The following is a 144179-nucleotide window of genomic DNA, read 5'->3' as shown; positions in this document are numbered from 1 at the left end:
ACTATCAGGGACTGTGAAGTTTCCACGTAGTCTCTTGTCATAGTTAAATACGCGGAGACATAAAGAGAAAGTAATAAGAGTCATTTCTTTCCAAAACATGTGTTTTTAAGTTAAATAACTCACAGATTTGGACAACGGTGCCTCTTAATCTCCATACTGCTAGTGTGGCTTCAGGACGACTAGAAATTTGCAGAACCTGGCACAGGCCATGCGTGGAAGTACTACATCCAGCAAGGGGTTACGTGAAGACGCTTACAGAACTCCGTGTATTTACGAAGTTAAAGGAGTTACATGCATAACTTGTGCATCATAATCTGTCTACTGGTATCGTAATATAATTATTATACTACTTCACAACTGATTTTAGGGGCTTCCTCGGTTCGGCGGGCCATTTCAACGGGTGTCAGCAACTGTGGATCCCACTGCGTGGCCACGTCTATCATTTCAGACTCTAGTGCAAGACAGTAAAAATTGACCCATAACTGATTTGAAATATTTCGGCAATCTTCTCGATTGTGACCCGTCGATATTCGAGCACCAGGGTTTGATTTGTCTTGTGATTCCCGGATCTTTACAGAGAGATAGTCTGCCTCCTCGTTCATCATCATACAGACTTGTCTGACCACAATTGAAGCGCTTGCTTCACTTGCCCGCTGTGCCATACGACGCATTTTTGCCGTACACCTTCAAACGCAAAACATAAACGAGGAATGTTATCAAGCAGGTCATCTCAGACGTCACTTGAAGACTACATTTCGAGCGATTTGATGTTATGACCCATAAGACACAGTCCCTAAATGGGCTGAGCGGTTTTTTCTTTCTTTTTCTTTTTGCAAAGAAATAAAAACAAATTACGTAACTTAATAATATCAAGTTGATAATAATATCTTATTGATTACCTTCCGTATACGTGAACTAACAACTCCTGTTTAAGGTGAGGTACGCAAACATTTTTGCCGGCTCGGGTGGCCGAGCGGTTGGAGGCGTTACAGTCTGGAACCGCGAAACCGCTACGGTGCCAGGTTCGAATCCTGCCTCGGGCGTGGATGTGTGTCACGTCCTTAGGTTAGTTAGGTTTGAGTAGTTCTAAGTTCTAGGGAACTGTTGACCTCAGCAGTTAAGTCCCATAGCGCTCACAACAAACAGTTTGCTACATTAAAGGACTAGGACAAGTACAAATAGGACTCGCTCTCCGAGGGTTCCACGCAAAGTTAATTATGTATATAGAAAGTTCATCATTCCTCTCTATGATTTTTCCCAGTAGTGACATCGGTACTGGCAAGATATCGACCCCAGGAATTCCAAGATTTTGGAGAAAGTTGTAACGTATTACTATGTTTACGACGTTGCTCATCTAGCCATATACGTTATCTCGCATTTCTAGCTGCTTCTCTCACACAAATAATGATAAAAATTCAGAAATTCAAGGTCGCCACCAGCCCAAGCCCTTCCTAACCATTTAGAAAAAATGGAGCTGGAAAATTGTTAGTTTAATTACTTTAATAATTTAATTACAAGTACGCAAATTTCTTAAATCAGCCAGATAAATAGCACTCCATGTCGTGCATGAAGCAACTTGATTAATTCAGGAATGGAAATCAGAGCAAGGGGGTAAGATCGACACCAAAGGATTTATCTTTCACGTAAATTATTTATTGTAAATAAATATTTTGTTGCACATCCTAACTACACATAATTGGTGCCTGACTCGAAATATTTAAGTAAGAATTACGTGAGAGTGAAACAGAGCACAATTTAACTACAGCAAGAAGAAACACAGAAGACGGGGGTGGGAGACAATTATTCTATCATCTCCTTTGCGTTAATTCCATAAAAATATCTAAGTGAAAGTTGCATTACGATTCTACGCATGCTCTATTCTGGACAGAAGTTAACCAATACACAAGGCTGTGTGATAATTATTTAAAATACTAACTGCGTCTGCTGCTTGCAAACGGCCGAACTAACGCACGTGGTGCATTCTGACCCAAACAGTTGTGCTGTTTGTAGAAAGCGCACGAAAGAACAGATATTCTTGCAGAAATTGTAGCTCATTAAAGAAGCAACCTGTTAAAATAAAGCCTATTGCGATGTCGTGGTGTACCAGAAGGGTCATTGATTACCAAACACGTGGCATAAAATCAACAGGCAAAAACAAAATCAATTTCCACAAAATCTAAGATTAAAAATCATTAAAAAAATAACTCTCTTCACACGCTTCAGATAAGCTAAAGTTCTTAAGTATTTCACCAGTTAAACATAACGAAGTCCTAACTCAACCTGATTCCTATCACCTGAAACCCCCCTTCAGAGCTACGATCCGTACTTACCAAGCGTTCACCGAAGAGTGCCCCTTTCTCTTTCCAGATTACCTAGCTCCTCGTGCAGCGGAAGCTACCAGAGGGGTAGCCCTCCGTCACCAAACTTACACACAAAAGCAGCCTTCGACACAGCCCTCGACTAAGATGAGCAAACCTCTCTGTTCAGGTACTGGAAACCTAAGTTGGTCATCCTGTGCTCTCCTTTGAACGAGCAGCAACATCGTCTGCTCCCAGCAGACGATGACCAATTCAGCGATTCCCACAAAACAAAACCGAAACCCACATTAAAACACACATATAATAATCAATAGGCCTTATTTGAGTGCTCAGTCTTTCTGGAAGAGTTCATGAATTGAGCTAAAATCGGGTAGTAAAATGAAAAGGTTGAACCGAATTCGACAAGCGTCTTATGAAGCGACTTCACAGAGACCTTTCGAAGTTTCAATTTTTATTTTTAATTTTTTGTGTGATCTCGTATTCGCTATCGTAATTTTTCATTTATGTTATTAATTTTCGAGTTTGGCGATAATTGCAGATGCCCTGATTTTATGGGATATCGGAACCTCATCCCAAACAGTGGAAGTTCTGTCTCACATCAGTTACCAGTACTGTTTCGGAACATTACAGACACTGTACATGTTATAAGCATATCCTGTCAGGGATGCTAGCGCCAGCGCGACGCCGTAGTCGGGCGGCCGTGTGCCTATCACCGCCAGATGGCAGGGGCACACTGTGGCAGGGGCCTTCATTTCATCGCATCTCAGCCAATTATTACGAAATATTTGTAAATTGTACACACAAATCTACTTCGTGTAACACTGTACCTATTACAGAAAACTAGTTCAATATCCTTGCAGTAGTTCTTGAGATTTTTGACAGGTTACGAATGCAATGAAAGTTTGTAATGCCGAAAAGATATTTCTTTATGTGATATCATTACAAAGTAAATACTTTCTGATTTTTTTCGTTTATTTTTACTGTGAATCCTTGCTTAATGCATGATTCTGGGTCTATGGAAAGTATTCTATATCTGTTGATCAGTCAGCTTTTGGGTATCTAAAAATGGCCATATCTGATGATTGCAGTGACTTAGAAACTTAAATTCCTAACACCGCCAAGGGACCATAGACTTCAGTATGCAGCATAAATTTCAACTTCATACGTTTACCCGTTCTTGCAAAAAGGGATTCTTAACAGTCAGTCAGATAGACTGATAGCAAAGTGATTCCTTAGAAATCCGCTATTAGCGATTGAGATAAGGAGGTGTAAAAACGACCGTCTTGAAACTAAATTCCTATCCAAGATATGCTGGGCTTCTATTGGCATTTCCCATATCGTTTTTAGGTTAATTGTTGTTTCGATAAACCACACGAGACGGTATGTTTCGTTCACCAAGAGCACGATCGAATTTCCCACTTACATCTTCTTCTTCCACTCTTGTTTCTTACCTAACCCACTACAGAAAGTAGATACTTCAGTTTATGTTCTTTTTCCTTAAAGACAATTAATATTTATACGATACGATATTGCAGTGTCTGTGTTATTCCGAAGAACAATGCAGTGTTTCTTCGAATATGCAGGTATGTCCGAAAGGACAGGCACTGCGGCGACTACAGTCGTTTTGAAGTAAGTGAAATGTATTCGCAGGTGCGAATATGAACCACCGCAGCTGTATAATGGAACGATGACAATGAAAATTTGTGCTGGACCTGGACGCGAAAGCGGATTTCCCGCTTACCACGACCAGTCGCCTTACCATTAGGCTGTCTGCGCACAGCTCACAGCCAGATCAAAACTTCCATTTGCCGTGAACAATGCGTCACAACCTATTCCTTCGCACATGTATGCATGACCGAAGGAGCTTTGCGTCGTTATTTGGAATAACACAAGCACTGCAATAGCGTATGTATCCGCTGACACAGAGCTAGCGACTATCAAGTAAGATGTCTCCCCTGTAACGGAATATACGAAATGAATGCACGAGTACAGGTTTCGGACACATGGTTGACGACATGTGGAAGTTTTGGTGTAGCTGCGAGTCGTGGTCGGATAGCCAACTGGTAGGCGATCGCTGCGCATGTTTTCAATGTCGCCGTTTAATTATACGGCTTATGGTTTTCCGTATTCGCAACTTCGTTTCATTTACATCAATTTTTGTAGTTCACGCTGTGGTGGAGCAGGTAAAAGTTAATCATTTGTTTGTTCGCCGTTTTTCTCACGCGACCCTGGCTACTAATTCAGTGGTCAGCCAGAAAGCGAAGGGAAACATACTGACCTTAGTTTCCAGTGTGCACTACCACAGCCGGCCGGTGTGGCCGTGCTGTTAAAGGCGCTTCAGTCTGGAACCGCGTGACCGCTACGGTCGCAGGTTCGAATCCTGCCTCGGGCATGGATGTGTGTGATGTCCTTAGGTTAGTTAGGTTTAATTAGTTCTAAGTTCTAGGCGACTGATGACCTCAGAAGTTGAGTCGCATAGTGCTCAGAGCCATTTGAACCATTTTTTTGCACTACCACATTCTGGTCCAGCCCTCTGAAAGAAAAGTTTCTATCCTCCTACTTCTTTGCGGGATCAGGACTTTGATTTTAAATAAAAGTATAAAGTTCCAATCAAAATTATATTGCATAAAGTTTCTCCCATACAACACTTGGAAATTCCCTATTTTCAATTGAAAGCAAGTCTTTCTATTCTAACAGTACATTTAGCAGCAGAGGCGACCTCTACGGTACGTTCTTACCAGATTGTCTTTCGCCCTGACTAAAATTACTCAATGAAAATTTGCAATTATTGTTCAAAATTAATGCTCGTCATAAAAGCGGAAATAAAGTCACCACTTGCCACGCGGAATTGTAATTCACACCGACGGCACACTAACAGTTAATCTCGCAATTTCTAAGCGATCCAGGACGGTGTACAGTCCTCGCGAGATCACTACCCGTTTTTACCGCAAATACGCGATTTGACACAGGCCGGCTCTGACGTCATCCGAGGCAGGGCGCTATCCGACGTTTAACAGACGTGGATCTTACAGGGTCAGATTGCGAAATGAAGCTTGCTACTGCCTCTCGGGCTGCATTTATATACGTAGGTGCTGGAGCGGACGGCCGAGGGAACATCTGTTGTCTACGGCTATCTGCATACTGCAGCAGCCTCTGAACGACCGCTTTCTCGGGCACATAAACTTTAATAATATGGTTACAAATAATTTGAGAAACCCCTTAATTTTTATTTGTATACAATTAAGCTGTTTGAAAGCACAGGAAAAGTTTCAGCGTGATAGAATGGAAACTTCGCCGTCTACAATTTTTGTAGTGGAACTAACGGTAGATCGTTACCTCTGAACTACATCTTTAGTAGAGTTTATGTCAGCAGTTATTAATACTACAACTCTCTAATTTGGTATAGCTCTATTAACTGGTATGTTTCATCATTCAATTCAACCAAAATTCTCTTCCTTTAAAATCACAGTACTTAATCTAGAACAACTGGGTACATTTTAGTTACAAAATTGGTTTTTACTTAATTACTCAAATACTATAAGAGGTAGCTTAACGTGGTCTTTCAGTTATTTTTGGGGTTAAGTGAAGTAAAAAACAAATTTTTGTGTTTCTAAGTCCATTATCTAGCGCTTTTGATTTTTCCTAAAAACGTGGATTCTGGAGTCAATTTTTGTTCTATAGTTTTGGAAGCCTGCAGTTTATGAGCTCTAACTGCACCTTCTGACAAAATTCTGGCTTTCTAGCTTCATTATTTAGCGCCACTCTTGTCTTAAAACGTCATTTCTACGTAAACTGTTAAGTTTAGAACACAAGGACTTGGAATTTAGAACATTATAACACTAAACTATATTTTAACAACGTTTTAAACATAAATTTTGGTTTTTAATTTCATACTTAATCGTGGTGCAATACTTGCGCTTTACGCGCAGACGCGTTAAGGCGACGTGGTGCTACTAGCAGTGAACTGGGGTAAGTCCCGGCACACTCGCTCGCCTCTGTATCTCACACACTATACAGCGCTTGGCTTGCTTCGACGCCCATACGGTCATTGTCCATGGGAGATCAATAATGCAGATCCCTCCAGTGCTGTTCTACAACGATCAGCGTCGGACTGTTACAGCGCTGTTACTGAATCCGCTTTTCCTAGAAGCGCCCAGTAAAGCCTTCGCAGTTTTCGCGAGCTTTCTGGAGCGCCGCCGCTCGCCGCCGGGGCAGATACTAGCAGTAATTACACAGGCTCGCCTCCGGGCCTCAGATTCAATTAGTGCCGCTTCCACATAATTTGCTGCGGGCAAGAGTTTTAATTACGGCCGCGAGCGGAGAGATTAAACCAAATTTAGAACTGATTGGGCGCCATTGTGACAGCCATTCGACAGTTAAGGCGCTCGCAGATAACGCGGCCAGTTGGCAGGCCTGCAGCGCGCAACAAGAACGCGGCGCGGCGCGGCGCGGCGCGGAAGCCGCTCACGTACCCAGCGGCCCTCAGAGGCAGCGCAGCGCGACGCAGTGCCTGCCCAAAGTTAATTGCGTTACGGGCGACGGTTCAGCGATTTCGGATTAGTCGATCCGCACGGCTGCGCTGCAACTAAATTAGTGCACCTCGTGTTTAGAAGAAGTGGACCAAGGAGACGCGAGGCTAGCGGTATTACTAGTGCAGCCTGCCGTAACAGAGCGCTACAAATGAATACTTCACGAAACGGAACGAAAATATCATGTGGCTGATATGTGTTTGCAATCGGCCTGCAACACTAATGTAGTAGAAACAACCTCTTCAGTGTTTATGTTGCAGTTGCATACAAAAGAATTAAGGCAGCGCAGAAAAAATGAAAACGATGTTATGGCATTGTTGACCGGGACACTCCATAATCCCCCCCCCCACACACACACACAAAAACTCGGGGGAGGCCGGCCGCCGTATTGCAAGTCCTTTCTTGATGACGCCACATCGGCGACTTGTGAGTCAATCATGATGAAGGACTCACAACACCCAGTCCCCTGCTGGGAAACGAACCTGGGCCCCTGCATGGTAGCCGGTAACGATACCGCTACGCTACGGAGGCGGAGGGCGGCGCAGATTTTCAGCTTCTTGGACAATATAGTTCATATCTCCAACCACAGAGCTTTTTATCCATCGTGGATTCCTCAAATGAACTTAGCTGATTGCCGGCATGTTTACTTTGAAAAGGACACAGTCATTGTCTTGTCCCATCTTCTTCTTATCCAACCGCGTTCTCTGTAACTACTTCATCATTGACGGGATGCATAAGCCAAATTCACCCCCCTTTCCGTTCTTCGAAATAATGCTGGAAAATTTATGAAAAGCCATGAAAAGCCGCTAAGAGTTGATGCTTTTAATAGCTGTAAGGTGGCTATAATTTCGCACCTTACAAGCAACCATCTACATACATTCCCGTGACCTACACATGCACAATGTCGGCACTAGTATATCCACCTTTCGCAGCAATGCAGGCTGCTATTCTCCCATGGAGACGATCGTAGAGATGCTGGATGTAGTCCTGTGGAACGGCTTGCCATGCCATTTTCACCTGGCGCCTCAGTTGGACCAGCCTTCGTGCTGGACGTGCGGACCACGTGAGACGACGCTTCATCCAGTCCCAAACATGCTCAATGGGGGACAGATCCGGAGATCTTGCTGGCCAGGGTAGTTGACTTACACCTTCTAGAGCACGTTGGGTGGCACGGGATACATGCGGACGTGCATTGTCCTGTTGGAACAGCAAGTTCCCTTGCCGGTCTAGGAATGGTAGAACGATGGGTTCGATGACGGTTTGGATGTACCGTGCACTATTCAGTGTCCCCTCGACGATCACCAGTGGTGTACGGCCAGTGTAGGAGATCGCTCCCCACACCATGATGCCGGGTGTTGGCCCTGTGTGCCTCGGTCGTATGCAGTCCTGATTGTGGCGCTCACCTGCACGGCGCCAAACACGCATACGACCATCATTGGCACCAAGGCAGAAGCGACTCTCATCGCTGAAGACGACACGTCTCCATTCGTCCCATCCATTCACGCCTGTCGCGACACCACTGGAGGCGGGCTGCACGATGTTGGGGCGTGAGCGGAAGACGGTCTAACGGTGTGCGGGACCGTAGCCCAGCTTCATGGAGACGGTTGCGAATGGTGTCCTCGCCGATACCCCAGGAGCAACAGTGTCCCTAATTTGCTGGGAAGTGGCGGTGCGGTCCCCTACGGCACTGCCTAGGATCCTACGGTCTTGGCGTGCATCCGTGCGTCGCTGCGGTCCGGTCCCAGGTCGACGGGCACGTGCACCTTCCGCCGACCACTGGCGACAACATCGATGTACTGTGGAGACCTCACGCCCCACGTGTTGAGCAATTCGGCGGTACGTCCACCCGGCCTCCCGCATGCCCACTATACGCCCTCGCTCAAAGTCCGTCAACTGCACATACGGTTCACGTCCACGCTGTGGCGGCATGCTACCAGTGTTAAAGACTGCGATGGAGCTCCGTATGCCACGGCAAACTGGCTGACACTGACGGCGGCGGTGCACAAATGCTGCGCAGCTAGCGCCATTCGACGGCCAACACCGCGGTTCCTGGTGTGTCCGCTGTGCCGTGCGTGTGATCATTGCTTGTACAGCCCTCTCGCAGTGTCCGGAGCAAGTATGGTGGGTCTGACACACCGGTGTCAATGTGTTCTTTTTTCCATTTCCAGGAGTGTATGAAGGAGACTGACATTGTCACGTACGCCTTGTAAATAATTGTTAACGCTAATTGCATGAAGGATGATTGTGTGTCTTTATTATATTGCTACTAGAGGTTGGAAGGACAGTGGAAATGAAACGGCAGGCGGAACTCAGGCCCCGGGTGGAAAGCCCCCACAGGTGTGTTGATCCTGCTTAAACACAGGAAGTAGCAAGACGGACGTTGGGGCCGCTGAGCGCTGGGGCACAATGGAGTCGCGACCGGTTGGTTTTTGTAGCCAGAAGGGAAGGATTATACGTCGGAAACTAAGAAAATCTTGGAAGCAACTGAGAGGAACGAGGAAATGTCGCCTCGGAAATCATGCAGCCTGGGTTATTTCCAAGGACTTTTACTCAGAAGCGTATCATTGTACGAGTATAGGCTTTTACTCGCAAACTTTCCGCGCAGGACGACAAAAGACTAAAATATGGTTCGTCGGCGTTAGGAAGAATCTGTAGAGAGAAAGAACATTCCGTGCTTTCGGGAATATGATCCTTTTTTGTAATTACCAGGGTGGGGAGCCGAGCCTTGCTGGGAGGCCAGCGGTGGAGAGACGTGGTCTTCCATTGTGAGCGCCCATGTGTGACGGTCGCTCGATATCAACTTTGTTGGTACAGACGGACTTGCTGTCTTTGCTCCCAGGAGAGTTTATAGTTAGAAAAGATAGGCACTGTTCTGTTGGGAGCCCATACGATTCTGGACTTCACCTCCTGGTTGGAAGTCGTCGTTGAGCACGCAGCGGTTAGTAATTGAGAGCACTTCCTCTGCCTATACTTACGTTGAGACGTTATCTGAACTCCGTCCTCCTGGCTGTGAGTTCGCGTTTCTCGTCTGTAGAACACAGAGAGGAGAAGACAGTATTGGAGTCGTAGTGTTTGAAAGAGTTTATTTGTGGCTGGAGTTCTTCCATCGTCGCAGACGAGTACGAGAAGCATCACTTCGAAGCACTGGACGCAGTACATACGGTGAAATCGCAAATTGCTTCGCCTTATTAGGGCTATAAAAGCTAAACAGCTGTGATCACTTTAGTTTATTTCCACAGAGTTTTCACACTACCGTAGATCATCTAGTGTTTGGGAGGTAGATGATGTCAGTCATTTCGTGTTATTGATATTAGACCTCACAGTTATAATAAGGGGCAGAGTTGGGCAATTGATTAGTAATTTTACTTAGGAAATGAAAACTTTGTAGCCATCCGCGCTGGCCGAGCGGTTCTAGCCACTACAGTCTGAAACCGCGCAACCGCTACGGTCGCAGGTTCGACTCCTGCCTCAGGCATGGATGTGTGTGATGTCCTTAGGTTAGTTAGGTTTGAGTAGTTCTAAGTTCTAGGAGACTGATGACCTCAGCAGTTAAGTCCCACAGTGCTCAGAGCCATTTGAACCATTTTTTTTAAACTTTGTTACCTAAAGGTTTTTTTAATCTACAATAAATATATAAGTATGAAGAACGTTTATCATTTAGTAGGATTAGTTGCCTTCATTATTCATTTATGTTTAGATTGTAATTTATAGAATTAAGAGATCCTAAAATCTGCTTCAGGGGGTAGTCAGATAGTGCCAAACCTTCATTTAACGTTTATTATTTTACTTTGCGCACATTCATTTTATACCCGCCCGGATTAGCGTCTCGGATAGTGTTTCTACATCTGCAATTAGTTTGGTATAAAGTCCAATCACCTGGCAGATTTACGTTAAAACTACAAGAAGATGACAGGAGTGACGCACAAGCTTCAAAAATGTAAAATAACACTGCTAAACTCAACTATTCGTCTTTGGAAAAATGTCAATGTATGTAATTTAAGGAGTATCCTGGGGCAATGTGTCAAAGCTATTACTATGTAAGCCCGCATCTCGTGGTCGTGCGGTAGCGTTCTCGCTTCCCACGCCCGGGTTCCCGGGTTCGATTCCCGGCGGGGTCAGGGATTTTCTCTGCCTCGTGATGGCTGGGTGTTGTGTGCTGTCCTTAGGTTAGTTAGGTTTAAGTAGTTCTAAGTTCTAGGGGACTTATGACCACAGCAGTTGAGTCCCATAGTGCTCAGAGCCATTTTTTTTTATTACTATGTAAAATACTGTATATGTTAATGATCTTGCGGGTAACGTACGAGGCTCCATGATTCTATTTACAGACTACACTATAAGTAGGTGGGAATCAAAGAAGATGGTAGCGAAATCCAGCAATACCTCCACAGGATCCACTTTTAGAGCAGGAACTGACAGCTGAGTTTGATCGTAAATAGATATGACGTTTGGCTAGACAATGGGCGAAGAGATCCACACTGTTCGATTATGCATGTAGGGCCCACTATTGTTGCCAAATAATGCGAAACCGTAACTATTGTACAATACCTAGTAGTAACCATCCACATAAAAGGAATCACAATAAAACGGACGACAGAGATTCCTTAGGAGACCCTTCAGAAAACGTAATTTATTCCGGAAAGATGTGATTTACAAAACACGTGTTTGATAAATTGTTAAGTTGGCTCGTTTGGCTGGAAACCTTATCAGATTGACATGCTGCTTTAAATTTCGGGCAACCGCAGCCAGAATTCCACATTTTGAAAGAAATAACCCGCACTGCATGTACAATTTTTTTTTTTAAAGTCACGACCAGTTTCGCGTCACTAGAAGACGCATCCTCAGTTGATCTGTACAAATAATAACGAAAAACAATTACAAAGCATCATTAGCAATGGTGTAAAGACTGCAGAGATAATGAAAAGTATCATTACAGAATTGTGCCTGAAGAGCACTCACAAAGATTCTCTTTAATACATCACCGAAAGGTGACTGCCTTACAGCCAATCTCCATCAGTCACATCATGCTGTAAACAAACAGCACGCTAAAAGCGGTAGTACTGTAAGACGTCATGGTCTCCTGACCTTCATTGCTTACAAATTCCACCCTCACAATCATATTCCGCACATCAAGACGCTTCATTCGAAACCAAACTCGATAAAGTCAACGTTGTTTGAATTCATGTAAACGATATGCAAATAACTAATAAATCGCAAGTGCGCACCGTGGTTGAAATAATCATGGCTGGCGTACACACACACATTCAAGACATGACGGTCACAAAAGCTTTTAGTTCAGTAGACGCAAACCGCACGCCAGGGGGCCAGTCTCTTCAGAGGACGACTCAACCCATCTGCGTCGGTGTGCGACCGCCCATAGAGCAGACAGCGTTCGCCCGAGTGAGAGGGGGGAACGAACCCGTGTTCGGCTTAAAAGCAAATTCCGCTACATTGTGTAGGAGCACCTAGGCTACACATTCTTTACAAACAGAGCACGCTGTTTCTGAGATTTTCACAGGGAGACAGCAAACGCCAAACGCCGATGCTACAGATTTCCGGATTGGTCGCCTTAAACGAAACGTCATTCTCCCGTTTTAGAAGAGCAAAGCTGATTGGCGGACAATATTTCTGACGCCTTGAGCTGAAGGAGTAATGGAAGAGACCGAAAGATATACCCCTTCGCGTCTGGCGTGGAGAGGGACCGTTCCGTTGTTGCTCTTGGAGGCGAGAACACGTAACGAGAGCCTGCGCGCTCGTACGTGTACTCAAAGAGCGAGGAACGAGTCTCTCCTTAGTACTTCACTGGGAGAGCACCTCTGTCGAGAGCGAATCGGAATGCGACTCTATATCGAGTCCTTGCGATTAAGCGTTGTTCACTGTGTTGGCCACCACACTTGTGTGGGTGAACGGACAAAGCTATAGTTACACGCCTGCGAGCGAATTCTTGAGTGGCATCGCGGTGGACTGGTTATCTGACCGGTGTACCATGCCAGTAGTTAGACTAGAGGCGAATAGGAGTCCTTGACTTCATCAAGGCGTAGGGAGAGTTTGATTGGCGAAGGTCAATCCAGATAGAATGAGAGTTATCTTATTTGTCAGCAGCGAGCGGCGCAGACAGCAGTCATCAGAGCTTACGGTATTGTGCGCTACAGCTCTTGCGAGCTCCATATTTCCTCCACAACAGTACACTTCACTGCATTGCACATGCGACAGCCTCGACCATACCTAGCAACATTCTAACGGATAATTTTTCAAGTTGAGTAGGCGCGGCTCTCAGCCATTCTGCCAAGCCAATAACAATCTTAAACTTTGTATAGAAATTTCATTAGCGAATCCTATCCTTAAGAAGTAACTTCACCTTCCGAAAAGAACCCGGAAATAACGTGTTCAGTTCATATCTAAAAGTGCCATTGTGATTTCTCAGAATTTTTGCAAAAATAAATATTAATTTTCGTTAGTTTCATGTTTTTCTTACACTAACTAGCACTAGTCCAGTATCCAAGTATCTCACTAGTTACGTAAGAAATTTTTTGAATTTTTGTGTCATTTCCTAACAGCGGACGACTCCAGAAGATATTTATTGCTGGAAGTTTTTCAGGCATTTCTCTTTAGAACATTAGGAGCGTCCGTCTGACTTCTGTAGTAGTATGGGGGTGGAAATTGCATCGTGCAGGAACCACAGGGTAACGGGTACATCTCAGATTAATTCGTTGCGCAGAATGACAGAATAGCAACTCCGCCGCTCACAGTACATATTTAACATGAAGGGGCAGTAGAACACGTTAAAAAAAATCCGGGTAAAAACTAAACAGACCAAGTCAAGTTGTAAACCGGTAATGCACTGAGACAGTTTCAAAGTAATAAGTAAACGAGAACATCCTTACCGCGCCTAAGCGGGAGATAGTAGAGAGGCAGCAGGTGAGGCAGTATCGACCACTCTGCAGTGGGTAAGATGTTTACGGATGGTGTCAGAGAACAAAACCGACGCTGTAGACGGCGTGAATGGTGGAAGGCGTCTGTGCATAAGCTAAACTACTCAAAAATATGTAAAAAGATTGATCGCATTTATAAAAATAGTGAAAGTGCGCAATTAAAATGCAGCATGTTAATAAAACCTATATGATAATACAAATTCCCTTATTAGCAAATACAGTTTGTAAAATACTAAAGATATATAGTTAAGATTTGAAATATTAGTAAAGCCCGAGTGGTAGGGCCAATTCCCTCTTTCACAACTACAATACCATATTAGTGAAGAAATGTAAATGGCTAGTCTGGGACACTAAAGATTTGTGATAATAAAACAGTCGGCTATAGGACTAACGCTTATGTGTCTAAACACTCAAAATTTGCCAAAAGACCATTGTGTCGTAGGTCGGTCTGCACATTCAAGGTACATTTAGGGAATCTTTTTAGAGAAATGGTAAATGTCAACTTCTTTTAAAAAATTAAGGGTAGTTCCTTTGCTTTCGAAATGTAGTACCTGCATAGTCTTTCGGATGTCGATGATAAAGCGGCCAGTTTCTTGCAAATGCGCGCTTAGTGACGACTTTAAGCGGGAATCGTTGACGTATTCTCTTCAGCGGATTCCGAAGTTTCTTCTCGTCTGACCTATGTATGTAGTGTTACGATCATCACACGTGATACTGTGTTTTCCTGAAACTGCCTCGTCCGAGGCACTATGAGATAAGGTTTTACAGTCTGACGATAATTTATGGATTTGTAGTTTTAGCTTGACGATGTCCACTATGGACAAACGGTAGTTACTGTTATTCTGAAGAAGGTTGGGTTATCCCGACTGAAACCTAAAAAAAATGGTTCAAATGGCTCTGAGCACTATGGGACTCAACTGCTGATGTCATTAGTCCCCTAGAACTTAGAACTAGTTAAACCTAACTAACCTAAGGACATCACAAACATCCATGCCCGTGGCAGGATTCGAAGCTGCGACCGTAGCGGTCTTGCGGTTCCAGACTGCAGCGCCTTTAACCGCACGGCCACTTCGGCCGGCGACTGAAACCTAGGTAAATTCTAGGTAAACGGTGCAACTGAGGCTGTTGGTTGTTAAAATTAAAATTAATGTTTATATAGTTGCTGACAAGGCCGCGAAATGTTGAAGATGTAAAAGCAATAGCTCTAACAGAACAATTTTGATTGTGGAAGGTATAACAATCTTACTGACAATAAACACAATTATGTCTGACCGTAGCTTTCCGGACGTAGATTGCTGATAAAAAGTTCTACCGTTACCAGCTGGAAAACATCACTATTTCCGCTTTCGATGTTTTGACTGAAAACCTTCTACAACTACATACATACTTCGTAAGCTACAGTACGTTGCACGGCGAAAGGTACCTTTTACCACTGCTAGTCATTTCCTTTCCTGTTCCACTCGCAAATAGGAGGAGGTATAGCCTCTGTACGAAACCTAATTTCTCTTATCTCACCTTCGTGGTACTTACACGAAATGTACCTTGACAACAGTAGAATCGCTCTGCAGTCAGCATCAAATGCCGGTTCTCTAACCTTTCTTAACAGCGTTCTGCGAAAAGAACGTCGGTCTGCCTCCAAGTATTCCCTTTTCCGTTCACGAACCATCTCGGTAATACTCACGTGTTGATCAAAACTAACCGTAACAAATGTAGCAGCAAACCTCTGAACTGCTTCAGTGTCGTTCTATAATGCGACGTGGTTGCGATCCCAAACTCTCGAGCCGTACTCAGGATTGTGTTATACAAATTTTCAATACGCGGTCTCCTTTATTGATGAGTGACATTTTCTTAAAATTCTCCCAATAAACCAAAGTCGACCAGTCGCCTTCCCTTCCACCGTCCTTACATTTTATTTCGTATCGCTTTGCAACGTTGTAGTGTTGTTGTTGTGGTCTTCAGTCCAGAGACTGCTCTGATGCTGCTCTCCATACTATTCTATCCTATGCAACATTCTTCATCTCCAAGTACCTACTGCAACCTTCATCCTTCTGAATCTGCTTAGTGTATTCATCTTTTGGTCAACCTCTACGATTTTTACCCTCCACGCTGCCCTCCAATACTAAACTTGTGATCCCTTGATGCCTCAGAATATGCCCTACCAACCAATCCCTTCCTCTAGTCAAGTTGTGACACAAATTTCTCTTCTTCCCAATTCTATTCACTACCTCCTCATTAGTTACGTGATCTACCCATCCAATCTTCAGCATTCTTCTGCAACACCACATTTCGGAAGCTTCTATTCTCTTCTTGTCTAAACTATTAATCGTCTATGTTTCACTTCCATACATGGCTACACTCCGTACAAATACTTTCAGAAAAGACTTTCTGGCACTTGAATCTATATTCGATGTTAACAAATTTCTCTTCTTCAGAAACGGCTTTCCTTGCCATTGCCAATCTACATTTTATATCCACTCTACTTCGACCATCATCAGTTATTTTGCTCCCCACATAGCAAAACTCGTCTACTACTTTAAGTATCTCATTTCCTAATCTAATTTTCTCAGCATCACCCGATTTAATTATACTACTTTCCATTATCATCGTTTTGGTTTTGTTGATGTTCGTCGTATATCCTCCTTTCAAGACACTGTCCATTCCGTTCAACTGTTCATCCAGGTGCTTTGCTGTCTCTGACAGAATTAGAATGTTATCGGTAAACCTCAAACCTTTTATTTCCTCTCCATAGATTTTAATTCCTACTCCCAATTTTTCTTTTGTTTCCTTTAATGCTTGGTCAATATACAGATTGAATAACATTGGGGATAGGCTACAACCCTGTCTCACTCCCTTCCCAACTACTGCTTCTCTCTCATGCCCCTCGACTCTTATAACTGCTATCTTGTTTCTGTACAAACTATAAATAGACTTTCGCTCCCTGTACTTGACACGTGCCGCCTTCAGAATTTGAAAGAGAGGCTTCCGGTCAACATTGTCAAAAGCTACGGAATCCAGACTGATCTTCCTCATGTCGGCTTCTACCAGTTTTTCCATTTGTCTGTAAGGAATTCGTTTCAGTAATTGGGAGCTGTAACTTATTAAACTGATATTCAGGCAACGTTACGCCTAGATATCTAATCAACGTGACTATGTCAAGCAGCAGACTACTAATGCTGTATTCAGACATTACTGATTTGGTTTTCCATCTCATCTGCATAAACATACATTTTTCTACATTTAAAGTAAGCAGCCATTCATCATACCTACAAGAAATTTTATCTAAGTAATCTTGTATCCTCCTACAGTCACACAAGACGACATCATTTCGAACACCACAGCGTCATCAGGAAACAGCCGCTGAGTGCCGTTCACACGTTCAGTCAAATCATTTACGTATGTAGCTAAAGAAGATGGCCCTGTCACACTCCCCTGGGGCACTCCTGACGACACCCTTCTCTCTGAAGAACACTCGCCGTCAAAGACAACGTACTGAGTTCAATTACTTAAGACTTGTTGTAACCACTTACATAACTGGGAAATTAATCCGTATCCTCGGGCCCTCGTTGTCCGCAGTGGGGCACCACGTAAGACAACCTTCCAACCAATACCAAGTATTGCCTGTTTCCTAGCTTCTAGTTGTCAATCCTTACCTACTTGTTCTTTGAAATGCCGAATCTAGGTGACTCAAAACTAAACTGAATTTCTAAAGGGTTTTACGTCACACCTAACATATGCGTTCTAGAAACTATTTTTCCATTTGCACATGTACACACCTGATAAGGTAGTGATGGCACTACTTCTGGTTTTATTACGAGGTTGTCACCTCCGTAGATCGATTGTCTTGCCTCCCAGAGATGACGAGTGGAGAAAGTTTGCTGAGAGCGGGCTTCTCGGTTACTGACTGCAGAGTACGTCAGATGACGGGAGTCACCAGCGAAGGCTACCTCGTGTCCTACCGGTCGAAGTGCCTGAGAATTCTCACATTATGGATACGGTACGTTAATGAGTGATCTGTAAGTAAATTTGATTAGCCTGTGCCTATAGAGATAGATTTTCGATCAGGCACTGAAAGCTGCTACTTTTGCTTGATTTGTTTTCGCTTACCCGGAGTGTCTCAACTGTTTATGTTCGTTGGGAACTGTTTTTTCCGCAATGGTGATGCTGTGTTCCAAGAAAACAGAGCCCCTATTCATAAGCTTGCATCGTCCATGACTGGGTTTGTGAGGATGATGAATTTTGGCATCTTTCCTAGCCACCATGAGTACTAAAAGAAATCCGATAAATTTGGGGTACACGATAAATAGCAAAAATCTAAGGGATGTCAATTCGACTAAATACCAAGGAATTACAATTACGAGCAACTTTAATTTGAAAGATCACATAGATAATATTGTGGAGAAGGCGAAACAAAGACTGCTTTGTTGGCAAAACACTTAGAAGACCCACTAAAGAGACAGCCTACGTTACACTTGTCCGTCCCCTGCGGGAATATTGCTACGCGGTGTGGGATCCTTACCAGGTAGGATTGACGGAGAACATCGAAAAAGTGCAAATAAGGGCACAAAGAAGGGCAGCACGTTTCGTGTTATCGCGCAATAGGTGTGAGAGTGTCAGTCACAGGGTGGCAGTCACTGAAACAAAGGCGGTTTTCTTTGCGGCGAGATCTATTTACGAAATTTCATTCACCAACTTTCTCTTCCGAATGCGAAAATATTTTGTTGCACCCACCTACTTAGGTAGAAATGATCATCATAATAATCAGAGCTTCAACGGAAAAATTTAGGTGTTCCTTTTTCCCACATGCCATTCGAGAGTGGATTGGTAGAGAAGTAGTATGAATGGTTCGATGAACCCTCTGCCAGCCACTTAAGTGTGAATTGCAGAGTAACCACGTAGACATTGATGTAGATGTCCACCAGAGCTCAATATTAATGAGCCTTTGTAATCTACTTTGGAGAGAAGGGTGCTGACCGCTATCCACCTCCATCCTCGTTACCTGAACTTGCGGCTCTTTTGCAGGACGAACGGTATAAAATCCTCTTGGAAAAGCATAGAGAATCTTTATTTGCCATTCTGAGGCGTCTAAAAGCTGTTTTGTGTTCTAGTAGTTTTCCTACGCCATATTAGGTGCGGTAATGTATTGTGGTTCTTGGTGTTCCCATACTCGTATTTTTGTCCAACCCCTGTTTATTGGGCTGTGTACAGCGTCGCTGCCATACATTACGATGGAGGACGAGGTTTTCAGTGCTGGCAACTCTCGTTACCCTAAAGTCAAAATGAACTGACAGTTAAAAAATGTTGACAGACTGATCATCGAACGCTGACCGCACTGTCCTGTTCAAGACTGGATGCAATGCACGCTCTATTAACCAGTAATGTGAACGCGTGTTTATGTTTCCTTTCATTACACAGGTGTCTTAGCTTAGTCATTTCCTGTGGCCTAAAAAGTATTTACAAATATCACGAACTATGAAAGCCACTAGGATGACTTGAAAATTATTTTGAGCTGTGTAGACGGCTGAGAGAGAATTAAGTACTGAATCAAGCAGTTGCAAGTAAAGATGACGTGTTGCTTTTCATTTCCAGAGCACTGAGAAAACTGTTGGCGTAAATGTCATATGAGAGACCCATGCTTGATAATTATATTAGCGCTAGATATTCTTTTCCAGCTGGCATGAAGAGTGTAAAAGTCCTATAACGATTTTATAATTGGTAATTGGTTCATGTAGTTGCCTACACCATGTTACCCAAGTGGTCAAATGTATCAAATGAGAGACGCTGTTTCAAGTTGAAACACAGCGCCTACGGGATACATTCCTCACAGTAACGTGAATGATAGTAAATTTACTGCGTATTCGTGAATGCAATTCTTCTCCGAGCCGTCTCTACTGAAAACCGAGGGCGTGCAAATGACATAAAAATTGGGTATAGGATAACGCAAACGAGTTTCCTCTCACGAGCCGCTTTTTCGTGAGAATTCATCATGAGGGGGGATTAGCTGTGACTTCCCACTGAGAATTAATATTCCCACTGGTCATTTTTCATTGTCATCTGCGTGAACCCTACTCCCTCCTGCGGTTTTCACACGTTCTCCGCACTAAGAAGTACTTTTTGCATCTCGTTCAACAAAACCAGCTGGGTAGTCTGAAAATACGAGCCTAACGATGTATTTTGTATACCTACCTAACATGTAACTGGATATATATTCACTCTCTTTAAAAAACAATCTCTGCATACAAATATCAGTTTCTTTGAACGTAACCTAAATCTATTGAACTTAACATCTTACTGGGATATGTATTCACTCTCTTTAAAAAAAAGTCCCTGCATACAAACATTAGTTTTTTCTTACGAAGGAAAAATCTAGTAAAAATACGAATTTTATAAAATGGAGCCCAACTGACTGACATTTAAGTACAGAAGGAAGAAAGACTAGGAACTACCTTTCAATTGCCGATTAGGTTATAGACAGAGTACAAGCTCAGAATGAGAAAGAACGTGGAATGAAATCCATGTAGGTTTTTTATGTCAAAATTATGCGATTTAGAAAACAATGGAAACAAGAAATATCGAAATACGGATGGGCGGACGTGGATGTGAACCGACGACACCCTAAGAGTCAGTTCAGTGTATTGTCAGTGCGACACCTCGCGCGATGTCAAATACAGAGTTTCGAGTAACGCCTGGTACAGGCGATTCCTTTACCGTAGGTGAGTGGCAGACTTGAATACTGAAGAGTGAAAATATTACGATCAACGCCACAATGGATGCCACCTGACCGGCAAGGAACGTGAATGAGGAATTATCCAAGTGACAGTACGGGTCGCAAATGGAGAAACCCACTGATGATGATGTTGTGGCTGACAATTCGCAATTTTTCACAAACACAACATTTATTGAGGTAAGTTCACAAGGTTGATGACTGAACAAGGAAAGGTAACAATAACGATACGAGTAAAAGTCTCCTAATAAAAGTTCCCTTCTAATTTTCCACAAAGGTTCGACACACACACACACACACTCGAAGAACACGAGGTCGGCATCTGGAGTGAACTGAACTTCGGGGCTGGTTCTAGCCCCTAAATATCTGTCTCCAGCCAATCAGGTTTTGGCGTAGTGATACTTCCTGCAAACCGTGGCTCGAGCTCCCCCTGCGGGAAGTAGTGCTCGGAATGTCTGTTTCCATTATCTTGTATGTAAATAGACGGTGTTTACGATGGTGCCTTTGGTACGCCTTCGATATAGACAACGCCGTCATCTGCGTTGCAATATGGGTTGCCGCCCTGCAGGGGCTACCTTGGTTCCGGCACAATAGATGATGATGCTGCTGATGATGTTTGGCTTGTGGGGCGCCCAACTGTGCGGTCATCAACGCCCGTGCGAAGTCCCAATTTCTACACTGTCCAATTTTTTACACATTTCAGTCTACTCATTGTCAAGAACGATGATGACGAAATGATGAGGACAACACAAACACCCAGTCCCCGGACAGAGAAATATCTCCAACCCAACCGGGAATCGAACCCGGGACCCCGTGATCCAGAGGCAGCAGCGCTAGCCACTAGACCACGAGTTGCGCAGAAACCCGCTGAGGTAATCAACTGTGACACAGGGCAAATTGTTATGATCCGAGACCTGGGAACTCTGAAATGTCAATATAGTTCTGCCGAAATTTTTACAAAGGTACAGACGGTGTTTATAAAGGATAGATTGCATGCAACCGGTGGTGGAGTGTTCGTCGCTGTTAGTAGTAGTTTATCCTGTAGTGAAGTAGAAGTGGATAGTTCCTGTGAATTATTGTGGGTGGAGGTTACACTCAACAACCGAACTACGTTAATAATTGGCTCCTTTTACCGACCTCCCGACTCAGCAGCATTAGTGGCAGAACAACTGAGAGAAAATTTGGAATACATTTCACATAAATTTTCTCAGCATGTTATAGTCTTAGGTGGAGATTTCAATTTACCAGATATAGACTGGGACACTCAGATGTTTAGGACGGGTGGTAGGGACAGAGCATCGAGTGACATTATACTGAGTGCGCTATCCGAAAATTACCTCGAGCAATTAAACAGAGAACCGACTCGTGGAGATAACATCTTGGACCTACTGATAACAAACAGACCTGAACTTTTCGACTCTGTATGTACAGAACAGGGAATCAGTGATCATAAGGCCGTTGCAGCATCCCTGAATATGGAAGTTAATAGGAATATAAAAAAAGGGAGGATGGTTTATCTGTTTAGCAAGAGTAATAGAAGGCAGATTTCAGACCACCTAACAGATCAAAACGAAAATTTCTGTTCCGACACTGACAATGTTGAGTGTTTATGGAAAAAGTTCAAGGCAATCGTAAAATGCGTTTTAGACAGGTACGTGCCGAGTAAAACTGTGAGGGACGAGAAAAACCCACCGTGGTACAACAACAAAGTTAGGAAACTACTGCGAAAGCAAAGAGAGATCCACTCCAAGTTTAAACGCAGCCAAAACCTCTCAGACAAACAGAAGCTAAATGATGTCAAAGTTAGCGTAAGGAGGGCTATGCGTGAAGCGTTCAGTGAATTCGAAAGTAAAATTCTATGTACCGACTTGACAGAAAATCCTAGGAAGTTCTGGTCTTACGTTAAATGAGTAAGTGGCTCGAAACAGCATATCCAGACACTACGGGATGATGATGGCATTGAAACAGAGGATGACACGCGTAAAGCTGAAATACTAAACACCTTTTTCCAAAGCTGTTTCACAGAGGAAGACCGCACTGATGTTCCTTCTCTAAATCCTCGCACAAACGAAAAAATGCTGACATCGAAATAAGTGTCCAAGGAATAGAAAAGCAACTGGAATCACTCAATAGAGGAAAGTCCACTGGACCTGACGGGATACCAATTCGATTCTACACAGAGTACGCGAAAGAACTTGCCCCCCTTCTAACAGCCGTGTACCGCAAGTCTCTAGAGGAACGGAGGATTCCAAATGATTGGAAAAGAGCACAGATAGTCTCAGTCTTCAAGAAGGGTCGTCGAGCAGATGTGCAAAACTATAGACCTATATCTCCGACGTCGATCTGTTGTAGAATTTTAGAACATGTTTTTTGCTCGAGTATCATGTCGTTTTTGGAAACCCAGAATCTACTATGTAGGAATCAACATGGATTCCGGAAACAGCGATCGTGTGAGACCCAACTCGCTTTATTTGTTCATGAGACCCAGAAAATATTAGATACAGGCTCCCAGGTAGATGCTATTTTTCTTGACTTCCGGAAGGCGTTCGATACAGTTCCGCACTGTCGCCTGATAAACAAAGTAAGAGCCTACGGAATATCAGACCAGCTGTGTGGCTGGATTGAAGAGTTTTTAGCAAACAGAACACAGCATGTTGTTATCAATGGAGAAACGTCTACAGACGTTAAAGTAACCTCTGGCGTGCCACAGGGGAGTGTTATGGGACCATTGCTTTTCACAATATATATATAAATGACCTGGTAGATAGTGTCGGAAGTTCCATGCGGCTTTTCGCGGATGATGCTGTAGTATACAGAGAAGTTGCAGCATTAGAAAATTGTAGCGAAATGCAGGAAGATCTGCAGCGGATAGGCACTTGGTGCAGGGAGTGGCAACTGACCCTTAACATAGACAAATGTAATGTATTGCGAATACATAGATTGAAGGATCCTTTATTGTATGATTATATGATAGCGGAACAAACAGTGGTAGCAGTTACTTCTGTAAAATATCTGGGAGTATGCGTGCGGAACGATTTGAAGTGGAATGATCACATAAAATTAATCGTTGGTAAGGCGGGTACCAGGTTGAGATTCATTGGGAGAGTGCTTAGAAAATGTAGTCCATCAACAAAGGAGGTGGCTTACAAAACACTCGTTCGACCTATACTTGAGTATTGCTCATCAGTGTGGGATCCGTACCAGATCGGTTTGACGGATGAGATAGAGAAGATCCAAAGAAGAGTGGCGCGTTTCGTCACAGGGTTATTTGGTAAGCGTGATAGCGTTACGGAGATGCTTAATAAACTCAAGTGGCAGACTCTGCAAGAGAGGCGCTCTGCATCGCGGTGTAGATTGCTCGCCAGGTTTCGAGAGGGTGCGTTTCTGGATGAGGTATCGAATATATTGCTTCCCCCTACTTATACCTCCCGAGGAGATCACGAATGTAAAATTAGAGAGATTAGAGCGCGCACGGAGGCTTTCAGACAGTCGTTCTTCCCGCGAACCATACGCGACTGGAACAGGAAAGGGAGGTAATGACAGTGGCACGTAAAGTGCCCTCCGCCACACACCGTTGGGTGGCTTGCGGAGTATAAATGTAGATGTAGATGTAGATAGTTGGCTGTACGCGTGCTACCTTCTCGAGCAGCTAAAGAAAGCATAAATTTTTAGACAACATAGTTGTATGGAGATAAGCAGCGATTAATTTACTTTTAATCAATTATTCAAAATGACAGTCACAATCGCATTGTTTATATTGCCGCCAACCGGTTTCAACCCGCGATGGGGTCATTTTCAGGGCAATTTACACCATTTGGTCGCTCGCTGGAGTCGTCACCCTGCCTGTGCACGTTTGTTAACTATCAGTTAGTCAGTCATCATTAGTTACCAACCATGCAGAGGTAGGGTGACGACTCCAGCGAGCGACCAAATGGTGTAAATTGCCCTGAAGATGACCCCATCGCGGGTTGAAACCGGTTGGTGGCAAAATAAATAATGCTATGGTGACTGTCATTTTGAATAATTGATATGTAGAAAGTGCTTGAAGGACGATGGAGTCACACGCAGGCGACAAGATGCTCGCGTCCACGCCTTGTCACAGAACATGTGGGTCGGAGCCTTGCCCTCTCTGTAAAATAAATCTGTGGCAGATCTGGTAACAGAGTACAAAACAGCTGCAGACACAATTGTGTAGGAGGCATCATTCAGTGCAATTAGTTGAGCATTGGCCTGTGCAGCTGACAGTCAATGCATATTCCCCTGCTGACCCAATGACTTCTTCAGTATGAGTGGACTTGTGATAGTAATCGCAAGCAACATGGCAGCTGTGGACTACGTGAACGTTACTGCGAACCACCTGCATCTCTTCATGCTTGATGTATTCCTCTATGGCGATGACATCTTCCAACACGACAACTGTCTATGTCACAAAGCCAGATTGGTGCTACAATGGTTTCAGGACCATGATAGTGAAACCACGTCGATTTCAAGCCCCTAAAATCACCTGACCTCGGCAGAATACATCTTGAACGCTACTGGGCGCCATCTCCCCGTCTGTTGTTTCAGGAACTGAGTACTCTCCATGTAAACATCTGGTGCAACACGCCTTCGAATATCCACCAAGGACGTGTCGAGTCCACACACGCTGCTGTCCTGCGCTCCAAAGGTGGACCAACACTCTTTTAAGGAGGTGGGCAAATTGCTTTTGCTCGACAGTGTTCGGGGCAGACGGCGACTTTAAATCGTGAATTCTGATTTTCCATCGTATTTGCTAAATCAGTTCAAGCGAATTCTGTGTGAGGCTATTACACACATATGCGGCTAACTTCTACCGAGATCCTCTTCAGTCTTCAACATATTCCTCGTATCTAGGGTCCATTATTACTCTCAATGCCCATTAATAACACCTCGTCACATCAAAAATAATTTGCATCAAAATATCGTAACGTCTACAATTTGAAATAAACGACTTCACGTTTGGAAACTGAGATGTATTAGACGACTTCCTTTATTTGTTCTAGACACAATCTTAGAACACACTAGCGATTGTAATCGTCTGTTTCTATTCAGTATTTTATAGGTGATTTCTTGCTGTGTTAAAAGATCATTCTCGAAATGCAGTACAGAACACTTTGTTGACAGCACTAATTCACAATGACTTGTCTCGAAAACTAAAGCTGAATACTCATTCGTGATCCTATGAAATATCAAACACGACGTTTACTGGTGTGATATCAGATTCTCGGCGTCATTTCGTATGGCTACACGGCGGCGTCCGAAGAGGGAGCGCACAGTGTGCAGTAGCGTAGCAGCACGACGGCGGTGCGAAGCAGAGGGGAGAGACCTGGCTGGTCTCGGTGACTGCACTGCACCGAACTGGAACTGCAACTGAACCTCGAAATAGCCCCCTGAAGACCATGTCTGGCGCTGTTTACCCATCAGGCGGAAGTACGTCAGCGTGCACGTCATGTTCGGACGGTTTTGTTCTTTGACAGCAGTGCCGCCGTGCTGCTCGGAAACATAGCTAGAGCTCCCTGGTGAAGCCTCAAACAAACAGCATATACACATACCGTTTGTATACAGCACACAATTGTGACGTGTGATGCCCGTCTTGTATTAGTCGACCACAGTATTACTATTCCTGGGAGTCAGGACGCTTTGGACGGCTTTTCGCGATATTTCACGAGGAAACGTTTTACCATTTGATAGTGCGCGCACAACTGTCTCGAAATCATCCACAGTGAGATGCGTTTTCCCTAGTGACAACTTACTTGTTTACTGTAACGCCTGTGCTTGTTTCCGATAACGGTCTCTGGAGGCAAGGGCAATAACATCGTGGTCGTGTAATAGGAATACACTAATGCCGTAGAAGACACGCTGGTGAACGGAGGTAGGCAACTCCACACTGAAGAAACACTTTTAAAAATGGTTCAAATGGCTCTGAGCACTATGGGACTTAACTTCTGAGGTCATCAGTCCCCTCGAACTTTAACTGCTTAGACCAACCTAACCTAAGGACATCACACACATCCATGCCTGAGGCAGGATTCGAACCTGCGACCGTAGCTGCAGCGCGGTTCTGGACTGCAGCGCCTAGAATCGCTCCGCCACCCCGGCTTGCTGAAGAATCACTTGCGGCCTACTATCGATACACAACAGTCTGCGGGAACGATAAATGTACGACAGTGCCGGCCGGTGTGGCCGAGCGGTTCGAGGCGCTTCAATCTGGAACCGCGCGACCGCTACGGTCGCAGGTCCGAATCCTGCCTCTGGCATGGATGTGTGTGATGTCCTTAGGTTAGTTAGGTTTAAGTAGTTCTAAGCTCTAGGGGACTGATGACCTCAGATGTTAAGTCCCATAGTGCTCAGAGCCATTGGAACCATTTTTTGTTCGACAGTGTTTAATACTTTCGCTAGCTCTGTTCGCCAAATGATGTTTAAAACTTGAGCTACCTGTAGTCTTATCTTGCAGATTTCGTTATGGTGTAATGTTATCCGGTAAACGATAGTATTAACAAGCATAACATCACAAAATATTATCCAGGAGCAAAGACTTGTAAGAGGTCCATGACTACGGAATTTATTGCTAGCGCACTCAAGCAGATGTAATTTCGATGGATTGCTCAAGCGCTGCCTGCGATATGCAAACTATAAGAAAATCTCAGACCAAAGAGCAGTGTTGGCTGCAGTAGGAATTGTGTGGCAGTAGGAGTAAGTAGTAGCTAGCAGTCTGGTGTATCGAGTTGGCTGGGCCGGTCGTGGGGAGCGATGACGGTGCCTGAGCGATGTAGTATAAGGTAAAACACCCTCGCGCATACCTACTATTGTTATATTAAGTCCCATGTTAATATTTAAAAAAAATCTCTTAATAATAATATTTCTTATAAAAAGTAACTTTTGACAGTCATTCATCTCAATTTAAAGAATTTACTAATTTCTCCAATCCATGATCATCCCGATTATTGTAAAGAAAAATGTTGTTTCTCTTTATACATGACAAATCTATCGGCCAGCATTGCACTGGGCTGTGCCAGAAAAATTTCATATAGGAGCAGATATATACGCGTTATCCGGCGACCTTATTGGGGTAAGAATTTTCAGTTTATTCAGAATGATCTTTCAGGGCCATGACGCAGCACTGCTGAAGTCCAAATTTACCAGTTTAGATTCACAGTCAGTTAATTATTGAAAGGTTACATATGAGTCACAGTTTATTATTCCAAGGTTATGGACGTAAACTGTTGGTAGGTTACGCTGAATGTGAATATATATATATATTATTTTTCTGTTGGGAGGTTACACTAAATGTCAATGCTATATACATATTATTTACTGTTGGGAGGTTACGAACTAGCATGTAGTCCTCAATGTAGCGGACAAAAAACGTATTTACTTCTGTACGTCTTATTCAGTTCAGAATAATTTTGCTTTCATTTTCCTATTTTGTCTTGCTTCCTACGTCTTCATGCCCATATACAAACATCAAGCCACTGTATAGAATTATCAGAGCAAACTTCGAACCAGTATTTGCATTTTACTGTCTGATTCCATTCGGGTAAACTTGGGAGATGTGGCGTGTTCAGAAATTTCACAACTAATCTAGTTATCAGATATTGCTGGGTCCTTTCTAAACATTATTCTGTATCTATGGAGAGCTGCCATTCATTACACAGAGTGGAAATTTAACTCTTTCTGAATTTCCTTACGCTCGTGTAAATGATGATACTTCACTGCAGGCAACAGTATCGTCAATAAACGATCTTATTGCGATTCTGATCCTATCTGATTTCATTTGTGCACGTTGACAACGTTAGAGTTCCTGTTACACTATCTTGGGGCGACACCTTCTGTTACCTTCCTTTCTGTAGCATATTCGCCGTCCAGTATAGTATACTGGGTATTTTAAGTTAAATACTTGTCGGGTCAGTCACATATCTGCGAAGAAAATGCGTTTCAAAATATCTTGTTTAATATTCACCAATGTGGTTCAATATCGAGTGCCCATCGAAATGTAGATAGACCGTTTGGTTTCCTGCAGCGCCATTATTCATTGGACGTAGGGACCTTGCCGAGATATATCCAAGAATATTATACGAAATGGCGTTGTCATGCAAACTAAACCACCATTTTCTGGAAGCAAATGAGTGAAACAATGGATCACGAAAATTAGAACTGTGAGAGAGAATGCGAATACAAATGCCTCGTAGGTCAAGGCAACCACTATTTATTTCATAAGCTGGAAATATTAAGAGTAATCACTTACGTTATAGGGATGTGTAAAATAAGGTAATTTTTCTGTGCTAAGAACCATCAGGTAATATCTCTGTGATATTTCAGAAGAAGTTGAGGATGTCGATTCGTTGTTTGCATCGGAAATCAGACCAAACACATCCGACTAGATTTAGTTCTCATGCTTTTGATACCAGCTAGTAAACAATAAACAAGATTTCTGCGGAAAGCCTATTTTTACGGAACGTTTCGAAAAGGAAGAGACAAAATAACCTTGTGCATCTGCAGAAGGCTCATCGACAGAACGGCCTCACGTTATTCTAAAGGCAAATCAGGTATTTCTAAGACATCCGGCGTAGCAGCCTTTCAGTTCTATTTGGTCTGTAATTATATCTCAACAGAAGGTTCCTGTTGACACTGCCAATCGCAGGAAACCCGCTGGTGCTGGTCGTTACTTGCCCTTGCTCCACCTATAAGCCACAAAACTGAAAGTTAAAAACTTGTGAAAGATCAGAGAAAAGTGTCTTGGAGACACTCCTTATCAAGCCACATAAAAGCTGCGGTTATTTCTTTTAGTGTAAACGGGCGTTTAACTAAATAAGCATGAAAGATGGACATCTATATTGCTAAAAGTTGTGCCCCGGGCTATGGCGTAAGATATTTGTTAGATTTAATCCCTAACTCTCGGAATCCTATGATGCATGTGCCCCCATGAACATGGCGGTCACAAGACTGTCAATTATAAGGAAACGCCATGAAGTTGGCAATATGCAAATTAATTATTAATTAAAAATGGCCTTAATAACACCAAATGAAAAACCGTGGTCTAGAATAGTACATTTATCTATAAAAACGTACAATATTAGGGTCGACACAAGCGTCATGCGTGCTTGAAAGAGAAGCTTTTTTTGAACGCCTTAGTACAAGCTAAGTTACAAAATTTAATAAACCAAAGAAGGAATTATAATTTGACATTTATTTATAATTAGTGGAAGGATGACAGAGGTGAAATTCAGGAGGCAGCCAGTGCAGTTACTTGGGTTCTAACATAACGACACATATTCTCGCGCATTTTACTGATCACGTGAGTGACCACTCGACTCTAACAGCACCAGAAAAGAAAAATGAAAGTCTTGCACCGCTTGCCTGAGTTCACTGTTAATTTAGCCTCACACTATCGGTCTCGAATCCCATCCCTCATCGTTGCAGTGTTGACTCAGTCCTTCACATTGCCCAGTATTGCTACCGTGACTGATTCGTTGGTTACGGCAGCAGACAATATGAGCTGGCTGCAAGTCTCGCCCTTGCCTCGTGTGCCAGTAGCGGCTACAAATATTAATATAATGATACCACGGTCTGCTTCCGCTGTCCGTCGATGCCGCTATTTGAAGTCTTCGATACTTCTCAGTGCAAGACGGCTAATCTCTATAAGTTCAAGGAAATGATCACTTACTCTTTGGAAGAGAGCTTACACACGAAGTCTTCTCCTTCAGAAGCTCGAAAACATGGTTAGCTGTTTAAAAGTGTGAGTGTCCACCTAGCCTTGGAGTAGTGCACCCTTTCCCCAACCCATGACAAATCGGTAGGCAGATACAAGACGCAGCTCCAAAACAAAATAGTTTATAATAATACTTACGTCCCCACCAGCGTGTCAAGTATGGAACAACCTGTCAGACTCACCTCAGGCAGAAAACGGCATCCACATCTCCACTCGTTGGTCCCGGTTTTCCTCGCCCATGATAATTTAACCAAATACCATTTATGTAACTCTGAGTGTTTATCTGATTCTACGAAATCATATAAGATGCTATTAGCTCTAAAAGCCTAGCCGTCCGCATTCCTCCGTCTCGTGCCTTACTTGCTAAATGTGTTGTCTGACGTACACTTTACACCATCAAAGCGCTAAGAGAAGTGTTAGTAATGGTGAGTGGACAGTTCGATTTTGTGTTGTGTAAATTATGATTTTGTCAAAGCTGATAGTGCTTGGTACTGTTTCAGTTCTTAAATCGATTGCACGACTCGTATACTTGTCAAATATTCGTACGAATGCTTTGTCATATAATTACGGCTTTTGACTTACGCACTGTTGAGTCTGAAACTGTTGTATACTAACCAAAGCACTCCAAGACAGGAAACCAGCGACGAAATGCTGAGGCAGGCACTAGAGGTAGCATTTAGGTTACACGAAGTAAACAGTAACAGGGTGAGCACCCAGACTAACAGACACTCCCGGCAGCTGTTTCAATGTAGGTGTTTTAGTTAAGAGAGTTAACTGGTAACTTCATACTTTGTCCGGACGCTAGTGTGTCACAGTAGACGGTTTTCTCAAACAGGCAAGTCTTAGTATATGCAGCAAGTATCGTCCTTGCTTCTGAGAACAGCAACGTCAGTGGATTCACACAAATTACAGTGTGATGGGAAATGAGTGAAACTGCTTGAACAGTGGCACCACTTCCGAGGGAGAGCTCCACGTGTGGGCTAGAGCAAAGTGACGTATTACCCTGCTGTTGACAGCCGTATTAGGAAGACCAGTGAAGATTAGCTTTCAGCTGGACGCTATTGCTGTCAGAGATCCAGTTTGTGTATTGGTCAGGAACATACCTGTGTACAGAGGAGGGAAGACTATACAAAGGGAACAATGGTGCGCCGCCAAAGTCCCTTAAAAATTCCGGATTTTCGTATTCAAAAGAGCAAGTGTCAGAGCGTTTGGCCGCTTGCTCCGTGTCGCTCGATGCCAGCCTCGCTTAAGCTTCGCGACAAGTCTGTTTTCTCACTTGGAGTGTTGCTCAAGTGCTTGTACTTTAAGATTCTGCTAGCGACTGCTACTTTTGTTAGTTCTCGCCTCACGGACGTCTGTTGTGCCCAAAGTAGAATCCTTTGCTTTTTTTCTAATGCTTAGAAATAGCCTACAGTGTAGTAGTCTGAATACAAGTAACAAGGTTTATTCAGTTCACAAAGTCTCATACAGCAAGTATCCCTACTTAAACCCAAATCCACATCTCTCGTAGGGGCCCTGTGATAGTGTTTGGTGCTGATCCGAGCAATTACCTGTCGCCATTGGAAGTGTGTGTTTTCGTGCGTTTTCTCCGTACCGCTCGGAAATCGCAGTCTGCCTTGAACTCCCCTTTAAGCTTAAATACGCTTCCTCTATCGTACGCCATGGTAGGACAGCTTTTCAAAATCTGTGTTTTTCTGAACTGCAATTTCTCGGAGTTCTAGACCATTGTACACAGCATAGATGTAAATATATTGTTACCTAAAATCATGAAACATTTTGTATATTTTAGTATGACTGAACAATTTATTTTCATTTTTACATATTTTACATAAAAGTATTTCTCCCTGCTCAAGCCCCATTAAACGTAAACTTTGCTTTCGCGGGGCGGGGGGAAGGGGGGCGGGGGGACGTTACCTGTTCAGCCACCGCCCGCATCTCGTGGTCGTGCGGTAGCGTTCTCGCTTCCCACGCCCGGGTTCCCGGGTTCGATTCCCGGCGGGGTCAGGGATTTTCTCTGCCTCGTGATGGCTGGGTGTTGTGTGCTGTCCTTAGGTTAGTTAGGTTTAAGTAGTTCTAAGTTGTAGGGGACTTATGACCACAGCAGTTGAGTCCCATAGTGCTCAGAGCCATTTGAACCATTTGTTCAGCCATGCATCTACCTGCACGGTAGGTACAAACATAGTGGAGGCGTATATGTATGGAAGCCACACTAACCTGTCGTTCCTGAAGAGCAGCAGCAGTTTTCAGTTGTTTCAAAGACAACAGTCTGGATGATTGACCGATTCCAACTTGTTACGTTAGCCGACATGGCCTTGTTTTGTTGATATTGCTAACGGCTGAAAGGAAGGAGAAACAACAGCCATTATTGTCTTCCCGAGGGCATACCGCTCTGATTAAGGCATCCCCTTGGGTAATATACTCTGAAACTAGAATACGAGGCTAATTTGAAAAGTTCGCACAATCACCATGAGATACAAGCGCTAGCGCAAGGAGGTTCCCGAGTAATAATACGTCATCTTTTATGAGTAAGTACGTGACGCTTGCGTGCTTCAATACGTGACGCTTGAGTGCTTCGAGTAGCTGTCAGTGGTGTGGATGTGTCTCTGTTGTTGTGAAACTGGGAAAAATAGAAATTCGAGCAGTCTTTAATTACTCCTAAAGAAAGGTGTGTCAGTAAAGGAAATTCATGCTGATTTTCAGAACGCATTGGAAGACTCTGCTCGTTTATATTCAACAGTTGCCAAGTGGAAGAAGGACTTTAAATCTGGTCGGGACAGATGGGACGATGATCCCCGTCACGTCAGCTAAGATGTGCCACAACGCCAGATACTGTAGCAGACGTGCATTAACTGTTCATAGATGATCGTTAGCTGAAAGTGATAGAAGTTACTGAAGCAGTAGGGAAATCATCTGAACGGGCTTATCACATTAACAGTGACATTGAATATGAAAAAAATATTATGAGTGGTGCGACTCTTAACGCAGGATCAGAGACATACCAAAATGGAAAAATCTGACTCGTTTTCAGGGTAGCGAACACGATTTTTGCGCTGGTCTATGACCACAGGGTGCTGATAACCTCGCCTCTGAGATCCCATAAGCTCCAACAACACACTCTGCGACCACAGATGAAACCTGGGTCTACTAGTACAACCCAGCCAAAAAAAAAAAAAAAAATCAAAGTAGTGGAAACGTGTTGATTCACCACCATACCAACCAAAGGTAACAAGGTCATCCGGAAAGGCAATGGCGTCAGTTTCCTGGAATGCGAAATGGATGCTGTTGATTTATTATCTTTGCACTGGTCAAACAATTACTGGACTATACTACGCTAACTTCCTGTACCAACTACAGCAGAACACACGCGATATATGACCGGGTTTGGCAAGGAAGAAATTCATCCAAATGGACGCCTACTAACAAACATCGTTGCCATGGCAAAAATACAGAAACGTAGATACGAATTGTTGCCACATCTGCGTTGTTCACTTGAAATGACTCCATCAGACTTCCGTGTCTTCCTCTTCAAACGAAGAAGCGATCGTCGCGTATTTCCGTTCCATTTCAAGAGAAATGCTGTTAAGCTACTACGAACAGCGCAGTCAACTCATTATCAAAGCCAGGACAACATTAATTCTGAGTTTACATGCCAACTACGTCCAAAGATAAAGAGACTGAAACAATGTACAATCAGACAAAGTAATTTATCCAGACATTTAGGGGAGAGGACATTTTCATTGTGGGGGAATTCCGTAGCAGGAAAAGTAAGAGCAGGAAAAATGATAGGAGAACACAGACTGGAGGAAGAGAATAAGAAAAGAAGCAGCCTAGCAGAATTTTGCTCAGAGCATAATTTAATCGTTGCTAACACCTGGTGCAGATATCATGAAAGAAGCTTGTATACATGGAGAAAACTTGGGGATTCTCTCTAGTTTCACGTTGATTATTTTATGATAAGGCACATATTTCGAAACTTACTGGTTATGAACTGCGGATTAAAGGCTTCTCCTCAGTTTGCGTTCGAGACGCCCAACGTGACTGTTTCCATAAAGAATCACGCGCTGCTGGTAACGGTTTTTCATAAGACTGTGCACCAGTAGCCCTGCACAAGTTCCGGACACTCAAGCGCACCGGTTCGATGTCAGATAAGGATCTGGAGAAAATGATTACAGAATTCGAAGGGACATGTTTTTCCGGAGTGCAGTGTGACAGAGTGAGGAAAGCAGTTGAACCGACGTCTGTCGAAGAGGGAGAGTCGAACGGTGATGTGCAAATGTGCAGAGTACGGGGGATTGCCCGAATGTTGGTCATGCCTGCGAGCACGGTATCTAAAATCGTACGAAACATCTTGAATCGCTGTCCATACAAAATCACCCAAGTTCAGGAGTTGAGTTCTGCTGATCTGCCAGTGAAACCAACGTTCGCCCTGGAATTTCTTGTTCACACAGAAGTAGAGAGTAAATGTACATGGAATATACTGTGGCTAGATGAAGCCCCTTTGCATCTCCAAGGACATGTCAATATGCAGAACCCCATAATACGGGCAACGGAACTTTTGTACGCACATCAACAGGTAGCACTTCATTCTGCAATGATGACTTTGTGGTGCGGAATCGTTTATTGCAGGGTCGTAGTTTTTTGAGAAGATGAGTCCTGTGGACATTGTTACCTGTATCGTCACTGGTAAACGCTATGAGAGTCTTTTTCTAACGTCATTCCAATCCTTCATTAGTGTGTATGTGTGGGTAGGATCATTTTTATCCAAGATGGCGTTCTGTCGCTCATTGCACAGCGAGTGAAGCGGTTGCTACAGAGGTATTTTGGAAAGTTTAGAATTATCAACCGTCATTTCCCCACAGCCTGGAGCCCGCATCTCGTGGTCGTGCGGTAGCGTTCTCGCTTCCCACGCCCGGGTTCCTGGGTTCGATTCCCAGCGGGGTCAGGGATTTTCTCTGCCTCGTGATGGCTGGGTGTTGTGTGATGTCCTTAGGTTAGTTAGGTTTAAGTAGTTCTAAGTTCTAGGGGACTGATGACCATAGATGTTAAGTCCCATAGTGCTCAGAGCCATTTTGAACCCACAGCCTGGCCAGCTAGATCACTGATCTCAATCCGTGTGACTTCTGGCTGTGCCGTTACCTGAAAGATGATCCAATCACGAACGCATCTGAACTGCACGCGTTCCGCAACGCATTCTGAACGTGACCCCGGAGACACTGTGATCTGTTGTGGAACATGCTGTTTCTCGATTTCAACTTGTGGCAAAAAACGGTGCATAGCATACGGAATATGTCTTGAGACAGTCTCATGACAACTATAAACTGATGTCATTTTTAGTTTTATGCATCATTAGCCCGGGACAGTTAAAAAACGATGTCATTCAGCTTTTTATGTATTTTTTGGCCCAGGGACATTAAAACACGAATTTTCCCATCCGATGTGGTACGAACCTGCTGTGGTGGATGGGATTACATAACAACTGTTCACTGCCGATCTTGTGCACTCGTATACATTGAACAATACGGAAGGTGTAATGTGCAGCTTACACTATGGTCGTCGTATTGCGATTCATCTGTCATTTCTTGCCAATTTCTTTTATTTTAAGTTAGCTACAGCGGAATCTATTGGTAAAATTTTCGTTTTTTTCTTTCCTTTTTTTTCGTTCCATGACATTTCCCCGTATCTCAGTGATACGCTGTGCAAATTTGACGTCATTCTCAGCGGTAGTTCTCTTATACAGGGTGTGACAAAACGGTACGGACAAACTTTCAGGAAACATTCCTCACACACAAATAAAGAAAAGATGTTATGTGGACATATGTCCGGAAACGCTTAATTTCCATGTCAGAGCTCATTTTAGTTTCGTTAGTATGTACTGTACTTCCTCGATTCACCGCCAGTTGACCCAATTGAAGGAAGGTAATGTTGACTTCGGTGCTTGTGTTGACATGCGACTCATTGCTCTACAGTACTTGCATCAAGCACATCAGTACGTAGCATCAACAGGTTAGCGTTCATCACGAACGTGGTTTTGCAGTCAGTGCAATGTTTACAAATGCGGAGTTGGCAGATGCCCATTTGATGTGTGGATTAGCACGGGGCAATAGCCGTGGCGCGGTACGTTTGTATCGAGACAGATTTCCAGAACGAATGTGTCCCGACAGGAAGACGTTCGAAGCAATTGATCGCCGTCTTAGGGAGCACGGAACATTCCAGCCTATGACTCGCGACTGGGGAAGACCTAGAACGACGAGGACACCTGCAATGGACGAAGCAATTCTTCGTGCAGTTGACGATAATCCTAATGTCAGCGTCAGAGAAGTTGCTGCTGTACAAGGTAACGTTGACCACGTCACTGTAAGGAGAGTGCTACGGGAGAACCAGTTGTTTCCGTACCATGTACAGCGTGTGCAGGCACTATGAGCAGCTGATTGGTCTCCACGGGTACACTTCTGCGAATGGTTCATCCAACAATGTGTCAATCCTCATTTCAGTGCAAATGTTCTCTTTACGGATGAGGCTTCATTCCAACGTGATCAAATTGTAAATTTTCACAATCAACATGTGCGGGCTGACGAGAATCCGCACGCAATTGTGCAATCACGTCATCAACACAGATTTTCTGTGAACGTTTGGGCAGGAATTGTTGGTGATGTCTTGATTGGGCCCCATGTTCTTCCACCTACGCTCAATGGAGCACGTTATCATGATTTCATATGGGATACTCTACCTGTGCTGCTAGAACATGTGCCTTTACAAGTACGACACAACATGTGGTTCATGCACGATGGAGCTCCTGCACATTTCAGTCAAAGTGCTCGTACGCATCTCAACAACAGATTCGGTGACCGATGGATTGGTAGAGGCGGACCAATTCCATGGCCTCCACGCTCTCCTGACCTCAACCCTCTTGACTTTCATTTATGGGTGCATTTGAGAGCTCTTGTCTACGCAACCCCGTTACCGAATGTAGAGACTCTTCGTGCTCGTATTGTGGACGGCTGTGATACAATACGCCATTCTCCACGGCTGCATCAGCGCATCAGGGATTCCATGCGACGGAGGGTGGATGCATGTATCCTCGCTAACGGAGGACATTTTGAACATTTCCTGTAACAAAGTGTTTGAAGTCACGCTGGTACGTTCTGTTGCTGTGTGTTTCCATTCCATGATTAATTTGATTTGAAGAGAAGTAATAAAATATGCTCTAACATGGAAATTAAGCGTTTCCGGACACATGTCCACATAAAATATTTTCTTTCTTTGTGTGTGAGGAATGTTTCCTGAAAGTTTGGCCGTACTTTTTTGTAACGCCCTGTGTATATTATGTATTTCATTATATTAACATCCTTTGTCTTATTGGAGTTACGTCTGTATTAAATTAGTTGTATGGTAGCGCTATCTGCCAGTCACAGTGTTCGTGTAGCCATGACGCCACACCTCAGCCAGCGACAGCTGTCACATAGACACTTCCTTGTTCCTGATATGAACGTGACAAAGGATATCTTGCTTACATCAACGAATGTGGGATGCAGCTATCATTCCTGTCAATCATTTGTACATATGTATGGAAAAATGGGCGTTGTATTAACATTTGATTAGTGAGTAACGCTGTCAATTTACATAACCATTTTTACTTTAGGTAAGATAATTCATATTACGTACATCATATTTTTGCATTTTTTATTGTACCACGTATTAATGTTTCTCCTTTACGCCTCTAGGATTTTTTACGAATGTAAGGCGACTTAGCTCTAAGAAATACGACGATGCGTAAGTCAGTAAAGACAATTTGTGATCTTGAAACGGGATTTTTATCCACATATGTTTTAAATCCACAGATCGTATACCTCCCCACGTTGGCAATGTCAAAGAATAACAAAAAAAAATTAAGAATTGAGTTTTACCTATAACATTGTACTATTTCTCAGAGACAGCACAGCATTTATAACATTTATAAGAGCAGTTGAACGGGTTATGTAATGAAGCAGAAGATGCTGAGGGAGTTAGGTTAGGGGATAAGATATTAAAAGTGTTCGTTGAGGTTTACTATTTTGGCAGCAAAATAACTGAGGACGGCCAAAACAAGCGATATAAAATGCACATTAGCTTTAGCGAGAAAAGAACTTCTGAAGAATTACTAACACATAATATAAATTTAATGCTAAGACTTCTTTTTTGAAAGCACTCTGTTTGTCTAGAGTATAGCTTGTATCGAAGTGAAACGTGGAACGTAAACAGCCGAGACAAGAAGAGAATAGAAACTTTTGAAATATGATGCTATAGAAGAATGTCGAAAAGTAGGCGAGTAGACGTAATAACAATTGAAGCGGTATTGAACGTAACTTTGGGATAAATAAACTTACTGCACAACTTAACTAAAATAAGGGATCAGTTGATGCAATATGTCATGATGCATCAAGGAATTTTCAGTTTATTAAAGGAAAGAAGCGTATGAGGTACAAATTGTAGTGTCACCGCCAGACACCACACTTGCAAGGTGGTAGCCTTTAAATCGGCTGCGGTCCGGTGGTATACGTCGGACTCGCGTGTCGCCACTATCAGTGATTGCAGACAGAGCGCCGCCACACGGCAGGTCTAGAGAGACTTCCTAGCACTCGCCCCAGTGGTACAACCGACTTTGCTAGCGATGGTTCTCTGATAAATTACGCTCTCATTCTCCGAGACGATAGTTAACATAGCCTTCTGCTACGTCATTTGCTACGACCTAGCAAGGCGCCATTACCAGTTACTATTGATGCTGTAAAACATGTACCGTCACGAGCGATGTTCACCAATTGTGGATTAAAGTTAAGTATTCCAGCAGCTACGTCCGTTTTTCTAAATTCTAATTTCCTTGTCCTGTTCCAGACCTCACGCCAGCCTGTGTGAGCTAAAATGCGTGCCTTTCGGCCTCCTCTAGTAACACGGTGTTGGCTCTCCTGCCAATCACAACACAAACTGTAGAGAGAGATCAAGTGATGAATACAGTAAGCGGCGGGATGAATACAGTAAGCGGCCCTCGCTGCGCGACTACTATGTTCTTTTGTAGTGCTCAACATTTTTACGATTCTTAAATAAATTTTAGGTCTTTGTTTGTGTCATTTATCATACAATCTAACCATGTACATATCGCTTCTCCTACACTGGCCATTTGTATCGAAGCTTCACTATTATAAACTATTCGTAATTCGAAACAGCGCGGTTGAAATCTTCTGGCGGATGATTGGTGTCATATCCACAGATTACCAGCCAAGTGCGAACAAAAATTAGTATTAAGTGTAGCCAGGCCACCGCTTAATTTTACAAAGAGATAAACTTTCTTCGGAAACCAAAGGCTTCTTCTCCTACCAAAATTTTATAATAAGTCAAAGAATAGGCCACCTTACTGAACTGAAATATTAGCAACCGAACTGAATTTGCGTTCCTATGTCGGGTTTCTCTCGACGCTTTCCGGCGGATGCCGAGGAAGTAGACGGGAGCAGATTCCGTGGTCGATGGCCGGCGTAGCGAAGACGTGGAACTTGGACGTTCCGGCTGCGTCGAAGTATCTTCCGGGCGGCAGTCCGCGGCGGGTCGAAAGACGCCTGCTTCCCTTTCTTGCGGCTATTTACCACGGCGGCTCCAGTCTTCCTCCGCTGATTCCGGAATGATGATTGGCGGCCGTTGGCGATCCCTGACTGGTGGATGGTGATATCATAGTGTGACCATCCGCGCCGGAAAAAGGCTCGTTCACGTGCGTAGTTCGCGGCTGTTTGAATGTTTGGCGGGAACGCCTCTAGCGCTAGCTGGCGGAACTCGCCGGCACTAAGTTGCAGGCGCCGCTTAAGTCTGCCGCGGTAGCCGACCGTTGCGTTTGTGTGGCTGAGCGCGCCACGGCAATTGGTACATGCGGAGGCGCTTCAACACGTTTCCCCAACGCATCACACACGTGCTTGCTGGGAGTTAAGTCAGTGGAACGGACGGGGAAGTCGATTCGGCGAATATCCTCTCATTCCAAAAGGCCCCCCATCTGCGCAGTTCGAAACGGTCGCGCATTGCCACCCATAAAAATGAAGCCAGTCCGGAATGCACCCGTGAGAAGACACAGGTCAGAATGGGTACACTGTCACAATACGTTGACAGGTGGGTGTATCGTGTTCAAAGATTGAAAGTCAGACAACTTTAGGCCTCCCGACACCAAAACACGTGGACCACGATGATGGGCGACAACGTTCCTGGGTATATTACATGTCCACCCATCGCCCCCCCCCCCCCCCCCGACATGCCACATGCCACATGGAGGTGTATCCAGAACACTACTCACACTCAATCCGCTCTCGTCCGAGAGTAGTGCAGGATCCTATCCCTCGATGGCCCAGTACCCTACGTTCTCGGCAACATTGCAAACGGCGCCGCCGATGTACGAGTGTCAACGGAATACAAGCGCAATGATCGTCGGGTAAAGAGACCCCCACATGCCGTCGCCGTCTCACTGTGGAGTGAGAGACTAAGTGCCTTGCACTGTTAAATGAAGATGCAACTGCAGCCGCGGTCTGACTTTTGGTACTATCTTGCCTGCACGATGAAGCGTTCATCCCTTGGTTTAGTTGACCTTGGCCAACGACCTCCTTCGGGCATCAGCGACAGTAGTTCGGAACGCTCCCCACCCACATTAAACAATTCCGTGAGCAATACCAAATTCCTAGGCTCCACTCGTCACACTTCGTCCTTCTTCTGGTTTCCCGATGATTCTTCCCAGTGTGAAGACATCTAAAAGTTTTTTCTGGCCCATGTTGTAACTAAGAACATCACCACAGTAAATGCTCACTGATTGACACATGCTTTCTTTGCCTATTCCTTCAATTGCCTGTTGCGGCGGGGCAAGCCTCATTTGGCGCTATAGTCACGCTGACTTTATGCCATATCCATATGATATCCAGATTCCTTTGCACGGCTGGGAGACCTCTGGCGACGTGCCCAGGCACATTCATTTATTTCAAGTTGTTAATATATTATGTTGTCTATCTACCTGCCAGTGGCCTTGCAGCAGTGGTAACACCGGTTCTCGTCAGATCACCAAATTAAGTGGACTCGGGCTTGGCTGGCTCTTGGGTGGATGTCTGTTGGGGTCTGCCGAGCGTTGTTGGCAAGCGGGTTGCACTCAGCCCTTTTCAGGCCAATTTGGAAGCTCCTTGACTGAAAAGTAACGGCTCCGGTCACGAAAACTGACAACGACTGGGAGACGGGTGTGCTGACCACATGTCCCTCCATATTGTGAGGTGACGGGCGAGTTGTGGCGCACTGGAAATATTCTAAGTTGGGAGCTGGTGCGGCAGCACGGGCCGCTAGGCAAGACGGGGCCCGGCAGCAAACGCGTGGTGCCGAACGTTAGCCTGACAAGAGGGGCGGCCCCAGCGCATGGTCCAGCCGCGCGGCTGGGAATTCCACTGTGACACCGTGTCGATGAAGGAGACACGCTGGGAGCGCCGAAGATGGCGCACTTTGTGAAACCTTAATGGCAGACGTTTGACACTTCGAATGGAAATTAATAGTAGCCAGATGAATCATGATACCTCAAAAAGAAATATGTACATTACCAATATTCGCACGACGATTCTGATGGTGTAATCAGATTTTAAATATATTTATTAGTTTAAAGTTTAGTACCTGGCGGTAAATTATACAAGTAACACCCAGCAAAGAATTTCCAAAATCTAAACGGTTCATCCGAATTCGTCGATCTTGTGTCTTTAGGAAGCTGTTAGTGTAAACCTAAATTGGTATAAATTGCAGGCATGTAACTTGAATAGTACATGAGTGGCCGATTACTATCGATCGCGTCAGGCCATAACTACTCCACACTTACACGAGAAAACGGTAGCAGCATGCTTATTCATCTATATCTTGGGTTATATCCGAAATTTGCAATTCATGAAGAAATTGGTCAAATATTTACTGTGTTTATAAAGCACAGAGACGTTAGGCTACTGTCCTACTTTTGCATACTAGTCCTTTGATACACGCGTATTTAATTTGTTTACGTATTTACTAATGTGTATTAGAGCGTCTTTATGGTCCAGTCGTAGGGATATTTCTATAATTTCAAGTTATTTAAATGTAAATCCAGTATTTATAATGTGTTCCATTATGTTTGAGAATGTGTGTTGGCTTGAAGACATGGAGGGAGCGCTATCGCCAATCGCAGCGCTCGGTACTAAGAGAGGCGACTACCGAAGTGAATGGAGGGTCAGTTCTGAGCAGTGCGGCGCAAGGGACAGTCGCACAGGACACGGGGAGTACGGGAGAGGACACGGGGGTGCTGGACACGACAGTCGCGGCAGAGACATGGAGAGTGTGGAGCGGTTTGCGCGTGGTCGCGCCAGATAGAAATACTTCGTAGACTTGTGAGATTTCCGTGGCTTCTACAGTGAAGACGTAGTGTGCGTTTAGAAGTGAATATCGCACGAGCTGTGTTGTTGTTCATAACTAATTACGTGCTGTAGGAATCTATTGTTTCCCTGTTATTCAACTTACATTTTATTTAATTGCTGGACCATCGACCTCAATAAGTGTTTTGCAGAAATATACCGCATTCTCAAAAGTACTTCTACTATCGTACTCATCATTTAAAGTCGTTAAGATAGTACCTGCAGATTTTATTTAATTTCAATCTTTCATTTATAAATTTATATATTGAGTTCAAAATTCGCAATTGCCGAGTGATAGGAACCATCGGCCATTTGATTCAAGTGGCTATTCATATTGCATACTGTAGACTAAGCAGTATTTGGCCTCTAATGCGGCAACTGCGTATCCCAGCCCCTAGACAACGAAACTAGCCAAAACTTTTAATATTTCACCACTGAGTCGGAGGGTACGTAGCTGAGGGCCACCAACATCATTTTCATATTGTTCGAAAGCCCGCAATATCCACATCGACACACCTTTCGTCTTAGGATGACACACCGGTCGGTCGGTACCGTCAGGCCTTCCGAGACCTTTTCGGACGGAGAGGAGAGCTTATTTGCCTCGTCCTTAAGTTTTGCAAAGCAGTGTACATTGGCATAATAAAACTACTATAGAGACCATCTTCACTTTCGTTGTCGCTGAAAAGCATTTTACCTGTAACGTCGAAGATTACCCGTCAGCATGGAGAGGAAACTTTCTTGGCGTATGACGGTGTATCGTAACAACAACGACTCTGTAATATTGTACATATAAGTAATTCTTCCCATCTGATTTTTCGATAAACTTGTGTAATTGATGTTCTGGTTTCAATTTTTTTTGTTTCATGCCATTGTGTTAAGGGGAGCCGGAGGTGCCTATGCTGCCCATGTTAAAATCACTAAGTTTGAGGAACATTTATGAATAAACTACCAAATAGAAAAATTTTAATTTTTTTTTACATATAGAGTGGTTTAGTATTCCAGTTATGACAGAGGGATTTTGGAGTATCTTTTCTAGTTTCCTTCCAATTATTTTTTTTATTAATGACCCAAATTTTTTTTACAAATAATTGCTTTATAATTAAACTGAAATGAAACTACTGAAGATATTGCCAAATGGCTGTGTTACAATGTAAGTTTGACCACTAGGAGTGCTGTATAAAAATTTCATCTCTCTAGCTTGAGTGGATTTTGAGAAAATGTTCCTTATATTCGAAAAATTCTAATTTACGGGAAATGGCTATCAAAGTTTCTCAATACATTCCTGCACTATAGGATGGATTATCAGGGTCTTCTTCTTCATCCTCCAAAAGCGTCCTCTTCTGTCTTCTTTTCTGGCCTGTTGTTTCATCATACTTCATATGCCTTTCTCTTCTTTCTGCTCCTCTTATCCTTTCTCTGTCAATACTTCTTAATGCTCGTACAGTGTTCACCCGAGCTGTAAAGCCTAATGCCATCAGAACTTCACACTTCACAGTGTTCCCTTGGTTGTGGGTTGCTATTGCATCATAAATGCCAAAGTGCAGTGTTTTTATGCTTACAAACACCCTTTTAGGAATCACTTTCCAAATCAAATTGTTTACGCTCTCATTAGGATTCTGCGTCTTTCCGTGTAGACATTTGTGTAACAATTCTGGCTGTGCTAAGTCATGAAAAATTGGTTTTATTGTTCCCTCCTGATTCTTGTACATACTGAATATTACCCGCTTTACACAAGAAGTATAATACTACCAACAACAGGCGCAACACTGAACTAATTCGAAACGGTAAACAGCAAAGAGATGATGTTCCGCGCTCTTATTCATTGTAGTATCGCAACATGGTATTAGTGTTAATTTTCTTTTCCCTACGTTCTTCCTCTTCTTTTATACACGGTTACTAAAACGTGGCATCGTAACCAGAACAAAAGTGTACGACAATATTAAATGGAGCAAGATGTTCGAAATTCTGAGGAAAATAGGAGTATGCTGTAAGGAAATACGGGTAATATTTGTCACAGAAAACAATGTAGCCAACCCTTGCACACTCGCTGTATGCGTAACAGGCCGAGAAAATCCCAAGCAGTTCGCCAGTAAGTCACGAGAGGGTGTTGATGCGTTCAGCGGCCGCCCATTTCCTCTGCAGGCGTGGGGGAAAATGGTAATAACTCCACTTCTAGGGCGAGTAGAACAATAATTCCAAGTTTACATTAAAGAGGAATGTCCAATTAATTTTCGGTAGCAAAAAAAATTGTAATTTTTTGGATTTGACCATCTATGGCTCCCCTTAAGAAACCTCTAAACAAATTTCAAGGAGAATATTAATGTTTATGTCAAAGTCAAGTAATATTGCAATAGAATTGAAATGTAACAAATGGTGAAACTGTTGTAAGGTGCTTAAAATTGTAACTGTGTGTCTGGTCCATAAGTAGGCAATGTTTTAGGATATGCAGAATGCAAAAAATCGGGTGAATACCCGGTCTGTCAGGGAGCGGTAAAAGGTGGATGGCAGGCGAGCGCGGGAAAATAGGCGCGGGCACTGCTCGGCACAACGGGCTCAGTTGTTGTTGGAGTTTGGCAACAAGGTTCTTTTTCCCGATTCGATTCCTACGATTCAATGTGACATTGCGAATCGATTCCTACGATTCGTTCACGATTCTTTCACGATTCATTCTAGTCTGCGCTTGCACGATCCTTACAGAATGCAAAAAGTTGTACATCTTACTCACAGATGGCAGGACATGTCTGAAATTGTCAGTGGTGTTAGAATCGAACTGTGTCATGATAAGACATGCCAGAAATAATTTATGAGTAAACATGCATATGACGTTACAAGTCATAATCCAAGTGCCATTGCTTGTGTGTAAAGAAAGTGTGTGTGTTTTGCATTGCATCTGCAACAAATAAGAGGTACGTATTTATTCATTATACTTGGATTTCTTGATTTTAATCGTGTGTATTGGGAGCTGTGTACTCGCTGTATATCGTTTCTGTCATCACTAGTTCGTGTATTACTCGCGCACACTAAGCTGACGCCGGCGCGGTGGCCGATGGTAGCGATAGTAAATTTACGCTCGTTCCCGTCAGCCACTGCCAAGTGTCAGCTTGGTCTTCACGAGTAATATAACGGCCCACGAACTTCGTTTGTTCGTTCCGAGGTTCCTTTGTCACACGCATCCTCCACTTGACTGCCATCTGGCGGTCGTAATCATTCGACACGACTCGGAAGTTGCCTTCGAAGCATAGCGTACTAAGAATCGATGAATCGTTGGAACTTGGAATCGTCACGACTTGGAAGCTCGCAATCGTTCTTACGATTCTTTTGAACGACGATTCGTTCGTATGAAGATTCGATTCTTACGATTCTTTATTTAGAGTCGTTCAAATGAACGACTCATTCACGAATCGCCACAACTCTAGTTGTTGGAATTTGGCACTGGTTTGAGCAACACCTTCTGGAGCCAGGAGGCTCTCCTGGAAGACATAGCCTCACTGAGCCTCGGGTATGCTGTTCCAGCGCCCACACAGGATGGCAAAGTTCCATAGGCACTAAATGGAAAAGTAATGCGACGCTAAGAAGAATTAAAGTGTCGATACATCAAGAGCCATAGTCAAGAGCCATAGCTGTGGCTGTATGTGTGCTCTGTGGCTCGCCACCTCGCCGCCCGCCAACCGCCGCATCGATACTAGCAGGTGAAACTTTTAGTACTCTATTCTTGTGGATCAGAGAGTGAACGGTGTTTGTTTGGTGCAATAATAACCTAAATTTTACCAGAACTTTTCCATCATTTAATTATCCTCACAACTAGCCTAGACAGGGTCCTTTCCAAATGTTGTGCAATCCGAGTGTCCCGAAACGAAAATTAAAATTTGTGTTAATAATAATTATTTGCAGAACTAGCTATATTAGAATGGTGTTTAAAGAAATGTTTTGTTAATGAACAAGTAAATGAATAACGAAGGTCTAACGAAGTTGAAAGATAACTTTAGTATTGATATAGTAATGAAGTTTATTATTTCGAGACAGATTTAAAGGCATTTAAATGAGCAGTAACTAAGATGAAAAGAGTAGTAACTGATATACTGGAAATCTTGAACGCATAATAAATTCAGTAATCATTTTTTTAAATACAGCGATCATAACAGTTACGGAGTCCCCCCATATTCATTTGAATTCTGAAGTGTTCTAAATCAGTTTGACCAGTAAAGGTTAAAGTCAATATAAAAGTCAAAATTTGTCAGTGTTTTATCTTTATCAAAATTGACATTTTGTGTGTGGCTCGAAAGTGCTATTTCTAGGGTAACCTATGCCCGATTTTAATCAGATTAATAGACAGTATAAAGTTTTGTAGTATACATTATAGTGTAGTGTTATGTATTTATGGTTTTCCATATCAGTACAGAATGTGAAACTATCAGTTCAATAGATTTTCTGGTTCTAAAATTCTACTACTTGTTGTTTTGCATGAATATATACCAACATGTACAGGGAAGAAACTCAGTTAATGCCTAATTAGGCTGGCGACCGTATTCTTATCAAATTGGTAGCATCTTCGGGGTTGCTTTTGATCCATCCTGACGTGTAATTGCATTCCGAACTTACTTGACGGATCATTGTTATTACAGAGTGGATGTAAGTCTGATTTGCCACCATTCAGGTGAATCCCGCTCACTTACCATAGCACAGGTTTTAACGAGTGCTGTGTCAGGGATTACAGTATCACTACAGAACCGATGCTCGGTTCTTCCATTTATTGGCGAAACCATCGCTGTTGCCACGGATTATAACTGTGAATTCGCCCCGAACCATTTACTGCACAAGTAATATACGGGACGGCGACAATACCACCAGGTCCAATAACGCAGGGCGATATTGGTGGTACCGCGGAAGTATAGTGGCTCAGCGCGCAGCCTGTTCGGAGTGGCCGCCTGCCCGCTACTGAAATATTACGAGGCTGTTTCATTTGCGCGTTAGGCGGGGAGCAGCGGCGGCGGCGTCGCCGTCTCATCGCGGGCGCTGCCGCTTGGGCTCTTTCATTACGCTTATTGAATTCCGGAGGCCGGCTGTAGGAGCGGCAATTTGTCGCTGAAGTCCCCTTTAATATCTCCCGCCCGCCAGCGATAGAGTGGAAGTGTGCCTCTGCAGCTAAATTATGTGCAAGCGTTTTAATTGAGTTTGCAGCTCAGGGAGGGCTCTTTGTGATCGCGATGAGTTACACGGCTGCTGAAAGCACATCGCCCGCCTCGCCTCGCCTCGCCTCGGCCGGCCACGGCCGGCACTGGAGCCTGGAACCGCGCTGGACGCCGCGCTGGATAATGAAGGAGGAACCTGGGCTCTCTGAGGAGGCGGCCGCGCCGCGCCAGGACTCGCGAATAATTACACCGGCTGCAAGCGCTGCTCATTCCGCACACCATTCTTCCTCAGAGGCCGGCGGCGGTTAACGACCACGGCAGGAACTGTTAACTAAATTTAAACTAAAGCTCCAGGCTATCCTGGACGCTGTCTGGGGATAAAACCGGAGCTGAAACTTCCTGGCGGATTAAAACTGTGTACCGCACCGGGATTCGAGTCAGGGAACTTTGATTTTAGGAACTTTGATTTTAGCAGTGCTCTACCTTCTGACCAGCCCAAGCACGGGTCACGATCCCTCCTTACAGTTTTACTTCTGCCAGTATTCATCTCCTTCATTTCAAACTTCACGGAAATTCTCCTACGACACTTGCTGGTGAACTGCGAAGTTTGGAAAGTAGTAGATGACGTAATGGTTAAAGTTAGCTGTCAAGGCTTGGGTAGATCGGGCAGTCGAGATGCCCGCAAATGGCAACGTTCCCGGGCTCGAGTCCTGGCGTGGCACGCAGTTTTAATTAGCCAGGAAGTCTCGTATCAGAGCACACTCTTTTGCAGACTTTGAAAGTTCATTTTGCAAAACCTTCTCAGTTGTTAGGCCACGTGATGTTCCGATTCAAATTTCTTAGTCAGTAGCTAGTAAGTTAGTTACATGTTCAACAGATCATTTGAACGTATGTTTTATCGAAATGATATGATGTGAGTCAGCTCACAGGATATGCATACATGATTTCTGTTAATATGAATGAAGACATTATCATTTTATTCCTACATGTTCAACTAAAATTTAAAAAAACATTTTTTAATGGGCTTCCAGCTTTTAAGTAGAAATTGGTCAGTGGAGTACAAGATTGTTCAGGAGAAATGATTTTAAGTTAAATTCAAATCTTGCTTTGCTACCTGTCAGACATTTTATGTTATTGGGCAACTTATCAAAAGATATTATTGCTGCATACCGAATTCCTCTCGGAGCCACTGACACCTTTAACAATGGGTAGTAGAGGTCATTTTTTACTCTGGTATTGTAGGTATGTACAAAGCTGTTCTTCTCAAATTGTGAAGGGTCATATATTACAGATTTCACTAGCGAAAATAGTGTATATTCTGACGGCGCAGTTAAAACGCTTACTCTTTAAAGGGGTGCCTTTATGAGGTCTGCTGTTGAATACCACTATTTTTACTGCTCGATTTTGTGCTGTTAATACTTTCTTTCTAAGTGATTGTTACCCAAAACATTTTTCCGTATCACGGTAGTGAGTGGAAATATGCAAAATGAGTCAGGAAATTGATACGTTTGTTTCCAAGATTAGCAAATCATACGAAGAGCGAAAGTGGCTGAACTTAACTGTCTGAGAACCACATTCATATGCTTCTTCCAGCTCAACTTTTCATCTACATGTACACTTAAAAATTTTGATCATTCTACCCAACTTACTAACTCCTGTTCATGTGCTACGTCAATAGTTGTTATGAATATTTGTTGGACCGCGCTGAATGTAGTGTTCGTTTTTTTTTTCAAACTTTAGGCAGAGTCCATTTTCAGAGAACCACATAATAGTTCTTTGGAAAGTATCATTTACTAACTCTTCTGTTGATTTCTCTGTATTGGGATTTATTATAATACCAGTATCGTCTGCAAAAAGTACCAGTTCTGCTTGTTGAATATTAAGTGGAAGGTCACACCTATAAGCAAGCTGTGCTTGAACCCTGTAGGACTCCCTATGTGACATTACCCAGTCACTAAAATTTTCTAGCTTTCCGAAACTGTCTGAATTATATCGGAACAACCTCTTTCATTCTGTTTTTCAAATATGATTCGAACCAGCTATGTGTAAAGAAATAGGTTCCGTAAAGCTTTTGTTTTTCTAAGAAAGAATCATGATCAACAGATTCAAAAGCCTTGGAGAGATCAGAAAAATACCATAATGCGATAAATTGTTATAAGGCTTGAGCTATTTGATGAATGAATGTGTAAAAAGCTTTCGCTGTCGAGCAACCTTTCTGAAATAGAAAATATGATATGCTAAATAAATTTATTCCATTACTCTTGAGTGCATCACTTTTTCGAATATTTTAGAAAAAGATGTCAGTGAGGGAACTGTACGATCATTGTTTAATTATGTCTTGTCACCTTCTTTATGAAGTGGTTTACTAATTTCATGTTTTATACAGTCTAGAAAAATTCCCTTTGTCAATGATTTATCACTTAGGGCATTAGTTATTAAGTTGGAACAATTTGTCCGAATTCTGTTTGCAATACGGTCAATCTCACAAGAGCTTTTGCTTTTTAGAATTTTTATAACTGTATTAATTTGCAAGAAGAATGTTGATCCTACTTCTAGTCGCACAAAATTTTATGGCATGGCGTTTTTAGTATATTCTCTCGCTTCTTCATTTGAACCTTTTATTCTAATGTTTGCTTCTACATTTAGAAAGTTGTTGTTAAAATCGTTGCAACTTGTGAATTATCAGTCACAACATTATCGTTTAGCTTAATTGTTATGGAATCTCTTGTATTGACTGGTTGTCCCGATTCCCACTTGACAATTTTCCATATAGTTTTGATCTTTGTATTTCCAGTATTCATTTCCATCTGTCTGCTGAGAACTCAATGGGGACTGAATATATCTGACATTGTCAGAATAGGAGAAAGCGATCATAAGCACATAATCAATAATAAAATTACCAAAAACTTGAAAGTCTTTCTATAAATCCGTTTAAAATTTTAGAAAATTTTCTGTTTATTGTTTCAATCGCATTCGGCATTAATTTATATATATATATATATATATATATATATATATATATATATATATATATATATATATATATACACTCCTGGAAATTGAAATAAGAACACCGTGAATTCATTGTCCCAGGAAGGGGAAACTTTATTGACACATTCCTGGGGTCAGATACATCACATGATCACACTGACAGAACCACAGGCACATAGACACAGGCAACAGAGCATGCACAATGTCGGCACTAGTACAGTGTATATCCACCTTTCGCAGCAATGCAGGCTGCTATTCTCCCATGGAGACGATCGTAGAGATGCTGGATGTAGTCCTGTGGAACGGCTTGCCATGCCATTTCCACCTGGCGCCTCAGTTGGACCAGCGTTCGTGCTGGACGTGCAGACCGCGTGAGACGACGCTTCATCCAGTCCCAAACATGCTCAATGGGGGACAGATCCGGAGATCTTGCTGGCCAGTGTAGTTGACTTACACCTTCTAGAGCACGTTGGGTGGCACGGGATACATGCGGACGTGCATTGTCCTGTTGGAACAGCAAGTTCCCTTGCCGGTCTAGGAATGGTAGAACGATGGGTTCGATGACGGTTTGGATGTACCGTGCACTATTCAGTGTCCCCTCGACTATCACCAGTGGTGTACGGCCAGTGTAGGAGATCGCTCCCCACACCATGATGCCGGGTGTTGGCCCTGTGTGCCTCGGTCGTATGCAGTCCTGATTGTGGCGCTCACCTGCACGGCGCCAAACACGCATACGACCATCATTGGCACCAAGGCAGAAGCGACTCTCATCGCTGAAGACGACACGTCTCCATTCGTCCCTCCATTCACGCCTGTCGCGACACCACTGGAGGCGGGCTGCACGATGTTGGAGCGTGAGCGGAAGACGGCCTAAGGGTGTGCGGGACCGTAGCCTAGCTTCATGGAGACGGTTGCGAATGGTCCTCGCCGATACCCCAGGAGCAACAGTGTCCCTAATTTGCTGGGAAGTGGCGGTGCGGTCCCCTACGGCACTGCGCAGGATCCTACGGTCTTGGCGTGCATCCGTGCGTCGCTGCGGTCCGGTCCCAGGTCGACGGGCACGTGCACCTTCCGCCGACCACTGGCGACAACATCGATGTACTGTGGAGACCTCACGCCCCACGTGTTGAGCAATTCGGCGGTACGTTCACCCGGCCTCCCGCATGCCCACTATACGCCCTCGCTCAAAGTCCGTCAACTGCACATACGGTTCACGTCCACGCTGTCGCGGCATGCTACCAGTGTTAAAGACTGCGATGGAGCTCCGTATGCCACGGCAAACTGGCTGACACTGACGGCGGCGGTGCACAAATGCTGCGCAGCTAGATCCATTCGACGGCCAACACCGCGCTTCGTGGTGTGTCCGCTGTGCCGTGCGTGTGATCATCGCTTGTACAGCCCTCTCGCAGTGTCCAGAGCAAGTATGGTGGGTCTGACACACCGGTGTCAATGTGTTCTTTTTTCCATTTCCAGGAGTGTATATATTACGAACTAATGACAAGTTTCGATAGCATAACTACCATCTTCTGATCGCATAAATCCATTAGCACACAGTGGCATCTTCGATAACATTCTTATTTTAAATCTTAAGGGAATATCTGTTATGTACAGCCACGCTATCTGTGACAGTAACAGAAACAAAAGTCTGTAAAGGTCGGTAAAAAATTTCATGCTTTCAGACTCCCATAAAATAGTTTTCGTTATAGTTGGTAACTTCAGTCAGAGATTTTGCACGTAAGCTGTGCTTAATATCATGTTTTACTTTTGATTTCAGGTATAGCTTACATGGCAAGTCTGTGCTTGTAGTTCCTGACTGTAACGGAAACAATAATATGGACGTTCCAATGCATGAGATTTTTTCCGACCTGAAGAGACTTCTTCTTTCAACTGCTGTTACAGATAGAGTGTCTGTGCGCAACAGATTTTGCCTGAAGATTTAAAATAAGAATGTTGCGGAAGATGCAACGGTTTACTTGTGCATTTATCACACTAAATGTTATCTGAAGCCGGTTGTTAGCTCCACAATGAATGACTTTTTTCTCCTTTTCCAGAAAGTTAGTGAAAGTCCATATACGAGGCGCATCCAGAAAGAAATTTTTCTTATTTTTATTTTTTAAAAAGACATAATAGTTGCATGAAAAACAGGTTCAGCATTGTTTATACTATTTTTCGACATAGTTACCAAAAGAATTGAGACACTTTGAAACTCCTTTATTTAAATGTATGTGTCTTTACTAAAATTGCTGAATGACTGAGAAGATGAAACTTCTATGTTATTTGATACTGAAACAGCTGAGTAAAACTGAACGTACTGAGCCTACTTTCTCTTTACTTTTTCTTATCATGTCAACACTGACCCACAATATTATAGCGCAACGCAATCTGACTCCTCAAAAAAAAATTACAATCGGACTTCAAATCATTACTACAAAAGAATGGCCCTGAATAAGAATCAATCCTGACAATACATTTCATTCAACACTTACCTCACAAAAATCTTAATTACCCGATCTACTGCAATACAGCGAGCGTCAATACTGCCAGCTAAATAAAATATTCTAACTACTAAAGTCACTAGCTACTAATACACATGTGGTTAGCAAAGGAAAGACTTTGTTGCAAACCGAATAATGTATTTTTTACCTTAATAATGTGACATTCATTTCAAACACGAATATAAATCGTCATTGACATCCAGTACAAAGATATATAATAAGGAAAAATTTTCAGTCTCCAAGTCGGATACTTCCAGATCGTTAGCCTACGCTAACACTTCAGACCTCTACATGGATATTCTCACATTTAATATCCATCACTGCTGGCTGTTCACCACCAACTGCCCAACAGTACCCCTATCACTGCTGGCGATTAACTTCCAACAACGAGTCCAACCAGCCACACAGTCTCTTACAAAGAAAGCGTAGTCAGAGATGCAATGCAAAGCGCTGCCAACATAGAAGCAGCTCACATGTCATGGCATAGGATCATCTTTTATATTCCTTTGTCTTAGAAGTCTGCCGCTTGTGAATTGGGCCGGCGTTTGACAGTCATCTTCAACTTAGTGACAATTTTATGCCACAAAAGTCCTGATACTTGCGGAAAAGGACTGCGGAGCTCCGTATTCATGAAGCGAAGCTTCTCTGGATTACACTGCCCCGCTGACGCACGAGCTCAATCAGGTGATCGTTGATGAGGAACTGTCGCCCACTGGACTCTTCATCATGGAACACTCTGACGACCTCCGGCATAAAGCCTACACCTACGACGCACCATCTGGTTGCTCATGATGTTCTGCCGTAGGCCTGACAGAGCTGAGATGAATTTCGATGGCGCTATGTTTTGTGCATTAAGGAACGTTATCACTGACCGACACTCGAAGGGGGCTGGAGAAAGAATAAGAGACACCATTTCGGAACACTGCTGCCGCGGCACGGGTAGGACATATCCGGCCGACGTTTGATTGTTATGACACAGATCTGTTGCTCATGAGCAATTTTCTCGGCCTAATACGTCTACTCTAAAGGAAACAACATCGGTAGTCTTACTTTCTGAAGTTGCCTCTTATGTCAATAATACGTATTAAAAATACCAAAAAATATTTGTAATTATTTAAAGTTTGCTTCATATATGAATCACCATGCGTGACACCAAGTGATGCGTATTTGAAACAATCACTAATTTTGTCAATTATGAACATAAACAGAATAAAAATAGAGCAAATGTTTTAAAATTACTGTATTTACATTAAATTACAATACAGAAGACCTCATACAAAAGAAAATGTTTAAAAAAATTAGGGAAAACTCACTGCCATGGTGTCAGTCTTTGCTAAACTTAATTGGAATGAAACTGCAAAAAAAAGTTTGTGTCCTTATTATAGCCAAGACCAACAGCGCACGTTCGACACAGTAGATTCGTTCGTTTCACACATTTTGGTAGGATTCAGCGTACTCTTGTTGAATTCTAGACTGGGAAATGGTTAACCACAACGCATCTCATGTCAGGAGCAGGAATCAGAACAGCAAATCTTCCTGTTCAGTTGGTAAGCCATCGGTGAGCATGTGAACAGCATCATTGTCAGCAGGTAAATTTTCTAGGTATTCTTGCTGTGCAGGGGACATATCTGAAAGAGCATTCAACAAAGAGGAATGTGTATATACATCATTACGTCTTATAAGATCTCTTCCACCAACTTCATCGCCATCATTATCACATTAGGAATACTGGCAATTGACAATGGTATATCTTCAATTTGAAACTTTTTCTTTGATCTCGTCTCGCTTCTATATAATACAGACATCTGAAATGGAAATAATTGGAATATGTATACCATTTTTCACTTTCTCATTCCTCATGTAAATACGCAATGCTTGTGACTTACAACGAACGGTATTCGACTTCAAAACGAAAAAGAAACTGTCGTGCATCACTAAATATAAATGAAAACACATCTATGTTGGACAGAAAGGTATTCGTTTTAGTATCAAATTCAATTTTTCACAATTTTTAAATCTCATGAATAATCTGGTTTGAAGCATACAAAGTATGATTCTTATTTAGATCATATAGTTAAAAGTTCACAGTTTTTGTAATTTTGCTTGTAACATGCACATTCTTGTTTGTAGATTACGCTCTCAAATTTTTTTTTCTTACCTTCAGTTGAAACAATGATTATTTCTGACTTAGGCACTCTCCACTCAGCGCACCCAAAATAAAACTGTGTAGGCGATTGGCACTGAGAGAACTGCCGATAAAGGAAGGAACAATTGAAACTGGTGTGATCCAACAATGCATCATTGCGAGGTTAGTACATCGAAAACTACTACTGATTTATAATCGCGATGGCAATGGAGCGATGCATATATGCGTGGTGATCAGCTACCAATACTGGTTACTTTGAAAAAAATTAATATTAAACGCAATAGGGACAATATACAGAAGTTTCTGAAAATTCTAAACAGTTACATATAAAGTTTTTACAGTTTTTACGCGTTTACATTTGAGACAATGAGTATTCTTCCAAGATGCCGGTATTCAGCCACCAGAGACAATTCAGCCACCAGAGGCACCAGAGGAGTCCTGAGTATGATCCCAGGTACAATGGGCTTTTAACACCATTAGCGCCAAATGTGTGACTCAGAATAGTGAGTAGAGCACTGGATGGTGGCGACTAGTTCCTCAGCGGTCGTCGAACCAGAAATGCAGCACTATGTATTATTTAGCAAGAACACTAACAGCAGACGAAGGGACTTCGAACCCAGGACTCCATGGGAACGCCCAGGAACTGGTTGATGTCACATGGAAGAATGGATGACACAGTGCTGTGTTGTAATATTTACTACGACCGATTTTAATCTCTGAGCATCCTCATGGTAGAAAACATTTACATCCATAACATGACATGCCATATGCGTACATGTCTTCATATATTATAAAGAATGTACAAAGACATGTCTTCATACATGGAACAAGTCGTGTATTACATGTGATGTTGCGACTGTAAATTTTTTCTGCTGTGAGGATGTTCATTGACAGAAAATGCTCGTAATAAATAAGTACTGCATTACAAGATAGCCTTGTGCTGCGCATTTTTTCATGTATACATGTGAGGTTAACTATAGCCTTAGGTATTATGCTAGATTGCTGTCAGACTGAAGATGATCCCGAATGGATGGTGCCCGTTGAGACAACAGCATCGTCAGGTCTAGCAGTTAGCTGTAGACCAGGAGCTGGTGGAGTTGGCAGCTAGATGCAGGCAAGACTGAGTGACGTACATCAGGCTGAAGACAAATGCTGAGTATGTCTTCCTGTAGACAGCAGTCAGAGATGCATATTGCTAGGCTGAGGTGGTGATTATCTATTGCAGTTTTTCCCAGCTTTGTTGTGACCGGACCATAAATCAGGTCACGTAGAGGCCGAGACAGTGCATCGTAAGGGCGTGGCATGAGGTGACTTCGATCGCCACTGCCCTGCCTTCGTATTTTGCACCATCACCATGCCACCTCAGCGTTATTCCGGTCCTGACTGCAGAATTACGAAAAAAGCTGGATTGGCCGCCTGGCATCAGGCTGAGATGGACAGAGAAGTTTGCTTCAGATGAAGAGATATGAAAAGAGACATAATGCAGCCTAACAAATCAGAAGATTTCAGATTAAATTTAAATTATTTATGTATTCCGAGTCGTCACCTTAAAGAAAAATTGTGAAGAAAAGTTGTGACCTGACTGACACATATCGCTGTATGGTATTACGTCATTTTTCTGCCACTAATTTGTGGTTATTTTGCAGGGCGAGGCAAATAAAAGTGTCTCGAAGAACAGAGTTCCAGGTTACAAAGAAACTCAACAGAGGAAAGGAGAAAAAGTACTAACTTGACCCTTTTGGGCCCTGGTCAGCAAGACGCTGAAGGCAGATCGGAGATGGAGTGCTGAAATTTCTAGAATCTCATCCCAAACGTTCTGCTGCAGTCCTTGAAGACTATGAGAATTGCTGCGGCACACCTTAAACTAGAGAGCTCCTCAAACAAAGTAATCGAACGCTTACAGATCAGGTGGCCTGGGTGGCCAGCTAGGCTCGCGACCAGACTGATCTATGCTAATAACTCTGTCAGGTGAAGGTTGTGTAAATGTGCTCCATGGTTTGGGCGCCTGTGTCGATAGTTGTCATATGCTGTTCGAAGTAGCTGTAGGTCTTTTCGTCCTCCGCTAATGGTACCACAAATGGTTTCAAAATTTTGGTACCGTAACGCGCCGAAGTCAGCGTCAGATGAAAGAAGATGAGACCAACAATACGGCGTGAAGACACTGCACGCCAAACCCCAACCTTCTGATCATGCAGTGGTGTTTCTGAAATTAATGCGGATTCTCCGCTGCCCAGAGACTGTGGTACTGCGAGTTAACATAACCACTCAGGTCAAACCAGTCTCCACAACGCATAAAGAACAGATCCATGCCCAAGTTGTTCTCTGTTATCTCAGTGAACAGCCACTCACAATACTGGAGGCGCTAACGAGCAACTACTGGTTTTAATGCAAGAACAGTAGACACTCGGTAGGAATGCATGTAAAGGTCCAGATAGAGTACTCGTCCGCATGATCGACGTGATATGTCGGTCTCTTGCGCCAGGCGTCTGGGTGATTAATTAAGATTTTGAAGCATTTTCTGGTGAACTGCAGCCACATTTTCACGTTTTCGGTCACGTTCCGGAATGTTTTTCGACTTTTTCTAAATAGATAGTATCAGAAACCATTTTCGGACTAAGCGTTGCATGGTACTCTTTGCTGGCACTTTGACACCATTAAACTTCTCAGCAAACCACTGACCACACCGTTTCCACGACTTTCTTGTCACCTAACTTTCCACTACGAACACCCACTGCTCCACTGTGAGTACCGAGTGCCATCGTCCCGTTTGTACTGCTCCACTCACTCCGACACGGCCCGCACTATGCTCCGAACCGGTGTGGATCACGTGGCGGGCGTACAAGTGATGTGCGCATCACGGGGTGTGGTTATACGCAAACATTCACGTTCTATCGTATCCACTCGTCCGGATCACTTTTACTAGCCCCACCCGGTATTTGGAGTAGTGGGCATGTCTGGCTGGGATAGTGCGCTCGTTGTGTGTTCTCTAGTCCCTGTGCGTTGGCAGGAGTCGGTCTATAAGTTTCATTATGAAGCATGAACATCCACAGGATGTTGAGCAGCTTCACAAATGTGGAGCCACCTCCCACTTTGTGCTTTTGCCGGCTAGATCCGGCGCCTGGGCTATGGGTGGAGACCACCATGGCATGACTGCCATTCCCAGAGAGTAAATGAGTATCACATATTTGCCTTTTATGTACAGACATAAAGGGACTGGACACCGAAACGTCTCGCGAGCAGTGTGGAAAAGTCGGTTACCTTCACAAAAAAATGTCGGTGTATCCCATCGAAAGTGTCATTCCCACGATTGAGCTTGGCTCGAAGTGGTTGGCCAGTCGATGAGTCACTGCTCCAGGCCATTAACAACCTGATTTTTGTTCATTTGTGTTTTGTACAACAAGAGTGGGGAGTTTTTGCAGCATTCACCTGCTTCTTTTAATTTCTTTATGAAGTAAGAGATATTCTAGCTCGTCACTATAACAACAGCATTGAGTCGTCCCCTCTACGTAATTTTTTTTTTTTTTTTTTTTTTTTTTTTTTTTTTTTTTTTTTTTTTTTTTTTTTTAAAGGCAGGGAGTTGAGGCGGACAAGGAAGTTTATGGCCGATTCGTCTCCTGCCGGTGCCTCGTGCTGATTGGCGCAGCCTGACTGATTTTCGAGGTAGGAAAAATGTCGCAACTGCGGTAGCGCAGCCTATATTCTGCATAGATTGCCAGGCTTTAATGTGTTGTAGAGTGGGTGGATCATAGTTTTTATTGCAATGATGAGCCACCCACAACTAGCTGTTATACGCCTGACAAAAAAAAAGTGAGGGACACATAAGGGGAGGAGGAAACAGAACAATGGGAGGAGGAAACAAAATACATTTTACTTGCTGAGAGGTTGTAAGATGATAATTCGGTGATCACAAGATCGAGTCAAATGTACGGGGATTTGGCAGTATGAGCTCATTTATCAGCATGACTCCCTCTGGCCCGATTGAATGCACTGATTAGGGTGGGAAGAGTATCATAAAACCGTGCGTCCTGTACTGTCGAAAACTGGTCCACAATTATTGTAACTGTTACTTCATATCCTAGATACCTGCACTGAAGCAGAGCTGACATCCGAGCTACTCCCACATATTCTCCAATGGGGACAGATGCGCTGCTCTTGTTGGCCACAGGAATACCTCATTACCACACAGACAGAACATAGAGACACATGTGTCCTGTGGAAGTCCATTGACTTCTTGAAAAATGGTCGCACAGTAGTGTTGTAAGAAATGTAACATATAACGCAGTATGTCAGTGACGTACCGTTGTGCCGTCAGAGTTATCTCAGTCACTACCAGCTGTGACCTGAAGTCATACTCGATGGCTCCCCACACCATGACGCAGGGAGTAACATCGTTGTGAGTCAGAAACGCTGGAAGAACTGGATCTACCTCTAGACTGCCGCCATAGCAGCTGATGATGGTCATCCAGGATAGTGCAGCATCGATAATTTTCAGTGAAAACAGTGCGACGCCATTCATTTAAAGACCGCGCTTTCCGGTCACTGCATCGCAGCTAACGGAGTCGCTTGTGTTGTGGTGTTACCAGCAGTCTACATTGAGACGGAAATTCTCTACAGCGGCTGCTACGGGTCTCCAGCCAGTCGTGCGGATAACACAGAATATAAAAGGGAATCAGTTAATTTTACTATGTGTTGGTGCAAAACATGATGATCGTCCCTTATGGTGGTCAGACATTGTCGACCTGAAGCATGACGATGAGTATGCATGTCCTCAAGCTCCCATTTCGCGTCCAGCCACGGGCCACAGTCATATGCGAATGCGCCATACATCTGGATATTGCACTATTCGACCAGCCAACCAAGAGGGGACCACCACTGAGGCCCCCTTCAAACTCTATCAGATGCTGATAAAGCTGTTCCACATGTGTATACGATATCTCCATATTCTTCACACTGGTTGCTCAACACCTGACACTCTTCACGCTTCTTATAAGCCATAACAGTCTTGATAAAAGCACAGAAAACGAACAGTAGGCCGTCCGAAGTGGCCGAGCGGTTCTAGGCGCTACAGTCTGGAACCGCGCAACCGCAACGAATCCTGCCTCGGGCATGGATGTGTGTGAAGTCCTTAGTTACGTTTACGTAGTTCTAAGTTCTAGGGGACTGATGACCTCAGATGTTAAGTCCCATAGTGCTCAGAGCCATTTGAACCAATTTTAAACGAACAGTAGTAATCCACTTTGGTGGCCATTGAAGCTGTTACAGAGAATTGCAACTACTAACAGGTAGATATCCGCCGACATTGTCTACGAGTAAGATGTTACGCTGACGTCCGACCATGCTTCATTTATTTTATCTGACAGTGTATTTTTATTGTTTTTCGTTGTACGGTTTAGATTTGAATAAATGTGCGATTTGCTTTGTTGCTCGTATGTGTCACTGTATGTGCTTCTCCATGAATATCTTTACTGAATTTTTATACTTTACTTGTTACCAGAGTTTCAATATTCTGCCACTTTATTCATCACATAAATGTTTAGTATGGCGCAGAGAATCTGAATGTCTTGCTCCCAAGCGAATAAATTTCTGTCATCTGAAATGTACGCGAAAAATACTGCAGTCAAAAGCAAAGATTAAAGACAAAAAGAGGGTCAGGATTGGTCACTGAAACGGAAATATTGACTACTTTTGCAAATCAATTTCAATCACTGCGTGACCATCATCAGCGCTAGTATTAAAGCCCTCTGTACTGCAGTGTCTGCTCACATAAATGAAAAGTACTTGTCAGACAGAAGGTAAAAATTCAGAAAATCCAAAAAGCAAAGATGCTGCGACGAAACCGGACATCCATCTGCTGGAATTGTTAGTTGCTACCGTGAGGTGAAAAATAACTGCCCTGTCTATCTATGACGACACTCTAGCCTTTTCAGTAATATATTGGACCATTTTAATTTTTACTAGGCAATTTATTTCAGCGAACTAATTTACATTATAATTATTATGAGAAAAATTCTGAATTTGTTACATTTCCTCCCTCTCCTGGGTGTGTTGCTCTTTATTAATGCGTATGTAAATATTAATGATGCAATACGTGCAGTATTCAATAGTCTACGCTTTGACACGAAAATATGAGTTTACATGGCTAAAACTGCATTACGCAAGCAGTTGTCCCCCTTACAATCAGTACATTTCCCGATTACTTTGTGAAAAAAGAAAAAAAAAATATTGTTCCAGTTGATCCCATGTGTTCAGAATCGACAAGCTTACTGTAAGTGACGTTACACTTAGCTGAAAGCAAACTTACACAGGATATATGACACACATTAGTCCACAGGCAAGTGGAATATGTTTACCACCAATGTAGCTACGAAATTTTCACAACAGTTGCAGTTTGGACGTAACAAGAGTAACTTGGAGACTCTTGCAACAAGTGTATAAGTCAGGGTTTCAGGGAGAGCGCTTTCGATGCTGAGCGAACAGTGGTAAGTACACTGGACTCACATTCAGGAGGACGACAATTCAGGTCTCCGTCTGTTCATGCAGATTCTCGTAACTTTTCCGCGATTTCTCTAAATCACGATATGGTTTCTTTGAAAATGGTATAGCCGCTTTCCTTCCCCTCAACCTTACGTAATCCGAGTTATTGCTCCGTCTTTAACGACCTCGTTGTCGACGGTTCGTTAATCTCTTATCTTCTTTCCTTTCAGTACATATGTGTTATCATGTACTTATTGAAGTCGTTAGTGAGGCATCTGTGTAGGAACTAAGATGCCGAACCGGCTTTTCTTCCGATGCCACAAGCTGCTCGATATAGACTGACATTCGTAGCACAGATCAGGAAGATTTACGCAGCAACTGACGGCGCAGCTACATGTCTTTCATTGAACGTATTATACTTGTGGAGCATCATCTTCCAAAAGTATTGACAAATGATACATAAAACAGTATAAAGTAGACAGGCATACATCTTCAACGTGTGCATCATTTATTGTGTTAATCTAATGTCATAGGAAGGGTAACATCTAGGCCTGGCTAGCGGCAATAATATTCAAGGTACAAGCATTCGTATTTCGTTAGCAGAATTATGTCACCGGCAATAGGGCGGTTAACCGATGACGGTATTCTTCTTCGTAAATGGTGCTGTACAGACATATACCTGCACAGTAAAGGCTTTGGAAGATAAATACCAATGCTTCTGCATCACTGGACTGACACAACTACTGGTTACTCTGTAAGTCCCGAGCGATGTGGCGCAACGGGTAGCTCACTGGAATCGCCTGCAGGAAGAAGACGGTTCAAACTGACGTCCGGCCATCGAGGATTAGATTCCTGATTTCCCGAAATCGTTCCAGGCTAATGCCAGAATGGTTTATTTGAGAGGACACAGTCCGAGCTTTTGCTCCATCTCTAATGACCTCGATGTCGAAGGGATGTTAAACTCAATCTTCCTTCCTTCCTCCTTTAAATATCACCCCACGGTTGATGTCTGAGTTGATAACAGTTTTTAAGTACTGTAACTGACTAAAAGGCCCTTTAGCATTAAGCGCTACTCTGAGGTGATTAGACAAGGAGAGAAAACTGCGGGAGGTCGCTTAGGTCCACTCAGAAAACTGACCAAATAAAAAAATAAAAAATGAAAGTTTCCTTCGGACAGCTACCACATTCGAACAAAATTTCTACAACGACAACAGTTCGGCTGTAATTATTGTTTCTTGTCCATTATTGGCAAATTTCGGATGTTATGCTATTTGCAGTGCACGAGCATAAGCCACTGTAATGGGTGAATCATTTGTATGCAATTTAAATTATGTTCTCCTCATTATTTTTGCCCCAACAGGAGTTCCTCTTTTTCAGTGAAGTTTATTCACTCGCATCCTATTACGTGTCCTACTTAGTGTTTTCCAAAAATTCCATTCCTTGCCGATTGTGGACAACCTCCTAATTGTTTTTATGATATCGTCCGTTTACTTTTAGTATTTATCTATGTCACCATATCTCCAAACCTTCCATTCTTTTTCAAGTTATGCAACCATAAAGTATTCTTCGATGCAATGATGCGCTTTTGCCATACCTTCGCTTAAACATACACTATGTGATCAAAAGTATCCGGACACCCCCAGAAACATACGTTTTTCGTAATAGGTGCATTATGCTGTCAGCTACTGTCAGGTACTCCATATCAGCGACCTCAGTAGTTATTAGACATCGTGAGAGAGCAGAATGGGGTACTCCATCGAACTCACGGACTTCGAACGTGGTCAGGTGATGGGGTGTCACTTGTGTCAAACGTCTCTACGCGAGATTTCCACACTCTTAAACATCCCTAGGTTCATTGTTACGGATGTGGTAGTGAAGTGAAAACTTGAAGAGACACGTACAGCACAAAAGCCTACATGCCGACTTTGTCTGTTGACTGACAGAGACCGCCGACAGTTGAAGATGGTCGTAATGTGTAATAGTCAGACATCTATCCAGACAATCACACAGGAATTCCATAATGCATCAGGATCCACTGGAAGTACTATGGCAGGTAGGCCGGAGGTGAGAAAACTTGGATTTCATAGTCGAGAGGCTGCTCATAAGCCACACATCACGCTGGTAAATGCTCTCAGGCTGTTTTGTTAAAACCAGGAACAGCCCATTGTTCCTTGTGGCTGTGTCCGCATCGCCTCCAGCTGTTAACACGGGACCCCACCCTTTTTATTTGTTTGACAATCGCTTCTGGCGTGTTTTCATTTATCAGTGACGTGAAGGACGAGGAGATGCTTCAGGGCAACGTAAAACAATGTTGTAGACACATTTTGTATCACCTGAGGATGTCCCTAAATTGGCGTGCAACCGGTCGTGGCTTTAATAAAGACTTTCTACAGCCTTCCTATAAAAATGTGCACATTTCTCTGTGTTTGCCCGCAGTTCGAAATAATATCCTTCTGGGCTGCTGAGAGTTTCCTCACTAGCTCTGCTGACCCTGTCTCGCGTTGGGGACCTGCCACACCCTCGACGGCTTTCAACTCTTCACAGGGTTGAAGCCGTCGCTCTCCACCAATAGGATTACGGTGGATCGCCTGTGTGATGCTGATTATCTCACTGATGTCATGAAACTTTCTGAGACGGCGAAGCTGGCATCTGCGGAACTGTGCCGTGAACCTCGCGGCACAGCTTCCACTACCGAGTTAGACATCGTAGCTTGCTGCCCATATCTTTCTTAAGACCAAACTGATGGTCATCTAATCCATCCTCAATTTCCTTCTCCATTTAGCTGTATACTATTCCGGTCTGCAACGCGGATGAACTGCGACAGTTCTGGGATTCATCTGCCGCTGTTAACTAGGAAATTGTGTGGATGTTATACCTCCAATAGTCCAATGACATGTATCTTTTAACATTAATTCTATAAATTACTTAAGCAATCGCCAGTATTTTCTCCTAATCATTTCAGAAATTCTGTAGGAACCTAAAAAAAATTATTTACAATGCTTGATAGTTTGCCAAACTCTGTTATCCTCTGTGCCCTTCGCCGGCCTTGGTAGCCGAGCGGTTCTAGGCGCTTCAGTCTGGAATCGCGCGACCACTATGGTCGCAGGTTCTAATCCTAGTTATGTTTAAGTAGTTCTAAGTTCTAAGGGACTGTTGACCTCAGATGCTAAGTCTCATAGTGCTCAGAGCCATTTGAACCATTTTAACCCTGTGCCCTTCAAGTCTACACTAATCGACCACCTACTCATTCATTGCTCTGTGCTAAACAGTGGAACTGCTTTTGACATCTATGTTGATAGAAGCTCTTTTGATTATTCTATATGTTAAATATGTTCTTCCCACTACCACGTCCTTTTCCATTTCTTCAAAATTTTCCTACAGTCATTTCGCTTTAGCTTTCTAGTCCTTTCTCCTGATTTATTACCGAAGCGACATATACTGCTACATTTCTTTCTTTTCATGTACACCTTCTTGGTACCCAATGTCGTCACAATTGGGCTTATTTTCTTGTGCTTAATATCTTCGCACGTACCTTTCTTATATCAAAGGTTGTCTGGGAATTCACGACACAGTCAGAGTCGATACGTCACCGCGAACGACGGCCTAAATCTTCTTTATGATGAAGACCTTGTAAAGATGAAGTAATAATTTTTAAATAAAATAAAAAATGAGCATGAAATTAAAAAAAACTTTAACTCGTGTTTGAAGGTTCAGAGTGGCTCACTATAACATCTGAAAGCTTTAACTGGCATTTAAGTGTCTTAAGTAATAACCACAGTTCACGTTCTCCAGGTAGAGCTACATGTTGGACTAATGTCCTGTTGCTGATTCTGTAGATTTTGTCAACTAGCAGACAATAGAAATTCAGTACCAGAAACAAAAACACAAATGTAAAATCCGAAACCCTCAATCCAAAATCACACGCCTTCTGCAAAAACGAGTTAACGTCCTGCCCCGTTACAGTTCAGTACAGCTCTAAAGTGTACAGTTACTTGACGTCTGCGATCGGTATCGACAGATGTACACGCTACATGTGGTCGAGTTTCATCTTTGTACTCACAAATAAATTCACATACAATAAACAATTACCTTTTTTATGTGGGATGTATTGTCCTAGACTTCAATTAAGAGCAGTTATTATTCACTGTTCCGATCAAGGATTTCAAGAGGCTTCACTTGGTTGCAAAGCAAATGTCTGAACTGCACACCCCCTCCTAAATATTCCTAATTGAGACTCATTCTGCGTCAGCGTAAACTTTTCTATGTGTGCCGGACCGGAATTGGAACCCAGATTTTCACCTTATCGCTAGCGGTTGCCTCACCATTTGCCTATCCTGTCTCGACTAGCAGCCAGACCCAAACTTCCATATGTCGTCAACCATGTTTCTAAATCCTTTACTCGGACATCCATTGCGTGTATTCCAGTATATGGGAGACATGTTACTTGGAAGTCACTTACCCGGTGTCGGTGGATAAATACTGCAACTGTGAATACATCTCATGTATGACGCAATGCCCGTTCCTTCGTAACTCGAAATGACACAGGTACTTGTAGTTCGCATTTACCCGCCGACACCGGGCAACCGACTTCCAAGCAAAATGTCTCCACTGTGCGGGGATATAGATAATGGATGTACGGCTACAGGATATAGCCAGATGGTTGACGACATATTATGGAAGTTTGGGTGTGGCCGCAAGTCATGCTCGGATAGTGAATTGGTAACGCAACCGCTCGCAGTAAAAGGGAAATCTGGGTTAGAGTCCCCTTCCGTCAGTGACTTTCATTGACGTCATTCCATTATAGAGCTGATAGTGGTCTATATTCGTAACTGTAAGTACATTTCATGTATATCTAGTATTTGGTTGAAAAAGTACAGAATCTGCAACAGGTCATTAGTCCAACAACTCACTCTACTTGGAGAATGTGAACAGTGTTTATTAAGATGACTTAAATACCAGTTAAGGCTTTCACATGTTATAGTGAGCCCCTCTGAACGTTAAAATACGAGTCAAAGTTATTCTGTGCTAACTGTGCAATTTCACATGGAGAAGGTAAATTATCGTTGCAGATTTTAACAAAAGTTAACTTGTTAGGGCGACTATTAACTTTGTTCGATCGATCCATATCACACATCGTTTAGTCTCTTATGCAGAATCCTTAGGCTTTTATTCCTAATGTAAACTTGTATTTACTTTTTACATATAGTTAACGTGAACCGGTTATAAAACACCCTCACACAAGCCGCTCGCTCGTATTTGAGCAAATCTTGACCGTCATCATATTACGATGGATTGTTGATAACTAATTACTTCGAACGTTTTACGAGAAAATTCTAAAGGCCTTTTTAACAAAACAAACGTTATTAACATTCTGCATCCTTATTCTTCATGCCTATATGTTTGCAGGCCTCTGCCGATAAGTACGTCCCGATAGCTGAGTGATCAGCGCGGCGGTCTGTCACGCCAAGGGGCCCGGGTTCGATTCCCGGCTGGGTCGGAGATTTTCTCCGCTCAGGGACTGGGTGTTGTGTTGTCCTCATTATCATTTCATCATCATCAGTGGAAGGCAACGGGAACTCACCACTGGAATCACTCACCTAGACGCTCATGTGGTGGGCCTCTCTGACGAGGCTTCCCCCATGACAAGACCCGCCTTAAGGGAGAACACAAAGTTAAGTCCGCGGATAGAGGGCTCCGAATTGTAGCGTGTAACATGGCGGTATACACTGATCAGACAGAACATTATGACCACCGACCTATCGTCGATACAAACCCGTCCAGGCGATAGCAACGTCATCTGGCGAGTAGTCAAACACACGCACGGTGCCGTCCATGTGTGGAATGGAGGAGGTGTGCGGTATATCTGACATAGGGCAGATTGTGATGGCCCGGAGGCTCGGCAGGGGCATTACGGAAACTGCACGACTTGTCCGGTGTTCGTGGAGTGCTGTGGTGAGTATTTACTTGGCGAAACCAATGTGAAACCACGTCCAGACATCGTGGTATTGGGCGGCCACCCCTCATTATAGAAGTCGGATGTTGTAGGCTGGGAGGACTGGTAAAACATAGGAGACGGTGAGCTGTGGCGGAACTAGCAGACTTAAATGGTGGGCAGTGTGCAAGTGTGTCTGAACAGACAGTGCAGAGAACGATGGGCCTCCACAGCCGACGACCCACGCGTGTGCCAATGTTAACACCACGACATCGACAGCTAAAATTTGTAATGGGCACGTGACTATCAGCACTGAACGTTGGTGCAGTGGCAGAGCGTTGCATGGTCAGATGAATCCCGATACATTCTTCATCGTGCCGATAGGAGGGCGCGAATCTGACGTCTTCCAGTGTAACAGCTCCTTGACACCTGTACGGCGGATTGGAGAGAAGCTTGTGACGGCTCCATTATGCTCTGGGTAACATTCATGTAGGCATCCATGGGTCCAGTGTAACTCGTGCAAAGCACCATGACGGCCGAATAATATTGTACACTGGTTGCAGACCATTTACACCCCTTCATGACGATCATATTTTCCGACGGCTGTGGAATTTTTAACAAGATAATGCACCACGTCAAAAGGCCAGCAGTGTGATGGTGTGGTTCAAGGAACATAGTGGCGAGTCCCATTTGATATGCTGGCCCCATCTCGTCAGATCTGAAACCGACCGAACACATCTGGGAAGTGATTGAATGTGCCGTCAAGAACTCATCAACACCCTCCCCAAAATTTACGGGAATTGGGTGACTTGTGTGAATATATGTGGTGCCAACTCCCTCCAGCGACCTACCAAGGCCTCACTGCTTCATGCCAGGACGCGTTGCCGCTGTTATCCGTGCCAAAGGCGCACATACCGCCTATCAGCTAGGTAGTCATAACGTTCTGGCCGATCTGTGAGTGTCGTAACAACGTCCGCGCTTAAGTAACAGCGAGCAGTAATCAAGTTTCGAATTCAAAGAGTTCGTCCACGTATGGAGTACCCTTTGTTTCAGCACGACAATGCCAGAAAACACGAGTGCTGCGACATCTGCAACCAATCCGACGCCTTCTGTTCTTTGTAACCGATAATACACCTTAAAGCCCCGTCTTAGCCACATTCGCTTTTCACCTGTATTCAAAACTTCGAAGATTTCACTTTGTTAGTGATGAAGCGGTGCAAGCAGATGTGAGTCTGTGGGTCCGCCAAGAAAGTCAAACTTTCTACAGTGAGGGTGTCGACAAACTGGTGTGTCTTAGGAAGAAATGTGTTCACAACCAGGAAGACAAAAAACTGGTTCAAATGGCTCTAAGCACTATTGGACTTAACATCTGAGGTCATCAGTCCCCTAGACTTAGAACAACTTAAACCTAACTAACCTAAGGATATCACACACATCCATGCCTGAGGCAGGATTCGAACCTGTGAGCGCAGCAGCCGCGTGGTGCCAGACTGAAGCGCCTAGAACTCCAGGAAGACAAATTTGAGAAATAAATATGTAGACACGAAGAATAAAAGTGAAGAATATGGATAACGTTTGTTTTATTTAAAAATCCTTAAGAGTTTTCGCATAAAAATTCATAGGCGTTATATTTCAGGCCTCCCTCGTAATAATTCTTTACCTAGGCTATCGGACTTCGTTACTTATTTGGTTCGGAAACACTTTACAGTCAGTACACAACAATGAAGATTGTAAAACATTTTTTTCATATCACACAAGGATGTTATCACGAGTTACAGCAAAGTAAAATTACGATCACCATTCCAGATCAGTCATTCATTCCACTGAGGAAGGAAATTATATCAATGAAACCCAAAATTCCAGTAAGTAAGTAAATCTCTTCACTGACTGTTTCATGAGGAAACCAGTGAATAAATTTTCAATATAATACTGTTTATATGAGACATTAGTTACTCAGAAAAACCTTCCCTCTCATTAAAGGCTACCAAAATAATGTAGATGATTCTGAGCAAAGTAGCTTTTAAGGCAACGTTGGAAGTTAACTTGCTGACTTTTATTCTTTACTAACGAGTATCTTAAACGTAAACTGACGAATATGACAATAACTTGTTACACTTTTCAAACAACAAAATACAAAAGATATATTAATCATCTATTTGAATGCGTGATTAATAATGTTCTCACAATAAAGTTATTTTTGGGGTAATCGTTAATTTTTTATTAAATTCCAGTCCTACTCAAGCTGGAATACTTTTCTAGTCAAACTCAGTCGCTAAACTGTGTTTCAAGAAACGCAAACCTCTGAAAGTTGTTGTTAAGTAAAAATAATAGTTCCTCATTTTAATTATGGCGCTGAGGTATATTTTTGGAATCTGATCAGGATCATATCATAAGTAAAATGACGTGCCTTCAAAAAAATGGTTCAAATGGCTCTGAGCGCTATGCGACTTAACTTCTCAGGTCATCAGTTCCCTAGAACTTAGAACTACTTAAACCTAACTAACCTAAGGACATCACACACATCCATGCCCGAGGCACGATTCGAACCTGCGACCGTAGCGATCGCGCGGTTCCAGACTGTAGCGCCTAGAACCGCTCGGCCACTTTGGCCGGCTGACTTGCCTTATTGCTAGTCCAGATGCCAATGTAAACAAAAGATTCCACTAAACTCAGAGGAGGACACATAAATAGCACTGGCTCATGTGCTTTTACATTACTAAAGAGAACAGTACAGTGTCAGGAGGCGAATATGCAAAGCACTGTGTCGACGTAGTCGAGCAAACATGGCCGGATCGCTTTCGTAGCGCGTACATGGCTATTCACCTGATTTTCAAAGCCGCTGAGCGCTAAATACTCATTCCAACATTTTTACCAGCAAATCTAAACCAACGAACGCTCTAATCCCTTGTAACTGATCGCTGACAAATAACTGAATCTCTGTTCTCCTTTGTCCGATCTCCTCGTCCGCTCCACCTTTTCTACTGGCGGCCTTTCACCTCCCGCTGCCTTCCCTCAGCCTCCTGTCTTAGCAGTACAGTTCCAACTATCGACGCAATATAGAAACCAGTAGACAATATATTCGTTTTTATAGTTAACAAACATGTGCAAAAATTGTTCATATTAAGTACGAAACCGAAGAAATCTAAATATTGAACAAGTAGACACGAAATGCAGGTGAAACATTGTTTATAAACGACTGAAAATAACGTATGACAAGAAGCATTGATGTTCCATGGTACAGAACTTGGCCTTTGAGTGAATATTCTCTTTCAATAATACAGATTTCACTTTCAAAGTTCGAGTTGCATTTCCTCTAGAAGCAGATAATATCCAACACCATAGATTGCAGTTTTTCAAGGTGTAGCTACATGGAGACATATTTGGAGGTAACGAAGTCGGTGTATGTCATTGCTTTTTTCCACCGACTGCGCTTTTCCGAGTTCTAGTGAGATTACCAAGAGGGATAAAACTTCCAGGGTGGGAGGAGACCAGTCAGTGTTCTGAACAGTAACAATTATTAATTGATAGACCTCAATACCTACCTGTCCTCCCTGTAATCTCATATATCGTTAACCTGTAGAAACTGGAACAGAAAAACATGCAACATGGATGCACTACAAAAGATCTTGAGCTCCGACTTTTCCATCGCGATGAAGTACTTCTGCTCTATTGAACAAGTTGTTTCCTCTAGTGTAAATGTTCCACATTAACACGACGGCGCTTATGAACCCAGCAGATGGTTTGGGGGGAGCGCCAGCTAGGATGTCTCGTACAAATGCGTCCTCATGCGGACAGAGCAGTGCGGCGACACGCAAGCGTCGTGTATGACGGCAAAGCACCCCTCCAAAAACACGAGGCAAGACGCCGCGCAACTCCACCCGTGTAATTAAATTTACGTGAACTCGCCGCAAGTTGTGTAATTTAACTCAGCGGTCTCTGCGCCTCCTACAGTTATTTCGCAACCAGTATGCTTACCCGTGTAACCGCTGGCGGCTTCCTGAAACGGGTGAAAAACGGTTAACTTCGTTGCCACTTTCGTCTCACGGAATATGAAATGAAGAATCCGTCTCTCTCTCTCTCTCTCTCCCTCTCTCTCTGTATCTCTCTCTCTCGTTTTAATGAAAAGTTGGTGTGCACCCCCAATTAGTGCGACCGCAAGCTTGCGGCAGATAAATGTGTGCTGAAAGCGGATTACGTTGCTGGATTTCCCTTCTGTTACTTTCGGAGGACCAGTGAAGTTCATCACATCAACCTCGAGAGACAAGTGACTCGGAATATCTGCATCCGTCCTCAGTTCCCTAGTACTGCTTGGGCACCAGATGGATCTGTAGACGTCAAGATATTTAAATTGCTTTTTCGTTAAGCATCAGGAGTCGTTAGCGCTTTAACCAGCCCTGGTCCAGAGAAAGAGAATCGCCCATATTTTGACAAACTTTTATTCAAAAAGTAACAAGAATAAAACAGATTCATCAATGGCAAACTATATTAAATGTCCACGCTTCTTTGACCAGTTAAAAATTAAAAATTTTCTTCTTCTAAAGTGAAGTTCTTGCCTTTATTGAAGCTTATTGAAGCACTCTTGTCGTGTGTTCCAATAAGCTTCAACAAAGACAAGAATTTTTCGTTACCTAGAAGCAAAGTAACATATATACAGGTGATATATGCAGGGTGGTCCATTGATAGTGACCGGGCCAAATATCCCACGAAATAAGAATCAAACGAAAAAACTACAAACAACTAAACTTGTCTAGCTTGAAAGGGGAAACCAGATGGCGTTATGGTTGGCCCGCTAGATGGCGCTGCCATAGGTCAAACGGATATCAACTGCATTTATTTTGAATAGTAACCCCCATTTTTATTACAGATTCGTGTCGTACATAAAGAAATATGAATGTTTTAGTAGGACCACTTTTTTCGATTTGTGATAGATGGCGCTGTAATAGTCACAAAGTATAAGTACGTGGTATCACGTAACATTCCACCAGTGTGGACGGTACTTGCTTCGTGATACATTTTACCCGTGTTAAAATGGACCGTTTATCAATTGCAGAAAAGGTCGATATCGTGTTGATGTATGGCTATTGTGATGAAAACGCACAACGGGACTGTGCTATGTATGCTGCTCAGTATCCTGGACGACATTATCCAAGTGTCCGGACCGTTCCCCGGAAAGTTACGTTATTTAAGTAAACAGGAAGTGTTCAGCCACATATGAAACGTCAACCACGACCTGCACCAAATGATGATGCCCAAGTAGGTGTTTTAGCTGCTGTCGCGGCTAATCCGCAAATCAGTAGCAGACAAATTGCGCGAGAATCGGGAATCTCAAAAACGTCGGTGCTGAGAATGCTACATCAACATCGATTGCACCCGTACCATATTTCTATGCACCAGGAACTGCTTGGCGACGATTTTGAACGTCGTGTACAGTTCTGCCACTGGGCACAAGAGAAATTACGGGATGATGACAGATTTTTTGCACGCGTTCTATTTAGCAACGAAGCGTCAGTCACTAACAGCGGTAACGTGGCTGTGACGAGTGGAACATCAGCGACCTTGGCGGGTTAATGTAGGGTACAGCATTGTGGGAGGAAGGATACTTGGCCCCCATTTTATCGATGGCAATTTAAATGGTGCAATGTATGTTGATTTCCTACGTAATTTTCTACTGATGTTACTACAAGATGAATTTCAAAAAACCTACCTGTTACCAACTGTTCGTCTAAAATTGTGAGCCATATGTTTGTGACTATTACAGCGCCATCTGTCACGAAGCGAAAAAAGCGGTCCAACTAAAACATTCATATTTCTTTACATACTACACGAATATGTAATACAAAATGGGGGTCCCTATTTAACAAAAACCGCAATTGATATCCGTTTGACCTATGGCAGCGCCATCTAGCGGGCCACCCATGGTGCCATCTGGTTTCCCCCTTCCTGCTAGACGAGTTTCGTTCTTTGTAGTTTTTTCGTTTGACGCTTATTTCGTGAGATATTAAGCCCGGTCACGATGAATGGACCACCCTGTATATGTATAAAGATCACTTTCCATTTCCACTATATTTGCTGTGTAAGTTTAAGTATTTATCTATGTCACCACATCTCCAAACTTTCCATTCTTTTTCCAATTATCGAAATAACTATTCTTCGATGCAACGATGCGCTTTTATCATACCTTCGCTTAAATATACACAATGTGATCAAAAGTATACGGACACCCCCAAAAACATACGGTTTTTCGTATTCGGAGCATTGTGCTGCCACCTACTGCCAGGTACTCCATATCAGAGACCTCAGTAGTTATTAGACATCGTGAGAGAGCAGAATGGGGCGCTCAATGGATCTCACGGACTTCGAACGTGGTCATGCGATTAGGTGTCACTTGTGTCATACGTCTGTTACCGATGTGATATCGAAGTGGAAAGTTGAAGAGACACGTACAGCACAAAAGCGTACATGCCGACCTTGTCTGTTGACTGACAGAGACCGCTGACAGTTGAAGAGGGTCATAATGTGTAATAGGCTGACATCTATCAGACAATTCCAAACTGCATCAGGATCCACTGCAAGTATTGTGACGATTAGGCGGGAGGTGAGAAAACTTGCCGGCCGTGGTGGCCGAGCGGTTCTAGGCGCTTCAGTCCGGGACCGCGCGACGGCTAGGTTCGCAGGTTCTAATCCCGCCTCGGGCATGTATGTGTGTCTTGTCCTTAGGTTAGTTAGGTTTAAGCAGTTCTAAGTTCTAGGGGACTGATGACCTCAGATGTTAAGTCCCATAGTGCTCAGAACCATTTGAATCATTTTGAAGGTGTAAAAACGAGATGGCTGACAGTGGAACAGTTGAAGGTGTTCCTGGCGGTTGTTCTGAATCTTTCAGAGGTGTATGTGATCTTTTTTTTTTGTTCTTTGTGTGTGTGTGTGTGTGTGTGTGTGTGTGTGTGTGTGTGTGGTGTGTCTGCGTGTGTGTGTGTGTGTGTGTGTGTGTGTGTGTGTGTGTGTGTGTGTGTGCGTGTGTGAAAATGGAGGGAAAGAGAGAGAGAGAGAGAGAGGATGAAAGTAGGGTTAGTGATTTTGTGTGTGTTTGTGTGAAAATGGAGAGAGAGAGAGAGAGAGAGAGAGAGAGAGAGAGAGTCAGGATGACCCTAGGTTTTATCTTTAACTGATGAAAAATAAAAGCCCACTGAAGATGCTGCAACTGCAGTGAAACATATTTGGGTTGAAAAACAAAATTGTGTTTTGCTAAAGGCGGACCCTATCCAAAAACATACGTCTTGTTCAAGCAAACACGGAAGAAATGAGCTTCAACCCCAAGATCACTATATAGACTTTTTTATGTTCATTCATGTAAACTGCACTATCATCAAAAGTAATAAAAGTAATATAACGGGAGAAGCTGCGTGCTCAGCTACACTGAGATGACAAAATTGATGGGATAACCATAAGCACATATTATACAAGTGGCGGTAGTATCTGATATAAAAGATAGAAAAGGGCAGTGCATTGGCGAACCTGTTATTTGTATGCAGGTGAGACATGTGAAAAGGTTTCCGACGTGATTATGGCCGCACGACAGGAATTAATAGACTTTGAAACCGGAATGATAGTTGGAGCCAGACGCATGGGACATTCCATCTCGAAAATCGTTTGGGAACTCACTATTCCGAAATCCACAGTGTCAAGAGTGCACTGAGACAACCAATATTCAGGCATTACCTCTCACCCTGAACAACTCAGTGGCCGACGGCTTTCACTTAACGACCGAGAGCAGCGACGTTTCCATAGAGGTCTCAGTGCTAACAGACAAGCAAATAACCACTGAAATCGTCATGGGACGTAGACGAATGAATCCGCTGGAATAATGCAGCGAAATTTGGCGTAATGGGCTATGACACCAGATGACCGACTTGAGTGCCTTTGTTAACAACACGACATCGCTTACAGCGCCTCTCCTGGGCTTTTGACAATGTCTGTTATAACTTAGACGATTGAAAAACTGTAACCGGACTAGTTGGGTCTCGATTTCAGTTGGTAATACCGGATGGTAGAGTTCGAGTATTGCGCAGATCCGACGAAGCAATGGATCCAAGTAGTCAACAATGCACTATGCAAGTTGGTTGTGACACCTTAATGATGTAGGCTGTGTTTGCATGGAATGACTTGTGTCCTCTGGCCCAATTATAATAATGTCGTGTGACTATGGCCTCCAGTCGGGTAGACCGTTCGCCAGATCCAAGTCTTTCGATTTGACGCCACTTCGGCGACTTGCGCGTCCACGGGAATGAAATGACGATGATTAGGACAACACAATACCCAATCCCTGAGCGGAGAAAATCTCCGACCCAGCCGGGAATCGAACCCGGGCCCTTAGGATTGACATTCTGTCGCGCTGACCACTTTTTTTTAATTTATCATTGACTGGGAATTGTTATGTTCGACTCCTTGCAAACCATTTGTAGCCACTCAGGGACTTCATGTTCCTAGAAAAGGAAGTCATGTCATTGGACCATAGTTGTTCGAAATTGGGTCGAAGAACAATGTGGACAATCCGAGCGAATGTTTTGGCCACATAGGTCGTCCGACATGAATCTCATCAAACATTTATAGGACATAATCGAGAGGTCAGTTCTTGCAAAAGATATGGACCGAAAATGCTTTCGCAGTTATGGACGGCTGTAGAGGCAGCATGGTTCAGTATTTCTGCAGGGGACTTCCAACGACTTGTTGAATCCACGCCACAACGAGCTGCTGAACTACGCAGGCCAAAAGAGGTCCGTCACTGTATTAGCAGGTATCCTTTGACTTTTGACAAGTCAGTACAACTTTTATTTCCTATAAAATGCAGTTTATATTCTTTAAGGACATAAAATACTTAATGGACTAACAGTAAATAATGTGTGGTTCTAATTATGTGCAGAACTAACAACCAAACCAACAAAAAAGGCCAGGAGAACTCATCGTTTACTAGTTTCACTCTTACACATTCATTTACGTTTCTTTCCCTACCAATGGTACTGTAATTCTCCTATTTATTTACTATTTGCTACGTCATTTGTGTAGTCTAGCAAAACAATGAAACCGTAGTTTTCGTAGAGAGCAACTCTAATAGAAACGCAACAGGGCGGAGGTGGGAGAGGGGTGGACGAGAAAGACTACAACTGCCTCATATGCAGGAAGGTTTGGGTATGAGAGTCAACTTGGCGAAGTATATAAGCATGACGTAGCTGTATTGACATATTTGTCTGGAAGGCATAAGGAAGGAGTGACGAGCGAACAAGTACTAAACACAATGAAGCCTATGGTGCATATGGTTGGTGCCCAAGACAGCGAATGGGAAATAATAAATTCCATATCGAAAAGCAAAAATTGTAGGTACACCATTTCGTTGAATCACTTACATACGGAATATTTTCAAGAAAACATCTACACACTGAAGCTGAATTCACCATTACCTTAAAGGTCATGTAGAGCAGATATTATTCGTGTCAGAGAAAGCCTTCCAAAGTATATACTCGGGAAACTTAGCGGTCAGAATTAAAAGTCTGCATTCAGCCGATTGCTTCAGTAACATTTTTATAGCAGTCACATAACTTCATTTCGGTGACCAGTATTAAAAGACTGCGTGCAGCAGACTATTTCAATAAAAATTTTTTTGCATCCAAATAACATCATAGGATTATCACTGACATGTGCGTAAACAAGTTAATGAATAAATTCACGTTGTATCTGGTATCACAGGCCAGGTTTGGAACAGCGACAAACAGTAAAGTCGGTTGTTAACTTAAAAACTTACTTTTTGATTGGGTCCTATGCCAGAACAAAATTAAATTTACTTCATACACGGCGTAGCCTGCCAAAATAACGTAAGAATGGCATGTAGTACATGGCTGCAACTGTCAGGATAAGTTAGCGTACATTTACGTCACCAGCCTACTAGACTAAAAAAGCACTAACACGAAAACTACTTCTGCCATCAGACAAGGATCGCTGTTCACGAGATTTCCACTTCGATGCAGTGTAGTGAGGAGTAAAAGCAGACAGATCAGGATTCAATGTCGTACTGAAGGGGTCTAGCACAGAAGAGATCACCACGTGTTCATTAAAACAGTCATGTATTCTTTTGCAGTTATTATTGATGTATGATAAGGAAAGAGTATCGGAAAGTCTGTTTTTACCTTTTGCATTCGTTTCACAGTCAAAATTACCGTCGACGGCAATGCGTCTTTCGTGCGCTTACTCCAGATTTACCATAAAATGTGTGCTGCGCACTGTCAGTTATATGCAGTATAAGGCAGTTGATTTTCTCTAACGTCTCTCACTAGGTGAATTGAAGACAGTACCTGAGGCATTCGCAAGTGGCTTGTTGTAGGGTAATTGAAGACATGCGCGGAAAAACGAGATAACTGTCAAATGTAAAAATTTAGGGATAGGTGTTGCCATCTGTTGCTGGGTATCAAATGTAAGAAGTTGGAGGTAACTGCTGCCATCTGTTGGTGGGTACAAGAAGTGTCGAATCTGACCTTGGCCTAACGTATCACATTAGGATGTAATGCAACACAAAGCATTTCTTGCCTTATGCTAGATATGATTTCTGTAATATCAAAAACGTGCTGCACTTCAGTTTCCCTGTAGCGGAAAGAAACCGAACAGCTGAGCAGTAGGATAGGCAACACTGTGCCAAATGATAAACATACAACAGTCAATTAACTGAAATTTGAATAGGGTTGGGTGCAGAGTAGATTATTTTGGAATTAATGAAAGTTTGACACGAAATATACGCCTTCTGTAATACGTAATATTAATCACTTAATGAACTAAGTTTAGAGTGTTTGAAATCTTCGGTTGGTACATTCACCACAGAATACATATAGTGAAGATGGTAAATGTAGAAATGGCAAACGTTGGCGAAAGTGTGTAAATCAGTGGAAATTATCGAAAGAAGAAACGTGATCCACAGAACTGGCGCAAAGGAGAAGAGAAGAAGAAGCGAAATACTGGTGAAGAGTACAATAATTATAAGGGTGTAAAGGAAAGCGCAAGATTGTGTCTGTACGAGAAAATGCTTCGATATTTTACATGCAGGTACACGGGAGAGGTTGTATCGTGATTTCTGAGGCTTGAGTGATAACGTCCTTCAAAATTCTTATACATTTAGGTGTGTGAATACGAATCCCGTTAAACGGGGGTATACTAATGACCCAGAGAAGAGAAGGGGGCAGACAATCAACACCTATAAAAATACTGTATTAGAAGTAGACGTTCAGATTTGTAGGAAAGCTTTTCTAGAAATCTTCGGTCTGTGTAATAGACGACTATACCTTGTGAATCAACAAAAGAAAGCATTTAGATCCACTGTGGTACGTCTCTGTGTGTCGTTACGCAAAGAAACACTAGATGTACATTCACAATGATAGATTTACGCGTAACACGGTATTAAAAGCTAAATATATAATTTAAGTTGAATAAGAGGGAGAAACGTAACAACTACCAAAAGAAATGCAGAGAGGAGGACCAGGAATCTGGGCGATCTCATACAAATAGTTTTCCTACGCAGTCAAGTCACTAATCCATAAAAAAGAATTTCAACATGACGTATTTGTGTACAGATCCAAATATCATCCAGATGTACAGTCTTTATCAAGATATGTGCAAACACAGCAACAAGGAACCTTTTAGTCTTGGCATGAATAGTAACAGTTTTTCAATACTGGCTGTGCAAAACTACGTGGTGGCTTTCGTCAAGTTTGTGGTAATCTAAATATGTAAATTTCATCTGAGGAAAACGGTCATGAAGAGAGAGAACTAAAGGAAAAACTGAAGTTCTAAACAGGCTGGTAGTGCTTATGAAAATCTGAAAACTGACTCAGAATATTCAAAAACTCCGTTATGATCATTGCTTTTCACGTGAAACAATGTCTTCCTACACCCCACTTGTCTGTAGGAAATGCATTCTACCAACACCAGCTGTGAGTATTTAACTTCTACATACATAAAGTCTCTAATTACGATGCAACAATTGCTTATGTCATCGGAGGAAGTACCTAGTGGCGGGACCGATGACATTATTTCATGTCTTAGGCAGTATATTACAGCCTCGGTTCCTGAGACTTTACGTCGCTTTATTGTGTATCCAGATTCTTGATTTGGTCAAAATGAAAACTTCTTTCCCTTCAGCATTTGGTAGGGAGATTCGATGTTTTGGAACATAAGTTCAAATGGTTCAAATGGCTCTGAGCACTAAGGGACTTACCTTCTGAGGTCATCAGTCCCCTAGAACTTAGAACTACTTAAGCCTTACTAACCTAAGGACATCACACACATCCATGCCCGAGGCAGGATTCGAACCTGCGACCTAGCGGTCGCGCGGTTCCAGACTGAACGGCCTAGAACCGTTCGGCCACCAGGGGCCGGCTTGGAACATAAGCATTTAGTGCCTGGTCATAGATATTTACCCTTTGACCGTGATTTTGGGTTAAGTGAGAAACGGAAAAGACAGGTGTCTTTCATTCATGTACCAGATCGGTAGCTGGAACTCGTTAAAATATAACAGGAAAGGAATTTTTCAACGTTGTAAAAATGACATGTGGCATGTTTATTATTGTAAAACCTCTTCCCGGTAAGGTACAAAGACGAACAGTATCTGAATCTGGGTAGCAGGTTTTATTAAGTAAGCTCGTATCTTTGAAAACTATGTATGACCAGCTTTTTAAGTTTTTCTTTACATATATTAACGGTAGTATTGATAGTTTTGGTACAGTAGATATTAGAAAAAAACAAGTATCATGCAGGCCTTCCATTACTAACGTGACATTTGCTCTCAGATATGATGACGCAAGACTTACAAAACCAGCCGAGATAAAGGATTTACATCAATTACTAAATTACTTTCCACCTATTCACTATGAGTATATAAGCACTTAACCCTGACTCATTCTCAGGGAAACAATTTTTTGTATGGTATTTTTTTCAGAATGATTTCATTTAAAATACATTAATCCTAACATAAAATTTTAAGGTTATAAAACCTTTTTTCTAGAGTTAATAGTAATTTGTGGTTATGGATGTCTGATAGAGTACAAAACAAGTCTTCACATAACATCGTTCTTTATTACTAATTATTTTTCATGTTTCGTTGCAGTACAAAGGAAGGCAGATCAGAGACATTAACTGGTCCATTCTGTACGCATTTCTGTTTAAAAAGTAAGAAAATAGCAATCTGATGCATTTCTTCCTACCTCATTTACAAAATCCCCTTCTAAATATTGTGGTCTAGACTGTCCTTTCACCCATGGCTTCAATTGTATTTACGTTTCATTTCGTATCCTATTCATCTTACTAGCTATATTTCACTGAAAATATCTGCGCCACAGTGCAAATGTCGATACTACGCTCTGGATGTCTTGTTTGGAAACAAAGTTGGTGAGTGGAGTACTTTGCTGCTGACAACAGTAACTCCACGTCAGTAATGAGCAGAGGAATGCTCTCATGCTTGTATTCAGTACTATTTGGTTATACGTTAACAGTGATACACAGCAGCCGGCCGAAGTGGCCGTGCGGTTAAAGGCGCTGCAGTCTGGAACCGCGAGACCGCTACGGTCGCAGGTTCGAATCCTGCCTCGGGCATGGATGTTTGTGATGTCCTTAGGTTAGTTAGGTTTAACTAGTTCTAAGTTCTAGGGGACTAATGACCTCAGCAGTTGAGTCCCATAGTGCTCAGAGCCATTTTTTTTTGATACACAGCAGTTTCGAGAAGTTTGTTGACGAAGAGCTGCTCGATATGTACCTCGTATACGAATATACCTGATATGACGGCAGGACGGCACAATAACACCTTGCTGAGTTGTTACCACAGCAACACAAACAACATAACATTAGTTCTGCATCTGTACACAGGCGCTTAGGAGATAACGGATCCGTCGGGGTCATGGTGATCGCGTATCACAGGCTTTTCCAGTGACGTGAAACTATTTTCACAAAAACAAGGGTAACTGAGGTAACATACCGAACAAGTCATAAATAAATAAATACTTGTTTTGTATCGATCCACTAGAGATCACGGGTCCCTCACATCAAAAAATGGGGAAATATCCATAAAGAAACTCGTAAATTAGGTCGGCAGAGTTCGGATTCTACTTGGAGATTGAAACACAGCGATAACAAATTAATTAACATGTGTTACCAGCTTCTGAATATAAACATTTTAAGGTACTTGTGTCAACTATTATATTAACACGAGAGGCGTGAGAACGTATGCACAAAAAGTTTCTCCGGCCCAATTCGACAGTGCTCACGTCTAACGTGTTTGCTAAATTCCAGGGGATTATAATTTCGAGAGACTTGGCCCACCTGTTCTCTGTTAAGTCCACACAAAGCCGCTTAGGATGCTTCTAGCGTTTTGCAGCTCCTGAGCAACTCCTTAACTGTACACAAGTTCTCAGAACCGTTTTGCTGACCCTTTGCGCTTCTTGTGTAGTCATTCTACTCGCTGTCATCTTCATATGTCACAACAAACAATAAATGTTAATCAGTCGGAAGTTTATTATTCGCAAACAGTGTGCGACAAAAGTACTCACACTGTCGTAGTTGTACGAGAGAATATGACCTATAACAAAATAACAGCATGTGAGACGAAGGTGCTACCTTGTACTGAAACCAAAAGGCAACACATTAGCTGTGGACAAAGATGCTGTCCCTACGTCAATAGCGATACTCTCGGATAAGTAATGTAAATCCATCGTAATGAGCCTAAGGACAAACATAAAATCCTACAGGAAATTTGGTTCGTTTCTTGCGTCACACACCCTTACAATTTGTCGGTCACAGTAGTGTAGTGTAGGTGCGGTAGTACGTGCAGAATAAGTATCAAGAGTTCGCTTGTATAAACACGGACGAAAATAAATAGGTACATTAATGTAGCGGACAGCATTAACCATCGACAGTGGGGAATCCAGGTTTCATTAACTAATGTTCAGTCCCCTCAGCACCTCGAATCATCTCATACATACAGGAGGTGGAGAAAAATATGGAAACACCAAAAGGCCCACACGTTACCTTGCTCACTAGTGTGTATGAAAACCGTTGGCATTCAAAACAACTTCCAGTCGTCTCGGAAAGGATAAATACAAGCCCTGTAAAGCCCTGTACGGCTTTCGAGAGAATCTTACACTATTCTTCGTACAACATTGTGGCAAATTCAGGCAACGATGATGGAGGTGGACAGCAGTCTGTCACCATCGCCTCCAAATCAGACTACAGCACACAGTAATTCTGGGACCACCTGTGGTGGCCAGGGTAAATGCGACTCCACATCCTCATGCTCACAGAACCAGTCCATATATGCGACCTGCCTGAATAGCGGCCATGTCGCGTTGGAACACAGCCTCACTACTGGGGAACAAATTTTGTACCATGGTATTGATCTGATCAGCCAAGGCGGTCCCTTGATCCTAGGCAGCAATGTGGCCTTGCTAAGTATTCATGAGGCTCATGAAATCGAACGATTTTTTTTTCTTTGGTCATCAGTCTGCTGACTGGTTTGATGCGGCCCGCCACGAATTCCTTTCCTGTGCTAACCTCTTCATCTCAGAGTAGCACTTGCAACCTACGTCCTCAATTATTTGCTTGACGTATTCCAATCTCTGTCTTCCTCTACAGTTTTTGCCCTCTACAGTTTTTGCCCTCTACAGCTCCCTCTAGTACCATGGAAGTCATTCCCTCATGTCTTAGCAGATGTCCTATCATCCTGTCCCTTCTCCTTATCAGTGTTTTCCACATATTCCTTTCCTCTCCGATTCTGCGTAGAATCTCCTCATTCCTTACCTTATCAGTCCAACTAATTTTCAACATTCGTCTATAGCACGACATCTCAAATGCTTCAATTCTCTTCTGTTCCTGTTTTCCCACAGTCCATGTTTCACTACCATACAATGATGTACTCCAGACGTACATCCTCAGAAATTTCTTCCTCAAATTAAGGCCAGTATTTGATATTAGTAGACTTCTCTTGGCCAGAAATGCCTTTTTTGCCATAGCGAGTCTGCTTTTGATGTCCTCCTTGCTCCGTCCGTCATTGGTTATTTTACTGCCTTCATTGACTTCGTGACCATCAATCCTGATGTTAAGTTTCTCGCTGTTCTCATTTCTACTACTTGTCATTACCTTCGTCTTTTTCCGATTTACTCTCAAATCATACTGTGTACTCATTAGACTGTTCATTCCGTTAAGCAGATCATTTAATTCTTCTTCACTTTCACTCAGGATAGCAATGTCATCAGCGAATCGTATCATTGATATCCTTTCTCCTTGTATTTTAATTCCACTCCTGAACCTTTCTTTTATTTCCATCATTGCTTCCTCGATGTACAGATTGAAGAGTAGGGGCGAAAGGCTACAGCCTTGTCTTACACCCTTCTTAATAAAAGCACTTCGTTCTTGATCGTCCACTCTTATTATTCCCTCTTGGTTATTGTACATTGTACATGACCCGTCTCTCCCTATAGCTTACCCCTACTTTGTTCAGAATCTCGAACAGTTTGCACCATTTTATATTGTCGAACGCTTTTTCCAGGTCGACAAATCCTATGAAAGTGTCTTGATTTTTCTTTAGCCTTGCTTCCATTACTAGCCGTAACGTCAGAATTGCCTCTCTCGTCCCTTTACTTTTCCTAAAGCCAAAGTGATCGTCACCTAGCACATTCTCAATTTTCTTTTCCATTCCTCTGTATATTATTCTTGTAAGCAGCTTCGATGCATGAGCTGTTAAGGTGATTGTGCGATAATTCTCGCACTTGTCAGCTCTTGCCGTCTTCGGAATTGTGTGTATGATGCTTTTCCGAAAGTCAGATGGTATATCGCCAGACTCATATATTCTACACACCAACGTGAATAGTCGTTTTGTTGACACTTCCCCCAATGATTTTAGAAATTCTGATGGAATGTTATCTATCCTTTCTGCCTCATTTGACCTTAAGTCCTCCCAAGCTCTTTTAAATTCCGATTCTAATACTGGATCCCCTATCTCTTCTAAATCGACTCCTGTTTCTTCTTCTATCACATCAGACAAATCTTCACCCTCATAGAGGCTTTCAATGTATTCTTTCCACCTATCTGCTCTCTCCTCTGCATTTAACAGTGGAATTCCCGTTGCGCTCTTAATGTTACCACCGTCGCTTTTAATGTCACCAAAGGTTGTTTTGACTTTCCTGTATGCTGAGTCTGTCCTTCCGACAATCATATCTTTTTCAATGTCTTCACATTTTTCCTGCAGCCATTTCGTCTTAGCTTCCCTGCACTTCCTATTTACTTCATTCCTCAGTGGCTTGTATTTCTGTATTCCTGATTTTCCCGGATCATGTTTGTACTTCCTCCTTTCATCAGTCAACTGAAGTATTTCTTCTGTTACCCATGGTTTCTTCGCAGCTACCTTCTTTGTACCTATGTTTTCCTTCCCAACTTCTGTGATGGCCCTTTTTAGAGATGTCCATTCCTCTTCAACTGTACTGCCTACTGCGCTATTCCTTATTGCTGTATCTATAGCGTTAGAGAACTTCAAACGTATCTCGTCATTCCTTAGTACTTCCGTATCCCACTTGTTTGCGTATTGATTCTTCCTGACTAATGTTTTGAACTTCAGCCTACTCTTCATCACTACTATATTGTGATCTGAGTCTATATCTGCTCCTGGGTACGCCTTACAATCCAGTATCTGATTTCGGAATCTCTGTCTGACCATGATGTAATCTAATTGAAATCTTTCCGTATCTCCCGGCCTTTTCCGAGTATACCTCTTTCTCTTGTGATTCTTGAACAGGGTATTCGCTATTACTAGCTGAAACTTGTTACAGAACTCAATTAGTCTTTCTCCTCTTTCATTCCTTGTCCCAAGCCCATATTCTCTTGTAACCTTTTCTTCTACTCCTTCCCCTACAACTGCATTCCAGTCGCCCATGACTATTAGATTTTCGTCCCCCTTTACATACTGCATTACCCTTTCAATATCCTCATACACTTTCTCTATCTGTTCATCTTCAGCTTGTGACGTCGGCATGTATACCTGAACTATCGATGTCGGTGTTGGTCTGCTGTCGATTCTGATTAGAACAACCCACTCACTGAACTGTTCACTGTAACACACCCTCTGCCCTACCTTCCTATTCATAACGAATCCTACACCAGTTATACCATTTTCTGCTGCTGTTGTTATTACCCGATACTCATCTGACCAGAAATTCTTGTCTTCCTTCCACTTCACTTCACTGACCCCTACTATATCTAGATTGAGCTTTCGCATTTCCCTTTTCAGATTTTCTAGTTTCCCTACCACGTTCAAGCTTCTGACATTGCACGCCCCGACTCGTAGAACGTTATCCTTTCGTTGATTATTCAATCTTTTTCTCTTGGTAACCTCCCCCTTGGCAGTCCCCTCCCGGAGATCCGAATGGGGGACTATTCCGGATTCTTTTGCCAATGGAGAGATCATCATGACACTTCTTCAATTACAGGCCACATGTCCTGTGGATACACTTGACGTGTCTTTATTGCAGTGGTTTCCATTGCCTTCTGCATCCTCATGTCGTTGATCATTGCTGATTCTTCCGCCTTTAGGGGCAATTTCCCACGCCTAGGACAAGAGAGTGCCCTGAACCTCTATCTGCTCCTCCACCATCTGTGACAAGGCCGTTGGCAGAATGAGGCTGACTTCTTATGCCGGAAGTCTTCGGCCGCCAATGCTGATTATTTATCCAAATTCAGGCAGTGGCGGGGATTGAACCCAGGACCGAAGACGTTTTGATTATGAATCAAAGACGCTACCCCTAGACCACGGGTACATTCAATCCAACTATATAGCTGCACAAACTATCAACGAACCACCGCCCTGTTTCATTCCTCTGACTCAACTCGGCCAAAAGTGGGAAACAGTGTTAAAATGATTCATCCAAATGACATTCCTCCTTTCTGCGGGTTTTATGGCTTCGATACCACATCTTCCCGTGAGGTGGTATTTGCTTCACTGATGAGCGGTGTTCGAATGCGAGCTCGCCCTGATATCCCCTACGTCTTGAGTTCCTGCAGTGTTGTTTTGCTGCTGACCTGGTTCACGAGGGTGACATTCAGTCCCTCAGCGAAATTTCCAGCTGTGTCTTCTTATTTTTCGTCACAATCATCTCCGATGGTCGTCAGTCACGATCACTCAACGCACACTTCCGTCCTAGTTGTGACTTATTGGGGATGTTTCCAGTTTTGCCTGTAAGTGGGATAAATTTTCGATACGTAACCTGTTTAAACGTCAAGCACTTCTGCTGCCTTGCTTACGAAACCATCCAGCACGAGCACCGTCCGCAGCTCGTGGTCGTGCGGTAGCGTTCTCGCTTCCCGCGCCCGGGTTCCCGGGTTCGATTCGCGGCGGGGTCAGGGATTTTCTCTGCCTCGTGATGACTGGGTGTTGTGTGATGTCCTTAGGTTAGTTAGGTTCAAGTAGTTCTAAGTTCTAGGGGACTGATGACCATAGATGTTAAGTCCCATAGTGCTCAGAGCCATTTGAACCACGAGCACCATCAGTTTTCTCACGTTCGAATATTCCGACATAACGCACTACACATAACCCTATTCAACACGACTGTCACTTGCAGTGTGTTGAAAACATGGCACAGGTGCCGTACGAGGTCAAATACAACAGCACATCGTCTGAAATCGTTATGAGGCACAATTACAGTTAAACAGACAGTTCTCAGATCACGTTTTGGTTGTATGGCACCACCGCCATAAGAAATTGTCATCATATGGGGGAATAAAAAGAGAGAACTCATGTAAACTTCAACAAATATGTATGTTAATACGAACAAGCCACTGATGATGAACCTGCCTGTTCGAAATCGGTAACGGCGCTATTTATGTAAGTAAATACACTACTGGCCATTAAAATTGCTTTACCACGAAAATAACGTGCTACAGACGTGAAATTTAACCAACAGGAAGAGAATGATGTGATATGCAAATGATTAGCTTCTCAGAGCATTCACACGAGGTTGGCGCCAGTGGCGACACCTACAGCGTGCTGACACTGGAAAGTTTCCAACCAATTTCTCACATAAACGGCTCTGAGCACTATGGGACTTAACATCTGTGGTCATCAGTCCCCTAGAACTTAGAACTACTTAAACCTAAATAACCTAACGACATCACACACATCCATGCCCGAGGCAGGATTCGAACCTGCGACCGTAGCGGTCACGCGGTTCCAGACTGAAGCGCCTAGAACCACACGGCCACACCGGCAGGATATTTCTCATACACAAACAGTAGTTGACGGGCGTTGCCTGGTGAAACGTTGTTGTGACGCCTCGTGTAAGGAGGAGAAATGCGTACCATCACGTTCCCGACTTTGATAAAGGTCGAATTGTAGCCTATTGCGATTGCGGTTTATCGTATCGCGACATTGCTACTCGCGTTGGTCGAGATCCAATGACTGTTAGCAGAATATGGAATGGGTGGGTTCAGTATGATAATACGGAACGCCGTACTGGATCCCAACGGTCTCGTATCACTAAGAGTCGAGATGACAGGCATCCTATCCGCATGGCTGTAACGGGTCGTGCAGCCACGTCTCGATACCTGAGTCAGCAGATGGGGACGTTTGCAAGACAACAACCATCTGTACGAACAGTTCCGCAACGTTTCCAGCAGCATGGACTATCAGCTCGGAGACCATGGCTGCGGTTACCCTTGATGCTGCATCACAGACAGGAGCGCCTGCGATGGTGTACTCAACGACGAACCTGGGTGCACGATTGGCAAAACGTCATTTTTTCGGATGAATCCAGATTCTGTTTACAGCATCACGATGGTCGCATCCGTGTTTGGCGACATCGCGGTGAACGCACATTGGAAGCGTGTATTCGTCATCGCCATATTGGCGTATTACCCGGCGTGATGGTACGGGGTGCCATTGGTTACACGTCTCGGTCACCTCTTGTTCGCATTGACGGCACTTTGAACAGTGGACTTTACATTTCAGATGTGCTACTACCCGTGGCTCTACCCATAATTCGATCCCTGCGAAACCCTACATTTCAGGAGGATAACGCACGACCGCATGTTGCAGGTCCTGTACGGGCCTTTCTGGATGCAGAAAATGTTCGACTGCTGCCCTGGCCAGTACATTCTCCAGATCTATCACCAATTGAAAACGTCTGGTCAATGGTGGCCGAGCAACTGGCTCGTCACAATACACCAGTCCCTACTCTTGATGAATTTTGGTATCGTGTTGAAGCTGCATGAGCAGCTGTACCTGTACAAGCCATCCAAGCTCTGTTTGACTCAGTGCCAAGTCGTATCAAGGCCGTTATTACGGCCAGGGGTGGTTGTTCTGGGTACTGATTGCTCAGGATCTATGCACCCAAATTGCGTGAAAATGTATTCACATGTCAGTTCTATTATAGTATATTTGTCCAATGAATACCCGTTTATCATCTGCATTTCTTGGTGTAGCAATTTCAATGGCCATTAGTGTAGCATTACAAAAAGTGACTGATTGTTTTTATCTTCTGTACAAGAATAACTTCTATTCTGCACGTAGCCAGAGGCACAAAATTTCAGTTTCGTCATAATAGTATTGGCCTACAGTGCCTTGAAACCCTTCTACAAAATGTATTTAATAGCAGATGGTGTGATTTGCTTTCGGTACTTGACAAAGAGCGTACTGCAATCTGGGAGAGCCTAAGAACACTGAAGTTACTTAGGATCATATTAACAAATTGGTGACTGCCATTAGCTTTACATACAACAGAGGTGGTATGACTGTCGTGTTTCATATCCTTACGTATTTTCAAATTGATCTAAGCACTGTGGGACTTAGCATCTGAGGTCATCAGTCCCCTAGACTTAGAACTACTTAAACCTAACTAACCTAAGGACATCGCACACATCCATGCCCGAGGCAGGATTCCAACCAGCGACCGTAGCAGCAGCGCGGTTCCGGATTGAAGCACCTAGAAGCACTCGGCCTTACGTGGGAATGACATGGCTAACTTCAGCTTTGTTTAATTGATACAGTAGTCAAAGTTTACAACGTCTCTTTTTTTCGAAGTGTATAACACTTCATATTACTTTAAATGAAGGTCTAGTTACCAGTCTTCGCTATAAGCTGAAATATTTTTCTAATTCTGACATTATAGCTTCATTTTTTATTAGAAAACACTTCCCCGTAATATTATAATGCTGCTAAATGTATGCGTGCCACTACTACTGTACACTATGTTGTTAACGTACATCACAACCAGATAGGGACATACTTCTTACTGTAGAGCTTACGAAATTGTTTGGTGAAACCCCATTCTGCATTACCACCTGCACTCTGCACGTCAAGTAGTTTTCTATACGGTCGCTAACCCGCCTGGATATCTTCTACGGACGTATTTTCTTGAATAACCTATGGCGTTGTACTGTATAAGAGTTATTTCAACGCGTTTACCTGTAGCTTTGACTTTCAGGGTTCCCAGTCTGAAGAGCTATGGAAGAATTCATCCATTGACGACGTACAGTAACTTGAACTCTTTAACGTATTATTCGCTGCTGCTTGGCTTTCTATTATTAACTGTGTCCTCCGAGAGAGGGCGCAACGAACCGAGCAGTACGGTACCGCTGGCCACTGACACACGAGGCAGTGAGATCTTTGGAGTCGGCAGCTAGTGTGAAACGTTCCCTTAGAAAAATTATACATGACTGTGTTTAAACTGACACACAATATTCTTAGCGCAACGCAATCTGACTTTCAAAAATCCCTACAAAAAATGGCCCTGACTAACATTAACCTATACCTTTCACAAATCACTTACCTCACCAAAAATCTTCGTTACTCGAACTACTGCAATACAGCGAGCGCCACTATTGCCAGCTAAATAAAAGATTCAAACTACGGAAGGCACTAACTACTGATAGCCATAGTTGGCAAATGAAAGATTTTGATAGAGAACGCCGGCCGGTGTGGCCGTGCGGTTAAAGGCGCTTCAGTCTGGAACAGCGTGACCGCTACGGTCGCAGGTTCGAATCCTGCCTCGGGCATGGATGTGTGTGATGTCCTTAGGTTTAATTAGTTCTAAGTTCTAGGCGACTGATGACCTCAGAAGTTAAGTCGCATAGTGCTCAGAGCCATTTGAACCATTTTTTTGATAGAGAACAAACAATGTATTTACCTTACTAGTGTTCAAATGTCATAATACACTCCTGGAAATTGAAATAAGAACACCGTGAATTCATTGTCCCAGGAAGGGGAATCTTTATTGACACATTCCTGGGGTCAGATACATCACATGATCACACTGACAGAACCACAGGCACATAGACACAGGCAACAGAGCATGCGCAATGTCGGCACTAGTACAGTCTATATCACCCTTTCGCAGCAATGCAGGCTGCTATTCTCCCATGGAGACGATCGTAGAGATTCTGGATGTAGTCCTGTGGAACGGCTTGCCATGCCATTTCCACCTGGCGCCTCAGTTGGACCAGCGTTCGTGCTGGACGTGCAGACCGCGTGAGACGACGCTTCATCCAGTCCCAAACATGCTCAATGGGGGACAGATCCGGAGATCTTGCTGGCCAGGGTAGTTGACTTACACCTTCTAGAGCACGTTGGGTGGCACGGGATACATGCGGACGTGCATTGTCCTGTTGGAACAGCAAGTTCCCTTGCCGCTCTAGGAATGATAGAACGATGGGTTCGATGACGGTTTGGATGTACCGTGCACTATTCAGTGTCCCCTCGACGATCACCAGTGGTGTACGGCCAGTGTAGGAGATCGCTCCCCACACCATGATGCCGGGTGTTAGCCCTGTGTGCCTCGATCGTATGCAGTCCTGATTGTGGCGCTCACCTGCACGGCGCCAAACACGCATACGATCATCATTGGCACCAAGGCAGAAGCGACTCTTATCGCTGAAGACGACACGTCTCCATTCGTCTCTCCATTCACGCCTGTCGCGACACCACTGGAGGCGGGCTGCACGATGTTGGGGCGTGAGCGGAAGACGGCCTAACGGTGTGCGGGACCGTAGCCCAGCTTCATGGAGACGGTTGCGAATGGTCCTCGCCGATACCCCAGGAGCAACAGTGTCCCTAATTTGCTGGGAAGTGGCGGTGCGGTCCCCTACGGCACTGCGTAGGATCCTACGGTCTTGGCGTGCATCCGTGCGTCGCTGCGGTCCGGTCCCAGGTCGACGGGCACGTGCACCTTCCGCCGACCACTGGCGACAACATCGATGTACTGTGGAGACCTCACGCCCCACGTGTTGAGCAATTCAGCGGTACGTCCACCCGGCCTCCCGCATGTCCACTATACGCCCTCGCTCAAAGTCCGTCAACTGCACATACGGTTCACGTCCACGCTGTCGCGGCATGCTACCAGTGTTAAAGACTGCGATGGAGCTCCGTATGCCACGGCAAACTGGCTGACAGTGACGGCGGCGGTGCACAAATGCTGCGCAGCTAGCGCCATTCGACGGCCAACACCGCGGTTCCTGGTGTGTCCGCTGTGCCGTGCGTGTGGTCATTGCTTGTACAGCCCTCTCGCAGTGTCCGGAGCAAGTATGGTGGGTCTGACACACCGGTGTCAATGTGTTCTTTTTTCCATTTCCAGGAGTGTATATATAGCAGTTCATGACAGCCAGTCTTACAAATTTCAAAACACCGCCATTTCTCTCCCCACATCCACCACTGCTGGCGGCTCACCTCCAAATGCGCAACGCTACGCGCTGTTAACAGCCAACTGCCCAACACTACAATGGCCAACAACAATGCAAACCAGCCACAGACTGCACACAGCACAGCCAGTGATTTTCATACAGAGCGCTACGTGGCGTTACCAATATAAAAACCTAAACAGCCTACTTACAAGTGTACCCGTTGCTCCTCGACTACCCTACATCACCATGCGTGGACTGGCAAGGCATCAGCGAATATGCAAGTGATATTCGGCTACGTTCTACGACATAAGTAGATGAATTTAGGGAACAGGCAGATTTTATACCCAATAAAGCGAGGTTTTTGTCATGTGATTGTGCTCACGAACGGAACTGTATTAGAGTTCTATGCAATCTGACTGTCAAGGAAGTAGGGGTCTTGCCCTGCAGCAGCTGACAATTGGTAATTTGATAAACTATGTTTAATTTGAGAAACGGACTGGTCAGTGGGATGTTTGGGAACATGAAGTCCATTAATGACGATATCCAGTCAATGATCGGTTCAGCTGGACCAGAGGACCCAGTCCGTTTCATGTAAACACAGCCCACACCACCAGCTTGCACAGTGCATTGTTGACAACTTGCGTCCTTGGCTTCGTGGGGTCTGTGCTACACTCCAACCCTAACATCACCTTCTACCAACTGAAAGAGGGAGTCACGTGACGAGGCCACGGATTTCCAGTCGTCTAGGGTCCGACCGATGTCTTCACGAGCCCAAGTGAGGCACTACAGGCATCGTCATGCTGTTAACAAAGGCACTGTCGTCGGTCGTCTGCTTCCATAGCCCATTAACGCCCAATTCCACAGCACTGTTTTAACGGATCCGTTCGTCATACATCCTGCATTAATTACTATGGTTATTTCACGCAATGTTGGTCTATTAGCACTGACGGCTCCACGCAAAAGCCGCTGCTGTCGGTCGTTAAATGAAGGACGTCGGCCACTGCGTAGTTTGTGGTGAGAGGCGATGCCTGGAATTTGGTTTTCTCGGCAGACTGATGACACTGTGGACCTCAGAATACTGAATTCCTTAATTATTTCTGGAATGGAAAGCGGTATGCGTCTGGCGCTACCTACAACTCCGCGTTCAAAATCTGTTAATTCGCAACGTGCGGCCATAATCACGTCGAAAACTTTTTCACATGTATCACCATAGTACAAATTACTGCTGCGCCAATGCACTGCCCTTCTATACCTTGTGTCCGCGATACTACCGCCTTCTGTATATGTGCATATAGCTACCCTATGACTTTTGTCACGTCAGTTTATAGCTGTAAAAGATTATTTTTCGAAACATATGTGACCTTTCACTAGGTATTTTTACAAAAACACAAGCTATGTACTAGGAAACCTTACAGTATTGTATACTCAGACATAAAATGTATAAGAATGTACAGGCCAAAACCGCTATACAATTTAGTACTGACACAGACTATATTATCTGGACCAAATCACTAATCATTTGATGAATGTGATGAACAGGCAACAATGTGGGAGGGCAGAGAAGTGAAAGGAGTTGATAGCAGATGGGTAGGGAACTGTCTACAACTAGCATACCATCTTATGGTGAGAAGAATATTAAGTGTCTAATGCAAGAACGAATAGATGAACGTTATTTGATGATTAAGAATTAAATCAGGATACTGTGATAGATGTTTACTGATAGAGTTTCCTATAATAATGTATTTGATGATTAAGAATTAAATGAGGATACTGTGACAGATGTATACTGATAGTCAGAATTTCCTGCAATGTTAGCTTTTGCCTTTAGTTCGTCTATAGAGAACATCAAATTTAATTTTATATGAATTATATTCATTCAAATAATTTTCAGCAAGTGCGGAGTCCTTCTTTCTCAGTCTCCAATTCCTTGATGTAAAAATGTCTCTGACGGTTCTTTTCTTGGCTTTGGTTTTTTTTTGTGAATTAGAGCCAACCAATTGCTATGAGTAATTAGCCAGTAATCTTCCTTGTCTGAGGCATTATTATTCAACATTACTGCTTTTCTTGCCCCATTCAGCACACGTGATGTGAACAGTTTGCATGGTGGCCACCGACAGTACTGTGCCAGAAACAATACTTGCGGTTCAATAGACGTTGCTTCAACATAACAGCTTTCAAACAGAATATGGTATTGGGAAATAGCCGAAAGTGGAGCACTTTTGATATCAAATTGACAGGTTAATTAATTAAAATGGTCAATGGAACGACTCCTCCCACTTCCCTTAATCTGTTGTTTTGCTAACTGATTTATGAGCACCTGGGGATAACCTCGTGTTCTGAGAAACATTCCACCCCACTCTAACCAAACCCAACCCACCACACCCCACCTCATCCTAATGCCCTCTCTCAATCCACCGGAAATCCCCCCCCCCCCCCCCCCCCCAATCGCTGATATGAGCTCACTCTTTATATCAAGTTAATAACTAAAGTGATCAATTTAATTAACGCTTCTCCTCTGGGAAATTCCCAACCCATCAGAGGGTCCCTTCTGTAGCTTAATTTGGTGGAAAATTCAAAAAACGGCGAGAAATTCAAACATCCTTGATAAATTCAAATTTTGGCGGAAAATTCAAATGCTAATTACATTGTATTCCAAGGAACATAGTAATAATAATATACTTCTTATTTATAAAAATACAGTTTGCATGTTCTTGTGGATGGATGTAGGATTCGCTCTTTATTTCATCATTTTTGAACACTGATGCAGTCTAAGTATGAAGTTACATCTAAGATGGTCGAAGCAGAATACTGGTGCAGCCTAACTCCCCTCCTCCTATTGTTGAAAAAATTCAAAAACTGACTGAAAAATCCAATTCTTTTTCCTGTAGCTGTGCAGCATTTGAGCCAGGGAGGAGTAGCTGCCATTGACCGAGCACTAGACAGTAGCTCTATTTAGTCCCGTCAATAACTGCAGGATATAGAGAGGATATTTTCACTATAGTGTAGCCCCAGGGAGTTGCTCCAGTCAGTCTAGCCACAGTTGTATCTGGGAAGGGTGGATAGTAATAATATAATAGCTAACTATCCTATCACTGGAGTGCAGGAAAGTAGCCTAGTGCCGATGTACAAGTCAACAGCTGCTGGGAAGGACATGTCGATGGGTAACAACATTAGAACAGCGACCCAGAGTCCCAATACGGCTATAAATCCCTACCCCTGTGTGCAGGACTATTGTAGCTACAGCATTGGCGAATGACACACGTATACATATTTCCAAATTGCAAGCCACATCCTAGCCAACAGAAACATGGGAAAACATCGTACGATATTTTTTATGAGTACAGTGCTCATAATCTTACTTAAAACGGCATCTCAAGACGATAAAACCGACCAGTCATCGCCAGTCAAGTCTAGCGCCAACTACCAAGTGTATTGTCTACGTGAAGAGCTGACAAGCGGGAACGTTTCCTTGTAGCTGCCATTCGCGGCTTCTGGTCGCCAGCCCCTCGTGACTTCTCCTGCTGCTGGCCCTGTCTCACTGCGAGACAAGCGGTCGTGACTTGGAGGAATAATTCTAACAACAATTCCATCCCCGACACAGACTCCCCGGTTTAAAAGCGTCCACTTTAGCCAGTCTACACACCTCGAATTTCTCATACGAAATTTATACGAGTTATTTTCGAAGACGGAGGAAATTAGAGCATACATGCGTTCTCTCATCGCAAAAGTATCGATACTTGTTGCAAAATTCCTGTATAACGGTATGGCATAGGCTATATTTCCTCCAAGTATTCTCTCATCATGTAAGAAAACTGTTCTTATATGCTTAATGTCTGTTGCATCCTGCATCACAAGACTGTGCCTCTGGGCCGCGTGCAGACGGCTGCCATCACTGCCACCAGGTCACGAACCTCCACCTCGCGAGTTGTACTGCTTCCGGCCGACAAGCCTTGTGTCGCCATGCCAGACAGCTGTTAATGATTCCAGACTCACAAAAGTTGCCCTATACTTCTCAGTAGGAGTGGTCACTTAAATGTCGCTGGGGTAAATACCAAGATGTTCTTCTCATCCCATCTGCAAACGAGATATTTTGTGATGTGTTTCCGAAATGTGTCAGAAAGGCAGTGGACAATAGCAAAATACCTGTCTCCTGACCACCCTACCCCAAAAATGTGTGAAGCTGCAGGCCTGGGTTTCCCTCAGAATTCAACCTTGTAAACGTGTTCCTATTGGCTTCCGCCAAATTAGTGCATGGATGCTGAAACACCCCCGTTTAAATTCCTTTATTGTGTTTTGTGTAATTTATCGAAGCCGCCATAGTTAATTATTATGATTGTATGACCGTGTGGTTAATGGATGAAAGGCTATCGGTTTTTCTGCTGTGGTTTCTGGGGTATTCCAACCGAGTGCGGCTGTTTTGAGACTGAATAGTGGAATGATTGAAAGTTTGTCTATTATTAAAGACCACAAAAGTTGCAATGTACGAACTATGTATTTTCTACTAACACACAAATTCTGAGGCAGTTGCTACCTTCCCCTTACACGTCTAATTACGGTTATATCTTTCATTGATTGTGGCTGTTAAGTACTTCGTCACACGCAATGATGATGGTTAACATTCCCAGCAATCCTCACTGCAATTCATGGTTGTTGCTGGCCGACGCGGTTGACGCGAAACACGTAATTCGGCACTTGTCACTTTTGGTTTCACATCACTCGCCAATCGGTATCGATGAGGGTCCACCCCACGACGATCAGGTGGACGCGCTTATCTGGTGAATTTTCCGTTTACTACTCACTCGACCACCATCCTTTTCCATCTCTCCAGTACTACCTCTCACTCGACGCTCTCCAGTACTACTGTGCACTCGACACTAGGTTTACTGCCTCCTGCAGCGCTCGACAATCGACTTCTGTCTGCTATCGACCTGGGTGTCAGATACTAGCATCTATGTTCATGGGATCACGGATCCTTTACAATGCTTCGAGAACTCAAATGAGAACCCCTGGAGGGACTGCAATCTTCTTTTCGTGTAACACTGTTGAGAAACGACATTTGAAGCTGAGGGCAGAAGGATTCCGCTTCCACCAACGTATATTTCACGTAAGGCCCCCGAAGATAAGACACGAGAAATTAGTGCTCATCCAGAGGCATATAAATAGTCTTTTTTCCCTCGCTCTATTTGCGACTGGGACAGGAAAAGTACCATCCGCTACGCATAGTATGATGCTTGAGAGGTATGCACATAGATGTAGATGTAAGTACAATCTACCTATTACAATGCCAGTCCATCCATTTACAGGCAAACAAAATTCGCGGATGAATGTCGTCTCTGGAATTTCTGCTCCTCATAGTCTCTCCGTAAAAACCTTCGTATTAGCCCTTAATTCTCTCACTGCAGTCACTTCATGACACATATGTGCGAGGCTGTAATATGTCTGCCCACAATACTTTCAAGAAACGGTATAGAGCTCTCCTTGGACGTTTACCGTTTGCTGGGGGTTTTATTTATATGGGCGGATGAAGTACATTTCTCCTTTACCCAAAGGATATTTTTAGTGCCTTAACTACCACTCCCAACGAGGTGAAACATTCGTAAATTGTTAAGAAAAGATCTACACCGCGTGATGCTGTATCAATCCGCTGTGACAGAAGATAGAGAGGTGATTCTTTGATAGACATTCTTCACCACCTCTCGACTGAACACTCGTTATATAATGCCCTTTCTATAAAAATGAAATTGGCGTGTGGCATTGTTGGCCAGGAGGCTGCATCCGGAGGAGTTCGGCGGCCGAGTGCAAGTCTTACTTCAGTCCACGCCACAGTGGGTGACTTGCGTGCCAGTGATGAGGATGAAGTGATGATGAGGACAACACAACACCTAGTCCACGAGCGGAGAAAATCTCCAATCCGGGCCTGCTGCTTAGGAGGCAAGCACGGCACCGCCCAGCTAAGCAGGCGGACGCCCTTTCTCTATTTATCTGGGGACGCTCCCTTTCCTGAACTTGACATGCCTCAATGAGTGTGAAATTTTATTAACTACAGGTCCGCAACCAGGGGGAGAACCGTTACAGTCTACCGGTTAGTGAAGCAGTGGCTGCAAAATTACCACTGAAAAAATTGAAATTTAGAGCAACGGATAACGGGGAGGGAAAATGAGGGAGTTCCAGCCAGGGAACAGAGCGTGTATTTTGTAATTTAGTTCATTTTCCAACGCATCTCTCAGAAATGAAGGGCGAAGGTTAGCACACGCTGACATGTGGATCCAGTGAACTCTCTTTTAGCCACCTTTTTTTACTCTGAATGCTTTGTGCAATTACATTGGGCACTAATTATTTTTTAAGGGCTTGGTTTCATAGCATGTTGTAGATTGTTTATCACTGAACTCTCTTATTTTATCATGCTCAGAAAACATACTCATTTACAAAATATAACGATCTACTCGGTATTTGTTGCCACAAATGTACATAGCATGAGGCCTCTTATGGATTGCTAGTGTTAAATACGCGCACGCTACAGAAGGAAACAAGGAGAATTTTAGTTTCAGGATTCCGTCTAGTCAAGCCGCGAGGAAAGATACCCATAAATTCAGTCAACATGCACTAGATACGGTAAACAATCGAACATACACTTCCTCTGATAAAAAGGTTTAATAGAACAGAGAACTGAGAAAGAAGCAGAGATTGGACTACGGAAACGCGAAGTATTAAAAGCATGTCAAATTACGCAATCGTAGCCCACCGAACATACAGAAAATACGACAAATAACCCAGCAGGCGGTACTGGCGCTTCCAAGATCTTTTCTATTCGTTTTGTAATTTTGGAGGTAAATTTAGCAAATGATCTTTAGAGATGAGCTACTTCAAATGATTCTGGGCTGTATCTGAGAAATATTTTGCCCTCCAGCACTATGCCTGCGACCACGTGGCTGGTAGCACAAATTGCCTACGATCATCTACATTCACTTTATCCGCAATATAGTGCACACGTGGAGCACAGGGAAGAAGTCCCCCGTACCACAAACACTTACTAAAATTCGAATACTTGATCCGGAAATACAACCATTCGCTAATATTTAACATTTCACACGATTTTATGTCTAAATATGATATAGAAATATGCACTTTAAAACCTTTGAACTCAGTACCACATGGCACGAAACAAAGGACAAGCACTTTTACCACATTTTAAACGGATTTCTGGATAATAAATTGAAAAATAAGCACGGTTCCTGCGATAGATTTACCTACTCAGCCTAATGCTGCAAAGAAAAATGGATTAGATAGCACATAATACATTCCGATACTTTTCTCCAGCAAATTCGAGACAGACACACTGAAGGCACGTTCGCTCACTAAACCGTCTTCCTTTACTCTCCTCGAAAATGGTGGGCATCCGGAGGTCCTCCGATGCCTAGTGGAGGGGATGGCCGAACCAATTGGCTATGATCAACCTCACCATGACAAATCGGAGGTTTTCTTACTATCTTCGGTCACGACCTACCCGTGTTCCATCTCTGCTACTACCCCAGAGAAATGAAGTTACCACTACAACAGATGATCCCGTAAAAAGATACGTCTGCTTCGGTTGAGCTACAGGTGACCACGCTTTAGGAACAGGTGGGAAGAGGGTATGAGATACATTTGAGGTGCGCGCAAAGACACAGCCACCACACACAAAAAAATTAAAAATGATAAAAACATACACTGATATTCTCAATCAAACGCATCATCCGTTGGCATGGGGGATGCACGGCGCCCTCGGCAGAGCCGTGTCGTAAGAGAAATCGGCTAAAGAGCCGCCTGATTAACTATTTCCCGATGACAAAAATTTGGAAATGAACGAGCAGAGAATTTTTTACTGTTTATTATTATGGAACGGCTACAATACTGCCGTTTCAACCCGTCAACATCGCTTTTGGCAGAGCATCCCTTACGTGCCGTATTCTCAGGAATTCTCCAGCCTTCGATATACAGTATTTGAATCCATCTGATTTCAACTACTAAGAGATGTCCCCGGCCAAGTCACAGACCGCTGTTAATTCTCTCAAAGTCCCATGACGTTGGAACAGCACTGTTCCATTAATTAGAAGGCTGTCTAGTCCTCCAGCCATCACTGACTAGGCAGAGAGCTCTCACAACGAGAAATATAGCACACTAACATACAGGAGGAAGTTCAAAACCACGTAGAGTATATGTAGACTACACAAAGAAATAAAGCAATGTAACACCCGCAGTCCATCAGTAACGAATGTCATCTATAAATATTGATCTGTACATGTCGTAATCTCATTTATTATATTCCTATGATTACTACACTAGAAATACGACAATGTAATGGTGCCAGAGCCTTTGCTCTCTCTCTCTCTCTCTCTCTCTCATTATTTTTATGACATCCAATGGAGTGAAACAACGAACTGTAGCCGGCCGGCGTGGCCGACCGGTTCTAGGCGCTACAGTCTGGAACGGCGCGACCGCTACTGTCGCAGGCTCGAATCCTGCCTCGGGCGTGGATGTGTGTGATGTCCTTAGGTTAGTTAGGTTTAAGTAGTTCTAAATTCTAGGGACTGATGACCTCAGCAGTTACGTCCCATAGTGCTCAGAGCCATTTGAACCATTTTTGAACAACTAACTGTAAAAACTTCGTTAATATATCCTGGTAGAAAACTCAATCAGATTTTACCTCGTCTTTCGCTTCAGACATACCGAAAACGAATAACGTCTGTTGTTGACATCGAAAATATGTGGTGACGCCATTAAATATGCATTTATTATTCCACTAGAGCAGACGTCTAGTGATTGAAGTCGCTTCCTCAAAACTGTGTAAAGTTTTGTCGCCTGTACTGGAGGAAGACCATATCCCACAGACTATAAATCACAATAGAGGGTTCTTGTGTTGTTATTTGATAAGCAGATTGATACTTTTTTCTGCTGTAGCACATCCAAGCAGCATATGACTCAAGCTTTATAATTTTTGTATTTCTTCAAGATCTCTGTCACGTATTAAACTGACATTGGCTGGTACAGAAAGCTGGACATCCCACAGTGTAAACTCTGCTACTCGGACAACACACAGGATAGTTGCAATAAAAGACAAAGGTGGTGTTCCTTATTGACAAAAATGTGAAAGCCATCACAACATATGGAAACTGTAAGAGTCTGCAGCATTACCAAACAACTGCCCAAAGGTGGTGACCTCTAGATTTAATCTCATCTTACATAGTGACAGGGTAGCCAGATGTCTCGGTGTTTCATTTCTGAAGACACAGACAGCACTGATTCGTCATATCTGTGATGTGTATTGCACGCATATATATGATCACAATTATGGTGTCCAAGGTGGTCATCATCCTGACCTCCAAATTTTCGGACATTGTGTCCTTCATTGCTGTGGCTTACAATGCATAACAGCATGTGGAACAAGAGGGTAGCCTACAGGACTTAAACCAATAGAGCATGGATAGCGTGCACCATGAGTTATCAATCCAACCGATGGAGGGATGGAATAACTTTCATACAAGCAGGTGAGTACGTAAGTACCCTCTTTCCTCCACATTTTTATTTTCCTCAGTTTTAAATATTTTCCATCAATTTTCGTAATTTTACCATGTTTTCCGTAATTTCAAAACATTTTACCTGGTTACTCAAGTTCCAAACCACCGTTCTCGACGACTAATTACATCAACAAAATGTCTCATCGCATCGATCTCATGATGCTACCAAACAGTGACAATGCAGCATGTTCCTCAATTTCTGTAACATTGCTAAACTAACCCTTCTATTACTTTGTCAGTGTTGATTGCGTATGTACATACTGCGAAAACTGTTACACTGGCTCTATCACCTGGCAAAAAAAAATGGTTCAAATGGCTCTGAGCACTATGGGACTCAACTGCTGAGGTCATTAGTCCCCTAGAACTTAGAACTAGTTAAACCTAACTAACCTAAGGACATCACAAACATCCATGCCCGAGGCAGGATTCGAACCTGCGACCGTAGCGGTCTTGCGGTTCCAGACTGCAGCGCCTTTAACCGCACGGCCACTTCGGCCGGCTATCACCTGGCAATTCTTATTAATATCACTTAGATGCAAAATATACGGCCCATCTCTAAAGCTGGCAGAGTTTATTTATATGTGTTTTGACATTATTAAGCTGCAGTTTACTCTTCAATACACTCATTTGGTAACATTCCCCTGCATGGAAATCTGTAATTTACAGATACATTTTAGCACGTTTATAATAACAAGTCTTCACAACAGTATAACATTTGGTTACAAAAACAAATTTTGTGAAAATAAAGATTTTATAGCATTTTTCACCTTATTCAGGCTATTTCCTCAGACTGGGCTCCTTTTTGTCTTCTTCTGTGGACATGAGGCTTCAGATTCACGGTGTTATGGATTTTCTTGCACTTCATATGGGTTACTGTTATATACGTATTTAAATTTGGAAATTCCATGGTTCAGCTCACTAGATGTTTAATGGATTCTGACGAGAAGAGGTTCTCGCATCTTAGACGTGGTAACTTTGAGGTCCTTTTCAATTATCATGCATCTTAGATCTGGCTTCCGCTTTTCATTTCATTCTTTCCATCACTAATTCCTATTTTCTGTCCAGCACAAGGTCCGTACGAGGTAGAATTTCTAAGGTCTCTTCTATTATGCTTTTTCTTTTACTATTTAACAATTTTTTCTGGCGTAAATCCCATGGCTTCGTGACGTAGGGAATTCATAACGACTACAAAACCTGACACAAAACTGTCCCACGCCCTGTGATATCGGGGCCAGTAGGTTCTACAATATCTACCTAGCGCACTCATATATCGTTCAACTGGACTACGTGCTGGGTGGTAAGCCGAAATATATTTTACTTTGATGTTGCACTGCTTCACGTCATCTTTCCAAATCTTTCAAATAAACTGGGGCCAATTACTTGATAACACTGATTTGGGCTTTTATGTGGTACATAGGATTCAACTTTCCTATTGAGTACAGCTTTAGCTGTTGTGTTTTTGATAGGGAAAAGTTTCATGAATTTATAAAACACTTCTGATACTGAAATGAAACATCATTCTGGACTTCTGATACTATCAAACTATATGTAAAAGTTCCAGAACTCTTCTGAAGGGAGTCTCACAAACCCACGGAAATTAAGTCAAGTGTGTCTTCCGCTGTGTTACTTTACATAGGACGCTGATTAGTTCTATTGGCCACTTTTTGCTCCTTGGCAAAAGTCGCACGACTTTATGCAGTCGTAAATCTTTTTACTCGTGTTACTGCTGATTACTAATAAACTTGAAAGTTTTTCGATGCAATTATTACGTCCAGAATGTCCTATTGCAAAATGAGAATAGCCGCAGTGTGGAACTGAGACGATCAGCATGCTTTCCAGTCCTCCCTGCCCATATATTCCCTTTTAAGATCTTCTAATATATATCTGAGGATGGTTTGCGAGGCCAAAATTAACTTTCACTGATTTCCAAACTTCATCCTTGTTTTCGAAAGGTTGAATTTTCTGTTTCTCAGTTATTTCTTCAATGAAACGCTTTTTGAAATTATCATCTTCATTACTCTCTTAGGCCAGATCATTTAGATCCTAGATAAGGCCTCTGCTATATAACTGTCAGTGCCCTTGACATAACAGATCTGGTAAAATTGAACTGATGAGGGTACAACGCCTAGTGGGTAAATCTTCCAGTTAGTAGGCAGCAATCTTTCAGACACGTCAGTGAATTATGATCCCTGTGAATAACTGCTTTATGTCTCAATAAAAAATTTCAGAATTATTTCGAACCCCATATGATAGCTATTGCTTCTTTCTCCGATATGATATAATTTCTTTCACACGTAGACGTGGTCCTACTTGCAAATGCGTCAGTTTTGTAACCTGTTTTTTCGATGCTAGTGGTTTCTTGGAAGATTTCTATTCCGTGTGCACTGCTGTCTGCACTGATGCGATTTCTTTTCTACGGGATGCTGTAAAACACTATTTCTCGCCAGTTTGCATTTTAATTTTTCGAAATCATTTCACATTCTTTAGTTCAAATAAAAGCATTATTCTTCCAAAGCAGATTGTTTGAATACTGACATTTAAACGCTTGCATCTTCGTAGATTTCCTACACAATCGCAAAGGCTAAGAAAAGCTTTATGTTTCTTCTTGTTCTTAGCTGATGTGCATTATTAAATAGCTGTTAACTTTTCCAAAAATGGTTCAAATGGCTCTGTGCACTATGGGACTTAACTTCGGAGGTCATCAGTCCCCTACAACTTACAACTACTTAAACCTAACTAACCTAAGGACATCACACACATCCATGCCCAAGGCAGGATTCGAACCTGCGACCATAGTGGTCGCGCGGTTCCAGACTGTAGCACCCAGAACCGCTCGACCACCCCAGTGGGCTTAACTTTTCCAGATCCTTGCCAATCCCAAAGGTGGTAATTATACGTCCAAGGAATTTTATCCCCCCCCTTTTTTTAACGAAGTATTCTTAGACTTTTAAAGTCATCTATGCTGCTTAATGAGCAAATAAGTCTTCGTTTAACAGTTCAAAATGTTCTTGTCATTCTTCTGTGGCGCGTATTCGGGAGGACGACGGTTCAACCCGCGTCTGGCCGTCCAGATGTACATTTTCCGTGATTTTCCTAAATTGCTTCAGGGAAATGCCGGGATGGTTTTCTTCGAAAGGACACACCAGATTTCCTTCCCTGTCCTTCCCTAATCCTAGCGTATCCTCCGTCTCCAGTGACCTCGCTGTCGACGGGACCTTGAACACTAACCTCCTCCCTCCTCCTCTCCCTCCTCTTCTGTGGCGATCAACAAGTCGCCTTACACTGTCAATCCAGCAATCAATTTTAGTCCTAAAACTGAATCTAAGGCTCTAATGAAGTCGGAAACGGTTGTATCAAGACCAAAAGAACAACTTTAAACTGGTGACAATTACCAAAAAACAAGAAAGCAGTATAATTGCGAAATTATGCACTCAACGGAATCTGTCAGTAAGCAGCAGTCAAATCGAGGCTGTTGGGATACTGTACATTACGTTTTTCAACATATCATCCAAATTTTCGTGTCGATCTGCTCTTTTTGACAATCTTCTCTAAAGTTCGTGTCTCAGTCACCACATCTACACCCCATTTTTCTGATTTAGGGTAGTGAGAGAACTGCTGTATTCACTGTTGCTGTTTCCGTAACTCCCCATCCAATCTTATTAACTCTGTCTGCCGGTAGGGCATGTTTCTTAGCAAAGGGAACCGAATCTCAAGCAAAAAGGTTTGTGTGACAGTGCTTTGATACAGTATTCTAAGTTCTTAACTAGCTCTGTGTAACCCCTCGTTACATATCTGGTCCTTTTTGAAACTAAAATTTATTCGAACTGGCCGTGAATGATTCCTGTAATTCATATAAAGTCACTCATTCCCATTTTAAAGTAAAGAAAATTAAACAAAAGAATATTAAGAACCAATGAAATAGAGTACTACATGCAAAGCAGCAAGGGGCTTTATTCAAACGTCCGTTTTGTATCACAACTATTATATAAACCCAACACACGTATCGTTAAACTCTTTAGTGTCTGAGATTTTCTAGCATCTGGGAGTCTTTGCGTTCGAGATTTTAGTTTCCGAGCTTTTGGCGTTTGAGTCTTGAGTATTTGCATCTCTTAAGTTCATGTGCCACTGCGTGAAATAGTTAATTTCATTGGAACCCGGGCTACTTGAACATAAATTTCTGTTTAATTCGTCGTCAAAAGTACGAGAACTGTCAGAACTCAGATAACGCTAACATCCAGCGAACATATCAGTCGATGAAGAATCGATATCAGTAACTCAAATTTAAGAACTTCAGTTCCTGCCGAAGTTCCTATTTAAAAATCGCGTCGCAGCTTGACTTTCGACTGTAGACCTTGTTTGGACATTTATTACCGGGCTAAAGTGTGACTATTCATAGTATTGAATCATATCAGAGAACCTCTGTTACCAAATACTGAGCAAAGTAAGAGCTATAGTATCCTACGATTACGAACACAGTATCACGAGAAGTAAACTGTGCATTGGATTATCTCTGGACAGTAATAATAATAATAGTAGTAATAATAACAACAATAATAATATTTTATTCCACACTGACATTAAAGGAAACAATTTTCAACGGACAAAACATCGTGCTGTGTTAAATGAACCTTGTGACTTTGAAAGAATTAATTCGGTGAACATGTGCTACGTAAACAAAGAGCATATCTGGCGTCAGCCGTTAAACAACGTAGCTAGCCGATAGTAATAATTTGAATTTGAATTTATTAACGAGAGAGTCTGAGTCAGATTGGCGCAAACTAACATAAAGGCTTTTCCTAGGCAGACTTTAATTTCTTCCTGTAATCATTTGTGAGATCTTAAATACATAGATCACAGTTTTCGCCTAAAGTTATTAATTCTTTTTCTATCGCAGGACGCTCTTTGTCTGAGCTGTCATCTTAATCGACCCTAATGATGGCTTCCTAAACTTCACACTTTGTGTAATAGTCATGTACTTCGATAATTCATAAGCAATCGTCCGAATCTACTTCTTTTTGCAGACTGACAACAGTTAGTTCTACTGGCGTTTCGTTAGCCACGAATGCTTCATCTGCAACGTTGATGATTTCATCTATCTCCATTCTCCAGCTCCTTTTGATCATACTTATTTCTCTACTATTCATTTCTATATAATTGACAGCTCGCGTACTTCGCGCGACGCTCATTTGCTCACTACCTATCACCTCGTCAATATTTGATAGTTTCGAACTTTGTGCCACGCCCGGGTTCCCGGGTTCGATTCCCGGCGGGGTCAGGGATTTTCTCTGCCTCGTGATGGCTGGGTGTTGTGTGCTGTCCTTAGGTTAGTTAGGTTTAAGTAGTTGTAAGTTCTAGGGGACTGATGACCATAGGTGTTAAGTCCCATAGTGCTCAGAGCCATTTGAACCATTTTTCGAACTTTGTGCAAAGTTAATTACGTCATCATTCTCCCTAATGTCGGTCAACGTCATACTGTCTACGACGCTTTTCTTCCTTTAATACTATCAAACATTTTGGCCACATAATTTCTTTTTAAACATTTCCACTCCCGTTGCTTTAGTCCTCGGTACAGATCGTCCTTCTGTTCGCTCCAATCTGCAGTTCCTGACAACTCATTTTATCAAGTTTTAACATTAGTTACACTACAGTCAGCGTGTTCTTCTCGTCTACGAACGTGTTTCATATTCTCTCTTGCTACGGTGTCGTTAGTTACCACAGTGCCTTCCCTGCTGTGACGCCATTATTCTGTTTTGCTGCTGTAACTGAGGTTTCTATATGGACAGCTGATCGATCGGATTTTACTGCAGCTGTGTTCGTTTCGCTGCCTGCCTGCCGTGACTCATACTTGATCACACCTGTCGCTACACTTGTAGCGGTCTGCAACGCTTCGCTATCTCTTTCTTGTGCAGAGATATCACAACTTTTATTTCTGTGTTGTTTCCTACGTCTGAGCTGTGTCATTCCGTGTTAGTTTAGCCCGCATTATATGCGGACCTCAGTTTTCCTCACTTTTGCAGTCGTGTTAATGCCGAGGTGCAAATCCTAACCCGAGTAGCTAAAGTACCTTGAGCTACGCCCCTTCCTCTTTAAGCCATATTAATGCGATATCTATCGTCATCATTCTGTTCGCTGCCATTGTGATTACCTCGACTGTTGTTACAGTTCCACTGAGAATCAAGAATACTTCGCCATTGATCTTAATCTTCAACTCTTTCCAGAAATCCCGAAAAGCTTTTATAACTTCCATACTAAGATTCGGATCGTCTGCTCCCTGAGTGGGTCAATTTTCGGTACCAAGATTAACGGAAATCGTTCATGGAGTATCTGCCCCTATTTTCATACACTCTGGACATAAGGAATTCACATCACAAGAATTCTTGTTTCTGTTCTGAACAGTATTCTTCGGCAAATTTTGTTTTAAATCACTAATATCATATGATCTGTGATCATATTTAGAGGCCATCTTTCGGAATCAACTGCTAATGCACTAATTAGCGTATGTATCTTTTACAGACCTGTTCAGTCATCAGAAAATTTTTTTTTGCAGTCTTTCAGGATGTGCCTAGCAGTATATCTTCTGGCAGGCTCAAAGCGTTGCTCACCATCTAATAGTTTGTCATAAGCAGTTCTGTCAGTCACATTACCTGGTTTGTCTCTAATTTTTGCGAGTTAATTTCCCAAAGATGTTCGGACTCACATGCACTACCTCTTCGTCGAAATGTCTTGGCTCAAATTCGTCTAGGGGTTGAACCGCACGTGTTGCATTACACGCCCAAAATTAGACGCTTGCGACCCTTTGGTTAAATTGTCTGGCTGATGGCAAGTTTGCGAAATACAAAGTTAACATAACATATAATAGCAGTAATAATAATATCGGGAACTAAGTACACCACCCATAAATGATGTAGGCCACACAGTTGCGATTCGGTTAGAATAATGTTTATTCAGAAAGCAGACTGGTAGCGAATCTTTCGTATTTAGAATCACTGTTACGCACGGGAGCATATCCATTTGACACAGTTCGATCATTCACAATCTCATCGCGAAATACAAGTCTAATATTCCACTTCCATCTTTACACGAATAGTCGGAGTTCACTCCAGGCGCGCGGCTGGTCACCGCTCAGAGTCTAATTCCCGCGACACCACACAACGCGTAATTTTCTAAGTCGTTTCACTTACTAGCAGCCTAAAGACTGACTGTCCGCTTTCCGCTTTCACGTTTCAAACCGAAGTGTATCCTCTGGTGTCTCCAGTCGAAATGTCCTCTTTGGTGTCCAGACCAGAACTGCCCACTGCCCGTCCGAGACCGCGTTTCCCTCGTGCCGAGCATCTTCGCTCAACTCACTAGCGCAGTTCCCTTTCCTGAACCGGTCCATCTGATTGGCTACAGCTTATTCTGCATTGCTTTACATTTTAACATATTTAAATAATCAAAGCTTGACCACTTTCATGTTCTAAATAGAGTAAGAATAATATCCATTATATAATAAACGTTAAATTCTTTTACATAAAACCAATTTTCTTCTTAACTTTGAATGTAACGGCCAGTAGCTTTGCACCAGTGTGCTTTCTCATAAATAAATAAAGAATGAAACTAAGTATTTTGCAGTAAACTTCACAACAAATATTCTATTGCCTAATGATTCAAAAAGGGGTCATGCTGTCATCGTTCCATGTGTTTTGTGTGGAGGAAAGGATGATCTGATGCTTAACTGAAAATGCCGATAATTTAAATTTACTATATCTTTCAAACAAATAAAGTTACAGAGTTGATATTTACAACGTTTGCCATTTTAATGATACGCTTCTATACGAAATGTCGATCGTTAAGATGAACCAAAGTGATCAGATTTTAACATTCAAGTTTTTGTTACTAAATTTGTTAATTTCACTTTAACACTAATACTAAAATATTATACATATGATCAATATTCAACTTTTATTGGGATCACCATGAAATTTTATGGAGGATGGCAGATTAAAATTACTGTGGTTTCATTCCCTGCACTGCTAGAGAATTAAATAGTTTTTATAAATGCTTATCTTTATGACTGATCTTAGGTTCGCTATATTTAACTCGTTGTCTACAAAAGCCCTCTACTGGGTTTCCTTATGATATAGGTTCGCAGGAGAGTTTCTGTAAAGTTTGGAAGGTAGGAGACGAGGTACTAGCAAAAGTACGGCTGTGAGGACGGGGCGAGAGTCGTGCTTGGGTAGCTCAATTGGTAGAGCACTTGCCCGCGAAAGGCAAAGGTCGCGGGTTCGAGTCTCGGTCCGGCACACAGTTTTAATCTGCCAGGAAGTTTCATATCAGCGCACACTCCGCTGCAGAGTGAAAATCTCATTCGGGAAACATTAGTATTTCTGATGTCTGTTTCGGTTTCCATATCCTCAGTTTCGTTACTAAAATCGATTACTTTTCTGTCTAATTTTTGAATCTGCCGACTGATTTTGAAGCACTATTGTTTCATTTGATCCCCAAGTTACTGTTTTGTGCACTGATGCTATCAATACTACTATTATCTGCCTTGAGTCGGTTGTCAAGACCACTCACGCAACTTGCCTGTGACTTGAGTTGCAGTTTAACTTATCATGTCCTATGAAACGTACTGTCCTTTTTCGTAAAGACTTTTCTGCAAGCGTATGCTGCTGGACATTCAGTGCTCGTAATGCGTTTATTTCGATTTTATTGCTGGTGCTGCTATCTTTATTTTAGTGAATGGAAACTGCTAGACTGTCCTGTCACGGTCGCCATGTACAACACTACCAGCCACCTACACTACTGGCCATTAAAATTGCTACACCAAGAAGGAATGCAGATGATAAACGGGTATTCATTGGACAAATATATTATACTAGAACTGACATGTGATTACATATTCACGCAATTTGGGTGCATGGATCCTGAGAAGTCAGTACCCAGAACAACCACCTCTGGCCATAATAACGGACTTGATACGGCTGGGCATTGAGTCAAACAGAGCTTGGATGGCGTGTGCAGGTACAGCTGCCCATGCAGCTTCAATACGATACCACAGTTCATCAAGAATAGTGAATGACGTATTGTGACGAGCCAGTTGCTTGGCCACCACTGACCAGACACTTTCCAATGGTGGGAAATCTGGAGAATGTGCTGGCCAGGGCAGCAGTCAAACATTTTCTGTATCCAGAAAGGTTCGTACAGGGCCTGCAACATGCGGTCGTGCATTGTCCTGCTGAAATGTAGGGTTTCGCAGGGCTCGAACACAACTGAAATGTAACGTCCATTGTTCAAAGTGCCGTCAATGCGAACAAGAGGTGAGCGAGGCGTGTAACCAATGGCACTCCATACCATCAAGCCGGCTGATACTCCAGTATGGCGATGACGAATACACGCTTCCAATGAGCGTTCACCGAAATGTCGCCAAACACGGATGTGACCATCATGATGCTGTAAACAGAACCTGGATTCATCCGAAAAAAATTACGTTTTGCCATTCGTGCACCCAGGTTCGTCGCTGAGTACCAGGCGCTCTGGTCTGTGATGCAGCGTCAAGGGTAACCGCAGCCATGGTCTCCGAGCTGGTAGTCCATGTCCGTGCTTCTGCAAACGTCGTCGAACTGTTCATGCAGATGGTTGTTGTCTTGCAAACGTCCCCATCTGTTGACTCAGGGATCGAGACGTGGCTGCACGATCCATTACAGCCATGCGGATGCTAGTGATACGAGGCCGTTGGGATCCAGCACGGCGTTCCGTATTACCCGCCTGAACCCACCGATTCCATATTCTGCCATCAGTCATTAGATCTCGACCAACGCGAGCAGCAATGTCGCGATATGATAAACCGTAATCGCGATAAGCTAAAATTCCGACCTTTATCAAAGTCGGAAACGTGATGGTACGCATTTCTCCTCCTTACACGAGGCGTCACAACAGCGTTTCACCAGGCAACGCCGGTCAACTGCTGTTTGTGTATGAGAAATCGGTTGGAAACTTCCCTCATGTCAGCACGTTGTAGGTGTCGCCACCGGCGTCAACCTTGTGTGAATGCTCTGAAAAGCTGATCATTTGTATATCACAGCATATTCTTCCTCTCGGATAAATTTCGCGTCTGTAGCACCTCATCGTCGTGGTGTAGCAATTTTAATGGCCAGTAGTGTATTACTGCAGCAATTCACCTACAACATTAGCCCTATGAAAGGGATTTAATTTGGCCGTGACTGCGTGTTAATGGATGAGGTATCGGAATATTTTTCGCTAATCAAGGAATATGTTCAGTATAAACGGGATTCAAACCAATATTATGGAAGTTTTAAAGTAAACTGCAATTTATGTAATGGAAAAAAAGATCGCCAGAATAATTGGGCAAAACTGTAACAAGTGGCACACTGTTCATTAAGAAAGTTAACAGCTATGAATAACACAACTTGGTACTAAGCAGAAAAGTAGTACTATTTATGAAGCAGTAGGGCAATGCTCTGTCATGAGGAACAGGGATGTAACTTTAAAATGTCCTGGCAACAAACTTTCTCTGACTAATATTACCTGATGTGCTTTACACAGTGTTACTACATGAAGATGCTTTTACGCATTAGTTACTGTAGATAATTATGTTAGCTGATCTGATTAGCAGTTATCTCCTTTTGTAGCATTTACTTCTTTGCATTAAGTAGGTCATCTATGAAACATGCGAATCCTTTACACTATGAACAATTGTAGCTAATTAGCTTTTACAGCACGCAGATATTAGTACAATGATATTTGTACTTTATTAGTAGTGTTACTGTAATAAAGACTGCAAAACCGGCTCAACAATTAGCACGCTTTTAAGCATACACAAGAAAATACGATCACTTTAACAAAACCTGTGAAGTAGGTATTCATTAAGTTGACCCTTAAACTGTGTGACCAGTAACCACTTATTACAATCACTGTTTTATTCAGTGGCTTTAAGTACTGAATACAGATTTTAGTAAGAATGATTTTAAATAAAGTTATTTTTAAATAAACTAATTAGTTCTTTTCTTTGCATCTACACTTATACAAACCCTTAACTCTTCACTTACGGTAATTTACGTGGGATATTTCAGAAACTAAACACTTACGGAATAGACTAGTCCACGATGCCAGAATGAGATTTTCACTCTGCAGCGGAGTGTGCGCTGATACGAAACTTCCTGGCAGATTAAAACTGTGTGCCCGACCGAGACTCGAACTTGGGAACTTTGCCTTTCGCGGGCAAGTGCTCTACCATCTTTTTTTTATTATTATTATAAAAACGCGAATGTTAGGAAAAAAAATTCAGAAGAGTCCACACGCCAACCACTGCCCTATGAAGTATAGCTTCACAGGACAGTGACGCTACTCATTACACTTTTTTTTTTCGCGCTGACCCTTATTTTTCCGCGGGCAAGTGCTCTACCAACTTTTTTTTTTTTACTTTCGGTGTAACAATAACAAGCATAAACTGCTTCTAGCATTTTTTAAAAAATATAAGACGATGACTTTATAAAATAAAATTTTTCTGGGAAACGTAAATAAGTGGACTTTTTTTACATAATAGTGAAAAAAAATATCCTGCTTCTGTCAGTACAAAACAAGAACGGTCTACGTTCCTCTTTTAGGCGCGTACCTCGCTAATCCCGTCATACCTCTCGTTGGTGTCGGGTATGTCTTCACGTGTGTTTGTGGATCCTCTCCACTGTCCTGGTCCTTTGTTGTTCTGATACTTATAGACAATAATTACATTCTCCTACCCGGGACACCCCAACTGGGTGGGGGATCAAGCAAGGCACTCCCTAAAAAATTTGCGTAGTATGTTCGATATCTCGGGTGTCTCATAATCTGTGAGTGATGTTCCTGTAGTAAGGCCCAAAAGTCAAGCACATTCTTGCTGCCGTCTCGGAAAAGATAACGCACAGTCAAACCTCGAATCTAAGTCACTGCGTTTGTCTTCGTTCGGGGATAATATGTCGTATCTGGGAGAAGTAGTGTGCGTGGTTCTATTGTTTGCGGCCCCACCCGAAGGAGGAAGGCAAACTTTCCGGAAACTTCATTTTCGTCATCACGTCCGTGAGATAAGCATGACTCAGCCTGTCAAATGCGCGATCGAAGTCTATCGATACCAATACACCCCGGAAACGACATGTTGAAGCCAGTGCGATAACATCGCGGTAGTCGCTGAGTGCCGTTTGTGTATTGCTAGCTCCTCCTAGCTGGGTTTGGTCGAGTGAAATCACTTGGCGTATTACGCGTTTAAAGCGTGCTGCAAGTATGCTGGCGTAGATCTTGTAGTCGCAATTAAGAAGGGTCAGTGGCCGGTAGGCCTGTATCCCTGTGCCACCAGATGGTTTGTGGATGCGGATGATCATTCCTTCCACGAAGGAGGGTGGAAGAGGCACGTTGGGAGACATCAATTCGCAGTACATGGCAGTCCATCGTGGAATCATGAGATCTTTAAATGTACGATAGAACTCTAACGGAAACCCGTCGGGCCCCGGCGATTTGTGCGACGCTCCCTTATCAATCGCTTCCATTACGTCGTCAACTGTGATTTCACCTGTTAACTCCAGGTTGGCCGACTTGTCGAGACACGCGGAGAGCGTTCGTCGGACCTCATGAAAGGCTGCCTGATCGTGTTCCGCTTCTTCATAGAGATGACCGTAGTGTTCCACGAAAGCGTTGGCAATGTTTGTTTTGCGTTGTCATGCGGCGACCATCCGGCAGTACGACCGTCTGTATTAAGGTTCTGCGGCTACGTTGTTTTTCTCTGATAATGTGATACATCGACGGGGATTCTCCACGGACTCGTTCAAAGGCCCTTGCACGGATTGCGACACCCTCCAGACGGCGGGGCGTTATGGAAATTATTTGGGCCTGTGCTCGTTTTATACCGGCACGACGCTCCTGTGAAGGTGCTTGTACAGAAAGTTCGCGGAGCATCGTGAAATAAAATTCCGTCGTGTATCGCCTCCACATCATCTGCTCTCTTCCGTATGCAATTAACGCTCGGCGCAATGCAGGCTTAACGCATTCCAGCCACCACTGCAACGTCGTCGGATATGTCGGGAGGCGTCGTTCACACACATGCCAAGTGTCTTCGACTAAGCGTCTGCACTCAGGTTCCCTAAGGTGTGCTGTATTCAGTTTCCAAACACTGCGACTCCTCCACACTTGTTGACGACTCAGGGAGACCGTGCATATATATGCTACGTTATCCACAGAAGATTGCTTTATCAGCAAAAATAGCCGCTTTTAGATCAACTCTTTGTTGAGAAACTAATATGAATCCCTAGTCATTTTTTCTAAACTCTCACATTATAACGAAGTAAGGTAAATTGCCTAAAATGAATTGGTGAATTTACGCTATTTAATAAGTCTGTGCGTAAAAGTGAAGAAGTTGAATCTGAAACAAAGTTTGTGTGTGCTCAGTTTTTTCTTTAATTAAATCCAAGAACTGAATTGTTCTGTTTTTGTGATTGTTAGGAAAATGAAGGTGAAAATACACATTAATCTTTGTTTTAATACAGTGGTGCAAGCAAACTGCAATTTTTGTCCTTTTTATTGCGCCTCAATGTAAGAAGGTGACACCGATACGGCCTCCTTGGTATTAACTACAAAACATTTACAAAAAATTTAAAATGTTGATAACTGTGATAACATTATTGTAAAATAACAGCAATGTGATAGATAATTAAAAAAACTAATGAATCTTGATGGTAAGTATTTATTAAAATTAATGATCACACGTTACAATGGTTGTCGGTTTCGATTTTATCAAAAATTATCGTCAGACAATATCTCTGAAAGGTTAAACATTAACATTCTTCAGATGGGAGACAGACGAACAATTCCACACTTCATCTACATAATAAATATGGATAGACAAACTTAACAAAATTAAAAAGTTCTCATACGATAAGATGGTGATCAGTGCCGTCAACTGGAGCATTGGTAAGTGACAGAGGACACCACCGATAACTGCTTCATAGCGTGAAAACGCTACGCGTCATAAGAAGGAAGCTCCGCCCTTCGCCTGTTCCATGACATTACTGAGAGCCAATAGGGCTTCACATAAGTTTATAAACAAACTGCCTGCTGCCTAATGTCTCGGGTTCTTCGGCCGACGTTCGTCTGATGATTTTTCTGACATTTCGCCAGCACGAGTGGCTAATATTGTCAGAGTTTCAACTCTATTGCTGGTGGTGAACTGGACCCGAGCTCGCGGCAACGAAGTATATGTACCTGGCCCGCCATATCCAAGGGCTTCTCCGCGGTCATTTCCAGAGCGGTTCTCTTGATATCTGCGACGATCGTTCGTTGCAGCACGGGGAGCCAGGATCCGTTTAGCCTGACCCTTTATCCTTCCTTGTTGAAGCTATTCTCGTGTGCATGTACTTCAATAGCTACCCTGAACAAGCGGGTGTGATAGTTCCTCCCTACAGCTAGAACTTCCGTGTCGGCGAATTTTACTACATGGTCCGTCACACAATGCGTGCTCTGCCAAGGCCGATTTCTCCACCTGCCCCAACCTCCAGTATAATTATGTTCTGTAACCCTGGTGTTGATTGATCGTCGTCCTTCCAACATAAACTTTTCCACATGTGTATGGTATGCTGTATATCCCCGACAGTGCAAGTGGGTCCCTTTTCCCCTTTGCCGATCTGAGACACTATTTGATCTTCTTTGTCGGTTTGTAAGCAGTCTTTACGTCGTGTTTGGGCAATATACGGCTAATCGGTTAATCAAGGTCCGTCTCACATAGCGCGTGCTCTGCCACAGCCGATATCTCCATCTGCCCCAACCTGCAGTGTGATTATGTTCTGTGATCCTCGTATTGATTGATCGTCGAGTAATTCCAGCATAAACTTTTCCACATGTGCATAGTATGCGGTATATTCCCGACTTTGCATGTCAGTCCTCTTTCTCCTTTTCTTATGTGAGACACTCTTTGTTCTTCTTTGTCGATTTGTACATAGTCTTTACGCCATGTTTGCGCATTACACAGCCGATTCTGTCCGTCACTCTGGGAATGTATGGCAGGAAGGCGTACCCCACATTTCTTTTTCTTATTTGTCACTTCCTCGAGGGTCTGGCTCTGTTACACATCTAATATAACTTGTGGAGCACCCATTGCTGAGAACTCTTTCCAACTGTTGTATTTCGCGTCTGAGGTGCTGCGGCTCACATATTCGTCTTGCTCGCGTTACCAGCGTATTAATCACCCCTCTTTTCTGGCTCGTGTGGTGATTTGAAAGTTTTTGCAGGTATCGGTTCGTGTGTGTCGGTTTTCGGTACACGCTGTGTCCCACGCTTTCACCATCCCTTGTGTCAGACACATCTAAAAATGGTAGTTTTTTGTCATTTTCTACTTCCATCGTAAATTTTATGTTTTTATGGAGGGTGTTCAAATATCTTGTGAAGTCACCCAGCTGTTCTTCACCTTGGGTCCACACGACGACGGCATCAATCATGTATCTGTACCACACTTTACGTTTACAAGGTGCCCAGTCCAGTGCCTGTGCTTAGAAATGTTCCATGAATCAGTTGGCCGTCACTAGACTAAGAGAACTAGCCACAGCAAGGCCTTCCAGCTGTTTGTAGAAGTTGCCATTCCACGTGAAGTAGCTCGTGGTGGGACATACATGAAAGATGTTTGTAATATCTAGCAGGAAGATTGAACCAATGTGCTCCAGAGAGTCACTGAGTGGCACTTTCTGAAACAAAGAATCAACATCAAAGCTGACCAGGATGTCGGTTGGAGCAAGTTTTAGTTTCTTCACGTTCTCAATGAAATGTTGTGAGTTCTTTATCTATTTGTACGGTTTCCCCAATTGCGGCTGGAGCAGAGAGGCCAAGTGTTTTGCCAGTATGTACGTGAGTGAGCCAGAAGCCCTAACAGTTGGTTTTATTGGAACGTTGTTCTTATGGATCTTGGGTAATCCATACAGCCGAGGTGATAGGGGCCCCGTGTTGCGCAGGTTCCTCTGTATATCCGCCGGCAGAGAAGACGCCCTGATTAACCGATTAGCCGTATATTGCGCAAACACGACGTAAAGACTACTTACAAACCGATAAAGAAGATCAAATAGTGTCTCAGATCGCAAAGGGGAAAGGGGCGCACTTGCACTGTCGGGGATATACCGCATACCATAATTACACTGCAGGTTGGGGCAGGTGGAGAAATCGGCCGTGACAGAGCACGCGTTGTGTGAGGACCATGTAGTAAATCCGCCGACACGGGAGTTGTGGCTGTAGGGAGGAACTATCTCACCCGCTTGTTCAGGGAAGCTACAGAAGTACATAAACACGAGAAGTGCTTCAACAAGGAAAAAGAAGGCGTCAAGGTAAACGGATCCTGGCTTCATGTGCTGCAACGAACGACAGTCACAGGTAGCGAGAGAACCGCATTGGAAATGACCGCGGAGGAGGCCTTGGACATTGGCGCGCCTGGTACGTATAGTTCGTGGCCGCGAGCTCGGCTCCATTCCACCACCAGTGATGGAGGGTGAAACTTTGATAATACTAGCCACTCTAGCTGGCGAAACGTCAGAAAAATTACGAGACGAACGTCTGCTGCAGAAATCTAGACAGAAGCTAGCAGGCAGTTTGTCAACATATGGCCACGAAAGCCGTAACAAATTTTTATAGCATTGTAACATACGGTAAGCCACGAAACGTAGATATAGATGTAAATAAAATACGATTTAAAGGATGACATAAAATAATTACGACGCTTTAGAAATTATTTTACATTAGCATAACTAATTACGAGCACATAGAAATAACCAACAGAAATTGAAGTAAGAACGCTAAAGCAGCATCTACGGACGGTACGTAGAAGTAAAAACTCTAATACTGAAGAGAAAATAAATGTAGCGACGCCAAATTGTGCCATGGAGACGGTAGCGTGGAACCTCTCGAGGCGAAGTGTCAATGGCGAGGAATACGGTGAGCCAGAGATGTAACGACAGAATGACGTCGTAGGTCATCATGGAGACATGGTATAGACGTAAATATCGGTAGCAAAACAGTATAAGTGGCAAAAGAATGTCCAACACATGTCAGTCCTGCGCTACCGTTCTCACGGCAGCGGTTGGTTGGACTTATCTGTCCTTCAGTATTATAGTTTTAACTTCCACCTTCCACGCAACGCCGGTAGGTGGCGGTTTTGCGTTCTTATTTCCATTTTTGTTGGTTGTTTTCATCTATTCATAACTATTTTTGCCAACGTAATAAATTACTAATGAGTGATACTTATTTTATATAATCCTTAATATTGAATTTTATCTACATGTAGATCTAAGTTCCATGGGATACGTATCTTAACATTGTATGTTAAGTCCTATTTGCTCTCAATGACGTCATGCGGCTGGCATACGTGTATTGTTTTGACGCTGTTTAGCAGTTACCGGTGGCGTCCTCCGACACTTACTAATGCTCCAGCAATCGTCTCTGCTCAACATCTTATGCTACAAGAACTTTCTCATTCTAATAAGTTTGTCTGTCCCTGTTTATTGTGCAGATGATTTGGGTAATTTGACTTCTGTTTCTCTCTAAAGAATATTAATTTTCAACGTTTCAGAAACCTTTTCTGAACATGGCTTTTGATAATATTGAAACCAATTACCCTTTTGACGTCTGATTATTAATTTTAAGAAATCCTTCTTATCATGGCTGTTTAACACTTCAATTCTAAATATTGTCTTCAGGTCGATTCGCGGCAGTAAAAATTTGGCTATGAGGAGTGCTTCATCTGTTCGACCATGTTCCACCTTCATCGTTCAACATACGAAAATAAGTTGCAATGACTAGGACTTTATTCGAAAAATCTAACATACTAAGACTTTATGTTTATTATTGACTACTGATGGGTTTGCAGTGTTGGGACTGTAATAATCAGCTTACGTTTTACAGTCTTGACAATCGAGTTATAGCTAAAAGTCATTTCTTTTCTTCATCGTGATAACTAGTGCAACCGAAAACATACACATCACACGCGCTGATAGTGCCTATGTTGACTTGGTTTATATGTCTACCGACGTCGACAACTTCTGTTCCCACTGTATGCTTGATGATGATGGTCAGAAGCTCTAGCTGACCACAATAACTGTTACCTCTTTATCATAGTTCGGATAAAACGCGATACACTCTGACATTTCTTTCGACAGAATGAAATTATCAAATGGCTCTGAGCACTATGGGACTTAACATCTATGGGCATCAGTCAGTGAAATTATCGAATATTTGATGTTGACAACGATAACACGCTACCTCATCAACAGTATCCAGACAGCTATTAGTGGATATTAATTCTGGGTGTGTCCACCGTTCGCCTTTATGACGACCTGAATTCTGTTGAGGAGACGTTCCAGTACGTGTCTGAATTTCTGTGCAGGAATGTCGGCCTCTTCATCCCCAAGAACCGATAGCAAGGAAGACAGTAATAGTAGACGCTAGCGTCTAATTCATCCCAAAGGTGTCACTGGGTTCAGGTGGAGACTCTGGCCAGGCCAGTAAATTTCAGGAATTTTACTGTTCACAAATTATTTACTCAAAGGTGTTGTTTTCTAACACCGTGCATAGTCGTGCTGATACAACCACCGTCTCCAAACTATTCATCTCTTCTACGCAGTACTGTCTGTTCATACTTCACGGTTTCTTTAATGCAAGAAGGGGACCACATCCTAGTGACGAAACACACTCACAGCATTACATCATGTGCTGTTAGCACTACACATGATGGCAGGTAGCGTTCTCCTAGCATTCGCCAAACTCAAACCCCTACATTGAATTGCTACAGAGTATAACGCTATTCGCCACTCAAAATCACTGTTTTCCAACCATCCATTATTTGGTAGCGTCTCTCTTTATACCACCTCAAGCGTTGGCCACAGACGACTGCAATATGTGGTCAATGAGGAGCTGCTCTACCATTGTATCCCATTGTTTTGGAACGTCTAGACACTGTCATTGATCTGACTGAACTCCTGGTTGTATTACGAATTACTGTGTTCGTATCGTCAGCTATAGGAACAATTTGAGTTTGTAGCACAACTGAAATTGTGAAATTAAACATATCTTTCTTTAATTTTCGTTCATCTTGTGTTCAGGAAAAAAATTGTAATGCGCTAAGTCTTCTTGTTGTTACCCTTTTGTCTTCTGTCCGACATCCGTAATGGTCCTCTGTTTCGTGGGTTGGGGTAATAAGCGTAATGGACTTTAACATATTTTCCTTTTTTGTCAATGTAATCCGTTTCTTCTTCTAATATTGTCTGAAAATTGTGTTTATATGTTGCAGCTAATTAGGCCGCGCCGACTGGTGTGGTCGAGAGGTTCTAGGCGCTTCAGTCCGGAACTCCGCGACCGCTACGGTCGCAGGTTCGAAACCTGCCTCGGGCATGGATGTGTGTGATGTCCTTGGGTTAGTTAGGTTTACGTAGTTCTAAGTTCTAAGGGACTGATGACCTCAGATGTTAAGTCCCATAGTGCTCAGAGCCATTTGAACCAATTAGGCCGTTGTAGTTGGACAGTCTGCTGACGTAAAATCCGCACGCTTCAGGCGCGCTGTCGGATGTATATTTAACTCTTTGAGTAGTCGAACCTGCAGTCTAATTTTCCTTTTACGAAGTCCGATTATTACTACTTTTGTCATACAAATCATTTCTTGCATTGCGTGTTAATATTTTCACGTCCTGTATCGCGAAGCCTATCCACACTCCAATGACGACATGTGAGCTTGACTTTTAGAAGACTCTAGTAGTACAGGTAAACGAGTGTTTAGTGAATTTCACCATGATAATTAACGAAAAAATTTCTAACAATTCATGACCTTTATACAGGCTGGTCCACTGATAGTGACCGGGCCAAATATCTCACGAAATAAGCATCAAACGATAAAACTATAAAGAACTAAAGAACGGAACTCGTCTAGCTTGCAGCGGGAAACCGGATGGCGCTATGGTTGCCCGCTAGATGCCGCTGCCATAGGTCGAACGGATATCAACTGCGTTTTTTTTTTTTAAATAGGAACCCCCATTTTTTATGTAGTACGTAAAGAAATATGAATGTTTTAGTTGGACCACGTTTTTCGCTTTGTGACAGATGGCGCTGTAATAGTCACAAACGTATAAGTATGTGGTATCACGTAATTCCGCCAGTGCGGGCGCTATTTGCTTCATGATACATTACCCCTGTTAAAATGGACCGTTTACCAATTGCGGTAAAGGTCGATATCGTGTTGATGTATGACTATTGTGATCAAAATGGACAACGGGCGTGTGCTATGTATGCTGCTCGGTATCCTGGACGACATCATCCAAGTGTCCGGGCCGTTCGCCGGATAGTTACGTTATTTAAGGAAACAGGAATCGTCCAGCCACGTGTGAAACGTCATCCACGACCTGCAACAAATGATGATGCCCAAGTAGGTGTTTTAGCTGCTGTCGCAGCTAATTCGCCAATCAGTAGCAGGCAAACTGCGCGAGAATCTGGAATCTCAAAAACGTCGGTGTTGAGAATTCTACAGCAACATCGATTGCACCCGTACCGTATTTCTATGCACCAGGAATTGCATGGCGACGACTTTGAACGTCGTGTATAGTTCTGTCACTGGGCACAAGAGAAATTACGGGACGATGACAGATTTTTTGCACTCGTTCTATTTAGCGACGAAGCGTCATTCACCGACAGCGGTAACGTAAACCGGCGTTATATGCACTATTAGGCAACGGAAAATGCACGATGGTTGCGACAAGTGGAACATAAGCGACCTTGGCGGGTTAATGTATGGTGCGGCATTATGGGAGAAAGGATAGTTGGCCTCCATTTTATCGATGGCAATCTAAACGGTGCAGTGTATGCTGATTTCCTACGTAATGTTCTACCGATGTTACTACGTTTCACTGCATGACAGAATGGCGATGTACTTCCAACATGATGGATGCCCGGCACATAGCTCGCGTGCAGTTGAAGCGGTACTGAATAGTATATTTCATGACAGGTGGATTGGTCGTCGAAGCACCCTATCATGGCCGCACGTTCACCGGATCTGACGTCCCCGGATTTCTTTCTGTGCGGAAAGTTGAATCATATTTGCTATCGTGATCCACGGACAACGCCTGACAACATGCGTCAGCGCATTGTCAATGCATGTGCGAACATTACGGAAGGCGAACTACTCGCTGTTGAGTAGAATACCATTACACGTGTTGCCAAATGCACTGAGGTTGACGGTCATCATTTTGAGCATTTAATGCATTAATGTGGTATTTGCAGGTAATCACGCTGTAACAGTATGCGTTCTCAGAAATGATAAGTTCAGAAAAGTACATGTATCACATGGGAACAACCGAAATAATTTTTTTTTTTCTTTATTGTTATTTTCAAACCCGTACAAACAGGCAGGCTGTCAGCAGCATGGTACGCCGCTCTTCAGCCGTAGAGGAGATAAAGATAGAACAGAAAGAATACACAAATGTGACATAACGGTGGGTAATAAAACAGTATACACATAAAGACAAACACGGAGCCGTTCACACTTGACGAAAATTCACTACAAACTGTTGTCACGACACACTAACACTGAAGATGGCGATGGCACAGGTGAACGATGGAGTATGACGGGAACACTGAACACGAAACACGACGGCACTCACGAGACACTGATGGCGAGGATCTCCGGCGCGCGAATGTCCACTCAGCGTGTACGAGTCCGGGGACCTGCCAAGAGAGGAGGCGGAGGAGGAGGAAGGGGAAATGGGAGAGGGGAGAGCAGAGATGCCATGGGCAAAGGAGAGAGGGGGAGGGAGGAAGGGGGAGTGGAGCCCGGAGGAGAGGGTAGGAGGGAGGGGGGAAAGGAAAGAGAAGGGAAGGGAAAAGGGGGGGGAGGGAGGGTGCCTGAAGGAAAGGACACAGGAGGGGGGGGGGAGGATCAAAGTTGATAGGAGGGGTAGATGCAGGGGAGGAGGACATCATCAGGGAGGGGGAGCTGGCGGAAGCCACCTTGGGAGAGGGTAAGGAGGGTGGAGAGATGGAGACCGGGTGGGACATGGGAGTACAGGCGCGGCAGCGGGCGGGGGTGGGAGAGGACCGGGGAGACGAGCGGGTGAGGTGGATCGAGTTTACGGGAGGTGTAGAGGATTCGTATCCTTTCGAGGAAGAGGAGGAGGTGGGGGAAGGGGATAAGGTCATACAGGATCCGCGTGGGGGAAGGGAGACGGATGCGATAGGCAAGGCGGAGAGCATGGCGTTCAAGGATTTGGAGGGATTTATAAAAGGAAGGGGGGGCGGAGATCCAGGCTGGATGGGCGTAACAGAGGATAGGGCGGATAAGGGACTTATAGGTGTGGAGGATGGTGGAGGGGTCCAGACCCCACGTTCGGCCGGAAAGGAGTTTGAGGAGACGGAGTCGGGAACGTGCCTTGGCTTGGATTGTCTGGAGATGGGGAGTCCAGGAGAGGCGACGGTCGAGGGTGACGCCAAGGTACTTAAGGGTGGGGGTGAGAGCGATGGGACGGCCATAAACGGTGAGATAGAAATCAAGGAGGCGGAAGGAGGGAGTGGTTTTGCCTACAATGATCGCCTGGGTTTTGGAAGGATTGACCTTGAGCAACCACTGGTTGCACCAAGCGGTGAACCGGTCAAGATGGGATTGGAGAAGGCGTTGAGAGCGTTGCAGGGTGGGGGCAAGGGCAAGGAAGGCGGTGTCATCGGCAAACTGGAGAAGGTGGACGGGGGGTGACGGCGGCGGCATATCCGCCGTGTACAAAAGGTACAGAAGGGGGGAGAGGACGGAGCCTTGGGGCACACCGGCGGAGGGGAAAAAGGTGTAGGAATCGGTATTATGGATGGTGACATGGGAAGGACGGCGGGAGAGAAAGGAACCGATCAGACGAACGTAGTTAATGGGAAGGGCGAAGGTTTGGAGCTTGAAGAGGAGACCGGAATGCCATACGCGGTCATATGCGCGTTCGAGGTCAAGAGAGAGGAAGATTGCGGAGCGACGGGAATTGAGCTGTTCGGAAAGGAGATGAGTGAGGTGAAGGAGAAGATCGTCGGAAGAGAAGGACGGCCGAAAGCCACACTGGGTAACGGGGAGGAGGCGGTGCTGGCGGAGATGCTGGTGGATGCGGCGGGTGAGGATAGATTCCAGGACCTTGCTGAAGACCGAGGTAAGGCTGATGGGACGGTAGGAGGAGACGACGGACGGCGGTTTGCCAGGTTTGAGGAACATGAGGATACGGGAGGTTTTCCACAGGTCGGGGTAGTAACCGGTGGACAGGACTACATTGTAGAGCCTGGCCAGGGTGGAGAGAAAAGAGACAGGAGCTTCACGAAGGTGACGGTAGGTAACACGATCGTGACCAGGAGCGGTGTTGCGTTTGGTGCGGAGTGTATTGACGAGATCCTGTGTGGTGATGGGGGCATTAAGGTCCGTGTGTGGAATGTTGTCCAAGTACTGGAAACCAGGAGCAAGGGGAGGGACAGAGGTGTCAGTTCGATCGCGGATATCTGGGAAGAGGGAGTAATCGAACTGGGGATCATCAGGGATGGAAAACACATCGGACAGGTAGGAGGCAAAGTGATTGGCCTTACTAAGGGCGTCAGGGAAGGGGTGATCATCGTGGAGAAGAGGATAGTAGGGGGAGGGTTTAGTTCCGGTAAGGCGACGGAAGGCGGTCCAGAACTTGGACGAGTTTATAGGGAGGGTAACATTTAAATGGGTGCATGTCTGTCGCCAGTCCCGGCGTTTCTTGGCCGCGAGCAAATTTCGAATGTGTCGCTGTAGTTGCCGGTGGCGTCGTAGGGTGTCCGGGTCACGCGTGCGGAGGAAGGCACGGTAGAGACGACGGGATTCACGGAGGAGGAGGACGGCCTGTGGTGGTAAGGTAGGACGGTGGGGGTGGATGGCAACAGTAGGGACGTGGGCCTCCACGGCCTCAGACAAGGTCTGCTGGAGAAAGGAGGCGGCATGGGTGACATCATCGGGACGGCGGTAGGCGAGAGGGTGGCTATCGACCTGAGTGGAGAGGGTATCCCGGTAGGCATTCCAGTTGGCACGGGAATAGTCATGGATGTACTTAGGGGGAGGGTCATGACGAGGGTCGGGGCGGGGGCGACGGCCGTCTGAAACGGTGAGGAGGACAGGGAGATGGTCGCTACCAATAGGCTCCAGGACATCCACCGTAATGCGACCAAGGAGGTTGGGGGAGGAGAGGATAACATCGGGAGTGGAGTTGGATTCGGGACGGGTGTGCTGGGGGATGGGGATGAGGTCGCCTTGAAGGGAGGAGAGGAACCGATGCCACCGCCGTAACTGGGCAGCGGAGCGACTATGGATGTTGAGGTCGGCAGCGATCACATAGGAGGAGAAGGTACGGTCGATGTGGGAGAGGAAGTCGAAAGGAAGAGGGGCGTTGGGGCGGACATAGATGGTGGCACAGGTAATGGTAAGGCCGGGGAAGAAGAGACTAAGGATCAGGTGTTCGGTGGGGTCGGGAAGGAGAGGCTGGAGCCTAACGGGGATCTGGCGGTGGTGGCCAATGGCAACTCCGCCACGCGCAACTGGGAGGGGATTATCGGAGCGGTGGAGGAGATAGGGGGAGGTGTGGATGGAGTGGTGGGGCTGGAGGAAGGTTTCATTGAGGAGGAAGGCATCCACACGGTGGGTAGCAAGGGTGTGCAGGAAGAGGTTCTTGTTGGCGGGAAGGGAGCGGATATTGTTGAAAAGGATACGATGCTGTCGCGCCATGATAAGGACTTATACGAGGGTGTCAAGGCGGGAGAAGGTGAAATGGGCCTGGTTATTGGAAAAGGTGGCGTACATTTTAAGGTGGAACATGGAACGGGCGGCGAGGGAGATCTGTTGTAAGGTGTGGGGGCGCTGAAAGGGATGGACGTTTTGGAGGACAATGGTGAGGAACCTGATGATGTCCTCAGCAGTGGGGGGGGGGACGAAGGGAATTGCCAGGAGGGGTGGGGGCGTCCAGGGGACGGACAGGTACGGTGAGTTCAGGAGTGGTGGGAGGGGGTCGGGCTTTACACTTTTGGGAGTAGGTGGGGTGGGGGAGGCTGCAGGTATTACAGGAGGGAGGGGATTGGAGGTTGGGGCACTGCCGGAGGAAGTGCGCTTGCCGACAATGCGGGCAGGTGGGAGCCTCGCGGCACTCTGCTGTTGGATGTGCATTGTAGCGCAGACATCTCTGGCAGCGCAGGGATTGAGGGGGGGAACGGGAGGGGTCGACCTTGAACCGCTGATTGAAGAGGAGGGCACCCTCCGTCAGGAGACGGTCAATGGAGGGGGCGTCCTCAGAGAAAACCCGCATAAGGCGGGTGGGGCCGGTCGCGTTGAAAATGCGGTGGACTGCCCGCACCTCCAGGGTGGGATGGGCCTTCAGCTCCGCCAGCACCTCCTCCTCCGTGATCGACGGGCTAAGCCGAGTGATCACGGCGGTGAGGGTCGGCGGGCGACGCGGGGGTTGGGTTGGCGGGTAGGAGATGGGGAGGGAGCAGGGGTGAGGGTGGCGTGAGGACCAAAACGGGTGATGGGGAGGCGGGAGAGGATGTCAGTATGGAGGGTTAGGCTGGGGGAGGAGATAAGAACAGAATCCCGTCTGGGAGTAAGGAGAGAGATGGGGGCGCCAGGGAAATGTTGGCGGAGGAGGAGGGAGAGATTCCGGGCCTCGAGGAAGGAAGGATCGGGACGGGACAGGAGATATTTGTTGAGACCGGGTGGGGAGGAGGAGGAGGAGGAGGAGGAGGAGGAGGGAGCGGGGCCTGGCGGGGAGACGTCCATGGCATTTTGGGGTGGGGATGGGGGGCGGGGTGGAGCCTTTTTAGGAGCAGAGGAAGTGGAGGCGCCACTAGGGCGTTTGACAGCGGCAGATGGGCGGGTGGTGACATGAGGGACGGGAACGATGGGGAGGTGGCGGGAAGGGACAGGTCCCGGCACGGACGCAGCAGTCGGCGCCGGAGATAGTGACTGTGACGGTGCAGGCGAATGTGGCAGTGATGGTGATGGTGACGATGATGGTGGTGGCGGTGATGGCGATGGCGATGGCGATGGCGATGGCGACGGGGAGAGCTGGGCGTGGGCAGTGGCCCGACGGGCCACCACCCTAGCCGGAGCTGCAGTGACAGGCTGGGGGAGTGGGGGGAAAGGATCAGAACGAGAGGAAGAGGCGGGAGAGGGGGCGACAAAGAGCGAGGGCGAAGGGATAGAGAGGAGGGGAGGGATGGAAGGAGGGGGGTGGGACTGGGCACACCAAGTGATAGTGGTGGAGGCGGCGGAAGGGGACGTATACACGATGGCGGTGGTGGTAGTAGTGACGGTGGTGGTGGGGGCGGACATGACGACAAGAAGAAGAAAGAAAAACACAGCACGAAAAGGACAGGACACACACTGGGAGACGACGGACGACGGACGGCGACGGCGACGGCGACGGCGACGGCGACGGCGACGGCGACGGCGACGGCGAGAGGCAGGGACGCTGCTGCCGCGGACGGGGCCGGGGCGGCGGCGGCGGCTGCTGCTGCTGCTGCTGCTGCTGCTGCTGGCTGCTGGCTGGACTGCTGCTGGCTGGACTGCTGCTGCCACCGGAGGGCGGGCGGGCTGGCTGGCTGGCTGGCTGGCTGGCTGGCTGGCTAGGCTGGCTGCGGGACCACTGCTGCAGGCCGGGACCGGGAACTGCTGCTGCTGCTGCTGGCTGGCTGGCTGGCTGGCTGGCACCTGTAACCCCTAGCACTTCGATTAGCGCGAAAAGGGCACTATCGAAGGGCGGTAACCTTGCGGTGTACCGCCGGAGATAACAACCGAAATAAAATATTCAAACGCACCTACGTTCCGTAGTTTAATTTAAAAAACCTACCTGTTACCAACTGTTCGGCTAAAATTGTGAGTCATATGTTTGTGACTATTACAGCGCCATCGATCAGAAAGCGAAAAAAGTGTTCCAACTACAACATTCATATTTCTATAAGTATTACACGAATATGTAATACAAATGGGCGATCCTTTTTTAAAAAAAACGCAGTTTATATCCGTTTGATCTATGGCAGCGTCATCTAGCGCGCCAACCGTAGCGCCATCTGGTTTCCCCCTTCAAGCTAGACAAGTTTTTTTCTTTGTAGTTTTTTCGTTTGACGCTTATTTCGTGAGATATTTGGCCTGGTCACTATCAATGGGCCACCCTGTATACTCCTGCTATGGTCAATGTGATGTCCCAACTCCCGAATAATTTACATTCAGAATTTCACTTTATCGTTTTTGTCATTTACTCTTTATTTTTTGGATTATGCTACAGCGTCAGTATGGAACACTAATTATTTCTTTGGCTGATTTTATGGCAACTTTTACAATCACATTCCGTAATGCGGTCGATGATAGCAGTTCCTCAGCACAAGAGGTCTACCTAGTCCTATGTAACTGTGGTTCATATTTCGCGTTGCTATTTGACTATCACAAAAAAAAATGTTAAAATGTGTGTGAAATCTTATGGTACTTAACTGCTAAGGTCATCAGTCCCTACGCTTACACACTACTTAACCTAAATTATCCTAAGGACAAACACACACACCCATGCCCGAGGGAGGACTCGAACCTCCTCCGGAACCAGCTGCATAGTCCATGACTGCAGCGCCTGAGACCGCTCGGCTAATCCCGCGCGGCATACAATCACATTACCAAGAGCCAAGTAGGGTAACGTTAGAAGGGTTGAGATGTCCCTGATAGGTTTATTAGTCAGTTGGCAGGCCATGTCTGCTGCGCATTCGAAGTCACTGAGCCCTCTTGGCCCACCCATTTCTGGTGTTAGTGCTTCGCTACTGATGTCACAAGATTCCCTGCCTCCCTTTTCAAACGCGGGTTCGCCTCTGTTGATACTGAGTGGCCAGTTCTTCATTAAACAGTAGTGTCCGGATACTTTTGATCAGATAGTACAGGTTTAGGAACAAAAGGGTGGATACTTACTGATTTCAGTAAGTCAGAACACTTCGAACGCGAATGAGGTCTTGGGACCTGCATTTGGGTTTAAATTGACGGTGAAAACGAAACGAAGGATCACTACGCGCTAGTTCGTCCCACGATTCTAAGAATACACTAATATAAACAGGTAAAAACATCAAGAAGCTTCACGGCAATTATAGCAAGTCTGAAATTTAATAATTGGGAGTTCAAGAAACACCTTTTTCGGCTCAAGTAAGTCTTTGTCTTTGAGAAGAGGAAGAAGTTTCAAACCAATGTCCTCGGAACACATATCACATAAACTTCCTTGCAAGTAATCTATGGGCTCTTGGTCATTAGTTCTCAAGCAGCCTCCATACATTGTTGGCATCCAACGAAACAAGGTATAAGTTACTGGACGAGTTCTTCAACAGTGCCAACATCAAGATATAGCCCCCTGCCCTGCTAATCGAATGCTCCTGACACTTAAAATTGCAGAGGAAGACCAAAGCTTAATTAACTGACTATATACCAAGTGCCACTCTGAAGAGTATGAAACGCTTAGCCTCTAAAAGTATGTCACTTGGGGTACTTAAGAGACCTGTTAAAATATTCAATTTGAAACAGTTCTCACAGGGCATTCAAATGAACCTTTTACTGTTAATTTCGGTCTATAATCATTAATGTGTACTGAAGTAGGAACGTCCCAAATGTGTGCCAACGGCGATTTATAATTTCTTTTTGTGTCAGCAGTAGGATTTATGTGGTATCTTACCTCTGTGTATCCAGTATTACATTATCGTCTTGTTTACTCGTTTTCGTAAACTCTGATTATAAATCTTGTTTATTATCTAATCAGTCCTTTGTTAATCATATGGTGCACTGAAGCGCCAAAGAAACTGGTTTAGGCATGCATATTGAAATGCAGAGATATGTAAACAGACAAAATACGGCGCTGCGGTCGGCAACGAATATATAAGACAACAAATGTCTGGCACAGTTGTTAGATCGGTTACTGCTGCTACAGCGGTAGGTTATCACGATTTAAGTGAGTTTGAAAGTGATGGGACACAACATCTCCGAGGTAGCAGGTGAAGTGGGCATTTCCCGTACGACCATTTCACGAGTGTACCGTGAATATCAGGAATCTGGTAAAACATCAAACCTCTGAAATCGCTGCGGCCGGTAAAAGATCCTGCAAGAACGGGACCAACGACGACGGAAGAGAATCGTTCAGCTTGGCAGAAATGCAACCCTTCCGTAAATTTCTGCTGATTTCAATGCTGGACCATCAACAAGCGTCAGTGTGCGGAACATTCAACCAAACATCAACGATAAGGGCTTTCGGAGCAGAAGGCCCACTTGCGTATCCTTGATGACTGCACGACACAAAATTGTACGCTTCGCATGGGCCCGTCAACACCAACATTGGACTGTAGATGACTGGAAACATACTGTCTGGTCGGACGTGTCACGTTTAAAATAGTTTCGAACGAAGTGTACAGGTATGCAGACAACATCATGAATCCATGGACGCTGCATGTAAGCAGGGGATTGTTCAAGCTGGTGGAGGCTCTGTAACGGTGTGTCCCGTGTGCAGTTGGAGTGATATGGGACCTATGATACGGCTAGATACGACCCTGACGGTTGACACGCACGTACGCATCGTGCCTGATCACCTGCATCGATTCCTGTCGATTGTGCATTCCAGCATGACAATGCGACACCCCATGCGTCCAGAACTGCTACATAGTGGCTCCAGGTAACACTCTTCTGAGTTTAAATACTTCCGCTGTTCACCAAATTCCCCAGACATGGACATAATTGAGCATATCTGAGATGCCCTGCAACGTGCTGTAGAGAAGAGATCTCCACCCCTCGTACTCTTAGGGATTTACGGACATTCCTGCAGGATTTACGGTGTCAGTTCCCTCTAGCACTACTTCACACATTAGTCGAGTCAGTGCCACGTCGTGCTGAGTAACTTTTGTGTTCTCGCGGGGGCCCTACACGATATTAGGCAGGTGTATCAGTTTCTTTGGCTATTCCGAGTAGATCTTACGAAGTTATAACTTAAAATAATGTCTAGTATGAATTGTGAAACCCAACTGTTAGCATTTCCTGTGTTAGAATGGCTGTGTGGACAAGTTCCGAAAGCCAATGAGTAACAAAAAAAAAAAAAAAAAGCGATGAATCGGGGTTCGACCCAAAATCCGGTTTGCAGTGTCATACCTGTCCCAAATACTTGTGACAGTGTCGGCTTCTATCTAAATAATGAGTCCGCGTTTGGGTGTCCCACTTGGGACGCGCGATAGCTCCCGCAGCTAGTGCCGGAGTCTCCCGGCGTCCTAACGGCGCGGCGGCCCGTGGCCACCATGCGGGATGTACTCCGGCCCGGTCTGCCCACAGAACCACCTGCCGACACACACCGACACGCCCGCAGCTCGCGCCTAACTACCGCTGTTCAGTTCGTTGCCTGTGTGCCGAGGTGAAGGAGCACCCGCTCACACCTGTCACAGCTCCTGTCGTAGAGCAGTCGCGGAGCACAGGGCGCGCTCAACCATCACCGTTCTCAAGTTTCGTCCTGATGGCTTCCTTCCCTGAAGAGCACCTATAGGCTTACACGGTAAGGCAAAGTGGCTTTTTCTTTTTTAAGAGAGAAACGCGTAAGAGCTACGTTTCCTGAAGGAATATTTATTGTGTGAAGAATCTGTTTTCGGCTTATTACGGCAACATCAGCTAACAAATGGTTCAAATGGCTCTGAGCACTATGGGACTTAAAATCTGTGGTCATCACTTAGAACTACTTAAACCTAACTAACCTAAGGACATCACACACATCCATGCCCGAGGCAGGATTCGAACCTGCGACCGTAGCGGTCACACGGTTCCAGACTGAAGCGCCTAGAACCGCACGGCCACACCGGCCGGCATCAGCTAACAACTGACCGAGATCCACAGAGAATCTAACTTGCACGTCAGCAAAATCTCGACCTTTTTCGTTCGTACCTCTAGCGGTAAATGCTACACAGTAGAGTAGTTAATACTATTTTACTAAAAACAGGTAAAATGAGATCGCGACTAATGAAATTCAGTTGTATTCTTAATAGAAATAAGTACAGCAATCGGCTACTACCAGTAGTTCTACTCATTAAGAAAATGCGCCACACCATCAGATGGCTGTGTGTATTTATTTCATTACAATTATGTAGTGCTGCCTACAAGAAATCGGAGGATATGAGGTGTGGATGAAATTATGTGGGTGGAGACGCCGTCAAAGAAGCGTTGTCGAGAAAATCATTCATACTAATAATATGCATAAATTGACTTTTTCCGGACCATGTAGTTAGTATTTCAATATTCTCCACATGCTTTACTCTGAACAGATCACCAAGACCAGACAGCAGTCATATCCAGTTGATAATTCCTCGGGAAACGAAACATTTCCACACCAGAAAACAGACCCAGGCATTACGACGGTACCACCATCGCTGTATATAATAAACCCCTTATAGTCAAGGATCCGTAAGTGAAATGAAATAACTTTAAGCAATTCTTTGATGAAACTAGTAAATTCGGAGCGTTTTGGAAGATAAAATATTTAACCTTTGTGCCACAAGATAAGATATCAGTACACATTTCATAGGCCCATTTCGTATACGAGAGTTAGCCGAAAAACTCTTTTTACTCTGGCAAACCAGATTCATTTGGTTTACATACATATCACACATGAGCGCACACTGGCGCTGTTTCTTGTGCTAACAAAATAAACAAGGCATGTCAGACTCGACACCGCCTTGTGGTAGGAGGGTTAAAAGTGGTTGGTTGTCATTTTCGTTTCCAGTAAGCACATACCAGTCCTCATAAACATTCATTTATTTAAAACTATTTATAAATGAAATTCATTTCGAATTAGTGCCTAATTTCTATTTCTAATCACTAAGCGTACGTACTACAGTATGGTAAAAATATGCAGTATAGTGTGCTCCATTTATCTTGAACACCCCAAATAACTTCTCCTCCAGATGGTACATAAGAAACGTATAGAACAGATATTGTTTAGCCACTAGAGGGACGTTAACGAGAGTGACTGTCTTTCCTGGATCTTTGTCCGTTAAGAAGACTTAAACAGCAGTAGGACCTTTTAAAATAGAATCCTATACTTTTTATTCGGTAGTCCCCTTACTTTTCTCAAGACTTCTTCAAAAAGGTAGCACAGTGCACCATTTGAGCACGATTCACTTAAAGATGATGTTATAGAAACGTAATACAAAAACTGACCTTGTTTCTCCTATTCTAACACATAACTGAGGGATTCAGTTTGAACTAACTCGTTCACATGATGGTGTTGCCAGTGAGCAAATGACAACACGGGGAAGATACACACCGTGGTATTCAGTCAACGGTCTGCTTGTTAATAATATTTCTCTAGTACTCGATTAATACTACTTCTTGCAGCTTTATACATTGGCTTCCGAGGCGAAGCTGTCGTCAGGCACGTTCCAATTCAAGTTCCCAGTGTTATCGTAACAGTCTCCTGTGATTTAGATAAACCTTTCGTCATTCCTGCTGCGCTTCTTTGTATACACGTCATATGTTCTGTTAATCGCACGATTGTCTCGTGAGCAGCCTCCGTCTCACAGTATCCTACTAAACACACGAAGTCTGTCACATGCTTTCTTTATAAATTAGTTTATTTGATCCTTACATTTCATTTCCCGACAATATATTACACTCAGGTGTGTGTACGAGTTGGCAGATTTTTACTGTAACTCGTAGTGTATTTAAGTCACACGATACTACTTTACCATGTTTTTCGAATGGTGCAGGTTAATAGTTTTGGTAATTTAAGGCATACTGCCTATTTTTGAATCTTTTCGAAATGTTATGAATGTCCGACTACTTATTTGTGCAGTTTTTCAGATAGTATTTCGTAATGGATGACTGCTTCATCTTCTGATTGTCTGACGTTTCCATTAATATTATCTGCCAGATCACTAATGTGCAGCATTAACATCACATATCACAAAAATTTCCTTGGCGCACGCCTGAAGTATATGACTTTTCATCTAACGTCATATGCAGCGCCATTTCTGTCAAGAAATTCTCACTCGAGTCACGGTTTTCGATTGCTACCGCATATTATAGTACTTTTTCTACATTGTTCCTGAGTAGCGCAGTGCTGTTCGCTGAGTAGAACATGCCAGTAACGAGGTGTTCTCTGCAATGAAATATTTCTCAAATGCAGGTAATATCCATATGATTAAATCAAGGGACTACCAACCTGTACCGAAAGAGGAACGTGAGGTTCGGTATTCTTCTCGTTCCTATACCTAACCTAACCACACAATCATTATGCGATAATCAAGCTTTAGGGACCGGGATAATACGAATGAAATTGTATGTATCTCTTGTTTATACGAACATAGGGACACACACATTTTTGACGACAGCAAGGGCATCCTTAGTATGTTCACTTGATTAACTGTTAAAGTTATTATGATAAATGTGAGTCCATTCTCCTCTGCATTCTTCCTACAAGACAGTTTCTAATGGTGTAAATGTTGTCAGTCTAAGTAATTAAATAAGTACATGTATATGGTGCAAAAATACGCTAGTCCATCTGATGGAAAGAGAGAAACAGCGCTGACAGTTAAGAAACCGAATACGATCAATAGCAGGATGCTAAAGTTTAATTTGGGCCGTCCATATATTGCGCTTAGGCAGGTCAGCGATGTATCATAAAGTCATCTGGGAGACAGTAATTGGGAGAACGGTGTAGGGCAACCAGTAACAAGCTATTAGCCGGGTGACATCCATATGCCGTAAAACACAAATTACTCGTAATTTATGGACGGACCATCCTTCAATATCTGCGTTCGCCTCATAATGACGTTTTTGCTATCGTTGTACGTACAGTACTTTCGCACTTGCATTACGAAATCAGTATTTAATAATTTCATCTGAATTAAAAAGAAATTGCTTATGCTGGAAGATAATCTGCAGTTTACTCCAAGGTTTAGATTATGTTGGAACTGATAGTTTTGTTGTAAGTTCACAAAAGCACGGAATATGGTAAGGAAATCTAATGTGAGTGTGAAATCTTGACTGTGGTGACACTGTAGCGTAGCATGACATGAAAGTAAGTTGGAAATTGATTTACTGCCGTCAGCGCAATGAACTGTGCGGTTAAGTTGCCAAATACGAATTTTTAGATCTGTAGCGGCTAAACATTACTACAGGTCGTCCACGAACTAAAATTCTATTTATATATTATAATTTTCCCTAAGAGCGACGCTTTTATCCCGACGATACGGTTTGCTTACCCTCTGACCTGCAGTAATTGGAGGCGTTACTCACTACTATTTACTCTTTCAATGACTGGAAAGAAAATCACGTCACTGGCTTCCCAAAATCAACTGCTACTACTGCATATTAATTACCATGATTGCTCGCGACATACTTTGCCAGCAAAGGAATCAAGGTAACTGCTTGTACGTCCCTTTCGTTACTTTTACCATTTGTGATGAAAACTGATATTAGTTGACGAAACCTGATATTAAAAGATTGTGATCGCTAGTCGACATAGTACCTGGTGATCATAATTAAAGTGCAGCGTGCGCTATAATTATTGAATGGAAGTGAAACTTGGTAAATATTCTAATGCGTTGACACGGAACCGATTTACGCCACAAAAAAATTAGTTACAATTTTGGCTACAAGGTGCAAATCTCGCTATGTAAATACAAGAAAGAGGTACATAAATGTTTCCATACATAACGGACTGAGAACGGGATGTAGGCAGATAAGGCCAAACAAGTGAGAAATGCATGATGTTGATTTTCTTAACCGATGCTTTCACAATTTGTTCGATATGAGCACTCGAGAAGCTGTACAATGCCAGATTTGCATCTAGTGGCCAAGATTGGAACCGATTTTCTTCCATCGTAAATCGGCAACTCGTTAACGCATTAGTGAATATACCAAGTTTCGCTCCCGTACGATAATTACAACCAACAACTGACTTCCATGAGTAGCTTCTCTTAAATTAAGAGCACCCCCTACATGGTCAAGAGAAATAAATAACGAGACACCACCATCAGAGGGAATCAACGTCTTGAACCCCTATAGTTGTAGGCAGCTGTAATTGTAGGCAGCTGGTAAAAGGCTCATATTCTGGAGAAAGTCGGTTCAAAAAATTGGAAATTTTTGGTAAGGTCTTATGGGACCAAATTGCTGGGGTCATCGGTGCCTAAGCCCACACACTACTTAATCTAGCTTACGCTATGGACAACTCACATACCCATGCCCGATGGAGGTCTCGAACCTCCGACGGAGCGAGTCACACGGACTGCGACAAGGCGCTTCAGACCGCGCGGCTACCCCGCGTGGCTAAGTCGGTTCAGTGTCCCGTTCACCCATCAAGATTTAAATTTCCCTTCTTAACTGAATCAAATGCCTGTATGCGTCCTTTCAAACGGCCACTGTCAGTGTCCTCCCCATCGTTCCCACTTCTGACCTCGACATCGACGGGTTCAAATGGCTCAAATCTCTCTCTGAGCACTATGGGACTTAACTGCTGTGGTTATCAGTCCCCTAGAACTTAGAACTACGTACTTAAACCTAACTAACCTAAAGACATTACACACATCCACACCCGAGGCAGGATTCGAACCTGCGACCGTAGCGGTCACGCGGTTCCAGGCTGTAGCGCCTAGAACCGCACGGCCACTTCAGCCGGCCGACATCGACGGGAGCTGAAACCATAATCTTTATTCCTTCGCTCTATGCAACGTCTCGTGGGATTGACAAGTGACTGTTAACGATGATCCATTCATCGTACTGGAGGGTTTAGCTCGGCGATCTTTCTGGTGCCACTCGAGTGGGACAAGGTACATAACGGCACCGGGTTCCACTGTCTGAGTTTTCACAGCTTGATTAGCATCGTCATCATCAACCTTAACAACAGAAACAGCAACACAATACTTTACCAATCAGCCGCATTAAAAATTTCGGAAAGACAGCTGACATTCAAGACTCGAAAGAGGCGTCAAACTAGAAGAGTTTCTTCCAGGAAATTACTCAATCCAACTTTTGTACGGTAGTAATGCTGCACAAAATGTCTTTCCTAGACTAGTAAATTGGGGTATTTAGCTAAATGTAAAACTAATGAGGATGCAACACAAACGTTTCAGTAGTCACGCTCTAGTGAAAAATGTAAAAAGCTGGTAAACATCAATAGTTAAGTTAGTAGAAAGATGTAAAAGATGAGCTGAAATGCAGATTTTTGTCCATATCCATTAGGACACAACATAAAAGTGGACAGAGCTAAACTAGTATAAGCTACGACATCTGCAAAAACAGTTGTCACGTAGACAATTTTCCCGTCCAAGCGGTGGTGAAATGTACGATGGCGCGCTGAATCGTAATGCCTCCGAAATATTTTATGTGAAACCTCGTGACGCTTTTCAGGTAAAAGAAGTGCATTTAAGATTATGCATGGTTATTCTTTATGTTTACATTTTTGCAGCCCTCTACCGCTAGACGGCTCCGAATTGTAAACTGGCGATATGTAGCTATGTCGGTACGCGTGGAACAGTCTGCTGTAATCCAGTTTCGAATTCGAAGAATTCGTCCACACGTTAAACACCTTCTCCTTCATCATGACACTGCCAAACCACGCACAAGGACTATGACATCTGCAATAATCAGGCGCTCTGGGTTCACTGTAATCGATCATCCTCCACAAAGTACTGACTTGGCACCATCCGATTTTAATCTACTTCAGTCTTAAAGAACACCCCCGGTGACTCTACTTTGATGGTGATGAAGCGGTGCAAGCAGAGATGTGGTTATGGCTCCGTTAACGAAGCCAATCATTCTACAGCGACGGTGCCAACAAACTGGTCTGTTGTTGGGAGAAATGTGTTCTTCGCCCGGGTGACTATGTTGAGAAATAAATATGTAGGCATGAAGAATAAAGATGTATAATGTTAATAACATCTTTTTTACTTAGAAAGCTAATGAAAAATTAGGAGGCATTAATTTTCAGCACCCCCTCTCATTTGGAAGATGGAAAAATTTTATTATGCATAAAACGCTTAACATGTCACGAAGACCAAGAAAAGACCCATTGATTAGTATAACACTGATAGAAAATAAAGCTTTTACAAAGCTACTGATCGGTGCACGAAGTGTCAAAAGGGTGGCATTGAAAAAGACACCGTTCGACCGTCAAACAAAAGCAGAATCTGCTGAAACGCGAAAGAAATAAGTTCTAGGATTACCAATAAGGACGATGTGGTATTAGCTCATTCTTAGATTGCATTAATCACCAGGCTATTGGAGGTAAGATAGTCCCAAGAGGCTGCAGGAAGAGAACGTAAATTAACATGTTATACCGTACTTACGGCGTGCACTGTACGGCAGGTAAATGCCGATGCACCTATAGAAACAAAAATCCTTTTTCGTCTAGGACGCATCACAAGTGTAAAGCGTAGCTGCCTCTATTCATAAACGACGTCTAGCATAAATTTGATACGTGCGAGCAGAGAACTTCCAACTTTCGGTCATTCTCGCCACGATCGCTGACTGTCGACCAAGTATACGATGAAACTGAATGCTGATTCGGCGAATACTTAAAGAATGGTTTATAGCTGCTTCTGAACGATGAATGTTCATAGAAAGCAGACCAAATGTGGTAGATTCCATACTTGATATTCTCGACTTCTCAGGATACAGGAAGTTTCAAAAATATTTGGACAAGCTCTGGAGGCATTTTCGTGACATAAAGCCAAGTAGCAAAATGTGGTAAAAACATGTAGATGTATCATGCTGAGAGAGTGAAACTTCACTTCCAACGTGCACAGCATTTCCGCAAAAGACTATCACTACATAGTAATCTGTAGGCTGCTGTGGCATAACCATTCGACGGGAATTGTTTCCTCATCACCATCGCCTGGAGTAACTAATGAAATATAAGCTATTATGAGACGAAAATTGTACAATGACCCATTAAAATGCTCAGAAGTGTAAGACATATATTGCTGGAAACATATGATCACTTTCCAGCGAATGTGCGAAATCGTCGTTATTTGGACCATGGATGGTTGCATCCTTACAGTCATCCCCAAAGGTCATTCGTCAGTTTCACGAATTTCCATCACACGTTAACGATGTGTCCCTGCATTTGGGATATCGATTAACCAGTATTTCAAAGTCTACTTAATGGGGAAGTCCATTTAATCCGGTCAGAGGCGGATGCCATATTCATCTTCGCAGCTCGTGCATTCAAGTTACTGACAAGAATAATATACAGAAGAATGGAAAAGAAAACTGAGGACGCTTTGGATGACTATAAATTTGGCTTTAGGGAAGGTCATGAACCAGGAAGGTAGTTCTGATGTTGCTGTTGTTAATGAAAACAAATGGCTCTGAGCACTATGGGACCTAACTTCTAAGGTCATCTGTCCCCTAGAACGTAGAACTACTTAAACCTAACTAACCTAAGGACGTCACACACATCCATGCCCGAGGCCGGATTCGAACCTGCGACCATAGCGGTCGCGCAGTTCCAGACTATAGTGCCTAGAACCGCTCTTCCACCCCGGCCGGCAATGAAAAGAAGACTGATGAAAAACCAAGGCACTTTCATAGGAGTTGTCTACCTGGAAAAAGCATTCGACAATGTAAATTCCTACAAGATGTTCGAAATTCTAAGGAAAACAGGGGTTAACTCTAAGGAAAGACGGGGAATATACAATACGTAAAAGAACGATATGTGAGAGAACCGAGAGGGAACAATAAGACAGAAGGATCAGGAACGAAATGCTTGGATTAAATGGTGATAGACTGGCACGTACTCTGTCGCCTCTACTGCTGAATCTGTACTTCGAAGAAGCAATGACGGAAATAAAAGAAAGGGTTTGGAGTGGGGTTAAAATTCTGTGATGATATTGCCTTCCTCAATGAGCGTGAAGAGGTATTACACATTATGTTGAATGAATGAATAGTCTGGTGAGTACAGTGTATGGATTGAGAGTAGATCGGAGGAAGAGGAAATTAATGAGAATTATCAGAAATGAGAACAGCGAGAAACTTAAAATCAGAATTTGTGACCACGAAGTAGACGAAGTTAAGGAATTCTGCTACTTATGCAAGAAAATAATCCCCGATGGACAGAACAAGAAGTATATAAAAATCGGATTATGACTGGTAATAGAGGCATTCCTGGCGAAGAGATGTCTACTAGTATCAAAAGAAGGCCTTACTTTGAGGAAGAAATTTCTGGGAATGTACATTTTGAGCACATCCTTATTTGATAGTGAAACGTTGACTGTGGGGAAACTGGAACAAAAGAGAATCGAAGCATTTGTGATTTGGCGTTGCAGAAGAATGTTGAAAATTAGGTGGAATTATTAGGTAAGGAATGAAGAAGTTCTCTGAATACTGAGCAAGGAAAGGAACATACTCGTAGGGAAAACACGGACAAGAAGGTGGGACTGCGCGCTAGGATACCTGTTACGACATCAGAGAATAAATTCCATAGTACTGGAGAGAACTAAATAGGGTAAAAGCTGTAGAGGAAGATGGAGACTGGAATACATCCAGTAAATAATTGAGTACGTGGGTTACAAGTGCTACTCTGACATGAAGACGTTGGTGCAGGATTGGAATTCGTGACGGTCCGCATCATATCAGTCAGAAGAAGACTGATCACTGTTGATCAAACCTGTCAGAAGGCTAATGGAAGCTAATACCTAAAAAAAACTTATATTGCAGTGATTGTAGTGGAGAACAAAAACTCACAATTTAAATGAGAAAGCAAAGGAAGACAGGAAAATAGAGGGAGAGAAAGTTGTACAGAATTTCACGGTTATTGAAAACCAAGGGTATTCTACAGTTATATTAACAGACAAAAGAATAGGTAATGTAGAGATTAAAGTGGTGTTCTTGAATGTACGAAAACAACTTTCACCCAGTGTCAAAAGGAAACAGTCCTTTTGTTTCTAGAAAAGGAGATAGTACACTCTAAGGCAAAAATTGCAAAGCACGACGAAGGAATTTTCCGATTAGGGGGGAAAACGTAGATACGATGTACATGAACAGACCAACAAATGATTATAATTTCAAAAAAACTGGATTCTTTATTCAAGAGAAGATGATGCAAAGTTCTGCCCATCTGGCGCTTTAAATCCTGAGCTCGTTGATGGGGCCTTCCCTTAATGTTAGAAACGTTTTTAATTATTGGGAACGGATCCGGCAAACTTGTAGGGTAAGGTAGGGTTTGACAAGCACTAAGATAAGCAGTAGAAACTCTCACCATGGGCGAAATGTAATTATCTTGCCGAAGCGAAAGCGCAGGATGGCTTCCCATGAAGGGCAACAAAACGGGACGAAGAATATAGTCGATGTACCGCCGTGTGGTAAGGGTGCCCGGTATGACAACGTCAGGGGTTCTGCTGTGAAAAGAAATGGCACTCCAGACCATCGCCCTTGGTTGCCTGCTGTACGGCGAGCGACAGTCAAGTTTTCATCCCATCGTTGTCTGGGCCGTCTCCAGACACTCCTCCCCTTGTCAATGAGATTAGAAGCAGATGCCAGACTGAGATTCATAGGAAGTACGAGAAGAAAATACAAGCTATCCACGAATGAAGCTGTTTATAAGGCGCTTCTTCGAGCGCTTCTTGAGTATTGTTCATCAATATTAGATCCTTAACAGGTACGCGACAGGACGAGATAGCATCTAACGAAAAGTGGCGTGGTTCGTCACGGGATCGTTTAAACGGCGTGAGAGCGTTACCGATGTGCGCAACAAACTCCGGTGGAAGACGGTACAAGAGATTCTTTGTGCATCACGGAGAGATTTATTATTGAAGTTTCGATTGAGCATTTTCCGGGAAAAGACAACGTATTACTTGACCCCACATACATATCTCGTAATGACAACGACGATAAAATTAGAAAAATTAGAGCCAATACAGAGACTTGCCGACAATCATTCTTCCCACGCGCATTCGCGAGCGGAACAGGGTAAAAAAGAAGGGAACGGCGAAGGAGGAAGGGGCGTCAGCTAGTGGTACGAGAAATACCCTCCATCGCATTGGCTTGCGGAGTATGATGTAGATGTAGACAAATTTCCAATTGGCTTTTGTCTAAGGATCTTAAGCCGAAGTTAGTTAAAACTGTTTTCCAAACGTTTCGCCAACGGGAGTAGTGGAATGCTCAAAGATTCAGCATCAAATGCTACATCAACATCTACCTTACTTCTACGCAATTCACACTTAGGTGCTTGGCCGAGGGTGCATGAAGCCACATCCGTTTTACACACATCAAAAAACGTTTGGCACCACCCCGGTTCCCAGAACACCTGACGATAGACGTAGGCTGTGGATATTTTATCACAGACACAGTCCCTTTGACTTTTCAGAGATGTTACGAAACCCGCCCAAAGACGTAAACAACCATGCTTGAGCAGCGCCTATTAGAAGGAGGGGGTCCGACAGCCGATCAGTTCCAGTCGTTCCACCAGGAAGAAGGTACGCGGCTCGTGTTGTCTGCAGTTCAACCATATCTAGACGGTCAATACCGCGGTTCGATATCGTCGGCGCTGTTACTTTCTACTAGGAAGGACTCTCAAAAAGGGAAGTGTCCTGGCGTCTCGGAGTGAACCAAAGCGATGTTTTCGGTCATGGAGGACATACAGAGAGCCCAAGGGCTACTACTGCAGTGTATGACCGCTACCTATGGATTATGGCTCGGAGGAACCCTGACAGCAGCGCCACCATGTTGAACAATGCTTTTCGTGCAGCCGCAGGAAGTCGTGTTACGACTCAAACTGTGCGCAATGGGCTGCAAGATGCGCAACTTCACTCTCGACGTCCATGACGAAGTCCATCTTTGCAACCATGACCCCATGCAGCGCGGTACAGATGGGCCCAACAGCATGCCGAATGGACCACTCACGATTAGCATCACGTTCTCTTCACCGATGAGTATCGCATATGCCTTCAACCAGACAATCGTCGGAGACGTGTTTGGAGGCAACCCGGTCAGGCTGAACGCCTTAGACACACTGTCTAGCGAGTGCAGCACGGTGGAGGTTCCCTGCTGTTTTGGGATTGCATTATGTGGGGCCGACGTACGCCGCTGGTGGAAAGCGCTGTAACGGCTGTACGATACGTGAATGTCATCCTCCGACCGATAGTGCATTCATATCGGCAGCAAA

Source organism: Schistocerca serialis, chromosome 2, assembly GCF_023864345.2.
Source record: "Schistocerca serialis cubense isolate TAMUIC-IGC-003099 chromosome 2, iqSchSeri2.2, whole genome shotgun sequence".
NCBI classification, from domain to species: Eukaryota; Metazoa; Arthropoda; class Insecta; order Orthoptera; family Acrididae; genus Schistocerca; species Schistocerca serialis.
Note: the sequence above shows the minus strand (reverse complement) of the source record.